Source organism: Macrotis lagotis, chromosome 5, assembly GCF_037893015.1.
Source record: "Macrotis lagotis isolate mMagLag1 chromosome 5, bilby.v1.9.chrom.fasta, whole genome shotgun sequence".
In the NCBI taxonomy this organism is placed as follows: Eukaryota; Metazoa; Chordata; class Mammalia; order Peramelemorphia; family Peramelidae; genus Macrotis; species Macrotis lagotis.
The window spans coordinates 252173950-252296056 of record NC_133662.1 but is presented as its reverse complement, the minus strand read 5'-3'; the positions used below and the strand labels follow the sequence as shown (position 1 = coordinate 252296056).

At 45.0% G+C, this 122107-nt stretch overlaps 1 protein-coding gene across 1 annotated transcript; it reads right to left on the bottom strand.

Moving 5' to 3' along the window:
- Positions 1-1004: 1004 nt before the first annotated feature.
- CASTOR2 (cytosolic arginine sensor for mTORC1 subunit 2) lies at positions 1005-108066 on the bottom strand. The gene is made up of 9 exons (XM_074189347.1): positions 107884-108066; positions 39833-39903; positions 14088-14281; positions 13480-13612; positions 13089-13212; positions 10705-10815; positions 9996-10078; positions 8737-8831; positions 1005-8658 (listed from the first exon to the last, which is right to left on the bottom strand). Exons 1-9 carry the CDS (start codon positions 107994-107996, stop codon positions 8593-8595), a joined length of 990 nt encoding a protein of 329 aa, XP_074045448.1. The 5' UTR covers positions 107997-108066; the 3' UTR covers positions 1005-8592.
- Positions 108067-122107: the final 14041 nt, after the last annotated feature.

Sequence of the window (122107 nt, the reverse complement as noted above, 5' to 3'; positions counted from 1 at the left end):
CATTACCCCCCCCAAGCTGCTTCTCCCAATACCTAATTGCCACCCCAGGCTTGTTTTGGGGTGGTCCCTGCGCTCTAGGACACGCATGTCTCCCTGTCCCTGGTTCTGCTGGGGTTACACCCAGAGCCTGGCTCGAGAATTTCAGAGCAGGGTGAGATGGAGAGGGTAATGGTGGCCAGGGGGAGTTGCTCTGGGGGGGGTCCAAGGCAAGGTAAGGAGGCTGACCACATTACAATGGGCCCTGGAGCCCGCATTCATCCATGCCAAATGACATCACAAAAGGAGGGAATCTGTTATTCTTTCTTCCCTAGACTGGAAGCTCTTTAACATGGTGGGAGGAGAGGTTTTGGGTTGGAAAAAGTAAAAACTCATTGCCCTGAGCTCCCAGAAGAAACTAAGGTCTTTTGCCTAGTTTTGGCCAGGAGGATGGGCTGGAAGTCCTAAAGAGGTCCGTGCTCTCCACCTGGGTGGTGGGAGGGGTAGGTTTAGATGGACAGGCACCATAGTTGGAGCAGGGGGGTGGGGTGGTGGCAGAGAATGCCCATTTTCCAAGGGCTCAAATTAGTTACAGCCCCAAGTCTCTAAAATGGGGGTTTCTGGAAGAGGGATGAGGTAACACCACCAACCAAGGCGGATGCTCCCAAGGACATCCAACTAGCTCTTTTCTTCCTCCTTGGACTTGCCTAGTCCCCCTCTCATGTCCTTTCTGGCCCTGCTACAGTACTTATTTGGGAAAAAACAATCAAAACTAAGTGCATCCCTCACAGAGGTAGAAGGGGTGCACACACCCATGCACGATATACAGAGCATCCCAGGGGCAGTGCAGGGCTCCTGGACTCTTTAGGGGGGAGCCCTCCTGAGCCCAAGGCCAGAGGGATCCCATGACATCACTGGCCACTCGCTCTGTAAACTTCACCCATAAGCAAACATCTAGCCAGGAAGTCTATCCCTCAATACTGAATGGACTGGTACCTTTGTACCCACCCACCCACCCCATACCCACACTCTCACACACACATATACATTTATACATCCAGATAGAAAACCATCATTTTGGCCACTCCCAGAAGGCAAATGTTCACCAGAGGACCCTCTCCAACTGCTGATGACTTTCCGAGAACACAGCTACATCCTTCCCATTCTAAAAAAAAAGGCAGGTTTTGGTTCTTCCTTCCCCCTGCCCATTCTGTTACATTTTCAAGAGGACCAGTTTTCCTGCCCTGATCAATGAGTTTTCAGTCCATCTGTCAACCAAAGTATTTTTCAACAACCATCAATGTACACCCCACCCCAGACTGAGAAGAGAACCTAAGGACTTGACCCATGGAGACTTTCCAGAGGGTCTTGGGTCTTACCCCCAGCCTATGCAGTCATTGTGTTCTAGATAGTCCACCAAGTCAACCATATCACCAGTACCTCAATATAGATCCCAGGCTGATTCAGGTATGAACTCTTAACCCTTGCACTGCTTCTGGTCTGATGACAAACATCCTAGAAGCCATGGGCATTGGGTAGGTAGGATCACTTGGGGAAACCAACTCCTGGAGGGTGAGAATGCCCTAGTGTAGCACTTGGTCCAGTGTTCAACAGGACCACCACGTGTTCCCCTTCCTCATGTACTTCCTTTGCTAGGAAGCGATCCGTCATCCTTGAGGTTGGATTGTCTCGTGCCTTTCTGGTCCCTAGAGGAGTCTAGAGCCCCAAACTCCACATCTGCGAAGGGCATCCCAAAGCAAGCTTCTTCCAAGAACATGTATGCCTCTGCTTCCTAATACAGAGTCCCTCCCCAGTGGCCCAAAGCACTGACATCACTCTGGAGGACAACAATAGAACACGCTGCAGTCTCATATCCAAAAATATATATAAATAGGAAATGGGTTGAAGGCCAACTCATTGGCTCCACTCAGTAAGATTCCCTGGGAAGGTGGAAGGAGAGAGACATTCAATTTGTCTTTTTGTTGTTTTCAACTGAAGGAGCATTAGAAAGAGAATGGGATAATCCAGACTTGAGATTGACTTCTGCATGAGAAGGACCTGAGGTCAAGCAGGGAAAGAGGCAGGCCCAGCCCGCGTCAACAGAAACAAACGCTCACATCCACACACAGACCACAGCACAAAACACCACTCTTTCCCTTGGAAAACAACCCCAATCACAGAAGCCATTTTGTCCAGCGTCTGGAAGAAAAGTGAGGAGGAAAGGATGAGGAGGGGCTCTATATTTCAAATGGCTCTCAAGCTAGACCCCAGGATGGATCCAGAAGGTGGTTCCCATTCAAGATGGCAGCCATCTCAGAAAGCAAAACAACCGAGCAGCGATCTTGGGCCAGTCTTGACCTCTTTTCTTCTACCAATCCAATACTCCAAAGAAATACATTCTGAAAAACCTTAATACTTGTGGTCTTAACGTCTTGCTAGAATTCTACTTGGGTTGGGAAAAGATCCCCTCCAAGCAAGCACCACGTGAGGACCAGTCAATCACATCACCTTTTGGTTGTTGTTAGCTAGTCAGAAAGACAACCCTCCGTTTTACCTACTTTAGGGTCAAACTGTTGAATGATATCCATCCTCAAGGTAAAAATGGCCCCTTTATTCTTAAACAGACCACAAAAAGGGACCTACTTCCTTGTTTCCGGAGGGGGTCTTCCTTTTCGCAGGAATTGATGACTGCCCCCTCCTTGGTGGCACCATGAAAGGTGAATGATGTCTTCCTCTACTGGGCAGAAGCTTGGCTAACGTGGTCCAGATATCCAAGTCTAAAGAATGGGTGCATGGAAGGTGGATGATGGAGAAGCACTTCCATTCCATCCATCTAGAAGGCCATGGCCAGAAGCTACCATATAATCCTCATACCTTCTCCCTGTCCCAAAGAAATTAGGTGAAAAGGAATGAGGATGGTGAGCTGTGGGGTCTCCAGATCACAAGTGTCCTAGCAACTCAGTCTGGGGAAAGAGGAAGGTGGGGGTCTACTATGCATAGGGGTCTTTGAGAGACCAGGGGGTTTGGCCTTCAGCAAGGCAAGAAGAGAACTGGCTTAATCTAGCAGATAAATACTAATTACAAGAAGGCTGCATTAAAACCGATATGCTTTAGCAGCTTATTGAAGGAAGTGAGGATTTAAAAAAACCCCAGTAAAACTAACATATAGCATTAGAAAAAGCAAAATCCTTTAACTTATTTTAGATTTTCAATACTTGGGGAGTTCAAGTTTTTTCTGTTGGGAGATCCAGATGGGGTCAGCCCCACTGGTCCCTTTTTCTTCAGGCCTCTCACCCCACAAATATAAGCCTTTTGCTGGTTGGAAAGGGTAAGAAGGAATGTTCTCTCCTATCACAATCTGGGCCTAATAATGCTCCTTCTAACCACCCTTCTCCAGAAGAAGCCAGATAAAGGTACCCAGTCAGTGGTCCACTAGGGACACAAGAGCTTCCCAAGTTTAAGACGGACCAATAGGAAAGCACTAACCAACTTTATGGAACCTGGCTTGATGCCATCCCGGTCTCCAGTCCTAGGCCAGGGGAATGGAGCTGAGGGCCTCTTCTTTTGGCATCCAACCATGGACATTTCTATCCTCTGCCACCTTCCCAGGAGGAGCCTGAAGCTCCCCAAGGAGTGAAAGGCACTAACCTACCTAAGCTGTGGGCAAAGCTCTCCCCTGGAGAGGGGGCTTTTCTCTGGCCCTTTGGAAGACCCTTTTCCTTTTCTTCCTGTTTAGAGACTGGAGGAAACAGATCCACAATGAATCCCACTAAGTCAGTTGGGGACGATCATGTTGCCTAACTTATCCAAATCCCTGGTCTCCTCCTATGGCCCCCTGCTCTAAGCTCTTCCTGTCCTGGCCCAGGACCTTGTAGACTTCCACCATCTTCTAGGACTGGAGGGCTCTCTCTGGGCATTAACTACCTCAAGGCTGTTCCCTCCACCCTGTCTGACACAAACGGGGAAGGGGTGTAAAATGTGACCAAGTTCTCAGAGATGATCCTACCTACTCTTACTCACTCTCTCCAAGGGTCCTTCCGATGCTAGGGAAGGACTTGGGGGTCCAGGAGCTCCACCACTAGGCAAGCTAAAGAACTGGGTGGACCCCCATGAGGGTCCCAAGCCCTAGAGTTCAGCTTCCGAGGGGACTCAAAATAATGGACCCCTGAATGGCACCGTGGAGAGGAGTGATAGGAGAAGCTAAGGAGGTAGAAATGTGTGTAGCCCTAAAAGGGACAATTATTTTGAGGGTAGGATGCTTTGGGGTCTGGGGGAATAGGGGCAGAGGGAGAGGGCAAGATCCAAACCCTCCATCACAAGAGACAGTTCCCAGCACCAATTCAGCCCCCTGCATCGGCCTGATGGTCTTCCTCGTGCCAGATATGAGAGCATGTGAAGGTGGCATTATCTCTTATCATTTAGATGGTGAGAGGAAGTAGACACATATGTACAGATGCTCCCTCGCATGAAGATGCCCTCCTTCCAGGATGCCTGGGGCAGCTCTCTGCAATGGGTTTGGGCCACCCCAGCCTGCCCACCCTCTTTGAATCTGCAGGGTTATGGTGAGAATATGTACTGTTCAGGATCTCAACATGCCAGCCCTTTGGGGGGACTGGCAAAAGAGGAGGAGGAAGGAGAAGATGACTAAGCTGATGTGTGAGAAACAGTAGAGATGGCAATGTCCTGCCTAAATCTGGCCCTCCAAGAACAACAAAACAGAAAACACCCCATTCCCTCTCTCCCCTTAGAGCAGGCGGGATCCGGGCCCTGGCAGGTCCCCTGCGGGGGGCCGTGGCCAGACGGCCAGGAGAGGCAGCAGACAAGGGCTACAAAATCACATCTTGTCTGAAAGAACAGTAAAGGTTCAACTATTTCAAAGCTACGCAATTCATACACACTCACAACCCCCCTCCCCCCCAAAACAACCCCAAACCACAGCACCCTTTTCAAGCAAGCAAAATAAAGGGCCTAACGTCTCCTTGGACTCTTGGGACGCTGTTCAGTGGCCACAGGCCTGGACGGCACTTGCCCTGAATCCAGATTCAGGGACCGACATCTGGCCAGGCCCCGCTGACTTGAGTCAGCAAGGGTATCTTTCCTGAAAAGGACTAGTCTAGCAATAACAAGAATATTAAAAAGGAAAACGGAGGGAAAAAAACCTGTCCTTAGGTCGGTTGCCAGGGTGATTCTTGGGAGGGACAAGGGAGGAAGTGCCCACCCTGTTCCCAAACTTAAGTCAAAGTGTCAAAGAGTCAAAGTGACTGCTATCAGTGGCTGAAGGACGGCAGCCCTCCGACCCATCGGGTAGAAGGGCAGCTATGTCACTAAAACCAAACCCTCTGGGTGTCCCTCCAATACCCCCAAAATGAGCAGACCGGGCTGTGGTGGCCAGAATCTGGTCTGGACTGACCAGGGAGGCCGTGGCGGGTGGCGAGCCCAGTGGCTACAAGACAAAATAGACAAGGTCAGAGCATGGCCTGAGCTCCTGTCCTGGGGCGTCTAGGCCCCGACTCTGACCCCAGGCGAACTGTGGCTGCTGGTTATTTGACATCAGGTTTGAAAAATCTGTACGGCTTATCTAAATAGTTGTATTGCCCATATATTTGAATTAAAAATATATGGTGACTGTGTGTGCACGCAGCCATGTGGCCCGGGAGACACGACGCCAAGGCGGCAGCATGCCACGGGCCCCATGGGCCTCATGAACCAGGGCGCGTCTCTCCAAGCGTGTTCGCACCCACACTCACAGTATATATATATATATATATATGTATATATATATATATATACATATACATATATATATTAACATATATATATTGCTCAGGTATATACGCTATTTACAGCATATATATATATATATATATTTATATATAATCTCTATCAACATAAAACACAGCTATTTATATACGTGTCCATCAGGGCCTTGTCCGGGTGAACACAATGCATTCTGGGGTTTGGACAGATGGACCAACAGACTCGCACCGCACAGCAGGGAAGAAGAGGCTGGGGAGGGTCATTGGGAGGGCAAAGGAAAAGGGGGAAAGGGAGAGGGTTTGGGACAGAGAGCTGAGCTTTACTGCCCTCATTTCCCCAGCATCTTCCCCTTGAGGGACCAGCAAGGAATGGACTTTTGGTTATTTCAGAGTTTTGTGCAAAATCAAAGATGATCATTTTTTTTAAAAGGGGGTGAGGGAAGTTTCCATGATGGAAATGGGTCCCGACTTACGGATCTGGGTCCTCGTCCTGCCTCCTCTCCATCCCTTGTGACCGGGAGCCCAGACAAGCCCCCTCCAGCAGGGTTGGGGAGAAAGGGGGTGGGTATATGATGGAGGGCAGCCCCTCAGTCTCCCCTCCTCAACCCCCTATAAGACTAATCAGGGAAAAGGGTCTTCATCATGATTTGGAGAAACAGTGCAATGCTACTGACCTTGGCAAGAAGGGCATACAGGAAGGAGCAGGGGAGGCCAGGGAGAGTAGTGGGTCTGGGACCCTCCTGGGCATTCTTTTCATTCTCCTTTGATGGGTGAGGGGGTGGGGGCTACTTTCTCTATCTTGTGGATGGAAACCAGGGCAGAGAACCGCATCCTTGAGGACAGATCTGCTGCCCTGATGAGCCACCCAAGAGGAGGCTCCAGGTCCCCCGAGTGCCCCACCATTCTCCCCAGCCTGGGATTCCTTCTCTTTGGTCCCTCTCCTGCCATCACCTTCTCACCCCAGACCCAGGAGTGCACACCCATGTTGGGGGGGGGCTATAGAGTCTGGGGGGGTGGATGGGAAAGATGGGAGGTGTCCTCTGCAACCCCATGCTCATTAAAAGGGCTCTTCCCCCTCCCACGCCACCAAATTAACTTGACTAAAACAGTCAGAGTGCAAAAAACACTTTAAATAAGAAACTAAAACAAGGTGATTATTTTCTTTTTCTATTAAGGCTCATTCAAGTGGCCTCAGTTCAAGTAACTGCCCGATGAACGCCACAAGGTCAGGGGCGAGGCAAGGGGGCAGAGGGAGGGCAGCCTCTAAAGAGCTAGGGGTCCAGCTCCAGGTGAGTGGGGGGAGCAAGGAGGAAGGAGGCCCACAGAGTTCAAAGGGAGGGGAGACATGAGTCTTATGCAGGTAGAGTTGTTGGCTGTCAGTCATCAATGAGGGCATGTGCCTTTGACCCAATGAAACCCAAAGTCTGAGAAGATCCGAGACCCCTCACCTGACAATAGATAAACGGGGTTTTTGAGTGTGGCTTGGCCTCTCTTGTTGGGAAGGACTTTGGGTATTTTATGGTTTGACGGGTTGAAGCTGCTCAAGGGGGTGGGGGGGTCCCCAGGATTTTACTTTGGAAAGCGGGAGAGGGAAGGTCTCTGCTCGTCCCTGGGAAAGGAATGGGAGGGGGCTGGGAGGAAGGGGCAGGCCAGGGGTCTGAGGAGGGGGCCAGTAAGCTCCTCCCCCCCTGCAAGTGGAGTGGGGGCCATCCTCAAAATGTGGCCCGGGGGGGGTTCCAGATGGCTGGGCCAACACTGCTAAGACATTTGGCTGGGTGACTACAACTTGAGGGAAGGAAAGGGGGGGGGGAGATGATTTTCTTGGAGGGTCTTAGGGAAGCCCCCCCCAGCCTAAGTAACCCAGCAGAGCAGCAGAGCCAAAGGGATTGGGGGGGGGGATAAAAATCACACCAGTGGAGGGTCTGGTTTACCTTCCTACATTCCTGGACCCTCTGGGGCTCAGAAGGGAGGTACTGGATGAGAATCTAGGAAAAGTCACTAGCCAGGACAAATCTGCACTTCCTTCTGGGCCCAAGAGGCCTTCAGGCTAGCAGGGGACCCCTCTACCTCTCCCAGCTCCTCCTAAAGATGGGGGGGGGCTGATGAGACACCTCCTCCAGCCTCAGTAGACCAGCTGAACCACTGGGGTCCTGGGAGTGATGATGGGGGAATGGGGTGTGCTGATGGGGAAGGTGGGTATGAAATGAGGGGGGGAAATCATAAGAGGGGAGGCCCACCAGCTCCCCCCAAAACTGAGGGAGTCTGAAAGAAAATAATCCCCCCTGGCCTTGAAGAACAGGCCTGGCGAGAGCACCCCAAGGTGACCCAGACGCAGTCTCTCCAAGCCAGACTTAGAGACAAAAGTCCCCTCCCGTCATCCGACTACCGTCCATCGCCAACCGGCAGCCTCCCAGAACGCCGCGTCGTCTCGCCACCTCCCTGCTCAGGTGAGGCGGGGAGGAAGAACTGGGTGCTGCACAAGTCTCCCCTTTCTTGCTTCATCTGGAGGGAGTGTTGGGGGTCTCTGCCCATCCTCGGGGGCTTTGAGGTCCAGAAGCGAGGAGGGCCTCAGGGGTCCTCACATCCACAGGCTCACACTCACACTCATATGCTCATGCTCACACTCACACACCCCATTCCATTTCAGGCCCCACACCAAGTGCTCACAGCCCAGGGGGTCCGGGGGCTTCTTCAGGGCCCTTCCTTGCTGGCTCTGTCCGTGGTGGTCTCGAGGGACCATTTTCTGGTTTAAGAAATACTGCAAGAAGAATGTTGGGGGTTGGGGAGGGGATGGAGGCGGGGGGAGGGAAGCACAGGGAGGGTGGGAAGCGGGGGGCCAAGGGGACAAGAAGGGGAGCTTCTAATGCTTCTCCGCTTGACTGACTTTCAAAGCATTGATGACGCCCTTGATGTTTTCTTCGGGTACCTGTGGGGGGCAGGGGAAACAGAGTGAGCACCTGGGGGGGGTCCCCACCCCACCCGCACCCCACGATCCAAGACTCACCAAGGCGTGGTCAAACTTAAAAGTACTGATGTAGTAGGCAGGGATGTCGGCGGCCGCCAGAGGCTCTGAGATCTGGGCGACGATCCCACATTCATCTGGGAACACAAAAGCCGGGGATCTGGATTCTCCACCTTCCTCCCTTTGGGGAGCCTCAAACTCCTGCCGAGTCAGATGACTCTGCTGCCCCCCAAACATGGCCCCCACTCCAGATCCCCTCTGGACGCTCTCTCTGACCTCCTGCCTTGCTCCAAGTCACAGAGAGGCCTGTGCCTCAGTTTCCTTTGCTGTAAAATGAGGGGGCTGGCCTTTAGGATTTCTTCCAGATCTGGTCAACCTTTTCAGAGGCCCCTCTCCCCCAGGTTGGCATCCCGGTGTTCACTCCGCCACAGGCAGGTGTGTGGCCACCACTGCAGTCTGAGAATCCTCAGGGATCTCTCTCTCCCTCCACCAAGCTGCCCATCTCAGCTGCCTTCCTGTCCGTCCCCCAGGAGAAACCTGCCGCTCTCTATGCCGGGGGCTCTGTTTGACCTGGGCGTCATCTGGTGATGCGGCCGCTGACATGGGAGTGACCTTGGAGGTTTTCTGGCCCAAATCCCTCATTTTAGAAATGAGGAAAGTGAGGCCCAGGGTCTCTCAGGAAGGGGCTTCAGGGGAGAGCTAGCGACTAGGGGTGTGGTGGGGAGAGTTAGAGATGGGGTCAAGAAGACCTGAGTTCAAATCTGCCTTCAGACACTTACTAGCTGTGTGACTCTGGGCAAGTCACTTCACCTGGGTCTCACTGGCCTCATCAGAACAATGGGATTAACAAGATCATGTTTGTAAAGGGCTTTGTAAACTTTAAGGTATCAATAAAGGGTTTTAAAATTTTTTTTTATTTATTTAAGACAATGGGGTTAAGTGTGGCCCAAGGCCACACAGCTAGGTAATTATTAAGTGTCTGAGGTCACATTTAAACTCAGGTCTTCCTGACTCCAGGGCTGGTGCTCTATCCACTGTGCCACCTAGCTGCCCCCAAATAAAGGTTTTTATTGTTATCATCATCAACCACCACCACCACCAGCATCATCACCACGACCACTATTGCCACCACCACCACCAGCATCACCACCACCATCATGATGATCATCAAGGTTCAGCTCTGATAACTCCTCCATTGCTCAGGATCCCCATTTTACTGATGAGGACACTGAGGCCGGGAGAGGTGAAGACACAGTGCCTGGTCCTCGGGAAGGACTTTGTAAGAGCTAGGAGATGCTTACCGAAGCCAAGGGGTTGTCCTCCAATCCGCACCATCTTCCAGAGTTCTCCAGATGCGCTCGTGAATAAGAGATTATTTGGGAACCTTGGAAAGGGACATATCAGACTCAGGTTAGCCAAGATAACCCCAAGTAGCTGGGCCTTCTCCCCAGGTCCTCTTCTCCGTGACACCCCCAGAAGAGAGCAGGCAACGATTGTCCACAGCTGGCATTTTCCTCAGCAATACTCCAGCAGCCTCATGGCTTTCAAATCTGCTTCTTTCCTTACCCCATTCAAACTGACAAAGGGGAAGGGGAAGATGGTGGGGGCCTATTGGGCAAGGTGAAGGAGCAGCTTTCTGGTCCCTTGCCTCCCTACTACCAGATTCTACCAGGCCAACTTCATCCATAGCATTCCAGTGGAAGGAGTCCTGGAGATGGAGTCAACCTCTGGGACTGGGGTTCACTGTGAAAGAGGAGGCTGGAGGAAACAATCCAGGGCCCTGAGGAATCTGGAATGTTTGCTGCCCTCCAGTCCTGGGTCAGGAGGCTCCAGACAAAGGAGGTGGTGACATCCCGGCCCACCCAAGCCCTCAGGACTCCCTTAGGACAGATCTGGTCTCCCAGCCCCAGAATGCTAGCCATAATAAGGTCTAATATGAAGATATGGGAGTAGGGAGCCCCAGTCTCAGGTATACCCAGCCCTTCCCCGCCACAAAGCCCCAGGCCTCACCTCTGCTGTGTTTGCACGTCCATCACTAAGGAGATGTAGCCCTCGATCAAGGAGAAGGAGAAGAAGCGGATGTGGCCGCAGTCCTCGCTGCCCACCACGGACTCCTTCACTCTGGGGACCCAGGGGAGAGAGGCTGATCAACGGGGGCCAGTCCATTGACCCCTAGACTCCCATACCAGCCCCCAGCCTGAAAATGGGGGTACAAGTGAGGGGGACAGGAAACAAGACGCAGCGAGGCATCAGGAAACCCTGGTGCCAGTCCTGATTCTGCAATAAAGTGGCATCATCTCCCATCTCCAAGACTCAGTTTACATATCTGTAAAATGGGGGCAACATCCGTCTCCTTTGTGAGGCTCACACACTAGGAGAATTGCAGAATGGGTTCCCCTGAGCTGGCATGTTGTTTTTGTTATCGTGTGCTTTGGAGCTTTTGGTGGAATTGTGATAGAAACTGGACAAGCTGCCACCTTGTTATTAGTATGGCAGATAGGTGATTTTAATGGTGATTCTATTGCTGTAGGGCCTTCCCAGGTGAGGAAACACCTCTCCATCTCACAGTCCTGGAGAGTTGTTCAGAGGATGAGGATATGAGGTGACTTGCTCAGGGTGGCAAAGAGCCAGAGGTAAGAGCTGAACCCAGATCCTCTGGCTCCTCCCAAGCTGAGGACGGTTCTCTATTCACTCTACACCGCTGCCTTCCAAGAAATAACTCCTTCCATTTAGTATTCTGTGGCTTACAGCACAGGGGAATTTAAAATCCTCTCTATATACTATACAAATATAATATATAACATGTTTATCCATTTATCACAATGCTTTATACATGAGTGGTGCAGAAGCTCTGCTCTATGGGAGCTGGGAAATCATCCTTGGGCCAGTTCCAGGAAGAGAGGATTACAGGGAAGATCGTCATGCTCCTATCACCTGGTTCCGATATTTTTTCCCTATTAGACATATTTTGAGAGCTTTTTATTATCTTCATCATGAGGAACCATGATAGGCTAGTAGATAAGAAGTCGGAATCGGAAAGCCAGTCTGGCTGCAAGTCCTGATCGACATGAAGGGCTTTGGGACTCCTATGTAAATCCCTCTTCCCAGGGTCAGGATGCTCTCTAATCCCAGGAAAAATGGGGGTCACTTAAAAATCCCTAAGGATGTCCAAGAGCTGCCTATTGACTTAGAAAACCACACATGAACATTATACTTTCTTCTATTTTAATTTTGATAAATATTTCCCAATTACATTTGAATCTTGTAGGGTCCACTTGGGAGTCACTCCAGCCCCTATCTAAGACTGTCAGTAGGAAGTCTGGTGCTGGTCTACACTGGTGGAGGCTATTTCCTCCCTTAAGTGATCCCTACAGTGATCACCCCCCAGAGTAGAATTATTACCACCATCCAGGGTCACTCCCACTGCTTAAACTTGGACTGAGCCAAGAATTTCTTGGCTTCCAAGGTCTTGGGGGTATTTGTGGGAGATCCTCTGATCTCTAGAACATTAAACCGTTGGGTCTGGTAGATCCAGATCCCAACCCCTTCTCATTTCTGTTATTTACTCATCACACTCTATGTCTGTCTCCCCAATGGTCCCTTTGGTGTCTCATGACTTCCAAAGATTAAATGATACCCAAAGACACCCAAGTGATGATCGTGGCTTCTCAAAGAGAAGTCCTAGCCCAACGGAAAGCCTTCAGTGGAAGGGCTGGCAATGGTCCATCTGTCTGGCATCTGCAGACCCTCCAGCTAAGTGACAGGAGGCACATCCCCAGGTCATTAAGTTTTGGGGGTCCTTAAGACCTTAGGAAGGCTCAGGAGAACTGTGAACTGTGTCTGAAGAGAACACTTACTCACACTTGGGGATTTTTGAGGCAAAACCAGATCAAGACTGCCAATGTGACTTGAGGGAAAACCTTCAAAAATACTTGCAAGTAAAATCTAGCAAAGTTTACATTTGACCAAATTGATGAATGTGTATTAAGTACCTACTGTATGCTTTGATTTATTGGCTAGTGGGATTACTTATGTCATTTAAACTCATTTCATTTTACAGATGAGGAAACTGAGGCAAACAGAATGAAGTGACTTGCTCAGGGTCATCCAGCTAGCAAGATGAGTCTTCCTGACCCCAGACCCAGAACTCTATCCATTGTGCTCCCTAGTTGCTCCATTTGGACCCTAGTTTATCTTTTATGAGTGTGCTCTTTTCTCTATCCTGCCCCCTGTCAGACATCAGAGGCTCCCTTAAAACCAAAACCTTTTTCCTTCACAGCACCAAACAGCTGTATTCAGGGGTCTACAGTGGGAAGTTCTGGTGCTCTGCTTTCTCAGGACCCCCTTTCCCAAGGTAGGGGTGCTGGCTTCCTCCTCCTCAGGTGAGGACTTACCCATTGGAGTAAAACATTACATCCATCAGGAGTGTGGCCACAGTGGGGAGCGTGTCAGGGTCCAGGCTGGTGACACAAAACATGTTACTGGGGCTGGAGAGAGGGTGAATGACTGGCCTCTGAACTGGAAGAGAACAACAGAAAAGATGGAAAGCTAACAATCAAGCCAGGGACCGAGAGCAACCCACCCCCAGAAAAGAAACGTCAGAGAGGGTTTGCTCTATGTCTGCTCTATGACTGGGGAGACCGGAGGGCAGGTTCCCAAGGGAGGCCAGGAGAAATCCATACGGAGATTTTGGCCTGGCTAAGTCCATAGGCAAGGCAAGGGAAAGGAAGGGAGACTCGTCGCCTCTCCTCTGCCCACAACCTTGGTGATGCCGTCTCCTCTTACCCATCTTGGGTTTCACAAAGCCGTTGGTGATGCCCAAGTTGTCGGCTGCAACCGTCTCCCCATTGACGACCCGGAGTATAGTGAACTCGGCCGCCAAGGTGTGTGTGACAAAGGGCAGGTCCCGCTCACGTACCTGGGGAGGACAGGGAGAGGGGAATTAGGGGAGTCGTCTCTTCTCTGGGGCTCAATGTATAAAAGGATCAGGATAGATTAAGAGGGGCCCTAAGGTTCTTCCCAGGGCAGACAGTCTGGAGTTTAATGATTTCAGACAGTAAAGAAGAGGGGAAAGCTTTGCTCCTCCCTACCTAAACTTAGTAATCTTGCATAATTTACATCTAAATTCTATTCAATACTCATCAATGCAAATTAAATGGTACCCAGGCTCTAGTTAAAAAAAAAGATAGCTAAGGGCCTAGAAAAATATATTTTTATGTGACAGATAACATTCTAGGTCTCTTGAAAAGGTCGTAATTATATAGTAACTGAGAAGAAGAAAAGAATGTCTACCTGGGAGGAAGAGTTTGAACATGACCTCAGAGGGAGTGGGGTCAGTTAAAATTGCCCAATCCTAGACTAGATGTGTTTGTTACATCCCCAATGTGACATACCAAGATGAAATCCGTCTGGTAGGTGGAAAGCATGAATACGGAGATATTCTGGTCGGCCAGTGGGGCGATGACTGACTTTGCGATCTTGGTCACCCCGATGGGCTGGGAGCTGGAGAAGCTTCCCCCACCAGAGACCACGTTCAAAGCCAGCCATGTTGCGTCAGCCACACTAAGCTGGTCTGAAGATGGCAGCTCTGTAAAGAAAAGAGGGTCAGACCATGAACACCATGTCCTTGCTCTAGTTCCTCATCCCATCCATTCACCATGGGCCATTCCACTTTGGCCATCCACAAAGATGGTAATATACCCTTCTCTGATCCCTTTTTCACCCACAAATGTTTAGACTTTCATATTCATGTACTGACATTTCCTTATCTGATCATAATCTGTTATCATGCCATGTTCCCTTCATCCTCACCTTGACTTCCATTTCCACTCCCCCTTCCCTTCCAGATCATCACCCATCACTGGCTACTTCTTCTTCCTTACCTGTCTCTTTGACTTTTTAGTGGACTAGCCCAAAGGAATGCTGCGTTGTCTCCCATCTTGCATTCCCCTGTTTTATTACCCATCACAAAACCCAGCCTGGCTACCTTGGATCTGTTTGCATCTGTTATTTCTATTTACATGTTGACTAGAGCTAACAGAAAGTCATCTGATGATGATCCTAAATATATTTAATCTCAACTGGACCCTCCTAGTAGTGATCTGCCTCTTCCCTAATGGATTCTCTATTCCCCTCTCCCCAACAGCCATTCCAAACCTCCTCTTCTCTCCTCAAACCCCCCATCCCTCACCCTCTCAACTGAAGACTTCACCAAAAAAAAGGGAGGCTTTGACCACGAGCTCTTCCTCTTTCCCCCTTCCTCATCTCGGATCCCTCTACCATTTTCACTCCTGAACAGGATGAAGAGGTGGTCCTTCTCTTTGACAAGGCCCCTTCTGTTTCCCCAGCAGATTGCTATCCACCTCACCCCCACATGCCCCATTTAACAGTCTCTGTCCCCTTCCTTGCTGCCTAAGAATGTGCTCCACCAGCTCCTGCCACAGGTAAGGCACCTGAGGTAAGGGTCAATGGGAAGACCCCACCCAGGTCCTTTAATATCCAGCATATTGATATGGAGCTCTGAGATGTGCAAAGGGCTTCCTCATGACTGTCCCAATGATCCTCACAACTGCCCCCCATTTTATGGAGGACGAAACTGAGGTTGAGTGCATTGCTTATGACTGAGGAGGAAGGTAAACTCAGTTCTTCCTATTGCTGATATCCACCCTGCCCCCCCCAAATATGTACCATGAGGCTCTGCATACAGAAGGGGCTTAATAAATTCTCCCTGCCTAAATCCATTTCCAGAATGTAAAACTGGGCAGGGCCTGGGAGAAGATCTTGTGAGTAAGGAAGATTTCAGCTTGCCTAGTGGTTTGGGAATCTGTGCCCTCCCCTTCAGGAACCCCTTGGCCCTTCCATCTCCCACCTGCTCCTCAGCAAACCCTCCCCCCAACCTTGACCAGGGACCATTTTGTGAAACTTGAACATGTCTGTTCAGGTTCCCGGGGCAACCTAGCTTCAGTAGCCATGGCGACAAAGCCGGAGCCTCAGCAGGTCCTGCAAGAAGGGCCGAGGCACCTGGCCACAGCTAATCCTGAAAGCCCAATTTGTGGGATTAATTTCCACATTTTCCCATAGGCAGGTCATCCAAGGGGGCAGCTTAGTGGAACTGCTGAGGCTGGGGAGCCAGGCAGGGAAAGGAGGCTTCCCAGATGGGAATGCAAGGGAGGGTCTGGGCAAGCCCTGCCCATGTCTGTGCCCCACTTCTTCAACAATAACAGCAGCTGCTGGGTAGAAGGGGAAGAGGGTAGAGGACCCAAGTTCAAATCCCAGCTATGCCATGTTCTAGTTGTGTGACCCTTGGCAGGTCACTTCCTTCCCCTCCTAGGGGGTCTCATGTTTTTCTCATGTGGGCTGCAGAGATGCGAGCGCTATGGCTCACTGAGTCCCCAAGACTTCAGGGGTGGAAATGTCATCCTTCCTGAAAAAAAGGTGGGATTTTCATTTGATGCTGAAGGAGGAATAAGGGAGAGTAGTTCAGATTGGGTCAGTCAGAGGGATCCCCCGACTCACCAGCCCAAGTCCTTGCCTCCTACCAGAGAAAGGAGAGCACTGGTTCTGCTTGAAGCCTCAATCCTTCCAGCTGTGAAGCCAATCCCTTCTACCAGAGGAAGGAGAGCACTGACCCTCCGTGGAGCCTTGGCCCTTCCAGCTGTGAACTAGGAAGGGCTGAGCTCTTCTTCCTTGGCCCCCTATCTCTTCACCTCTTCTCTCATGACCCACCCTAAGGTGCCTCTTTGGTGTGGTCAACAAGACTGCTAAGAACAAGAGAAATGGGTCAAATGCTGACGTCTGTCTCTGCAACTTCCATTACTCCAAGGTCTGTCCAGGGATGTGCTCCTGATGACCAGGATCATGGGGGGAAGCAATCTTGGAACCTCAGAGCTGGCAGGGCTTCTCTCCAATGAGGGATCAGTCGGCCCTTGTGAGACCAGAGGGTGTGAAACAAGTGTAAAGAACTGGGGCTCTTCACCTTTTTGTGGGAGTCCTGGTCCCCCTTAGCAGGGGCCTTGGAAGTCGATAGAGTCTTCTCAGAATAAAGGTTTTATTTGGATACAGTTGAGGTAAAATGACTTTACCAGGGTCACACATGTCTGGAAGGCTCTGAGGCTGATTTGAACTTGGGTTTCCCTGATGCTAGGTCTAGTCTCTTGTCCACTGTACCCCCAGCTGCTTCCACTTATCCACGGACACACTGATCGCCCTGAGAGAATGTAAGCTCCTGGAGGGCAGGGACTGGTCTCATCCTCTTCTTGTTATGAAGGCATGACATGGTCAGCCACAATCACCCCTGGAGGGAAGCCCCCCCGCCCCGCCTGGCTGACTGGACTCTTCCTGATGACAGAAGGAGGTCAGGAAGCCAGAACTGGCTCTGGAGGCAGTGAAGCGTTCCAGCGGTGAGTATTTTTAGGCAACTCTTATATAAGTGGGTGACGGCTCCAAGGGTCCTCTCTCCTCGGGTAATGGAAAGGGCAGCCTGGCTGGGAAACTTCTCTGGTAGGGTTGAAAGCAGCCATCGATGGAGGCTCAGAGAAGGATGCCCGCTCTCCTGGACATCCTGGTTCCCCAAGACGGACCCACAGAGCCCTTGTCTGACACACCAAGCCAAACAGAGCTGAGCACTGGCCTCGGAGGATGCCCCCTCCAACTTTCAGGGAGAAAGAATGGGGTCCAAAATAGAATCCCTCCAGAGGATTTAATCCAAGTTTAAAGATAACAGAGGTGCAACTGAATGTGAGAGAAGCCCCCCATCCCTACAGAATGGCCACAATCAACATTAATCAAGTTCCCATCTCTCAGGCTGCAGACCCAAAGCCCAGAAGAAACAACTCAACTGGTTCTTGCTCTCATGGAGCTTACTTTCAATCAAGGAAGAAACAACACGTAGACAGCTTTGGAGACCAGACCTAAATGAGAGTATCTCAGACCATGCTCAACTCTCTACCCCCCAGAATACTCCTCACACAAAATAAATATAAGATCATTGGTGGGGCAGGGCCCTACACACCTGTGGGAGATCAGAGCAGGCTGCAGGAGGGAGGTCAGTGAACCCTAAACCTTAAAAGTTAAAGTATGTCAGAGCCCAAGGGGATTTTTTGTTGTTTTGTAATTTTTTTTTTTTAGGTTATTGTGGGGCAATGGGGTTAAGTGGCTTGCCCAAGGCCACACAGCTAGGTAATTAAGTGTCTGAGGCCAGATTTGAACCCAGGTACTCCTGACTCCAGGGCAGGTGCTCTATCCACTGTGCCACCTAGCCACCCCATTTTATAATTTTTATTGATTTTTTTAAAAACACCATCAAATCAAAAGCTCACAGAGGTGGAAGGGCACTGATCTCATGTTATAAATGCTGGGGAAGGTCTGAGGCAGGATTCCTCCACTCCACCCTTTCAGTCCTCCCCCAGTACAAGTCAGTCAGTCTTTAGAACAAAGAATAATAAAGAACAAAAAAAAAAAAAAACCCAAAGCAAACACATCAACTAAGTCTGCCAGGATGGGCTTTTGTAAAGGAAGGGACCTTTGGTCTTCATTTTACAGATGGTGATACTGAGGCCAAGAAAAAGGGATTTCAGATAGGGGTTCAACCAACTTCCCCTTCCCATAGAGGAAACTGAGGCCCAGGGAGGTTAAGGGACACCACAGGACCATGTTTCAGTGACTTAGAAAGGCCCTCAAAGGTTAGTGAACCAAACTCTCCCATTTTGCTGTTGGGGAAACTGAGGCCAGGCTCATACTGCTGGTAAATGTATAAAGTAGGCTCCAAACCCAGATCTTTCTGCATCCAAGGCAAGCTCCTTCCCCGCTCTAATACACTGGGGGTCAGGGAAGTGGAAGAGATGGGATGTCTTCTGACTTCTTGGCTATTTTAGGGCCTTTACAGTATCCTTAAAATGGTTCATAAGGAGTCTGACTTTCCAAGTCAGGTGCCTCCTACATATCCCTACCAAGGACACTCAAGGGGGTACATTTCTTGGAGGGGAAAATCTAACCTAGTCGCAGGCTGAAAGGGCTTATTTTTGTTACAGCACATCCCCAGCCCTAAAAATAGCAGCTGGGCCATCCAAAGGCCCCGTGAGTGGGATGTCGGCTTCCCACCTACTTCCCACTGGGAATGTTATTTTCTCCAAGAAGCCTTCCGGGGTTTTGTCCCCCTCCGTCTTTATACCCCCCACCTTTACTCCAGTCACCCCCAATAAAAGACTTCTCAGCAATGTATTTAATCCTTCTCTCTCTGCTCATTTTTCTTTCTCTGTCTCTTCTTTCTTTCTCCCTTTCCATGCCCCCCCCCAAGAGTCCCAAGACAGAGCCTTTCTGTTCTCTGTTCAGCTTCTTTCCTATTGTAATTGGGGATGTTATAGTGTGAAATTTCATCTGAAGTTGTTGTACTGGTGAACATCCCTAACTCCACAAAATAGAAAGGATTTTCCCCTCTGTTTGGGGGAACCAGAATATAGGTGGGCCATGCTCCACAAGCAGCTTTGGGAACAATAAGGTCAACAGAATCCTGGCTCTCTAACTCATGGCCCTGCCTTATTGGATTTGGGGTGTTTGTTTTAGCCAGGGCACACCCATTGATCCCCATTTGGATTTAAGGTTTTATTTAATTTATAGGTTGTTTGTTAAAATGCAAATAGCTTGATTGACAAGAAACCAACCATGCTCATCCAAGGAAAAATGAGATTCTGGAATTATCTCATTGTTTCCAATGGGACAACTTTACTCATGAACAGAAATTGTACCCCCTTTAAGCCAAAATATTTTGGCTGAGATCATAGTACCTTAAAGATCATTTAATTCAACATGCTCAGTTTACAAATGAGGAAACTGAGGCTGACAGAGGATAAGATAATTGTTCAGGTTCACACAACTACTAAAAGTATGTCTTGCCAGTTCCAGGGGATTGCTCCAACTACTGATACAAGAGTTCTTAATGTGGGGTCATGGATGCCCCCCACTTGGCAGTCTGGGGAAGGCTAAGAAGCCCTTTGCAGAGGAAGTCTCTTAAGGCCACCAAATGAATTATCAGATTGCAGAGGAAACCCATTCTATTGAGAAAATAACTGATGTCTTTAAAAACAACAAGAAATGGCCTCAGGTTAAGAACTGAGACTGTACCATAAAAATGACTAATATGAAAACTTTAGGGAAAATTGGGAAGTTTTGTATGAACAGATGCAAGATGAAGGAAGCAGGATCATACAACAATTTACATGAGGATCATGAAAATGTAGAGGCCACTGAGGGGGCAGTGGCTAGAGTGTTGGACTTGGAGGTAGGAAGACCACAATTCAAATCCTGCTTCAGACACTTACTAGCTGTGTGACCCTGGTCAAGGAATTTCCTTGCTTTGTCTCAGTTTCCTCATCTGTAAAATGAGGATGATAGTACCACCTCATAAGTTTGAGGATAAAATGAATTAACATATGAAAAGTGCTTTGTAAACTTTAAATTTCTATATGTCTAGCTTAATATGGTTATTATTATTATTATCATTAAGCAAAATATCCCTGAAAGATTTCCATATTCTGATCAATACAGTAACCAAATGGATCTCAGAGAATGAATGGCCTGTGAACTGTCTCCCCACAGCTTGGCCAAAGGTGATGGACCTTCAGCGAAGAATAACGTAGATTTTTCAGATGGGCCCAGGTGTCACTTCATTTTACTTGCCGTATTTATTAGAAGAGAGAATTCTATTTTGTGTGGAGGGAGAGTTGAGAAACAAGTGATCTTTTACAAAAAGCATCAATATACATTATTTAAAAAGAAAGCAAGGAAAGAAGGGAGGTAGGAAGGGAAGGAAGGAGGGAAGAGAGGAAGGGAGGAGGGAAGGGAAACAGGAGGGAGAGAATGAAGGAAACCAGAATCAGGAACCAATGGTGGTGGTACGGAAGGTGGTGGTTTCTTAGTTCTGGGCTAATTATTTTTTATGTTTGACTTTGGATATATCATTTCCCATCCATAAGCCTCAAGCTCTTAGTCTACCAAGATCTGACACACAGCAGGCACTTCGCTAATGTCTGTTAATTAACTGAAAATGAAGAGGATGGTGGTAGTGAGGCCCTCCTTACTGCAAGGGGGTGAGGGTCCTCCAGAATAAAGAAAACTCCATCCCCCAATCTGATAATCAGTGTGGGATTCAGAAAGCCCTAGGCCAGCAGGGACAATGGGGTCTCCAGCTTCCCTTCCATGCCAGGTGGGTCTTTGGGTGTTTTAACAGAAAGATTTATTGTTATTTGTGTAATGATCTGGGACTATTTGTGAAAAAGAAATTCAGTCTTTTATGAAGCACCATGAACCTCCCTACCCCTCACTCCCCCCCCAAAAAATAAGGAAACTGTCTCACTTAGGTTCTTCCAAGTTAATGAAATTACAATTCTTTACCTCTAGTGTGGGGGGGGGGTTCTTGTGTGTGTGTGTGTGTGTGTGTGTGTGTGTGTGTGTGTGTCTGTGTGTTATATGATGGACCCCCTTCTCAGAATCATACTTCTAAAATGCCTGAAATAATAGAATTACAAAGAAAACCGATTAGATTGAAATAGTCATTAATATACTTAAATAAAAACAAGCCCAATAACCCCCTATCTCCAATAGCTTCTTTCTAGTCAGAATTTATATTTTTACTTGGAATTCCATGAATCTGTGATTTCTTTGAGTGATTACATATATATATATATATATATATATATATATATATATATATATATTCTATCAAAGACACCCCCCTCTCCCCCATAAGAGAATGCAGCCAATGAATCTGGTCTCTTGGTCGAGGGTCTCCTGGTCATGAGCTCCTCCAAATTTATCCTTGGCCCTTGGACAATGACCAGGGAGTCTTGGTATCTATTGTGAGGCTGGCTCTTGTTTGAAGTTGGTCCAGGTTGGTAAGAAGAGTTTTCTAAAGTCTTCAAGACCCTAGGGTCATCTCTAGTGGGGCACCACTTGGAGGTGACCCTACCCATACAGTCCTACAAAAATAAACCCTGGCCCAGGTCCTGGGAGGGGGTGCTCAAATAATCAGGTTGGGCCCAAAGAACATGGAACTGTCTAGGTCTGGTTCCTCATTGGTAAAATGAGTTGGACCAGAAGTTGGCCTCTTGGGTCTGGTCTAGTGCCTGCCGCCCCGAAGGGTCTCCCATTAGAGGCTGGACCCTGATGGGGCTGACCCTCCACAAGAAAGAAGTTCCAGATGACCCTAGTGATCTGCCCGTGTATTTCTCCCAGGCTCTTCATGTGGAAGACACAATTAGAACAGAGGAGAGAGGATCACCCGAGTCAGCAACGTCTCAGGTCATTAGTTCAAAAGAATGTCCCACAGGGTTTATCTCCAACACTTATGAGCAGTAGGGTCAACCACCTTTGTAACAATCCACTGTTTTCTCTGAGCTCCTTGGTGGGTGGGCTGATGGGATTCCAGTTTCAGGTGGTCTTGGTGGCCACTGTGGTGGGGAGAGGGCATTTCTGGGAGATGGCTTATTTTTTCCTTTGCTCCTGGGCCACCCTCCCCTAATATTCCCTCTCCCAGTCTCTCTTTCCCTTCAAGGTCAGCACTAGGACCCCCTCCTCCATGAAGCTTCTGCTGCCTGGGGTTCTCTACCTTCTCTTACCTGAGCTCTCCCAACTACAATGGATTGTGCTCCTTTCACTGACTCTTAGCAGAGGACTTCCCAAGTTGTTCGCTCCCTTTCCACTCTGGATATTTCTCCAAATGGACAAAAAAATCGTAGAGGATAAGCTTAGACTGTCTTATTTATGTCCTAAGGTGGGCATGAATTGAGATCTGGCCTCAGACTCAGGAAGACACCTAGTGACCACATCTGTGCCTTTCTCAGCATCCAGGAACAGAGTGAGTTCAACACAGATGCCATTTTGCAATGAGGGACAGCCAATAGGACTGCCATCAAGATCCAGTACTTAGCTATTGTCTGACATTAGTAAATGTTTGGTGACTGATTCTAGTTTCAGGGTAGGATGGTCCATAGTGTCTTCCAACTGATTATGATTCTATAAAATGAGTTCTGGTGAATTAAGGTTCAGATATTTTGTGAAAGAGAAAACCCTTGAGCACCATAGTAGAGTCAAATCTCTTTAATTTGGAAGTGGTCACGCTGAAGAAAGGAGGCAGGTTTATGTAATTTTGGCTAAGGAAATTAATCTATTAAGCAAGGGTACAGAGTGAGAGGGATTGTTTGGGGGGGGTGGAACACAAGACTATTTGCAAGGACTTTAGAAATACCATTAAATGTTCATCCCTAAACAATTCTTATTTATTCATTAAAGCAGGTTTCCTAAGAGTATCTATCTGATCTTTTGATAACTTGAAGTGGCCATAGCCTTCTCTACCAAACTGATGACTGTGTGGAACAAGTGTTCTTTGGCCTAGAAAATTTACTCATTTGACAGAAACTCCCACCAGTGTAGCTCTCTGCTCACCCACCTACCATGCCTCCCACAAATTAACCATAATCTGCCTCCTTGGAACCATTTCTGGTCAAGGTCTTCTAGACATCAGGGTCAAACAGTTTTACCTTCCCATGAAGGACAGACAAGATGTTGGGCAAAGAAAAGAGGGAGGGAGCAGCTAGGTGGCACAGCAGATAGAGCACTGGCCCTGGAGTCAGGAGGACATGAGTTCAAATCTGGCTCAGACACTTAATAATTACCTAGCTGTGTGGCCTTGGGCAAACCATTTAATCTCATTTCCTTGCAAAAACTAAAAAAAAAAAAAAAAAAAAAAAAAAGATGGAGGATGTGACCTGAGTTTGTGTGGCCCAGACCCCCCAATACTCTGGTCTGTAATGGATCCTTGTCCATGACCTTCCATTTGCCATCTCTAGGTTTTTGCATTGGCAGTTGCCCCACATCTGCATCGCATTCCCTTCTCACTTCTTTCCTTTCCACTAGTTTCCTTCAAGGATCTGGAGGCTCTGAACTGCCAGCGTCCCCCCTCCAGGGAGGGCACTGTCTCTAATCTAGATCAACTTCTTTGTATTCATGTCATTTTCCCGGCAGGAGAACGTAAGCTGCTGGAGGGCAGGGACCATTTTCAGTTTTGCCTGTGACCCTAGGTCTAGTAAGAAATTGTAGAGTCTTCAGAAATGCTTGTTGGATGAATATTAATAATAAAAACAAACAATGAAATAGTGTTGACTCCATGTAAAACACTGTACAAAACACTTTACAATTATCCTCTCAATACCTACATGGGAGGCAAATTCTATTATTATCCTCATTTACAGATGGGGAACCTGAGGCAAACAGTGGCAAAATAACAATATCTGAGGCTGGATTTAAGCTCAGGTCCTTCTGACTCTAGGTCTGGTGCTCTTTTTTATCATCCGGGTGATCAGATACCTTGATATGACCTGGGGTCAAGCCACATTTCTCTTGTGTGACCCTAGACAAGTCATCTAGCCATCTGGGGTCCCTAGAAGCCCTGGATTTATGATCCCAAGTCATTCCACTATTGTGGGTCTCGGTTTCCCCATCTGTTAAATGAGGGGTTGGGCAAGGTAACCTCTGTAGCCTGGTTTTGATTCCCACCCTCCATCCAGAGTTGGCAGTCTAAGATCTGATAGTCCTTGTTTCTGTTTCTGGGGAGCCTCTTGAGCCTCTTGAACCCCCTTCCCATAATCATGCTGGAGAGAGTTCCCTCTACTCTGATGCCCTGAAAGAAGGGATTGGGGTGCATATGTGCAATTATTTTCACTTGAGGCTTTTTCATTTGGGTAATGATTTAAGAAGGTGCTGTCCTAGTCACCTCCCAAAAAGGATGACTTCAAACAATTTCAGAAGAAAAGGAAGCGCCAGGACAAATGCCTGTCACCCCTCCAGCCAAAGTCCAGCCCCTACAGCTTCGGGGATCTTGGTTAGGTTTGCAATGAGGTCATGTGCAAGACTGGGCCACTACAGGTGCCAGGGTCCTGTCCCCCTGTATCTGCTCTCCTTGTAGACTGGATTTCCTTCCCCCTTTCCTGCCATGTGATTTCTTTTTTTTTTTTCAGTTTTTGCAAGGCAATGGGGTTAAGTGACTTGCCCAAGGCCACACAGTTAGGTCATTATTAAGCGTCTGAGGCCGGATTTGAACCCAGGTACTCCTGGCTCCAAGGCTGGCGCTCTATCTACTGTGCCACCTAGCTGCCCCCCGCCATGTGATTTCACAAAGTACAGGACTTCATGTCTGAGAGTCCCTTCTCCCCATGGACTCAGTTTTCTCTTTTGTTAGATGAATGAGTTCACCCATCAGAGTATTTTGGAGCCCCAAACAGAGCAATTCTCTTGTTGCTATTACTGTTATTGGTCTGTTGTATCTGATTCTACCCCACAGACTTTTCTTGACAAATATACTGGGGTGGTTTGCCATTTGCTTCTCCACTGTGCCCCCATTTTACAGATGAGGAACTGAGGCAAAGAGGGGTTAAGGGCCTTGCCCAGTGTCACACAGCTAGTGTCTGAGGCCAGACTTGAACTGTGATCTTATTGACATCAGCCTGGATGATCTATCCTCTGCACCACCTAGCTGCCCCTAACAAGCTATTACTTGTTAAAATAAACATACATTGAAAAAAGACCCCTAAAAACTCAGCTGTACATATTAGGAGCTCACAGTTTTACATACAATTCAGTTTGTTTGAATGAATGAATGAATGAATGAATGTAAAAATATTTACAATAGGCCCAGAAATGTGTCATGAGATTGGACATACAAATACAAAATGAAGACCGTTCTTGTCCTCAAGATTACATTCTATTCTTTAAAAATGTCCTGTTGCTAAATTAGTTTGGAAATGTTGTAGTCCCATCTATCTATCTATCTATCTATCTATCTATCTATCTATCTATCTATCTATCTGTCTATCTGTCTATCTGTCTATCTGTCATCCATCCATCCATCCATCCATTCATCCATTTGGCTATATACACTTCACATTTATTATTTTAAAGGAAGATATTGCTAACATTGATTTTGGAGAGGGTATAATCCCTGTTTATGGAGTACAGGAGGAGGCAGCTAAGCACTGGCCCTGGAGTCAGGAGGACCTGAGTTCAAATCCAGCCACAAACACTTAATAGTTACCTAGCTGTGTGACCTTGGGCAAATCACTTAATTTCTTTGCCTTGCAAAACCCACCCCCCCAAAAAGAAAAAAAGATATATATATATATATATATATATATATATATATATATATATATATATATATATATATATGTATTACAAGAAACATGGAAGTAAATGGAAAAATATTGGATCTCTAAGGTTGCTTTCAGCTGTCATCCCATGACAGTATGTTTTTAAGTAAGTGGGGCAAGAGAAAAAGACCCTGACCCTTTAAACTTCTCCTTTGTTTTTTAGGGGATAATGGTGTTTTATACTTTACTTCCAGACTATATGAATTAATGAATAGAAAACATTTTATTAAGTATTATTTTTTGCCTGAGAGCTAAGGATAGGATAGAAAAAGAAACAGGTTCCCTGCTCAAGGAGCTTTGAATCCTACAACAGCAGGAGAGATGGCAGGCCCAGGGAGGAGACTTAGGATGCAAGCAGCATCACATTGCTGGGATGGGTGGGTCTATGAGTTGGCAAGGAGAGGAAAGGAGATTCTAGGTCCCCTCTGGCAGGGATAGGGAAGGGGGTGCTGTGTTCAGTCAGGAGGAGAAAAGGAGAAATGGTGTTCTGGTAGGAAGGTTTAGGGGTGGTTCTGGGATGGGGGAGAAGAAGAAGTTGAGCCCCTCTTAGGTGCTTGTTCTAAAAGAAACCCCCTAAGAGCGGATAGTGGGTATAAATGCTTATATACTGAACAAATTAATAGAGATCCAGTAGCTGGGTCTGCTTTGATCCCAGAATACTGATGGTCCAGCCACACACCACAATATAGCCACTTGGTTAAAAAAAAAAATTGGATGCTCATTTATCTAATAGTACAAAACTCATTACTGATATTTTTTACTTGTAAAGAGAAAATACCTCTTGTTAGATTAAGTGTTAAAAAATGAAGTTTTGGGGCAGCTAGGTGGCATAGTGGATACAGCACTGGCCCTGGAATTGGGAGTATCTGAGTTCAAATCTGGCCTCAGGCACTTAATAATTACCTAGCTGTGTGGCCTTGGGCAAAGCCACTTAACCCCATTGCCTTGGGGAAAAAAAAAAAAACAACCTAAAAATAAATAAATAAAAATGAAGTTTCCTTTCTCTAAATATTTGCACATTTACCATTCTCCTACCTATAGACTGCCTCAGGTCCTTTTAAAGGTGGTGGGCCCATCTGTTTCCCATCCTTCCGGCTGTATAAAATACAGGGTTTAATTACCTCCTGAACATTTTTCTTAGTCACTCATTCCAAGCACCAGATTCCTCCTATTATGGAGGCCAAGTGCCAAGCCAGGAGGGGCAGGCCCACAAGGGAACCCGCCAGAAATGGCGCCAGTTCCTTTGACATCAAGGATGTCCCAAACCCTCTGTTCAGATAATCTAGAAGAGGAAATGAAAGCTGACTCATGGTTGGAGAGTTGTGGTATGGGTCACTGGCATCAAATAATGCCAGCAAGGTCATGTCCATCAGACCAAAAATGGCAGCCAAGAGGACAGGCCTGAATGAAGATGGAATTCTCAGACAAATTACTTTACCTCAGGATCTTGGAATCTGAAAATAAAAAAGCCAGACTGGACCTTTGGTATAGGGAGTTTGATCCTGAGACCCTTTCAGGATTCTTCAAGGTTAAGACTACATCGTCACAATGCTGAGATTTTAATTTCCAATATAGAAAATCTCTATATAATATATACTTTATACAATAACTCCAACATATAATAATGATCTATCACATACTCAATGCATTAATCATATTATTTATGGCATATTGATATTTTATATAAAATAATATAATATTTAAATATATTTAATATGTATTAATTATATAACCAATATTAAGGAGCATAAGACATATAGTATATATGGTACTACATATAGCAGACATATAAAACATGTTATTTATTCCATAGTACTACAGATGACATATATTACACAGTATATTAAATAAACTATATAATATATAAAATATATACTATAATGTAATTAATATAAAGATATATTAGCTATAATAAATACTATAGAATACAAGTATATATGTAGTAATGCTACATGTCACACAATATAGAAAGTATAGCAATCATCATTAAATATTATATAGCATTAATAGTATTAAAACTTAATTTTAGGGGCAGCTAGGTGGCACAACAGATAGAGCACCAGCCCAAGAGTCAGGAGGACCTGAGTTCAAATAATTGCCTAGCTGTGTGACCTTTGGCCAGTCACTTAACCCCATTGCCTTAAAATAAAAAAATGTAAAATCTTAATTGTATGATATATAATTAATATGCTTATAACAAATTATAATGTATGTACTTATTAATAAATACTTATATGGTATATAATTAATATAGTATTATAAATATAATAATGCTATTACATATACTATTTAGAACATATTATATATTATCATAAATTATTATATATGTATATCCCACATAAAAGCTTTTTGGGGTTGGGCAGGCTCCTTCATAATTGTTAAGAGTGTACCAAAGACCTGAAAATGATAAGTCTGAGAAAAATTCTGGGCTAGAGCAAGGGCTCTTAACCATAGGTCTACAGATCCCCAAAGCATCTATAAAACTGGATGAAAAAACAAATTCCATCTTTAGTGTAACTAACCTTTAGCAGAAAGTGAGCATTTCCTTCAATCAAGAATTTGAAAACAAACAACATGATTCAGAGAATGACTTTCTCAGCTTCACCAGACATGGCCCAAGGGTCCAGGACACAAAGGTCAAGAATTCCTAGACTGGATGTTTTCTGGAGAAACTTCCAGCTTGTGATCCGTGAGATCTCAATTCAAATTCTGGCTCTGCTTACATCATTTGTATGACCTTGGGAAAGTCACTTCATTTCTCCAGGACTCAGTTGCTTCATCTGTTAAAATAGGGGAGGGGAGGGTAGAGCTAGATGTCCAGGGTTCCATGGGTCTATGGTCTATGAGGTTACAGACTGGAAAGGTGAAGTTATATCATTATTTAACTCTTGCTCTGAATCAGGACCTCAGAATTGAAGGGATCACCAAAGTCATCCAGTCCAAACTATATACTGCAATAATCCCTTTAAAGAGGGAACTGTAGAGTCAGTATGGCATAGTGAGAAAGACCTTGGGGAGGCTTTGTTGACTCCTCTGTTTGCTCATTAGCAGAAAGGTTTACTATTTTAGCTAATTGCCATTTAGATTGAAGGGAGAGATTGAAACCAAATGGATGGAGGATGAGACAGAGTTGGGGGTGAAGGAGAGGCAGAAGCCATGGCAGCAGCAAGCCAGAGGAAGATGGGGGGGTGACGGATGTGGGTGAAGGTCAAGAAGAAGAGCCTTCAGTGGAACGAGGCTGGTGGAAAAGAGGGGAAGGACACTGTGGTCTACCGGCTTCCAAATTGAGATATTCATGGTATGTCACAGATGTTAATGAAATGAGTTAATCCACCAGAATTTCGATTGGCACAAGGCTCCAGATGGGTCAAAGAAGATCATGGGGCTAATTGTAACTTATTTGATAATGGCTGTTGAAGAGGGTAGAGTAATCCTGTGGACAACTTGATAAATTTTCATAAACTAAATAAACATATACAATGATGAGTTGTTGGCAAAGAGGAGGATGGTGACAAATATGTTGGAAAATATATAGCTTGGGACAAAGTGATATAAGAAGTTAAAGTCTTTTTGTTTGTTTGTTTTTTAGGTTTTTGCAAGGCAAACAGGGTTAAGTGGCTTGCCCAAGGCCACACAGCTAGGCAATTATTAAGTGTCATGAGACTGGATTTGAACTCCTGATTCCAAGGCTGGTGCTTTATCCACTATGCCACCTAGCCGCCCCTAGAAGTTAAAGTTAAAGTCTTAAAAAAATTTTAAGGAATGACTTTTTTAAAAATAAATTTGACTCAGTTCCCTATATTTTAGAAATGAGTCTTTTGTCAGAAACACTAGTTGTAAAATTGTTTCCCAATTTACTACATTCCTTTTGATCTTGTTATAATGGTCTTGTTTGTACAAAAACATTTAAATTTAATGTAATCAAAATTATTGATTTTTTTATGATATTCTCTATTTATATTTATATTTATCTGCTCCCCTTTCCAATAGATCTGACAGGTAGATTATTCCTTGGTGTCCTAAACTACTTATAATATTGTCTTTTAAGTTTAAATCCTGCTCTCATTTTTTATCGTATCTTAGTATGGGTGTGAGATGTTGGCCTAATCCTAGTTTCTGCCATACCTACCATCTTCCAGTTTTCTCAGCAGTCTTTACTGAAGAGTTCTTAGCCCAGAAGCTGGGCTCTTTGGATGTATCAAACAATAGATTACTATAATCATTTCCTGCTATCTTCTTTGCCCCTAGTCTGCTCCACTGATCTCCCACTCTATTTCTTAGCCAGTACCAGACAGTTTTGATCACTGATGCTTGAGAATATAATTTTCTTGACCTTTTGTTCTTCCACATGAATTTAGTTGCTATTTTGTTTAGTTTACCAAAGTAATTTTTTGGAAGCTTGATTGGCATGGCCCTAGATAAGGAATTTAATTTAGGTAGAATTGTCATCTTTATTGTATTTGCTTAGCCTACCCATGAGCAACTGATATTTGCCCAGTTAATTACATCTGACTTTATTTGTGTGAAAAGTGTTTTATAGTTGTTTTCATAAAGTATCTGTATCTGCCTTGGCAGACTCCCAGGTATTTTATATTATCTGCAATTATTTTAAATGGAATTTCTCTTTCTATCTCTTGCTGCAGTATCTTGCTATTCATATATAGAAATGCTGAGGATATATGTGGGTTTATTTTATATTCTGCAACTTTGCTAAAGTTGCTCATTGTTTCCAGTAGTTTTTTAGATGATTTTTAGGGTCTCTAGGTAGACCACCATGTCATCTGCAAAGAGTGAGAGTTTTGTTTCTTGCTTCCCAATTCTAATTCTTCAACTTCTTTTTTCTTCACTTATTGCTAAAGCTAACATTTCTAATACAATATTGAATAACAGTGGCAATTTCAGGCATCCTTGTTTCACCCCGATCTTATCAGGAATGTTTAGTTTATCCTCATTGCATAGAATGCTTGTTGATGGTTTCTGAAAGATATGCTTATCATTTTAAGGAATAATCCATTTATTCCTATGCTCATTAGTGTTTTTAGTAGGAATAGGTGATGTATTTTATCAAAGGCTTTTTCAGCATCTATTGAGATGATCATATAATTTCTGTTATGATTGTTATTGATATAGTCAATTATACTAACAATTTTCCTAATAATATTGAATCAATTCTGCATTCCTGGGTATAAATCCTTCTTGGTCATAGTATAGTATCCTAGTAATGACTTGCTGTAATCACTTTGCTAATATTTTATTTAAAATTTTTGCATCCATATACATTAGGGAAATTGGTTTAGAATTTTCTGTTTAGGTATCAGCACCATATTGGTGTCATAGAAGGAATAAGGCAGAGCTCCTTCTCCATCTATTTTTTCAAATAATTTATATAGAATTGGAACCATTTTTTCCCATGAATGTTTGATAGAATTTGCTTGTAAATGCTTTTGGCCCTGGAGATTTTTTGCTTAGGAAGTTCACTGATGGCTTGTTGAATTTCTTTTTCTAAGATAGGGTTATTTAAGTATTTAATTTCCTCTTCATTTAACCTGGGTAATTTATAGTTTTGTAAACATTCATCCATTTCACTTAGATTATCAAATTCACTGGCATACAGTTTGGCAAAATATTTCCAAATTATTACTTTAACTTCCTCCTCATTGGTGGTGAATTCACCTTTTTTTTCATTTTTGATACTAGAATTTGATTTACTTTTTTTTCATAAAACCAATTCTTGGTTTATTTATTAAACAGTTTTCTTGCTTTTGACTTTAATTTCACCTTTAACTTTCATAATTTCTAATTTGGTATTTAACTGAGGATTTTTAAATTGTTCTTTCTTTAATTTTTTTAGTTGCATGCTCAGTTCATTGATCTCCTTTCTCTATTTTATTCATATAAAAGGTCAAAATTAATATCAAAATGGGAAACCAAGATGGCAGCGTGAAGGCAGGAATTCCTGGAAACTCGTTCCCCCAAAGACTCCAAAAGCTGTCAAATTATGACTCTAGCCAAAATTTAGAGGGGCAGAACCCACAGAAAGACTGAGTGATACAATTTTTTTCCAGTTCAAGACAACTTAGAAGTTCTGCAGGAAAGGTTGGTTTCACTGGGATGGGGGTTAGATAAAGCTGCAGTGCAGCACAGCCCGGCAGGGCACCTGGGTCCCTGGCAGAGGGGATGGTTTCTAGCCTTCTTGGCCCAGGGATCACTGGGGACAGCTGGAAGGGGTGGTGAAAGAACTCTGCCACACCAGAGTAGAGCACCAGCCTCAGAGCAGCCTTGCAATGAGAAACTGAAATGGGAATCAGTGAAACCACCCAGCACTTCCAGAGCTCCCAGCCCACAGATGGTAAGGGGGTCAGGGAAGACTGCAGAGGTCCTTCTGCTCTCCCTGGAGCTGGACTCTGCTGTTTGCCCACACTCAGATCCAAGTTGCAGTTTGGGCCCCCCATACCACCATAGCCAAGCAGGGACCCTCCTCACAGCTCTAGGGCAGAGCGGAGGGCCAGTGGACATCTACATTCCAAAGCACAGGTAAGAGAACAGTCAGAGCATCTCATTAGATCTTGGAGGAATTAAGGTCCCTGTGGATTATCCACAAAACCCTCCAAAGCCTTGGAAGTGCAGTAAATCAGTCATAGGCTGAGGAAATGAGCAAATAAAAGAAAAAGAAGAATCAGACCACAGAAAATTACTTTGGTCCCATGGAGGATCAAAATACATATTCAGAAACATCCAAGAGAAACAGAAAATGGCACAGGGTATGGATGAGCTCAAAAAAGACATTGAAAAGCAATTAGTGGAGGCAGAGGAAAAATTGGGAGGAGAAATGAGAGTGATGCAGATAAATCATGAAAATCAAGTTAACAGCTTGGTGAAAGAAATATCAAAAAATACTAAAGAAAATAATGTGTTAAAAAACCAGTCTAGGCCAAATAAGAAGAATGCCTTAAAAAGCGGAATTGGCCAGCTGGAAAAGGAGATAAAAAAGCTTTCTGAAGAAAATAACTCTTTCAAATGCAGAATGGAAATAAAGGAAGCCAATGACTTTATGAGAAATCCGGAAGAAATAAAACTATACAAAAAAAAAAAGAAAAACCCCAATAAAAATTAGAAGAAAATGTGAAATATCTCAAAAACAGATCCAGAAGAGATAATTTAAAAATTATTGGGATACCTGAAAGTCATGACCAGGAAAAGAGCTTAGACTTCATTTTTCAAGAAATAATACAGCAAAATTGCCCTGAGATCCTAGAAGCAGAGGGTAAAATAGAAATCAAGGGAACTCACTGATCAACTCCTAAAGAGATCCCAAAAGAAAAACTCTCTGGAATATTATAGCGAAATTCCAAAACTCCCAAGTCAAAGAGAAAACACTAAAAGCTGCCAGAAACAAACAAGTCAACTACCATGGCTCCTATAGTCAGGATTACACAGGATCTGGCAGCATCTACATTAAGGGCTCGTAGGGATTGGAATATGATATTCTGGAAGGCAAAAGATCTTGGTTTACAACCGAGAATCAACTACCCAGCAAAACTGAACATCTTCTTTCAGGGGAAAAGATGGACTTTCAAACTTTCCTATTGAAACAACCAGAGCTGAACACAAAGTATGATCTCCAAGTACAGGACTTGGGTGAACCATAGAGGAGGTGAACGAGTAGGACTAACTATGAGGAGCTTAATGATATTGAACTGTTTGTATTCCTGCATGGGAAGAAAATACTGAAAACTCATGTGAACTTTCTCATTTATTAAGAGTTGTTGGAGCATATATAGACAGGGCACAGGAAGGAGTGGAATATAATGATTTTGTGTGGTAAAAAGATGGAGTCAATGGGTGATAAAGGAAAGTACTGGGAGGAAGGGAAAGGAGAGGAAGAAGGGGCCAAGATATTTCACATGAATCAAGAAAAAGTTTTTACAATGGAGTGGAACGGGGAAGGCAAGGGAGAATGAGTGAGCCTTCATTCTCATCAGAAATGGCTCAGAGAGGGGAAAAAACCATACACACTTAATAGGGTATAGAAATCTGTCTTACCCTAGAGAAAAATGAAAAGAAAGGGATGGGATCAGGGGAATGGAGGGAGGGAAGAGGGAATAGGTGATAGAAGAGAGGGAAGACTGTGGAAGAGAGTACTCAGACACAATACACTTCTGAGCAGGGTGAAAGAGGAGAGAGAATAGAATAGATGAGAGTGGAGGGAAAAATAACCAGCAATAGCAACTGTGGAGAAAATATTGAAGCAACTTCTCTGGTGGACTCATGATAAAGAAAACAACTCATCCCAGAGACAGAGCCATTGGAATCTGAACACAGTCTGAAATATACTTTTTGATTTTTTCCTCTCTCACTATTTTTGAGGTTTTTCATCTGTTTTTCATCTTTCTGGGGGGGAGGGGTTATGTTTACTCTCACAACAAGATTATTGCAATAATATAAAATAAACCAAAAGATAACCCCAAAATAAAACATTCTAACTTTTTCTGGTAAAAAAAAATTAATATCAAAATGAAAAAAGGAAGAAAGCATCAAGCCAACTTGATCTGGTCACACTACTGGTGACAAAAAATGAGAAATAGATTAAGGAAAGGACCTGGTATGGACTGTCACCATTCCCCATAGAAATCTGACAGTAAGGAGAGACCACAATGAAAACACCAAGCAACCTTCTCAGCTGGTGAGAGCTCCATCTCCTTGACAAGATGGCAGCCAAGATATAAACTGATATTATAGAGTAGGACATGTAGGTCTTGCTTCCCAAAATGGTGAAGAGTTGTGGAGCAAAAGAAGATGGCTCAGGGGGAGTCCCATTCACAGAAGAAACTTAGGAGGACAATAAACAGATGAAAATGGAAAGAGATCAGCATTTCCAGAACAAACTTTTTTTTTATCATCGATGACAATGGAACCATTAATATACAGGCTCAACATCCCCCTGAAGTAAAATATGAGGAAATGGAAAAGGATGAAGAACTATATCAGATAAGATACACATAGAAAAAAAACTATCTTGGAGGTGAAACTTTTAAAGCAATGAGGCATCACTTTCACAAAATTGCTGGTAAGGCATCAAGAATCCAGGGTGGGGGACAGCTAGGTGGCGCAGTGGATAGAGCACTGGCCCTGGAGTCAGGAGGATCGGAGTTCAAATCTGACCTCAGACAATTAATTGCTTAGCTCTATGACCTTGGGTAAGTCACCTAACCCCATTGCCTTAAATAAATAAAAATTATATATATATATATATATATATATATATATATATATATATATATATGTATATGTAAAATTGAGAGAGAGAGAGAGAGAGAGAGAGAGTGTACAGGGTGGGCACACCTACTTGGAGGGTTAATGTGAAGATCCAAAGAGATAACAAATAATTCTAAGGTGCTTACTGATGGGCCTGACCCAAAGAAAGTGGTCCATAAATGGCTATTACCATTGCTATTATTATAGTATTGGTTTGCAAATTCTAGGACCTTCCTTCTGTTAATTATTTCCTATTGAGAGAATGAATTTTGTATCTATTTGTATGGTGTCATCCATTGGACTGTGAGCTTCCTGAGGGAAGGGTGATGCTTCTTAGAATCCCCAAAGCTGACTGACTGGTTTTTCTTTCTTGACCACAGTTTCTACAGATATCTTTTATTTTCAATACTGATAATGAAACTGTCACTTTGGGGGTAAATATATACCAAGAAATAGAGATAGTGCTTAAGAAGACTGAGGCCAGACATGGGGGTCCCAGGTACTGGAGAGGTCAAGGCTGAGCCTGGTGGACAGCTTCAGCTGGAGAGTTCTAAGCTAAGTTAGTTAACTAAGCAATTTCTGGGGCTAAGTGCTTAATATGTATCAAATCTGGAAGGTAAGTGCTATTTTTGTAATTGTATTTTTTTTTTAGATTTTTCAAGGCAATGGGGTTAAGTGGCTTGCCCAAGGCCACACAGCTAGGTAATTATCGTCTGAGACCGGATTTGAACCTAGGTACTCCTGACTCCAAGGCTGGTGCTTTATCCACTACGCCACAACTCTTCACCATTTTGGGAAGCAAGACCTACATGATAAGGAAACTGAGGCAGAGTACTTAAATGAGTGACCCAGAGTCTCACATCTAGCAGGTGCCTGAGGCTGAATTCAAAACTCAGGTCCCCAGGTATACAATGACAGACTGCCTCTTGCCCTGTTTCCTTCTGTGGATCCTTCTGCTTTCCAGTGGCATCAGTAACACCTCCCTCAATGTCTGAAGGGTATCTGAGAGGGAAATAACAGAGCCAAGGATGGGGAGGGAGAAGCAGCTTTTAAAAACAAACCTAGGGGCAACTAGGTGGTGCAGTGTCAGGAGTACCTGAGTTCAAATCCAAACTCAGACACTTAATAATGACCTAGCTGTGTGGCCTTGGGCAAGTCACTTAACCCCATTGCCTTGCAAAACCAAAAAAAGAAAAAAAAAGAACAAACCTCATACAGTAAGGTTCACACAATCAGGAACTGGTTTATATTGATTTTGTCCAACTCATTCATTTTACGGGTGTGTGAACGGAAGCGAGGAATTTATGTGGCTTTTCAGGAGCAAAATAGGAGAAAATTGGGGTTTTCCTGCAGGAGTGGCGGCTGCTCTTTCCTCCTTGCCCTCCCTGCAGTCTATTTTCATCTTGCTAGAGAAAGCTTCCCTGTGTCCTGATCACTCAGGTAAGACAGGTACACAGTCCCCAGGGCTAATGGATTTTCCCACTGGGACAAATGACCCAGAAAAATCTCTGATGTGGCTGTTTGTTGTCCCTGGTTCCTGTTGGAGGACTCTGGGTCCTGCCAACAAAACAGCATCTGGCAGTGGCTCCCTGCCCCTGGCAGTGGCCCTCTGATGCCCGCCTTCTACCCCCACTGCATCATCCCTGGGAGGGCTCGCCCCACCAGGAAGGAGTAGTCACAGGAGAGCTTTAGATTCAGAAGCCTTGAGGGTCACCCAGTCAATACATTCATTAACTCAGATCTCAGAGATTTGGATCACCTCACTCCCCAAGGCCTTCTTTAACATAAAAGGAACAAAATCAAGATAATCTGGTCTACTGGAAAGGCTTCACCACACCCCTGTGAAAGATGCTACCTTCCCCTATGAGAACTGTGGGCTTTCTAAATAGACAAAAAAGAATTTAAGCTTACTGGAGGCAGGCTCAGAACTTTACATTTCTATCCCAGTGCTTAGCAGAGGCGCTGCTACAGAGGAAGGGCTAAAGATTACTCATTCACTAATCTTCCCTCCTTCCTTTCTCTTTCCTTCTTTCCCTCTTCCCTCCATTTCTTACTTTTTCCCTCCCTCCTTCCTTTCCTGCCTCCCCTCTTTCTTTCCTTCCTTCTTCTATCCCTTCTCTTCTTCCTTTTCTTCTTTCTTCTCCCTCTTTTCTTTCTTTCCTCCCTCCCTCCCTTCCCCTCCTTCCTTCTTTCCCCTCTCTTTTTCCTTCCTTCTATCCTTCTTCCCTTCCTTCCCCCCTCCCCTCCTCTTTTTACACTGGAAAGAGTATTTCTAAAAAATTCAAGCATTGAGAGAGAGAGAGAGGGGTGGGGGTGGAGAGAGCGCACCTCTCCCCATTCCACCTCCCCCAATTCTATGGTCTTCTTTTCTTCTCTGTAATTCTCTGGTCACTATGCCTACGTTCCACTTGAATCTATAATTAGGAAAGGGGAAAATCAATTTATCTCCTAATGAAACACCAGGTAATTGTTTAAAAGCTTGAATAAAGATAAACCGAGTAGTCTGTGTTAGAGAGAGGAGCTATACTGTGTCTTTTGGGGCCAACATGGCGGTCTGTTGGTGGACATGTGCTCATGCCTGAAGGGGAGCTCCCCAATGTTCCTGAACTGGGATCCAGGAGAGTTTTGCTCTAGTTCTGGCTTTTTCATTATTAGCTGCGTGAGCTTGGTCAAGTCCTGTTCTCCCTAAGGAATCCATTCCTTCTTTTGTAAAATCAATCAATGAACAAGGATTTATTAAAGGCTATCTACACGCTGGACACCTGAAACCTAAAGGCAGTGCAGTGAGGTTGTGCTGTGGATAGTCTTGGGCTTGGAGTTCAAATCCAACCTCAAACACTGAACTGTCTCATAGGGCTCTGGCTAATTCTACGAGTCTCTAACTTCCCAATACTAGAAAGCCACAGATACAATCCCCATCCCTATAATATCCAACTTGTTAAACAATTATCTGGTGCTTCATTAGGAGATAAATTGGTTTTCCCTCTTTCCTAATTATAGACTCAAGTGGAAGGGAGGGCATGACCAGAGAGCAGAGAATTACAGAAAAGAAAGGAGCTGGGTTAGAAAGATGACCTCTCCACAGTCCCTTCTAGAATTCTCTATGATGGTCTATGGACTTGGGGCCATCAAGAGTTGGCTAGAGAAGGGAAGGGATGAGTTACAGTGGGGGGCTTCAGAGGAGTAAGAAATGAGCACCACTCCCCCTCCCTGTCTGCTATGTCCATTGTGTTGGCGTTCTCTCGATTGATGGCATCAGGATGGAGCAACTGTTTTTATGAGGCACTGAACTAAGCAATGAGGTTACAAAGAAAAGTCAAATCCTGCCCCTAAGGAATTTATATTCGAAGTATCTAAATAGTAACTAGGCCATAATTATTTTAAATATATATATTTTGCATATTTATATACTAATCAGTATATAGAATTATACCTATACATAACACAGATATATGTAATATATTACAGGTAATATATATAGCACATTACACATGTTTCCTACTTGTATTATTAAGTATTAATGTTTCATATTAATGTTTAAAAGACTATAATATTCATACTTAATATATCATTATTTAAATGTACAACTAAATAAATATTTCAAAGATATAAATAGATAAAAGAGTAGGTTGTTTGGTCATTGAGTTAATGGCAAAATCTGGACTAGAATCCAGGCCTCTTGACCTGCAGGCTAAGAGTCCACCCAGGTCACATTGGTCTGGCTTTTCTCTCTCTGGTCAGATGGGAGATAAGGAGGGACAGCTGTCAAGACTTCCTTTCAGTGACCCCAAAGCCCTACTCCATGTCTAGACACCCACAAACATAATGATAATCCTTTGGGTCGTATAACTTAAGTTGTTTTCCTGCTGTCTTCTGTTTTCTAATCATGACTGTCCTTCGTTCCCCCATCACCACTGCCACTGAACCCTTCATTATAACAAATGAACAGGTTGACCTTTCAGTCCTAAAAGTCTAAGATTCACAAGGATAAATCTAAAAGACTTGTCATGGAAAATGTCATCCACATCCAGAAGGGAAAAAAGCAACTATGGGGTCTGAATGCAGAACAAAGTATACTATTTTCACTTTTTAAAACTTGTTTTATGTTTTTTTTCTCATTTTTTTCCCCTTTTAGTTCTGATTCTTCTTATGGAAATATGTCAAACATGATTGGATATTATAACCTAAATCAGATTACTTGTTATCATGGGGGGAGGGAAGGGTAGAAAAATACGGAACTCAAAAGTTTGCAAAACGATGAATGTTGAAAACTATCTTTGCCTGTAATTGAAAAAATAAAATAACATTAAAAATGATAGTGAGTTCTCTCCCCTACACAAAAAAAAACTGATTCAAAGAGCAAGATCATCCATCAGAAGCTGTGTGGATAAACCCTGTCCAAAGAGCCCCCATCCAAGACCAAATGGGGGGCTCCCACTAGACCTGCTAGAGTTGCTGCTACACACCCCCACACACCCTCTCTTAGAATGTTCCTAGCAGCAACATCCATTAATCCTAGGGTGCATCATTGAGCTTCTCAGTCCCATTCCTGTCTGGTGAGTGACTTCAGATACATGTACCTCATTTCAGGGCCAAGGGTATGGACAAAAGTTGAAGGCAGATGAGACTGTAGACCTCTCCTCTTCCCCTGCCCCACAACAGAAAGCCAGAGATTCTGTCCCACTTACCCAAGAAGCCCTCTTCATCCACAATGATGGTGTAATCCTCTGGTGTTTCGGTCAGGCTGAAGAACTTGCACCTGGCAGAGAAAAGGATATATAGGTTATATATCTGAATCTATAGGTTACTCGTGGGTAAATCATGGGCACAATGGCAGCTCTCTCTCAGACCATCATTGCAGGAAGCAAGAATGCATGAGATGGGCAGCCCAGCAAGGGTGATTATCTAGATGTCCCCATCACTTCTCTCCAGCACTTTCAAACTTAGAGATTGATTGATTTTTTATCGTCATTGACTCTTGCTGAATCACAGAACCTCAGAGTTAAAAGAGATTTCAGAGGGCTTGGTTGGCACCTAGGCTAGGATGCCTTCATAGTAAGTGATCATTCAGGCTCCATTTGAATACCTCCTTTGATGGTGAACTCAGTACACCTTTTTGAGTGGCCCAAGCCATTTATAGATCTCTAAATATTGGGAAGTTTTTCCTTTGGTTGAATTGAAACTAGCCTCCCTCTAAATTCTGGTAATCGGTCCAGGTTACATAAAAACAGTAACAAAGGAGAGGCAGTGTGGTGGAACATTAGCCTTGAGACTAGGAAGAAGCAGCAATTCTTTGGAGATGTCCTAGTTTGGTCATTTAACCTGGTCACTGGACAAGCCTCTAAGAGCATCAAATCGTTTCAGAGAAAAGAAGGTCCTAAAGTGCATTGGCAGAGGAAGAATCCTCAACCAAGAGCTCCCAAATCTAGGGAAATTGCAGAACCAGCCCATAATTATAGGGAGTAAGTATCTGATTAGCTATTGGAGGTTGAATGGATGAAGCCTGCCCAAAGAGCCCCCACCCAAAACCAAATTCCTTCACTTGCCAGAGAGTGTCTTAGGGAAACTCAGCTCTCTGCGACTGATATTCACGCCCTTTAACGGACCCCAGTTTCTTTTGAGAAAAACCAGGAGATTCTTCCCAACTCTTGCATTCAAAGAAGCAAAACTAAGTTTCTCTGCCTGTGATTAATCATCAAAGAAGCACTGATTAAGTGCCTACTATCTAACAGGCAATATAGTGGACCTATAGTAATTTATATTCTATCATGGAAGTGGCTTGGAACCTGGGATCTGTGAAGGATGATCAGGATCGCTGGGTTCCATTGGCATTGTGTTCCTTTATAATCTAGGCATTTTATTTTATAGATTTAAAAACTCAACTCTGAGAAGGAATTCATAGGCTCTGGAAGGAATTCATAGTACTCTGATTAGGGATGACATGACCCAAATAAGCTAAGAACACGTGGACTAGGGGGATTTTATCATGTTCTCAGATACTAAGTATACACACACACACACACACACACACACTCACACCTATTCACATAATATATATGGAATGATTCTACAAATCTTTATTTTTAATATTCATTTAAAAATATTTACCTTCTGAATTTTTTCTCCCTCCCACCCCTCCCCTACCCATTGAAAAGGCAAAAAATGTGACATCAATTCTACATGTGAAATCATGCAAAACACATTTCTATTTTAACTATAAATACAGGATATCTGTATTTATAAGAAATACAAGAAGGAAGAAATACTGGCAAATGAGGGATCAGTTAAGATGTCTTGGAGCTGGGCCTTGAAGGGAGTTAGACCTAATTTCCTTGGATTGATACCTGGCCAACTTCCAGAGTATTAAACCCTGGATGCAGTTAAAAAGCTATCTCCAATCTAACTTAGATGTGTGTGTGTGAACATACATAAATACTGGCTGCATTCTCCAGATTACAAATCCTCAGTTTTTTTAGTTTTTGTGAGATGCACTGAGATTTCAGACCCTCACCAGATGCTGTCCCTGCTCCAAATAGTCAGAGATGATGACACCTGAGCAAATCACGGAGGAGAAATTCAAGGAGGGGCTGGTCTCCTGTCTTCACCACCCTCTACCATAAGGTAAGAAAGGGTTGGTGGCTCCCCAATTGCCCATCTTGGGTCAAGAGGGCTGGCTGGGGAGAGACCTGCCCAGGCCTAAGTTTGGGGCTGGTTTTGGCTTCTGAGAGCACTGCAATACAAGCCCACCAAAAAAAGACCTGGAAAATCTCTAGGCCCTTTACTTTCATCTAACAAGAGTTCAAAATGTTTTTGGCTTTAAGATTTTTTTTAATATGGCTGTCGCTTTCAAATCTATCCTCTCTTTGCCCGTCTCAGAGAGTTATCCCTCACAACAAGAATAATAAAGAAAAAATCATTAAAAACACATCTGGTGGTGCATATTGAGGGGTTTTTTAAATCATTTGGCAGTGTCTGATGAAACATAGGAAACTCTTCCTCTGTCTCTGCAAAGAAGGAAAGACAAATGAAAGGAGAGGGAGGAAAGGAGGGCACAAAGAAGGGAAGAAGCAAGAGTGGGAGAAAGAAGGGAAGGAATAAAGGAAAAAGGAAGAAAGGAAGGAGGAAAGGAAGAAACGAAGAAAGGAAAGAGGGAGGAAAGGAAGGAAGGAGGGGAAACAAGAAAGGAAGGAGAAGGGCAAAAAAGAAGGAAGAAAAGAGAAAAGGAAGAGAGAAAAGGAGGAAAGGAAGCACAAAGAATGAACAAAGGAAGTTAGGGGAGAAAGGAAAGAAGCAAAGAATGAAGAAAAGAGGGAGAAAAGGAAGGAGGGAAGGAAGAAGGAAAGGAGGATTCATTAAATGTCTATTATGTCCCAGGTGCTAAATCCTTTACAAACATTATCTCATTAGAAACTTTACAACAACCCTGTGAAGTAGGGATTTTGTCCCTCTTTTTACAGTTGAAGGTAGAAGGTGAAGGTGGAATTGACTTGAGTAAGGGCTGTTCTAGATTTGAATTCAGGTCTTTCTGACTTCAGGCACAGCACCCTCACTATTATATTACCAACTATCAGTAGGATTGAAGACTATGGCCATATCAATAATTTCTTAGCATAAGTGCAAAATTTAAATGCAGTTCAATTTGAACAAGAAAATTACCAAATCTTCCATGTTATGTATTATGAATAAATCAGTAAAATTTAAATTAGATAGCAGGTATTATTGTTATATTTATTTTTAGTCGGGGGTGGGGGACCAGATTAACCTAATGCTTGGTTATTCCCTAAAGGGCTGGGAAGGGAAGGTCCTCCTCTGCCTGGCCTCTGGAAACAGCCACTTTAATTGTTTATTTTTTTTATTTTTTAGGTTTTTTTGGGTTTTTTGCAAGGCGAATGGGGTTAAGTGGCTTGCCCAAGGCCACACAGCTAGGTCATTATTAAGTGTCTGAGAACCCAGGTACTCCTGACTCCAGGGCCAGTGCTTTATCCACTGCACCAGCCACTTTAATTGTTAAAGGGTCAAGTAGAATAAACAAAAAATGAGCTCTTACTGTCTTCATCAAGAGGAAAGGTAAGTAATAATTATTATCATCAATAAGTCATTTGCCATTAAGCTTTGCACACAACACTTCCTGTCCATTTTACTTCAGCTGAATAACCTGATAGGAGATGGGATTGATCCCATTTTAAAACAACTGAGGCTCAAAAACATGAAGTGAATCCCAGGATTTTGCAGATGAGGGACAATTTGAACCCAGGACTCTACTAAGCCCCAACAAGATTCCCTTCCCCTTCCTCAGACCCAACACTCTAACCCCCGAGTAAGCATTCAATAAACACTTATCCGCTGCTAACTGACAACAAGTTCCTCTCTGAGAACTCCATCCATTGATCAAAAACAAACCAAAAAGAATGTCACCAAAAAGCCCATTAAAAACTCACTTAGGTAGAGTAAATAAGATGAACATGTTAGTCCTATTTCAGAGAAAATGAAGCTCAGAGAGAGAGATGCCCAAAGTTGGCATCCAAGTCACTAATACTGAAGAGGCCCTAGTCCTGGCCTTCTTTCGCCAGGTGAACAACTGCAGATCTTGTGGCAGGAGGACCTGCCTTGTTACTCTCCCTTGTGCCCAAGCCCTTGGAGCCTGGACAGTGGCACAGCTGGACCTTGAATTCCAAAGCAGTGTTTCATATTCCCTCTCCTCCCCTCCCTCTCCATGTGAGGGGCAGGTCAAGGTGGGCCTGCTTGTAGAGGTAAAGGGGGATAGAGAGTTTAAGTAAGGGATTTGAGGAACATGAATGGCCCACATAACCAAGTCCATTTATTAGCTCTCACCCTTCTCCGGTGCCCAACTAAACCCTGACTCTTACTGAAATACATCCATTACTGGAAATGCTCCCAGTGAGAGAAAGGAAAGGACAAAAGCTTTCTTTTTCAAAGGATGAAAAACGCACAAATCTGGATGACTTGTATGCCAACTGGTTGGTGGATCAGTTCCCGGGCCGCAATGTGGGGGGGGGCAGAGAACAAAAGTCACAAAAACCTCAGAATTCACAGGCTTGAGATCCAGACCAGGAAGAGGCCTCGGAGGCTGTAGAATCCAATGCCATCTATCATTTTACAGAGAAGGAAAATGGTTCCAGAGGGTGAAGGAACATAGGATGTAAGCCCCGGGACTGGAAGAAACTTCAGAGGTCAGCTAACCCAAACCCTCGATTTTAGAGGAAGGAACTGAGCAAGGGAGATGGGCAAAGCCAGCCTCAGAGACTTAGTAGTTTTGTGATGCTGCGCAAGTCACCTAATCCTGCTTGTCTCAGTTTCCTTATCTGTCAAATAAACCAGAGAAGGAAATGGGAAACCACTCCAGTATCTTTGCCAAAAAAATTCCAAAATGGGATCATGAAGAATCAGTTACAATTGAAATGACTGAACAATGACAACAGGACCACATAGGTAGGACCTATGTCCTCCAACTCCATAGGATATTGGCCTAGAGTAGGCAGTGACCTTGGAGATCATCTCCCCTAATTCCCTCATTTAACAGCTGAGGCAGGTCCACTCATTCACCTTTGGAAACAACCTCAGAGGACTTGTGGGTCAACACTCTGCAATCTAGTCCTATTATTAGAAGATCTCTCTGTTCCAATAGCTAGTGGGTCATGTTCACAATCTGATCTGAGTGAAGACTGGAAATCAGTCTGAATTTTCCCGGTCCTATTCGTAGACTCTTTATCTTAAATACCAGCCCCAACATGCCAGTTTCTCATTGGACATTTTGTCTCCCATTATCTCACTTCTTGTTTATTCCATAACCAATTTGCAACCATTAGGTGGACAAATGAAATTTATAATTGCTTTGGGGCCGACAGCAAATTATCACCTTATTAAGTGCTAATTTGGATGCTGTCTACAGGACTCAGAAGAGGTGGGGGGCTAGCAAATAGTTAAAAGAATTGGAAGCTCTGAAATACCATGTATTCAGGATCCCAGTCTTCTAACTCTCTCCTCAGCCATCACAGGGATAGAAGGTGGCCAGGGATCTTTGGAAATGCATGGCCTGAGGCTTTGGATATTCATGTAAACCTTAGCTGGAAAGTGAGCTGACTCTCAAATGTTATCAGTGTTAATCACACTCACAGTCACACTCACACACACACACACACTTTCTCTGTCTCACTTTCTCTCTCTGTTTTGGAACCATAATCCAGTCTGTCCTACTGGCAAGTATATGGCAAATGGGGGGCAGCTAGGTGGCATAGTAGATAGAGCACCAACCCTGGAGTCAAGAGGACCTGAGTTCAAATCCGACCTCAGACATTTAATAATTATGTGACCTCGGGCAACTCATTTAACCCCATTTCTTTAAATTAAAAAAAAAAGTATATGGCAACCAAAACAATTCCCTGGCAACACTGCCCTACTGATATATCATGCCTACTGGAAAGTAAGCTTCTTGAGGATAGGGACTTTCCTCCTTTTAATATTTGTAGCCTGTCACATTGTTGGTACTTTTTCATCCACTCTAGTCTTAAGAGGAAGGATATAACTTACATTGTTTGCATGAAATATCAACCACCCAGAGTGAGGTTAGTGAGAGGCTAGCGGCCCAGGAAAGATTCAGGTTCAAATCTTGACTCAGACATTTAATGACTATGTGATCTGAGGTAAGTACTTAATTTCTCTGTATTTCAATTTCCTCATCTGTAAAATGAAGCAAGTGGACTAGATGGCCTCTGAGATCCCTTTATAATCTGAAACTATGCTCCTAGACTCGAGAAGTTTATGAATTACAGTGGATGAGAAGTTGGGTCACTATTTTCACCGATGAGGTCACTGAAACCTATTATGTGCAAAATTTGTAGGGAAATAGTGTCCTATAGAATAAATGTTTTCTATTTACTTTCTAAATACTTTCTATTTACTCTATCTTAGAGCCAAGAAGACCTGGGTTCAAGTCTGACCTTTGGCCCCTGTGACTTGACCAGAAGAGATGAAATCCTAAGTGTACATTGAGTTGGGCAGTTTACATTGGTATCAGCTACTGGATGTGTTTTATGTGTGGATGTTAACAATCTGTGTGTATATTAATAATAATCTACATTGTATGTGTGTGAATATTAACCTACATTGTATGTGTGTGAATGTTATTAACAACCTGCATTGTATGTGTGAATGTTATTAACAATCTACATTATGTGTGTGAATATTAACAACCTACATTTTGTGTGTGAATGTTATTAACGATCTACATTGTGTGTGTGAATATTAACAACCTACATTGTATGTGTGAATGTTATAAACAATCTACATTGTGTGTGTGTGAATATGAACAATCTACATTGTGTGAATGTTATTAACAATCTATATTGTGTATATGTGTGTGAACATTAGGAACAATCTACATTGTATGTGTGTGTGTGTGTGTGTGTGTGTGTGTGTGTGTGTGTGTATTAACGATCTGCATTTCCCCCTCCTTCCTTGGTCCAGTACATCAAGGATAGCATCCCACCCAATGCTGATGGTATCTGCTCATACATCTTTCCCTTTCCACCTGGGTCAGCCACCATTCTGATCCTTCAGGACGAGCTCTGAATAAATGAGAAATGTTTGCTGAAATACAGAGGCGCCGTTCTCCCTGTTGTGGACCACTGGCACCTCCCGAGCGCCAGATGGAGAACATACAGACTATCCATCATGATTTGGAAATTTCCCAGGGAGGGAGCCTTGTTTCCCTTCAGTGTCTCTTCAGGGCTAGATTTACCACCCCAAGGAAAGGAGATGTCATTCCTTGCTGGCAGTTTGTGAATTAAAGCTTCACTACCACTTTTCATCTGGGGGCTCAGTCAGCCCACTGAGGGCCCCGATGAAGGTTGTTGGTCCAGAGAATGATTCCGAATACACATCAAGAATAAATACTGTTGGCAAGCCCCTACCACAGCAATCATCTATTCCACTCTAAAAATTATCAGGGCTTTTTTCATTCCAAATCTTTCCTCAAAGGGAACTGTGGATTTTAGCTGACAACAATCCTTTTTTGCAAAGGATTATTCCTTCTTCCAAATGTCCTCTTCCCTCCATCAAGTTCTTATGGAGCACATTCTTTTTTAAAGAAATTTAAGGTAGATTTTTAGAGACAATTTATCCTTTCTCCTTCGCCTACCCAGACCAACACCTTTATAAAAAAAAAAACAATTAAAAAAAAGAAAAAAAATCAGCAAAACCAATAGATTGGGGTTTTTTGGCAAGGCAGTGGGGTTAAGTGACTTGCCCAAGGTCACACAGCCAGGTAATTATTAAATGTCTGAGGCCAAATTTGAACTCAAGTCCTCCTGACTCCAGGACTGGTGCTTTATCCACTGTGCCACTTAGCTACCCTCCCCCCCAACAGACTACTGAAATATTCTAAGTGATATTCAATACCTGTGAAATCTTACTTGTCCTGAAGTGGGAGAAGTATCTTTCCTAATTATTCTTTGAGGGCAGCTTTGTTTTTTATAATTTTACAAAATTCAGTTTTAATTATTTTATTGTTGTTCTTTCCATTTTATATTGTTATGTTATTCCCTGTGTGTTATTTTCATGGCTCTGTTTACTTCACTTTGTATCAATTCATGGGTCTTTTCAGCTTTCTCTGAATTCATGATGTTTATAATTTCTTATAGTACTGAATTATTCCATCATGTTCATATGCCAATTTGTAGAGCTACTCATTAATTGATGAGCATCTGTTTCATTTCCAGTTCTTTGCTATTACGAAATGTGCTGCTGTAAATATATCGGTCTATATGGAACATTACTTTTTGTCAATGACCTTCTTGGGGTCAGTGGAATCTGCAGTCAAAAAGCATGAACATTTTAGTCATTTCATTTGTAAGATTTCAAATTGTTTTCTAGAATGGTCATACCAATTCCTAACTCCAGCAATAATATTATTGTGCCTGTCTTTCGATAGCCCTTCAGATACAGAAAATTCCCTTCTTTTATCAACTTCTCCAATTTGCTGGGTAAGAAGTGAAACTTCAGGGTTGGTTTGGATTTCTCTCATTATTGATGATTTGAAGCAATCCTTCATAAGATTAGTAGTTTACAATTCTTCTTTAGGGAACCAAGTACTCCTTTGGTATTTGTTTTTGTTGTATGCACCAATATTTTTGGAATGGCTTTTGGTCTTACATATTTGAGTTACTATGTATATACCATAGATATTGGAGCCTTCGCAGATGTGATGTAAAGATTTTTTTTCTAGTCAACCATTTATTTTCCTTCTTATTCTAGATACATTAATTTTATTCATACACGTTTTCCAATTTCATGTAATCAAAATTATTTTATCTTTTGTAATTCCTCTATCTCATTTTAAAAAATTGTCAAATATCTATGATCTTCTTTCTAATTTTTTTTAAAATGAGTTCTGATATCCAGATCATACATGCATTTTGATGCTGTGGGACATGGTACAGGAAGCTAGTCTAAGTCTACTTTCTGTCAAACTGCTTTCCAGTGTTATTAGGCATTCTTATTAAAGAGTTTTTTCCTATTTAATTGATTGTAGGGTTGCGTTGAATTCTTTCTAATTCTTCCCTGTCTAATCTGCTCCACTGACTTGATTTTTTAAACTAAAACAAATGATTTTGATGATCCCTGCTGTATGATAAAGTTTGAGGTCTAAAGATGCTATTTATAACAATTTTCATTATTTCCCTTGATATTCTAAAACTTTTGTTCTACCAAATGAATTTTGTTAAGATTTTATCTAGCCCTGAAAGCTATGCTTAGCCTTTGATCCTCTAATACCACTGTTATCCCAATGAGATTTAAAACAAAACAAAAACAAAAAGAGTAAAAGGCCTTAATTATATGGTAAATATTTATAGCTATTCTTTTTGCAGTGGCAACGAGGAAATTGGGGGGCATCAATTGAGGAATGGCTGAACAAAAATTGTGATATGATTATTATTGAATACTACTGAGCTATAAAAAAATGACAAAGCACGATGATTTCAGAAAAACTTTAAAAGACTTAAATGAACAAAGGAAGTGAGCAGAACCATGAGAACATTGTAGAAAGTAACATTTATAATGATCAACTGTGAAAGACTTAGTTATTCTCAGCAATATAATGACCCAAAATAATTTCAGGATTTATGATGAAAAATACTATCCACTTCCAGAGAAATATCTATTGGAGTTTGAATGCAGATTGAAATGTTTTTTCTTTTTATTTTATGTTCCTTGTTTTTTTTTTAGGGGTGTGTGTAGGAGGTCCTATGCCTTCTTTCACAACATGATAATATGGAAAAATATGTTTTCAGTTGTGTTCGATTCTTCATGTTACCAGTTGTTTTTTTTTGTCAGAGATGCTAGAGTGATTTATCATTTCCTTCTCCAACTCATTTTTTCAGATGAGGAAACTGAGGCAGAGTTAAGTGACTTGCCTAGGGTCACACAGCTAGTTAAGTATGTGCAGGCAGCCATCAAGCTTCTGCTCATGTATAATCAATATAAAATTACTAGCCTTTTCAATAAAGGGGGAGAGGAGGGACTGGGAAGTGGAACTTGAAATTTTAAAAAAAGAACGTTAAAAATTGTTTTTTTCATGTGTAATGGGGAGAAAAAACAAAATATTTGCAAGGAAAAAAATAAGAAATCCTTCTGTAGTATTTTCCTTTCTTACTTAATTTTTCAGTTACATGTAAAGGTAATTTTCAGCATTCATCTTGTAAAGTTTTCTTCCTTTTACCCTTCCCTACTCCTACACCTCAGGATAGCGTATAATCTGTTAATCCTGTAACACATATTTCTATATTAGTCACGCTATGAAAGAAAAATCAGAACAAAAAGGGAAAAATGAGAGGGGAAACAAACTAAATTTAAAAAAGTGAAAATAGTTTGTTTTGATCTGGTTTCCACAGTTCTTAGACGTGGCTGGCATTTTCCATCCCAGGTTTTTTAGAATTGTCTTGGATGGCTTTACTGCTGAGAAGAGCGAAGTCTGTCCTAGTTGATCATGGTTACAACATTGCTGTTAGCGTGTACAATGTTCTCTGGTTGTGCTCGTTTCCCTCGGCTCCAGGTCGTGCCAGTCTTTCCAGGCTTTTCTGAAGTCTCTCTACCTGCTCATCGTTTCTTACAGGGACTAATCTTCCATGATATTCCAACTTTCTTTGTACTCAATCCCATGCTCAGCTTTGTAAATCAGGGAAGGCAGACAGCTTCTGTCCTCAGGAAGTTTAGAGGCTGAGTCAAGGACTAACATTTGGGACTGTTGCTATTCCTTGCTTCTGGAGAGGTGCGAATGACTCTAATTTAAACTTCATGAGGCCTCGCTCACCACTAAGACAGATCACAATTCCCCTCTACAGATGTAGACAAGAAACCACCCTGAGAAATCTGGTGATGAAGCCTTTCTGGTTTCCTAAGGTTCATAGCTGGTCTTTAGCACTTATTAGATAGAGTCCACTGGGGGCACCATAGTGCACTGAGCGCTGGGCCTGGAGTCAGGAAGACAAGAGTTCAAATCCAGCCTCAGACAATTACTAGCTGTGTGACACTGAATTAGTCACTGAACCCCATCTGCTTCAGTTTCCTCAGCTGTCAAATAAACTGGAGAAGGAAATGGAAAATAAAACAATTACACAAAACACGAAAGTAAAATATACAAAAAAAAATTATAAAAAATACTCTAGGGGCAGCTAGGTGGCGCAGTGGATAGAGTACCAGCTCAAGAGTCAGGAGGATCTGAGTTCAAATCCAGCCTCAGACACTTAATAATGACCTAGCTGTGTGGCCTTGGGCAAGCTACTTAACCCCATTGCCTTGCAAAAAAAGAAAGAAAAAAATACTCCAGTATTTTTCTCAAGAAAACCCTAAATGGAGTCACTAAGAATCAGACATGACTGAAGAGCAATAACAGGTGCTTATGAAATGCCTGCTGACTAGCCTTGACTGAGAGTCACTAGGTTGTGTGACCATTTTACCCCTCTGGGCCTCAGTTTTCTCTCCTGTAAAATTAAAGAATTATACTAGATAGACTCTCAGGAGTCCCTTTCAGTTTGATATTTATGATCACAGTTAATAAATGGCAAAGCCAGGATTTCAAACCAGGCCTTGCGTCTCCAGGTCTATAAAAGCACATTACTTTTTATAGGATGATCCAAAAAGCAGATGCCACATTGTATTGTGCTGAGTCAAAGCCAAGGCAGGTTTGGACTTGACCCAGTGACAGACAGCCAATCCCAAAAGGATGCTGGGTAGGAAAGCTCCCTTAGGATTGTTAAAAAAAATTAAATCCAACTAGTTTTAACTGGATTCAGCTGAGGTCAAATAATGAGTTCAATTTGGCCACTGAGATGTTTGGAAGCCAAATGAATCCACTTTTTCCTCCCTTTTGCGTGACCAACTATTATTTGGCAGTTGTCTAGACATTGCTAGGTGCTGAAATGTCATAACTTTCAAAGTTCCACTTTCCTAGGACATCAGGCAATTTAAGTCACAGCTGATCTTGGAATCATCCAACAATCCATTGAGTATCTTTGACTCGAGAGCTGCCCCTCACCCCATAATCCCTTTCCTCCACCCCAAGATTCTAGCTGGAGGTTAAATGGAAGTTGAGACTTTTCACTAGCTGCTGGGTTTGACTGATCAATTCATATCTTAATTGGTGGATCCTGGTTAACAATACCCAATTAGTCTTGTTTTTTGGGGGGAGGTCTTTCTCTTTTGTAGAGGAAAACAACAAAGGAAAACCAAGCTGTTCTTTCTTCTCTTTAGTCAGTTGTCACAGTCCCATCCATCCCAAGCAAAGGCCTTATCTTTGTTTGGATTCTTCTCCCAAAATAGCTTTTTTTTTTAAAAAAGATCCTTTTTTGTTATCCTCAGTTTCCCTTGTCAGCTGCAGCTCATTCTGGGCTTTAACATTAATGAAACTATTTTTAATGGATGGTGTCGCACTCATATTCATCTGCTGTTCCTTTGTCTTGCTTCAGACAAATCTCATTTTTCCTCTTCACTGGAACAGCCGCCCTTTGGAGCTTTAGAATTTCATTCCCTGGCACCTCCCATCTCTCCTAGGCTGATTTCCTCTGTAGTTTTAGTCCCTGGAATTTGATAATTTTTGCTCTGAACTCTCCAAAATCTTCTTTTCCCTAAAGTAGGGTATACATCAGATTATGCCTCATTTTCTTTTCTATAATAAATCCTAACATGGAGTGGTCTCTTTGCTGTAAGAAGAATAGGATAGAATTTTTCCTTTTTTCCTTCACATTTTGAAGGTCTGTGAGCCAACAAGTAATGTGTCTTTAGGTTGCTCTAAAAGAAGTATGGTACTGTGTCCAGGAATAAGGAGACCATAGTCCTACATACTTAGCCTTAGTGAGGACACAATGGAAGGATGTGCTTGGTTCTGGGAACGCAAAGAGAAGAATGTTTGAATGGGCCAAGGAAGATTAACCTGAAGAGAAGAAGGGATGGATATATGGCAGCTGTCTTCAAGTGTTTAAAGTATTTGAATGGTAATTTTATTTTATTGACTAATCTTATTCCCTTTGGCCCCCCAGAGCAGAACTAGAAAGATGGGTTGAAAATACAGAGAGGCAGACTGAGGTTTAACTAGAGAAAACAAACAACCAACCCAGAAGCAATACTTGAAACCTTCAAGAAAATATTGGAGAGTCATTTTCATACTAGAATGATCCCATCTTTTCTTGGATCCTGTTGCCATCTTGGTGCTGGCCCTCATTTACTGGCAGGTCTGCCAGTCTTAGGTCCTTCTGGACTCCAGGTCATCCACTCCTCGGCTACCAATGTGCAGGGCTGACCATGTCAACCAACTCCAATGGCTCCCTATTGACTTCAGGATCAATCATGAAATCTCCCATTATGCTTCTAAAGCCATCTACAACTTGATTTCTTCCTCTACGACCAGCCTTCTCTCTTGGCCTCCATGCACTTCAGGCCTTCTTCCTCAAACATGGCACCCCCATCCCCCTACTCGGGCAGTTTCTCTTCCTCATAATGGTCTCCTTTGAGATTCTACTCCAAACTTACTTTAAGAAGTCTTTCCCAGTTTATTCCCCTCCCCACTAAGAGACTTTTTTTTTTTTGAGATTCTATTATATGGTATATATCTTGTAGATAATTACATCATCTTCCCCAGTAATCCTGAGAAGGATGGTGTTTTGGTCTTTCTCCAGGGTCTGGCACGCAGTAGGTCTTCGAGCCATGCTTACTGAGGTCTGATACAGGTTGGATTAGATGTCACACTGATTCTAAAAGACACTGATCTCAAGAGCTTATAATTCAGGAAGGAGAAAGATAACATAGCCATGAAAAAAATGACCACTATGAGGCAGGGTCAGCAAGAGGAGAGAAAGTGCTTCTGGAGTCAGGAAGGCTTGTCTGGTAAAAACACTGACTACATCCTTAGGCATTTCTCAGTGGTATATAAGGTGATGATCAAATGGGCCTATGGGGCACAAGTCTGATAAACCAACCAAGTTGTTGCCAAGAGAATAAATACAGACTGCATTGTGGTGGGGTTAGAGGAAGAAGGCAATAACCTAGATTCTAGTGGTCAGGGGGACTTCCCAGAAGAGAATCTTGAAAAGAGCTGAGATTAAAGGGAGAAGGGAATTCTGAAGGGAAGGAAATCTGAATACAGGCCCAACTAAGGTCCAAGATTGACTACAGGAAGACCAGAGGTCCAACAGGGTTTCTCTGGCCTGAAGTGCAGGAACAATAGGACAGCAATGACAGCCCCCTCCTCTAGTTCAGGCTTCTGTATGGTCTCTACCTCCCCTGGGCACAGGAAGCTGGAGGTATAGAACCGTCCCTGTTCCTGATCCCAAACAGGCCAAAGCCCTTTTTACTGGTACAGTTATTCCTTGGCCTGTCCTGCTGCCCCAGCAACGGCTGTCAGAGCCAGCCTGGAAATGCTGACTCATGAGGGAAAAAACCATAGCTGCTCCCCGGGGGGGGGGGAGAAGAACTGGGCAAAGACTTTGGGCACTTCTGTCCAACTGAGGTCACCAAAGCCCAGGCTGGCTGCCGAGCAAGGGGAAGCAACTTTCCCCTCCACCCCCATCAGGTGAAAAAAATAAAAAAAGCAGAACTCTTTTCACCAAATAATCACTCAATTTTAAGGGGCCTTAAGACACCATCTAGCCTATCCACATCATTTTCCAGAGGAGAGTGAGGGTTCAGAGAGGGAAGTGACTTGTCCGAGGACATTCAGCAAGAAATTGGCAGACCCAGCTGTCCCAAATCCCCTAATCACATGCTATGCTAGGACATATCTCTCTCTCTCTAGTGATGCAGAGGGAACAAAAATGTCATTCTTTAGTACTAAGCTGGTTCTGAGTCTCAGTATTGAAAGATCACAGGCTCAAAGAGGATCACAATGAAAAATCATTCTGAATTCAAAGTAGGAGCTCTACTCTTTGCTGTCTATCTTCTTATCAGTTCCAAATCCAGGGCCTAGAGCTGGAAGGGACTTTAAGTTCAACCCACTCATTTTATAGAAGAGGAAACTGGGCAAAACTAGAGAAATGAAACATGGGTTAAGTTTTGTCCCCTGGGGTAGAGACCAGAATCCTTCCCTGGGATAGAGCAAAAGCATGGATTTCTAAGATGACTGGCAAGGTCTGAGCCAGGATAAAGGATCACTCTCAAGAACTAATCATTGCTACTCCCACCCCCACCCCCCAACTAGGACAGAGTCAGTAACTGTGGTCTCTTAACTGAGCACCAACCACTGGGGGCAGCTAATAGTCTGCTCATTGCCCATCACACTGTTCCCCTGAAAATGGTTCTCTGGAAGCTCAATTCCCTTAAAGATCCTGGAATCGGAATTTTTTTTGTCTCAATTTCCATAATCAAAGTTTGATTGGATTAAACTGGTTCCAGTGGCAGGAAGACTTTGTCCCAAGTCAAATCATTCTCAGTCCTTCCTTCTGTGAGGATGCAGCTCAGGTTTACCCTTAAACTATTGAATCCTTCAGGTCTCACCACCTTCTCAGCTTCCATAAACCTATGCACACCCTTCCTAGATTATTCAGGAAGGGAAGGGAAGGAGTATTATGTGGCCCTGGGCAAGCCACTTACACCCTGATTGCCTGGCCAAACAAAAAAAAAAAAGTGAAAACCAGTGGGTTTTTGTGCATGGAGGACTGATTTGTTCAGTGGGGACAACTAGCCTGTGGTTCCCATCAGTACTGAAAACACTTTTCCTTGGGGAAGCCAGCCAACTGGAAAGTGGGAGGCAGCCAACAGGAGTCAAGAGATCTGGCTTCTCCTCCGGGCTGTCGCATTCCACCTTCTTTGTGTCTCATTTCCTTCATATATTCAAGATAGAAAGACAACGAATAGTCTGGCTCACATCAATTGATCCACAAACTAAATCTTCTTTTTACATATGGACAACTGAGGAGGTCTAGAGAGGGGAATATGTCCAAGGTTAGCACAAAAAAAAATAAAAATAGTCTATATTGGTGGGGCTTCAGGAAAATAGGCAAGCCTGTGCATGCATAGTTGGTGGAACTGCAGATCTGTACAAATCATTCCAGAAAGCAATTTGGAATTATTCAAACAAAGTGGATAAAATATCCATATTCTCTAACCTGAGAGTCCCTTGAAAGAAGAGAGCCCAAGCAGGTCATTCATAAAAGCAAAGAACATCCACAAAATTGTTATTATAGCAGTACTTTTTATGGTAGCAAAGATTTTTTTTTTTTTTGGCTTTTGCAAGGCAATGGGGTTAAGTGATTTGCCCAAGATCACACAGCTAGATAATTAATAAATGTCTGAGATCAGATTTGAACTTGGGTCATCCTGATTCCAGGGCTGGTGCTCTATCCACTGTACCACCTAGCTGCCTCAGTAGCAAAAATTTGAAACAAAGTAGATGTCTCATCAACTGGAGATTGGTTAAACCAATGGTTGTATTTGAAATTAATGGAATATTACTGTGCTTCAAGAAACAACATAATGAAGATGAAAGGGCTTACATGAATGAAAACTGAAGTAAAAAACACAATGACTCTAACAATATACATAAAGAACACCATCCACCAAATCACTGAACATTAATGTTGTAAAATCACAAAGACCAAGTCTGGACCTAAAGGAGAAGAAGCCTCTTCTCCCTCCTCTGTACAGATGGAGGAGGGAAGGGGTTTATACTATCTAGAACATTCTACTGATTGTCAGATTGCTTCTTCCTCTTTTTCTTTAAAAAATTCTGTTAAAGTTTTTATTTTTTTCACGTGTTAAGCAGTTTTTCTCTTTATTTCCCTTCTTGTTTTTTCTTTTAAAATTTCTTTGCAATATGAGAAGCCTCTCAGGAAGGGGGAGAGGAGAGATAAAAAAATTAATTAAAATTTTATAAGAAAAAAAAATCCAATAAGTACGGAACTCAGGTCTCCTGACTCCCAATTCAGGGTTCTCTGACTCAATCTGATTCAATTCAGTAATCAGCTGTTTATTATCTGTAAAGCTTGTATGTGGTCCTAGGATCAAAAACAACAAGGCAAGAGTCACAAAGACCGCTATGATTCAAACTTATGCTGCAACATCTAATTGGTCCCAAGTGACCAGTAAGAGTCACGGGTACGGTGGTGTCACTTCCAACAGGGGAGGTGCACGATTACGTACAGATAAATTAAAACGAGGTAATTTGAAAACAGAACATTGCTAAGGGAGGGGATCTGAGAAGACTTCCCAGAGGAAGGGATGTCTCGTCTGAATCTGGAAGCAAGAATCTAGAAGTTAATAAACAGAAATGAAAAGGGAGAGCCTGGTCTATGGCTGGCACAAATACTTGGAGATGAGAGATGAGAATGAAGTCATAAAGATGAGGTCATAGCTAGTAGAACAATTCGTCTAAAACAGAGAGAATGTGAAGGGAAACAAAGCTGGAAAGGTAAGACACTGGCCTACCTGTGTGAAATCACAGGTCTGCCCACAGGTCTTCAGAGTGGGGCCGAGGACTTTGGTTGTATTTTTAGAGGTAATGGGGAGCCGTTGGAGATTTTTGTGGAGGGTTGATACCCTTCTATGGTGGTGCCATAGAAAGATAGCTTTGGCAACTTTATGGAGGAGAGATTGGAGGTAGGAAGGAAGCTGAGGCCTCCCTTGAGGATCTTCAAGGTAGGGAGAAGCCCGAGTCTGGGAAGGGGTTCCCTCAGACAATTTGCTGAGAATGGGTCACTATCTACTGAAGGATTCTTGTTCCTCCTCCAAGAAACCTCTTCAAGCAGTTCCCAGCCTGACTGCTAACCGACCATCCTGCCTAGATTGGCAAAACCAAAGCCAGATTTTCTCCAAGTTCACTGGTGATTAAATGGGCAGGGATTGAATTGAAGGCTGTCCCACTTATAACAAGGATAGAGGGTGTCCAGCTTTCTAATGGCCACAGGAGTTGGGCGGGGCTATATCTCATCCAATTCCTTCATTTTACAGAGAGGTAAACTGAGAACTAGTGACCTGTGAAGTACTCGTCCAAGGTCACAATGGCAAGATGGAGGGTCATGGTCCTCTGGCTCCAGCATTCAGATGAAAGATATAAGTAGGGTCAGCTGCAGTCGCTCTTTGACATACTCCCCCAGGACATATTGGCCACAGCCCTTCCTTTCTCTGGGACATTTTCATAGGCACCACCTATAAATGAGGACAGACTACTTAAATTCTAAGATCCCTTACTAAATCTAAATACCCAGAAACTGTGATTGACTCCAACAGGAAATTCTTCTGTCCAGTGGAGATGGTCAACAGACACAGCAGGGGAGGGACCTTATGAAGTAAACATAAGAGCTAAGGTCTCAAATATTAACAACAGTCAATTGTCATTCCTCGACATGGGACTCTGGCTACCCAAGGGCCTCCATATCCCATTACTATTTTTGATCTTTCACACAAATCACTTATTTCACAAATGATGAAACTGAGGATCAAGAAGAACCCACTGAGATCTCTTTGAACCCCAAGGAGAGAATAAATTCAGGGAAGGGAATTCAATGTAACCCACTTTAACTTTGGGTTAGGTTCAATACTGGAAGCTGGAAATACAAAGACAAACATGAAACATTTTCTGTCTTCAAGAAGCTTCCATTTATTTTTTTTTGGGGGGGGGGATGCATGCATGTATGAGAGAGGAACAAAGGACAGCAGAAGGGAGATCCCAAAATCATTTACTACAAGTCTCAGAATCTGGGAAATTTAATAGAGGAGGTGATACATGATCTGAACCTCAGAGTTTGATAAAGTATTAAATGCTATTCTCACAGAATATTAGGAGAGGAATGGGTTAGAAGACAATGTGATTAAATGGATTCAAAAGAGACCGAATGAAAGAAGTCATCAATGGTTCCATGTCAGCATGGAAGGTCTCCATGGAGTACCTCAGGGATTTTTGCTGGGTAACCTTTATATGAGTGTCTTGGCCAAACTTTCTAAGCTAAAAGGCTAGATGATAGAGTCAGGATTATGACTAGCTAGAAAACTGGGATGAATCAAAAAGCAAAATGCCTGGGAAAAATGTAAAGTCATATATTTGGGTCTAAAAATTCAACTTCCTAGGGTCTTGACCCTAGGACCACACACAATGATTAGATGGCAGTTTACCTGGACAAATTTGAGGGTTCTACATAAGTGATACAGCCCCAAAACTGTATTAGGTGAGAGAGCTCCAGAAATAAGGGAAGTTAACTGTCCACTGGTCCTTTGCCCTGGTCAGTTCATTCTTGGAAGACCATGCATATTCTATCAAGGGAACATTTAGTGGACGATGCTGATACAATACAGCATGGAGAAGTGCCTTCATGACTACTCACTTATGGGGATTTATTAAAGGAATTGGAATTTTTAAGTTGGAAAAAAGAGGGTTCTGGAAAAGAATAATAACTATCTTCAGGTAGTAATGGAGGCCAATGGCATCAATGCATCAGTGGAAGACTTAAGATTAATTCTAAGGAGACTCTCTAACAAGGGGAGCAATCCAAGTGGAATAAGGTAGTGAGCTCCCTGTCTCTAGAGAGCTGAAAGCAGAAGATGGATGACCACTTGTCAGATCATACTGACAACTGGTTGGTATTCTGGTGGGCATTTTGGGGTGTATGGATTAAATGACAGAGGTCTCTTCTAACCAGAGTGGTTTGATACTCCCTATCAAAATTCTGTTAGAAAGTAGGGTAATAAGCTACAGGCCTCAAAGAAGCCAGCAGGAAACATTGGGAAAAGAAAGTCTGCACTTCTATGAGGTAATGCATGCCAGGCCTGTGGAGGATGCCCTGGGGTGGCAGATGGAATGTCCAGGCCAGCATTTTCCAAACAACCCAATCAGTCTGACTTCTGCCCAGATCTCACCTTTCTGACCTCAGAAACAGGACTCTTTCCCCTACCAATGAGGTACACCACTATGATCACCAAATCCTCCAGAAGTGTCGCCCCCACCAGATGCTTGTAACATATGGGGTAGGTCTAAGCAACAGATTTAGTTACTGTTTAATACAGGCTCCTTCGAAGCTCTCCCTAGATATTTTTGTTAGCCAGCTTTAAGTGACTATGCACTTAATAATTGTAATTATAATAATAAATAAAACTGCATAATTTCAAAATCTTTAAATTTGTCAATAGTTCGGACAATCTTCATGTCCCAAATGAATCTAAATAAATGTAGTTGTACCCAATCCAGGGAAAGAGTAATCCCTAAAGAGCAGAGGGGAGTTCAATGCCCCATTTTATAAATACCCACCTATTTTTAAAGCCAGTGAGGTCCCCTCTCCCAGACCCAGGCTGTTTGTCTAGTGAGAAGTTGAGGTATCTGCTTAGACACACACAAGAGGGGGCTCAGTTTCAAACTCTGCCTAGGGCCCCACTTTGGGGTTGCCCCCAGGCAGGAGGTGGGAAGCAAGCCTGGAAAAGATTCCAAGGAAAACTCCTTCCCTGCACCACCCCTGGGGTATCCACTCCTTGCATAGAAGGTCCCCAGCACAAGAATTCCCATCGCCTGTTGGCTGATACTTGGCTGAGACTGATTAAATAGCCTTTTAAAATAGGAAACTGTTTTCTAAAAACGTTTCTGGGAATCAGATTAACACGAAGTCTCTGGCAAAACAAACTTGCTTCTTAATGTTGTTGGGCCAAGCTGTTAGGTCTCTCTCCCTGCCTCCTCCAAAGAAAATCCAGGCAGGGTTCTAATAACAAAAAAAAAATAAAAAATAAAAAAAAAATTCAAGGTCTTTGAATTCCTTCCCTTTGCCAACTGCTTTCATCTCCTGGAGCTCTTCTGACCTGATATTACTTACACTTGCATTGTCTTCAGCAACCACCTGGGTGATGCCTTAGTTGCCTGTCTGGATGGTTGAGATTAGGCTTCAATCCAAGCTGACCCTCCCTCACCCGGTGACTAACTGCTACTGACCTTGGAGGGGTCACCTGATTTCTCATCCACAGAAGAGAAATATTATCATCTCTCCAGGGTTTTATGAGGCTCAACCAAGGTAACATGATAATGACCCCAGGAATCGGAATTTCTGAGCTGAAAGGGATCAGGGTTGGCCATCTGTTCCCACCCATTCACAGCCTTCTAGACAAGTGGTGGTCCAGCCTCTGCTAGAAAATATCTAGTGAGGAGGATTCAAAGATGTGCTGGAGACATCTCATACTGGCTTGAGTATGTCAATTGTTAAATATTTAAAAATTTATTTTAAATTATTATTGTAGAATTATATTCATTTTAATAAAAATATTAACAATTTTAATAAATGTTAAAATAAAGAGCACTTATATTCAAGGAACTAGACAACACTAAAAGTCAGGGTTTGTTGATTGTTTTGTTTATGTTTAAACTTAAATTGTTAATAATATAGATTACACTTATAAATTTGGCACACTGTCTCCCTAGCTGGTTGTTAAATGTTTACTAGCATACCCTTGGGAAGAACTTCCCTCAAGGGGATACCTGTAATTATTCAGAGAAAGTTTTTGCTTATGCCAAAGCCAAGTCACTTGCCCACATCCTGCCTGGATCTGCCATCCAGTGACCGTGGACACTCCATTTCTCAACTCTAGGCATTTTCTCTGGCTGATTCCATTCCTGGGACTCTTTCCCTCTTCTGCTCTATTTACTGACCTCCCTGGCTTCCTCTAAGTTCTAACTCCAGCCTTCAGCAGGAAGCCTTCTCCAAACCCTCTTCATCCAGGGCCATCTCCACTCATCCTGAATCTCTGGCCACTGGACTGAGATGGCTCTGGAGGATAAAGTGAGGTTGGTGATTGAACACAGCTCCCCTTCACTCAAATCCAATTCACTTGAATGTGATGATATCACCTCCCTGATGTTACAGTCTTTGAGAATGAAGGACAAATATCATTTATTCATTAAAAGCACATTATGATAGTGTCTTGGAGGGAAGCCATACCGTGGATGTCTTGGTCTGACCACATTGGGAATCATTTAGTTCTGGGCATCAGATAAATTGTAGTCTTGGAGGACCATCTGAATGGCACCAGATGGCACTGGCTGAAGGCACTGGTGGGAATGTTTAGCTGGAAGTGAAGACTTTGGGCTGTTTATTTAGGCTTAAGAGAAGATTTAGAAGGGGACATAATTATCTTCAAGTACCTATAAGAGGGGTTATCTTTGCTCTGCTTGGCTTTTGAGATCAGGACTGGAATCTATGAGTGAAGAGGTCAATTTAAACTTGATAACAGGAGAAATAACTTGATGTTAAATTAGAACTGTCCCCCAAGTGGGAGGGATTGCCTCCCAAGATGGTTCAGGCTGGATAACCATTGGTTGAGTATATGGTAGTAGTGACTCCTAGTCACTGATATGTTTGGCTTTCTAAGGTCCCTTCCAGCTCAGGAACTGGGGGAATGTGGGAATCTCAAGTCTTCGAGAATCCTTTTTTCCTTAAATCCATCTTAAGGCTGGTTTGGAGGAGCTGGAAAAATAGGAAAAAAAAAATCACTGACCCTTGGAATTTCCTTTCCTAGCCTCACTCTTAGTTTGGATGGCAGAGTTGCTTCCCCAGGGTAAACCAGAGAACACCAGTTGTGTCCCACCTTCTCCCTTATCTAAAGTAGTAAGAAAAATGGCACCCCGGTCAGAAATAACTCATTAAGATGGCCATGGATGGATGGGTTTAACTCCCCAAACCCAAACTAATATTGGGCAAAACATCTACATGATTGCCCAACTTCTTCCCTGATTCAAGAGTTCTTAACCTAGGATCTGTAAACTTGCTTTAAAAAAAAAAACATTCTGGAAATTGCATTTCAATCCTTTGTAATCCTGTATGTTTTATTTTTAGCATTTAAAAAACACATTATTCTAAGTGGGAATTCATAAGATGGACCCAGATGAGTCTGCTTTAGTTTTGTGATTCTTTTAAAATATTATTTATTGGCCCAAAGTGGGTCAGTCCGGGGTACTGAGAAGATTAAGGAGACTTGATCTAGTTAACCTAGAGTACTTTAGGGCAGAATAGGAGAAAAAATAAGGCATCTTAACTCAAAACAAGTAATTTTCAAAATGTAGTCAGTTCTGAGATACCTGGTGGTCCCAGGACCCTTTCTAAGAACCCAAAAGGTCAATATCTTCTTCATAATAACACTAAGACACTATCTGCCTGTTGAAATGCTCCTCCCCAATTATGTATCTGGGTGAAGCTAGATTTTCTTTGTATACTTCAATGAAAACAACGCATTACAACAGACTGAATGTAGAACCCAGCTGTCTTCTATTAAGGCAGACTTTCAAGAGATTTGCAAAAATATGTAAAACAATGCCACTCTTCTTACTAATTTTGTTTTAGAAAATATAGGGATTTTTTTCATAAAAATGTTAACATGTGTCTGATAGTATTTTAAAATGAATGTTTTAAAAAAGCATGAGTCTTCATTTCTAATATATTAGACATCAATAGATATAATCCAACTAAACAAAAGTTCTTTGGGATCCTCAATAGTTTTTAAGACTACAAAGGGGTCCCAGGACCAGAAAAGTGAAGAATTGTTGCTGTAGATGAGGATCCTTGTCATTTACCAAGCCTCCAAGTCATGAAAGTTCTCCTGACTCTCAAATTCTCCAAAGAGCCAGTTACTAACACTGTAGCCAGTCATACTAAATCTTGTCCCTCAAGCCCCAAACTGAAGAGGTCTCCCTGGGGTTTGTGGTTCCTCTCCAATGACCATCAGCTTCAAGGGCCCGGCCCTAGGGCCAAGTAGCCTGACCATCCCTCTCTTCTTTGCAAACTCTGAGATTATCTACGATTGTCCATAGGTCACAGGTTGAATATGGAAGGTAAAAGGTAGAAAGGACCTCAGAGACCCTGTCCCAGGAAACTGAGTTCTAGGGAGGTTAAGTGACTTGTCCAAAGTCATTACTAAGCAATCCTAAGGAGACCCATGGAAAGTAAAAGGAATATTCCAAGGTCTGTGAGACTGCTATTGGACCAAAACCTATCATTCACAAGTCCTGATCCTAAGTATAATTAACAACAATATTAAAATGCTTCTGGACTAACCAAATTCAGGCTTGAATGGTACAATTAAGATATGAGTTAAATGAATTGACCTTGAACTCCAAGACAATCAGCCACACCACCTCACAAGCCCATGGCCCAATAATGCAACAAGTTACTAGCAATTCCTTGCCATATGTTAGCAATCTTCTGGTTCCAGCTTCCCCTGGGTCTGCTGGCTGGAGCCCAAGGGACCAAGACCTGCCCAAAGCCATCGAGCTGTTAGGAATAGAATGCTGGTGGATGGGGACAGTCAACTCCCAGCCTCCATGGACCTGGTACTCTGGGAGGTACAGGACATTTGAGTTCATTACTGTTATCCCTGCATTGTGTTCAACCCTATCAAGTAAATCACTTTTCATCTCCAGGACTCAAGGGACCACCCTGGGGGGTGTGTGTTTGAGGCTGGATTTGAACCCAGATCTTGCTTATTCCATTGTACCAGCTCTGACCACTACTACCTATGGATTAGAGTTTCCCTGCCCCATTCTAGATAGATCCTCAGTTGTCTTTCCTATAATGTATCACTGGAGAGAACAAGGGGTCTGGGAATCAGAAAGCCAAGTGCCTCCTTGACTTGCAGTGAGACCCTGGGGGAATGCCCTCTAATCCATGACTCAACTGGCCCCCAAAATATGGGACCTGCCTTGAGATTACTGAGAAAAACACTAGTTTACAAAGTAATGAAAAGATGTAAATGGTTATATCATATGCAAACATGAAGGACTCGAATGGGATCCAAGTTTAAATCCTGTCTCAGTAGGACCTTGGACAAGTCACTACTCCTTCAGGCCCAGTTCCTTCATCTGTAAAATGAGGGCATTACACATTATGGTTTTAATCTCTGCTTGTGCCAAGAAAAGACCTGTCATGACCTTCTACTCTTACCAAATAACAGCCACCTCTGTGTAGGGCACCAGCATGTCAATATAAACATGTGGGTACAAACATGCCACATACAAATATATATGTACACGCCCCCCTCTTTTTTTTCTTCTAAGGACCTAATAGCTTGTCATCAAAGATTATTCAAAATGGCAAATTCCAAAGTAATTTGCATAACAAAATACATTTATGTGATAATTAGGAGTCACAATCCCAGGAAGAATGTTTGTTGTTAATGAATTCATCTGGAAGCCAACCTCCCCCCACCCCCTTGAATCTTTGTTCTTGGCCATTCCCATGTTAGTCATGATCATCTCTTCGACTGTCAATCTGGGGCCACTATCACCAAATAACCATTAGTGCTGTAAGGTATTAGTTTTGAATTCAGGAAAATCTGGATTGAAACCTCACTTCAGGAGGTCTACTGGGCTAAATGTTGAGAATGAGGAAAGCTACAAGAGGGTCCTTGTCCTCAAAGAGCTTACAGTTTATTGGGGAAGAAAGGGAAAAGATGGTCCTCCTCAATGAGCTTATGGTCTAATAGGGAAGACAACATATGAACAATTGTGTGTAAATAAGGTGGGTACTGGGTAAACTGGAGATTATCAGGGGAAAGAATCCCCTGCTCCCCGAATTAGGGGGATCAGGAAAACTCTCCTGCAGTAAGTGGGATTTTAGTTGGGACTTGAAGGAAGCCAGTGTCCACCGAAACCTTCTAGAATGGGCATGGAAGTTCAACTCTGTGGGAATGAAGACGGGATAAATTCCAATTTTAAAGGTCAAAGATGGACATTCAGGGGACCTGAATGAAGAACAGTTTTAGGGCTAGGAGGTCAGGTGGAGGGAATGAATCTAGAAAAGGAGGTTGAAACCTCCAAGTGAAGGGGTTTAAATGCCAAAGGGAGGTGTTTGTATTTGACCCTAAATTAGATAGAAAGGCTAATCAGAGTGAGAAGTCTGGGAAGACACCAAGCTTAGGAACTTGGGTGGTACCCTCCAGAAGGGGCAGAGGTCATGGGGCTGGCTGTGTGTCCAGCTAGGAGGAGCTCACCAAGGTCTGGAAAGGTCTTCTCTGGTCCAGGGCTGGCAGAGAGCAGATGCAAGGTCCTCACGCTCCACTCAAGTGACCCTCCAGACCCCCCTCCCCACTATTTCCCCCTGTCTAACTTCTGTAAGGATCGACTGTAGAGGAGAGAAGGCTCTCTTCTTTCCTGAGTTGGGGGATGACCTTCTGAACTGTGAAGAGAGAAACAGCACAGTCTTGGACCAAAATCCGGAGGGTAGGATTTCCATGGCTTCCACCCCAACCCCGGAGGCGGGCAGCAGCGCCAGGAGGAAACATGATCCATCCTCCAAGAGCGTCTGTGGGCTCATCAAGCCTGGGCCTGCCCACGATCCATTCATCTAGGCCTGGCCAGAAACCATGTGAGCAAACCTCTCCAGGGACATTTATCAGTCACCTCAAAATCCCCATCCTCATGGAGGAAGGTGGGAGAACTCCTGGGAGGGGCTGAGGAAGAAAGAGGAGGAAGGCCCTGTCTAAAGAAAAGGCAGGAAATGAAAATCCAGGCTGACCAGTCAGACCCATTAACCTCTTCTACTCTAACTCATTAATTGGGTCACTTCAAGGCAGGTTTCCTGAGGGGGTTCCCCATTATGCTCTGCAGGACAGTTGTCTCGACAAGAGAGGCTGAGTCACAGGGGACCTTTGAAGCTGGAAGGAGCTTAGAAGTCAGCTAGCCCAACCTCTAAAGCTGGAGGGATGGAACTTGGTGAGGGCTCTCAGGATCCCCTGAAAAATTACTGAGGACCTCTCTCCCCCTAAAGAATTTTGCTTAATGTGGGTGAGATCTAGCAACAGAAACTAAGATTGAGTTTTTATTTCACAGAACCCCTAAAAAAGATCTTGGAGGTCCCCAGACCATACTTTGGAAATCAATCCCTTCTCTCTCTCCCTAGCATGGAGTGCTAAAGGGAGAGTTAAATAAACAGGCTTATTAGATTGGCTGATTGGTTCATTATACAGAGCTGGAAAATGACTTCCCTCTGGTACCTACTCTCTGGTCCTAGCTCACTCATCTGGAGGCAGAGAAAAAAAAAATCTCAAAAAAATAGTCAAGAGGATCAATCAAATTTATTAAGTCTCTATTATGTGTTGGGGGGAGGGAGGAGGAGGATACAGAAAGAGGCCAAAGACAGTCCCTGCCCTCTAGGAGCTTACACTCTAGTTTGTTAGGAGGAGCATCAGAGTCAGTGACTAGGGGTGCTGGCAGAGGGAGGTTTCTGCGAGTCCCCAATATCAGTGAAATCCTAGGATGGGTTCCAGAGCCTTCATAGACCCTTCTCGGTTGTGATCTGCTCTCCCTGGTTTCTTCAACCAGGACCTGCTGGTAGCCAAGCCTACCAAGCACCATATTTATGAAAATAGTAGAATATTAGTAGAAGGGGTCTTAGCAATCACTCCACTAAAGCAACTCATTTTGTATATTAGCAAACCCTGGAGTCCAGAGGGAAGAGGTAATGGAGTCAAGGGGTCCTCCAGCTTAGCAGGGTCTCAACACTTCCAAGCACTGGGCCTCTTCCCCATCCTGCTCACCTGGCCTCCTGTGACTAATTTCTAAACAGAAATGGAGACAGAGAGGCCAGCTTTAAATGTAAGTGAGGAGCCTCTGCCAAGGGCAGCTCCAGCAGAAATGAAGATAAAGCCACCATCTCAGAGACAGGGAACCAAACACCAGAAGGGAGGCGGGACTGATTCTTGAGCATCAATCTGATTTATACTCAGGGCTTGGGGGAAATCACATATCCTGGAGGAAAGCAGTGGAACCTGGTTCTGGTGAGTTGGCTAATGAATGTCCATCAGGCCAAGGGGGGCAGGCAGAGGCACAGAAGGAGGGTCAGAGGGACCCGGGCAACAGGACCCCAAACAAGTTCAAACCTCCAGGCAGAGAGCCACAAAGAGTAGAATTTGCTCACTGGCAGTTAAGAAAGGAAAGTATAGGCTGGAGAACATCAATTCTCAGCTCTTCCTCTATGGTTTTTCTCCATCTATCCACATCAACACACCTGGGAAAGAGAATAAGGGGGTGGTGCAAATGTCCATTCAAAGTCACGGGATCCTAAATCTAGAGCTGGAGAGACCTCAGAGGCCATCTAATCCAACAGAAGGGGATACTGAGGAGTGGGAAGGTTCTAGATCTAGGCTAGGAACAAACAGAGGCAATCTATGCTAATACCCTTGTTTTTGTTATTGTTGAGTTGTTTTAGTCATATCTGACTCTTCATGACCCTATTTGGGGTTTTCTTAGCAAAGAGACTGAAATGATTTCCCATTTTCTTCTTTAATTCATTTTATACATGAAGGAACTCAAACAGGGTGAAGTGACTTACCTAGAGTCATATAACTATTAAGTATCTAAGGCAAGATTTGAACTCCTGTCCTCTCAACTTCAGTGCCAAAGCTCTATCACTGCACCACCTACCTGCCCCAACTCCTCATGGAATCAGAAAGCATTGTAGAGATTATTTAGTCCAACCTTCTATCCAACAAAGGCCGAGTGATCTTCCAGACTTTGCTTGCATACTTCCAGAGATGGGGCCACCCTTTCCCCTTTGGGGCACTCTTACAATCAGGATTCAAAGTCAGCAAGGTCCTGAATGGGAGGCTAGGCCAGGGATTTACTGGCTCTGTGACCTTGGTCAAGTCACAAATTGATGCCTCGGTTTCTTCAGCTGTAAAGCAGGGATAACAACATCTACCTCTCAGGGAAAATGAGGTTCACGTATGTAAATCACTTCAAAGCCATAAAACCTATCAATGTGAGAGCTGTTCTTAATTGGGGACAGGACCTGAGGCAGTAGGGCTTGGAGATCTCCATACAGTGGGTGCCAAATAGGTGCTTGTTGTACTGACTGAACATTGAAAACATGAACATCAGACACTTAAGGGTGCAACAAACACACCCTAGGGAAGCATCCACTCTCTTCCATTTGCATGTATCTTCCCTTCTTGGCTGACAATTTACATCTCCTTGGTAGCAAGACTGGGGTCCTCTCTGATGGCTGCCCAGGGTGGTGTGATAAGTGGTGACTCTGGAGCCGAAGGATCCAAGTTCAAATTCAACTATGGAGGGTCTTACCTGGTGGCCTCGGGCAAGGAACCCTGGGCAAGGCCTGTCTGGGCCTTGGTTTCCCCATGTGTAAAAGGAGATTGGATTAGAGAATCCTAAAGTCCCTTCTGGCTTTAAACTTACAAAGGGAAGGATTTCCAAATGAATAGACTGATCATGGGCACTTATTAAGCACCAGCTTTTGCCAGATATTTTGTAGAGATACAAATTGGGTTCCAATCTCACCTCTGTCCCTAATGATCTGCTTTATCCTGGGCAAGTTACTTATCATCTATATCTCTAATATGAAATCATCTGATAGGGCCAAGTGGAAATTCAGATCCTGCCTCAGATATCACTGTGTGATCCTGCGAAGTCCCTTACTAAAGGTCATGAAGGCGGGATCTGATTCAAACCCAGGTCCCCTCACTCCAAATTCTCTCAGTTTCCCCAATGCACACAGCAGGCACTCAATAGTTGCTCTCAAACATTCATTATGCACCCACTCATTAACAAGCTGGAGGATCGCCAGGAGAATGGAAACAGCACTAAGTAGTCTTGGCCACTAGATGGCAGCAGGCTGGGCATGGTCTCAATGGGAGAAAGGATGACTTGAAGGAGCCAATCAGAGTACAGCACCTTAGAGCCTTCCACCAATAAGCAGCGGCTACTCCTCCCCCCGCCCTCCCCTGAAAGACTGGTCCTCACCAGGGGATGCAAAGAGAAACTGATCCAAGGCTTTGGAAGAAATTGGTGATTTAATAGAAAAAACAGGTTATGAGCACCATCCAGGAGAAATAAAAATGACGGCTGGCCGGCTGGCGTCTGCCGGGCTTTCAAAGCTGACCCCTTGTTATTAATATCAACAGCTAATGAGCTCCCACTGAGCTAGGGCTCTCAGCTGGACAGCCTCTCACCTGATGCAAATAAAAGGGAGCCTGCTAATGATGATTAAATGGAAAGCAGCTGAGTCCCAAGGCCTGGGTTCAACTTCTGCCTCTCTTGCTTGCTCTTTGTAAACCTTTGATAAATCATTTCTCCCTTTATGTTAGTCAGAGTTGATCAGAGAAGGGGTTCCCCTGATGAACCCACTTCAGGTGAAAGGAGGCGGGGGAGCTCCCTGGAGGGCAAGGATGGTGGTCTTCCTTTGTATCCCCAGTGTCTGACACAAGGTGCCTAATAAATACTTGCTCACTGACTTGATTTTCCAAGTCAACAAGGGCACCTTTACACTTTATTTCTGTGAATATCAGTGAAGAGTCCTGGTTAAGGGATTAGAAGCGCTAGGATTCTGATTGTGACTTACATCTTATAAGATTTGAAGAAAGACATTCCACCAAGCTCAGCCTCAGTTTCCTCAACTGTAAATAGATCATTTTTTTTTGCAAGGCAATGGGGGTTAAGTGACTGACATGCCCAAGGTCACACAGCTAGGTGATTATTAAGTGTTTGAGGTCAAATTTGAACTCAGGTCCTCCTGACTCCAGGGCCAGTGGCCCCAACCACCGTATATGGATCTTTGTGATCCCTTCCAGCTGGGGATCCAAACCCATGGCTCTGAAAGGCGTGGCTCAGATGGGATAATGGCTTTCTAAGTAGGACTCCTGAATATTCGAATTTATGAAGGGGGGGATTTGAGGATGATCTCTGGCTCTTATAGAAGCCACCACCCCTCTGCACCCACTTCCTTCTAGGCTCATCTTAAGGGTGGGCTCCTTACACAACCAATCCCATCTACCCAGCTAGCAGACAGCCACAGCCCCAGAGCCAGAAGAGCTCCCCAGAAGCCATTAGGCAAGCTGAATTACTTATAATGACCCTTAAGTAGCAGCTGAAGTGAACTCTGAGCTGGGGTCTTCCCAAGCCCAAGCACAGTGCCACCTTCATTTTGCCGATGCTTATCAAGTAAGATGACATGGGGAAGATGGTTTCTGAGGTCTCTCCCAGCTCTTAGGATCCTATAAATCATCTGTTCTGTAACTTGGTTTCCTTGGTTGTTCAGTAAGAAACTGAACTGGTTGGCTTCTGGGATACTTTCCACTTCTACTTCTATAGTCCTATTTACCTTCCTGGGCCTCAGTCTCCTCATCTGTACAATCAGGGGCTAGACCAGATGCCCTGAGGCTCCTTCTAAATCTAGACTATGACCTAGACTAAATTCTCTCTAAGATCCACGCTCTCTCTCTCTCTCTCTCTCTATCCTATGTATTGAGTGAGAAGAGTCAGAAGGAGAAGGAAGCCTGGTCACCCAGGCAGGGGAGTTTGTGTTTATTTGGAAGACTAGTAGGGCCCGATTGAAGGTGAGCACTGGGAGAAGGCAGGTTGGGATCAGTCGGAGAAGCCATCCCTTACAACCACAGCACCTTGGGGCTAGGGAGGCCTCCCTCCATTGTGAAAGATTCACTCACAAACTTCTCAGTCAAGGAGATGGTGAATACTCAGGATTCATTTTAGTCCACCCTCTGGTCAATATGGTGACTTAAAAACTCTCCCCCAGCCTTAGCAACTCATCAATCAGTAGTATTTACCGTGCACCAGACGCTGAGGATTCAAAATCAAAGACCAAAAGGATCCCTACTCAAAGAAGATGGGAGGGAGTGAGATCAAGGGCACGTCTGAGGGTTTGGTCTTGGCAAGAAGGGTCTCCTCTTTATCAGAAATGGGCAAGAGAGTGAAAGATGATGCCGAGGAGGGTCTGGGTCTGCATCCTTTCTTCCTCTTCCCTGGAGGCAGGAGCTGTCCACTTGCCCCTTTCTTCTAGACTCCAGGAGCAGTTGGCATCGTTCCCTATGAAGCCTGGCTAGTCCTGCTTTGCTCATCTGGCCAGAGGCTCCAAGGAGGTGGATTTCCCTGAGGAAGTCTATCTGAAAGTTCTACACTGGTTAGGCCCCAGGGAATCATTCAGCATCCAGATGCTGGATGGGGCTTCCTTCCCAGCTGCAGCAGATGGGCAGGGAGCTAGCACTGAAACCTACTGGGATGAGCTAATGCAACCCATCTTCCTGCCTGCTTCCCACTGGCCTTGGAATCAAGAGGCTCTGGGTTCAAATCCCTGCCCCTATTTATTGACTCCATGACCTCGGAAAGTCACTAAAATATCTGAGTCTCAGTTTCTTTAGCTACAAAAAGGAGATGCCCTCCTAGGGCTGTTGGAAACAATAACTGAAGGGCCTTAAAGTTGGCAGAATTTTGGGATATGCTCATCTAATCTAAGAGAGAGGTCAGAAACATGAGTTCTTACTGCCTTCCCTACTCAAATGCGCTTTGTTCTCCCCATCTTCCAAAGACAGACCTTCTGTCCTGCACAGACTTCTCCCCAAGTCTGAGCTCTACCCACCCCTGACTTAGCCCCAGGCAGGTAACTGCCTAGAATCCCATCTCTGGTGAATCTCCCCAATTAGACAGTTAGCTCCCGGAGGACAGGGACTGCTTCTGTCATCACTGCATCTCCACTCCCAGGTGAAACCAGCTCAGCACAAATACCATGGGAAGGGCTCCGGAGAGCCTCCTTCAATGGAACATCTTAATTTCAGGCCCTGGCAATGCTCTCTGGGGCAGGGAAACCAGACTAGCTTTTATTAATGTACTCTTGGAAAAACTAGTTGGTATTTTCAGGGAGAAAACAATAGAAAAGAGAAATATTCTCACTCTGTCCCATTGCTTCGTACTCATTAAAAAAAAAGGTCATGAGGCTTGACTGATCTTCTTAGGCAGGTTGCTTCATCCTTCCTGCCTCAGTTTCCTCCTCTGTAAAAACTGGCTGGCTAATTTCTAAGGTACCTTTCAGTTCTGGTATTGGTCTGATTCTCTTACATATAAAATAAAAGTCAGGAAGAAGGATGGACCTTATTACTGTAGGTTGGACCCTCCAAGTCTAGAAGCATGGTATGGTTGTCTCTTGGTTTTTAAACCCAATAAACGGATGAGAATACATCTACTGCTTTCTATTCCCATTCAAAGTCTTCTGAGAGCTATGGATGACTTGGACAAGTGTGGGAGTTCTCCTGGCTTCCTTCAGGTTTCATATAAGACCCTCCCACCCCCCTATAAAAAGTCTTTCTGAATCTCACCTAATTGATGATCTTTACTGATCATCTCCAGTTTAACATGTCTATATCTTGTGGATACGTGTTGTTCTGGCATGTCTGACTCTGTGATCCCATGGATCATCACACAACAATACTGTTTTACGGGGGTGTCTTGACAATTTCCCCAGGGGCCCCAGCTCTAACAGACCCCCTCTGCCCCCCTCCCACAGAAGCCTTTCACCCATTTGTCCTCCTTCAATCCCTCCCTCTCTGGGGCAATCCCACAAGCTTCCTCTTCTCCCAAATCCCGGGCATCATCTCTTAGTTTCAAATTTCTTTTCCCGTTTCTGAAGTCAAGTCTGATTATCCCAACTCACCCATTTTAATCCCTCAGGATTTATTAAATTCTGGAGTGGTTTATCATTTCTTTCTCCAGCAGATTAAGGTTAAATGATGTGCCCAGGGTCGGACAATTAGTGTCTGAGGATGGATGGATGTGAGCTCAGGTCTTCCTGCTCCCAGGATGATGCCTCAGTCGATAGAATGCTGGCCTTGGAGTTAGGAAAACCCAGATTCAAATCCAGCCTCAGACACTTACTAGTTGTGTGAATCCTGGGTAAGTCACTCTACCCCATTTGCCTTGGTTTCCTGGCCTGTAATACGGAAATGGCAAGCCACTCCAGTATCCTTGCCAAGGAAAACCTCATCCTGGGTCAAGAGGAGTCCAAGAGGACTGAAAGACTGAACCACAATAACAATTCCCGGACCTAGCCCTCTCTCTGGAGCAACTAGGAGTCTCTTGTTTGTACACTGTTGTTTGCACAGTGACTTCACTTCGGCTGAACTTCAAGGAACCAGGGCCCCTCCCAGGTTAAGCTCATCACTTCTAATAAAGCCTCGGTGGACCCCACCTAACCTAAGCCCCAGCCTAGAGGACCTGCAGCAGAGTTCAAGCTCCTCCCAAAGACTTCCCAGATCAAAGACAGAGACTGGACTCTAAGGTCACTCCACTTTGCCTGGTTTAACCCCCTAGCTTCTTCCCCTCTTCTGGCAACCTTGTACGTATTGTCTTTCCCTGGGGTTGGAGAGATTCACCTTTCAGAGGTCAAACCCATCCTAGTCGTGTAACCATGGTCCTCAGTTTCATCATCTGTAAAACGGGGGGGGGGGGGGGGGGATGGTGGTCTTGATGACCCCTTGGGTCCCTTTTAGCTCTAAATATATGATCCTAAGAGCTTGGAAAAGGGAGATAAGCCCCAAGTAGAATCATGTCTTGGCCTCTAGGAAAATACTCTTCCTTAGGGGTGGCTAGGTGGCACAGTGGATAGAGCACCGGCCCTGGAGTCAGGAGCTGAGTTCAAATGTGAACTCAAACACTTAATTACCTAGCTGTGTGACTGTGGGCAAGCCACTTAACCCCGTTTGCCTTACAAAAAAACCCCCCTAAAAAAATGCTCTTCCCGGCAATGCTCCCTTTCCTCTGGCTCTCAAGTGCCTCCTTCCTTCAGCTCACCTCCTAGAGAAGCTCTCAGTCACTAACCCCCAGAAGATTCCAGTCTTTCCAAGGAACCCCAAGTCCATGGCCCACAAGCTTAGTGCATGCATGTTTATGGTTTTTTCCTTGGGTTTATTGTTTTCTCCTGTTGGTCTGTGTCTTACTTTTCCAATGGAAAATGACCCTCCTGACCTTGGAGTCCCCATCAAGGCTGAGTCATACTAACCCGAGGACTGAGAACTTCTTTCAGTAGAACTGGTTGCTTGAGTAATCCTATTTATTTCAATTGTTGCATTTAAAAACCTTCTGGGGGGGGTCCACACAGACACCCCCAAACTACTGCCAAAAGGATCCAAGATACAAAAAGAACCGTTAAGAACCTTGCTCTAAAGCTGGGGAGCCCAGGAGGCAGCTCTTGCATCCTCCCCAATTCATTCAAACATTTATTAATGGGTAATGATAACAACTAACATTTATATAGTGCTTTAGAGTTAGTAAAAACTTTATAAATATTCACATCAACCTTGGGAGGTAGGTGCTATTATGATTCCTGTTTACAGATGAAGAGACTGAGGGAGAGAGAGGTGATCTGCCCAGGGCAACAAAGCTAGGAAGGTCTGTGAAGTCGGATTTGAACTCAGGTCTTTCTGATTTCAGGCTCGACACTCATCACTACATCACCCAGAGAGTCGTTATTAAACACCTTGTTAGCATTTTGCTAGATATGATGGGGAATGACACGGTCCCAGATCTCAGAGTAATACAGACCTTTAAGGGTCAAGCACCTTTACAGAATCAAACCCCCTAGAAGGGACCAGCTGAAAAGTCTAAGGGTCAGGAGGATCATGTGACTTATCTAGTCACCCAGGTAATAAATGTCAGAAGTGGGATCTGAGTTCTAAGGACCCTGAAGTAGCAAGTCCTGACAGGGTTCAAAGGAAGGAGGAGACAAGGGTGACTTTGGGGGGTGGGAGGAGAGCACCCATGTAGGATGTAGTAGAAATGATGAAGGAAAGAATAAGGGAGGCCAGGGGTGGGAGGCAGGGGCATCAGATATTGAGTTAGAGATCTGGAAATCAGAGTCCCCTCCTTTCACCTAGAGGTCAGAGAGGCTCAACAAACAGATCGGGACTACCCTCCTGCTAAGTCTTTTTAAAAACCTAAGGCCTCGACAGGGAGGAGAGACAAGTCTGGGAAGAAGGTGGATTCCTAGGGTTCAGCAGACACCTTACAGTCATTAATAAAACAGCACCCTAGGCCAGGAAGTACCTCATTGGGGGGTGCTAACAGTTACTCAAAAATTAAGAGTGATGACTCACCTAGGGCCCTCATCAGAAAATGTCTTATTTTCATTCTCACCTTGCACCTGAAGCATGCAAGGGGGGAGGTCAGGGGGAGGTTGGCTGGCAAAGGAGTTCTGACAGTGAGAGAAAAATGTGGAATAAATATATGTGGCTATTATAAGATAACACCCCAGTCAAATAGGATGTTGACTCTTTTCATATATATTCATTTTCCTATCCATCCTTTCATCTACCAACTCACATATCCATCCATCCATTCTTCTATCCATCCATCCTTCTATCCTTCCTTCCATCCATCCATCTTTTTATCCATCCATTTTTCCATCCATCCATCCATCCAACAACAGACTGTGCCCTGAGTCTCAATGAGCCCACAGCTTGAGAATGAAAGAGTTGGTTAAACATCAGTATCCTTCAGTCACTGATCAATAGTGGCTCTGACTCATCTAGAATTTTGATTGGACTCCACAAATAAAAAAATTGGATACCCCTGGTTTAGTCCAAACTTATCCATGTTTTATTTTTGAGGAGAAGGCAGCCTACCCAGTCAGCTTCTTGGCTCCCTTTTATGTTAGTCTTCCCCATAGAATTGAAGCTCCTGGGGCAGGGGTGTCCCTTTAACTATTTCTATCCTCCAGCTATGGGCTTGGGGAAATGATAGATCTGTTAGCACTTTTGAGTTGCAAAAACCATAGAGAGCACATGACTTGCCCAGGGACACACAGGAGTAGACCTCAGGTTAGCCCAGTGTATTAGAAAAATGAAAACTGCCCCAAAGGGGAATAGATTGGATTTCTCCACCATATAAGTGGAGGATGACTGACCCCTTGGGGAATTCCTGGTCAGGAATGAGCTGATTTAAGCTAAACCTTTTGTGTGAGAATCCAGAATCAAGAGAGGCTCCACATCACGGCTTGCCTAGACTTAGTCAATGTTAATGATTCAAATTCAACTTAAAAATGTTGACATTGAATATCTCACCCCTCCCCCAGGCCAGTCAGTTGTTAAGCATCCACCAGCACACCCTTCTGTCTTGAGATATGCTCTCTATTGGGGTTTCTCCAGGCAAGTTTTAGGCCCTATACGCTCCTTGGTCTGTCCCTGAGTGAGAGAACCTCAGTTCCCTCACCTGCTTGGCTGACTCTTCCATCTTTCAGATGGTGTCTAGAAGGAGGAGAGCAGGGGCACAAGAAGCTGCCCGGGAGATGCCAGGGCAGAAGGAGGAAGCACTGGCACCAGTTTGATGGTGGCAGCTCTGACCCACCTGTGGGCCATGAGAGGGCCTACCTTCATGGGGGAGGGAGATGGAGTCCAGAAGGGCAGAGCTCCTAGATAGATAATGGGGAAATGCCCCTCCTAAGGCTCATTCACCCAGGGTAACTAGACTCTCTGGGCAAGGAACCAAGGACTGAAGAAATGAGGAAGACTTCCCTGCTCTCCTGGAGCATCCCCACCCTCTGGGCTCCCTGAAGGTCCAGAAGGAGGGTCTGGTCTAGTGGGGGACATTATCAGGGAGGACTCCATGGAGGAGGTGGCGGCGGTTGGCGTGGCTTCAGTAGACGGAACGCGTTCTAGGGGAGGAAGTAGGAGCCAAGAGTCACAAAAAATGAGGGTTTGATTCTGGGAAGGAGGAGGAGGAGTGCAGACTCCTGGGCAGAATAAGCATTTTTTTTTTCTTTTTTGGACAGGACCTGTGATTATGTTGGCAAAGAGAGAGGGAAAAAGAAGGATGGAGGCCGAGGTTACCCCAATGTTCAGGGAGATTCACAGGATCCTGGACACGGAGGCCACCGAGCCCCAACCCCAGAGCTTTGTCCTCAGGAATTTGGGGTAGGCTGGTGAGGCCATCCACCAGCTGAGGGCCCAGAGAAGGGCCTCAGGCTCCTATTGAGGAAGATGAAGGGGCTGAATTGGACCTTTAATCAAAGAAGAGTTCCTTTCCAGGCGCTAAATCCTACAAACTCTGGCCTCTGGGCACCTTTCCCAAGAGAAGTGATTTAGGATTGAAAGGTCCAGTCCCTCTTGCGGGATGGGAGCCTCAGAAATGGAAGGCTCTCAGGGGTCACCTGACCAAGCCTCCATTTTATAGAAGAGGACACCAGAAAGGATTGAAGATAGGAAATACAAAATATAAATCATATTAAGTGATTTCAATGAATAAAGAGAACTGCCCACCTGGTGGAGGGCATGGGGACAGGAAAGGGAGAAAGCAAAGGTACTGAGGCCCCTTGGGGCCACATTTACCCAGAGGCTGATGGAGCCATTCATCCATCCATCCTTCCCTCCCTCCCTCCATCCTCCCTCTCTCCCTTCATCCAACGGCTCCACGGCAGTTAATATTTATCCCTGCTGTCTACACTTCCTCAGCTGACCCTCCTCTCCCCCCCACAAATGCAACCAGTGCTTAGCAACAGTAAAGGGCTGCGTCCCCATCCGATCCCAGGTGTATGCATGCAGTCTGGGCTGTGCTGACCTCACCATCTGGAGAGGCTGCCTGCCCCAGAGACCAGAGCATGAAGACAGTTCCTCTCCATCACATTCCTACCTTGTCCTCGGGGCAAAGACAACTTACCGCCAGTGTGTCCTTCCTGGGCCTCCATTTCCTCATCTATGAAATGAGGGTCTCTGAGGCCCTTGCTGCCAGCATGGGGCAGCAGAAATCCCACAGAACCCTGTCTACTCTGTTTTCTTAATCTAATTTGAGCCTCTAGGAGCCCATTCCAAGGGCTAGCTTCTTCTAAGGTATAATAATCACTGTAAGCCAAGAAATGGGGGTGGGAAGGAGGGAGAGAAAGCAGAAAGGGAGTTACCCCCCCCATACCCCACCCTCCTTGAATAAGCAATCACCAAGAAGAGGAGATCTATGGGGAACCCAAGGACCTAGGCCCTTTAGGACCCTTAAGCTGTTGGAGAAAAGAACAGGTCTAAGATTAATTGGTGACTCAAGAGAAAAAAAAACAAATGTAATAAACAATCATTTAGATGCACTATATATATGATCTCATATGAGAAACAGAAAACAAATGAGACTATGGCCAGTCTCCCAATTCTGAACCCTCTCACCCTCAGCCACAACCTCCCTGGTTCCAACTGGGAATCTGGAAGTTATTAGAGAAAGGGGTCCCCCATTGCTTGGACCCCCAGGGCTCCCCAGCTAGAACACCCCCTACTGTCCCAAGGTTACCCATCTCTAAGGTCATTATGGTTTCTGAATCACATCTTTGGGATCTGGTTTTTAAAGTATTTTGTTAACCACTTTGTATAATTGATTTCTCTTGGAATCGTCTGTATTTTATGATAGAAAAAACAGGACTCTGAGATAGGTCCAAAGGTCTGGGTCTGTCACACAGAAGGGGGGGCTGCCCCTCTGACTTTCCTGGGGCTAAGATGCCTTACTGATAGATCGAGGGGGCTGCCTTCACCTGGCCTCCCCCCATTCCAATCCTGCTGGCCAGAAGATTCCTCTGTGGTGCAGGTATGGCCCTGCCATGGCTGATGACAATCCTATTCAAGACTTCCCAATTTGCTGGGCAACAAAGGCTCCTTCCAGCCTGGTTCCTTCCAGGCCCTTCCTTCTGCCACTCAACTCGCAACCCTGGCCTCCTGGCAATGCCCCCTTCTAACTCCCTGACCTGGCCCCAGCGCTTCCCTCACCTGCCCCTCACTGGGACATTCCTGACTTCCTTCACCCCTCAGCTCCAGGAGGCTTTTCCTGGGTTCCTCAGCAGCTAGCCCCTTCCCCTCTCAGGTGCTTCCAGTCTGAAATCCATGCTCCAGACCATCAGACCAAGATCCAACCCAAACCCTAAATATTTTGCAGAGGAAACAGGCCCATGTGATTTGCTCATGGTCCCGTACAGAGTTGGGGGCAAGGCTGAAACGAGAAAAAGGTCTTTTAGCTCCTCGATCTAGACTGATGACGACACCAAGGTCATTCTACCTGACTGGCTTCTCCTTCCCCAGATGGGAATGGGCTGAATGAAGCCTCCTAGGGGGAGGTTTCCCAGTCTGGGAAGGTGATGCCCAGAGGCCCTACCTGGTAAAAGGCAGGCATGCCAGCCACTCACTGGGCTCTCCAGGAGTGGGGGACCTGGAAACACCATAAGTACCTCTTCAGATGACCCACATCTCTGGAGGTTTCCAGAAAAACCAGTCTGTGGATGCTAGGCCAAGGTAGCTCTTGGGGCAAGTTAAAGAATCTGCAGCAGATGAACAAGGGGGTGAAATTTATATTTTTAAATCCCCCAAACACATCCCATCGACCTCAACATCCAATAGCATCAAAAATTAATTTTTTTGAAAAATGACTTAAAAGCTTCATGGATGGGAAGTTAGACTGGTCCCACCTGGGGTCAGTTGAGGGATAAGATGACTTGAAGACTGCAAGCCCCCATAGAACCCTGCCCCTTTCCTTGAATGAAGGAGGAAGGGGAGGCAATAGCCAGATTGAGAAGGGGGGTGGTGGAGAATATGGGTTTGAATCCTGACTCTGCTCAGTGCTACAGAGAGGGGAAATAAAGGAAGTAAAAATGACTTGCCCAAGGTGATAAAGGAAATGATCAGAATTTGAACCCAGATCCTCTGACTCCTGAGCTTACAGTCTCTTTCCAATGTACCTGTGTGATTCTGGGCAAAGGGGCATCATCTCTCAGGCCTGTTTCTTCATCTGTTAAAAAAGAAAGATGGACCAGGAAGCCTGAGATCCTTTTGGAGCTTTTGTCCTATATTCATGGGTGTGTTGGAGGCAGGGGGCAGATGCTTCTCCTGGAGAGCAAGGTCGGTTGTCCCAAGAAGCACTCTCTGAGGCAAGGAGCTTTGATCAGGGGTTTTCCCCAACAGCTTTGTCCCCAGTCCATGGGTGTGACTTGGGCGACCCCTGGGCCTCTGTCTCCCCATCAGGTCCCAGCTAGGCCCTTCTGTCCCCCACCTCCCTCTCTGCTAGCTTGGAGTGGTAGGCCCTTCTCTTTCCTGGGGGGAGGGGGGTGCTGGTGAGGATTGGTAAGAAAATGGAAGGCCTGCTGGGAAGCCCACAGCCCAAGGTTGCAATGAGAAGGAGGAGTTGTTTCAGAGTCTGCGGCACCAGAAACGGGGCTGAACCTGCCGATGCTGACGCTGCTCTGGTGTTTTAGCCTCACAAAGAGCTGCTTTCTCTACTGGACTTATTTGAACCCAACCAACTAGTGGGGCAGGTTCCAGGACCAACCCTGGGTATGAGTCCCTTTCCCTCCGAGAGGTTAAGGAGCTTTCCGAGGGTCACGCAGCCAGTTGGTAGCAGAGGTGAGCTGATCTCTCCCCACACCTGGTACGGGGGCTCCTTCCCCAAGAGCTAGCTGCCCTTCCTAGCTAGTGTGCCTGACCAGGAAGACTGGAGGAGAGCCTCGACATCTGTCTGGCAGTCCCTCAACAATCATCTGGCACTGCCTCCGGGATGGGCCGGGCCTTGAGTCCAAAAAATTCCACTCTTTCAAAACACAGTTATTCAACCACCTTAGAAGAATACCTAATCAATAGGTCCTTCATCCTGCTAGCATTTCCTGACTCCCCAAGCTGGATACTGGGAACACTGGAGGAGGAGGCAGAGACAGATGGTTGTTTGTTTGAAAAAGACATGGGGGAAAAAAGAAAATGATCTGGGGGTTTTAGTAGATCCCAAGTTCAATCTGAGTCAGCAGATGAGACAGCTCTGTGGCAAAGTGGAAAGAGCCAAGTTGGGAGTCAGAGGCCCCCAGTTAAAGTCTTGACTCCCAGCATGGCTTCAATTCCCCTCCTCTGTTAATGTGGGTGTGGGGGGAGCTGGGGGGGACCTCCAAGGAGACCTCCAGCTTCAGTCTATGATCCCATGACCTTGGGTTGCATTAAGTTGCTTGACAGGCAATTACTGAGCACCTACAGATGCTGTGCCCACGAAGAATGAACACTCCTCCATATCAGAGACGACATTCCACCCAGAAACAGGGGGCACCCAGGGCCGGAGGGCAGAGCCCCCTCTTCTGCCCTTGTCACACTGCAGCTGACATCAGGTTTGGGTCTAAATGCTGCCTTTCAGGAAGGAAGGCCAGAGCCCAGATGGGGGTGGGGGGGTGGGGGAAGGGGTCTTGGGGTCACCAGCAACAAAGGAACTGGAAATGCTCAGGGTGGAAAGGAGGCACTTTTAGAGGGGATGTGACTGGTACAGGGTCACTGGGAAATCCCTTCACCAGGGAAGGTTTTGAAACTAGAGTTTGACTGAGCTGCCTGGGGGCTGAGGAGTGGGGGAGCTGCCCCAGGCCTGCGACCAGAAGTATTGGAGGTAGGACTGGAACCCAGGTCCAACTCTACCACTAACCATGTTATTTCTCAACTATAGAACAGGCAACAACTGGAGAAGGCTGAAACCCGAGGCAGTGAGAAAGCAATAATCACTGAGTAAGAACCTACTACGTGCTAAAGGAAAGCAGTGGCAGAAGGCTCGGCTGGAGACAGGAAGGATCATGGTCAGTGTGGGCTGGGTCACTTCCAGGGCCAGAAACCAACCCTTGGGTCTCATGAAGGGAGACGAGGGACAGCAGACAGGAGAGAAGGACCCCCAAAAACACTAAGAGGAGAGATGGCCCAAGCCTACCCCAAGGAGAATCCTCCCTCCCCCTGCTTCATGGGTCACAGATCTGCCCCTGCCAGCAGCAGGCTCTCCTCCAACCCCAATTCCCTCCTTCTCTCTGTCTCCCTCTAATTTCCTCCTGTTTCTCCCCCTCTCTTTCTTCTTCCTCCCCCTCCCACATTTTTTCCTCCCCCAATTCTCTCCTGTTACTCCCCTACCTTTTCTCTTTCCTCCCCTCTTGTTTCTCCTCTCCCTCCTCTACTTCTCCCCATCCCTCTCCTTTCTCTCCCCCTTTCTCTCTTCCCCATCTTTTCCCCTTCCTCTCCTCCCTTTTGCTTTCTCTCCCTCCTCCCTGTTCTCTTTCTCCCCTTCCTTACTCTCTCCCATCTTTTCCCCTCCTCTCTCTTTCTCTCCCCTCCCTTTTGTGTCTCTCTCCCTCCTTCTCCCCAAACTTTTTCCCTTCCTGTCCCCCATCTCATTTTTTCCTTCCTTTCTCTCCCTCCTCCTCCGTCTCTCTAGCACAAAGATCTCTTCTACAACATCAACAGAGCCCTGTGCTGGGCTCCGGGGCAGATGAGAAGGGCAGGGGGAAGGGTCAGCTTTTATATACTATTTTTCTTGATCTTTGGCTGTTTCAAGCTGCAAAAGGGGTCTTTTAAGATCAACTCACCAGCCTCCTCCTTCTCCCTCCCTCTTCACACAGAGCAGGAAACTGAAGTCCATGGAAGGGAAAGGACTCATCTAAGGTCTTTCACTGCATTAAATGGCAGACTGGGACCATCCCTCCACAAGCTTTTATTAAGCACCCACTAAGTTCAAATACTAAGAATGAAACAATCCTTTTTCTCAAGGAGTTTACATCATAATGGGGGAGAAAACAAGTGTGTGGCAGAGTATTCAGAGATTATAAAGGGATAAAGAGGAAGCAGTTAAATGGGGACCAGGAAAGGTTTCATGTACATGATGAGGGTGAGCTGTGGTCTTGAGGGAAGAGATGATGGGATGGCCCTTGAGGCCTGGAGGATGACCAGGACAAGAGTGCAGAGATGGGAGAGCTCTGATGCTCCTCTCCCCCTCCTCTTTTTCCAGGGTCAACTGGGAAGGACACAGAGTGGGACCTTATGGCTGGACAGAAAGATGTGGCCTAGGCTGTATGGGGGTGGTGGCTATAGGAGGCCTTGGAGTATCAACAGAAGGGTGAGAATCTTTTGCTTAAAGAAATTCCCTTTGGAAGCTGAATGGGAGAATGGACTGGAGTGGGGGAGGAACCTGAGGCAGGAGGAGAGAGAGAGAGAGAGAGAGAGAGAGAGAGAGAGAGAGAGAGAGAGGTAAAGGGTGAGCCAGGAGAATGGACCCTCTTCTGTCTACTGTTCACAGCAACTGGAGGTCTGAGGTCCAGAAACACAGCTCTATGGTCTCCCCATTTCTCACTCACAAGCGATGGTCAGTCACTATCTCCTGCTGCCCTCAACCTGAGGTCCATAAGAAGGATGGATGGTGCCTACTGTCAGGGAGAGCTGACCATCCAGAACTTCAGGGAATAGTGAAATAAGGTGAGCAGTGTTCTGAGCAGATCAACCCCACTACTGGTCTAATCCCTTCCAAATACGGGCTGCTTAAACTTCACAAGGAATTGTGGTGTCCACTCTCATCTGATGCAAGAGAGCAGACGGATGGGGAGGAAAACTAACCCAGAGAGGTTGGTCAAAGTCATAGAAAAAGTGTGGGGTCGAGTGGGATTATAACTACAGAGATCCACTGGAGGGACTCAATGAGGATCCTTAGCAACTGCATAGGACAATGACTCAAGTGTTCATATCTTATGGCCTAGTAATACCAAGAACTGGCATATGCTCCAAGAAGGTCAGAGATAGGGAGAGGATTGTGTGTGTGTGTGTGTGTGTGTGCACGCATGTGAGAAGATGGACAAATATATCTCAAAATATTCTGGGCTACAGTTTTTAATCACTTCCCCCCCCAAAAAAATGGGTGCCAAGAAACTGAGGAGAGCTGAGCAAACTGTAGTACATGAAAATAATGGGAGACTACTGTGTCAGAAAAATAACTTAAGAATCCAGAGAAACACACGGCAAGTTTTATGAACTGATGAAGAACGCCAAAACAAACACATACAAAAAATACAGCAACAACAACAAAGAGCTCCCTCAAAGACAGTGGGATTCAGATCCACTTAGTTACCAATTAAGATTCCAAGATGATGTCTCCATCAGCTTCTCCTCCTCCTCTCAGTAAAAGGGTAGTGGCCTAGGGGAGCTGAAGGAGGCCTGTATGGACTGTCTTGGTGAATGTCTCACTTTGGTTTGCTTATCTCTATTTCTCTATCTCTGAGAAAGTAGGGGGAGAGGTCAATAATTAAAAAGTTTTTGAAATTTAAATTCCCCCCCCCCAAAATTTCTGAATTAAATTTTTCTTCAAAATGTTTTAAAAAAGAGAAAGAAACCAAAACCACTTTGAACAAATATACAGTATCAAGTAAACAAATTCCCCAACTGGCCATGTCCAAAAGCTCTATGGCTCATTTGGCCCTGAGGCCACCACCTGTCTGGCAGGAGATACGCTTCATTACTTGTGTCCTGAAATTCTGGTTGGTGAGTATGTTGTTCAGAGTTCTTAAATCTTCCAGTTGTGCCAGAGATGGATTTTTTTAATTTTTTAAAATAAGAATCAAATCTGCTCTGGTCTTGACAGAATGACCATCAAGAAATTTATTAAAGTATGTGCCCAAAACTAAGGAATCTTAGAAGCCATCATGAGCAAGCTCCTAATTTGACAGATAAGTAGCCAGGCCAATGAGGGGATCTGCCCAAAATCACACAAGTAATTAAGATTCAAAGAGTATTTAAACCTAGGTCCTTGGTCTCCAAATCCTGAAGGAGATGTGTATGTCAGTAGTATAAGGTGATACAAAGAAAGCAGTCCCTGCCCTCAAGGGGCTTACATTCTATTGGGAGAAAAATAAACTACAAGGTTAAGTGGTCTATAAATTATTTGTATATATTAAAATATCTACAAAGTAATTTAGGGTGAGAGGATAACCATGAATACAACTGGAGGGGGCAGGAAAGATTCCAAGGAGGTGGCATTTGAGGTGAATGAACCTCAAAGGGAATTAATTTCCAGACTTGTCTCCCTGCCTCCAATCTTTCTCTTATCCAAAGCATCTGGTAGGAAGCAGGCAGCTAGATGCCATAGGAAGACTTAAATTCAAATAGGACTCACGTGACATGTGGCTCAGTTTCCTTACCTATTAAAAGGGGATTAATAACAGCATCCTAGGTAGTTATGAGGATAAAATAACATAATGGAGGGAGAACACTTTACAGACTTCACAGCACCATATAAATATGAATTATTATTATTGTCAATAAATAATTAATAAAATACTATGTTAATAAATTGCAATAGCTAAAAAAAGAACCCTCTTTCACAAAATAATCCTGATACTCTGAATATACTCGGACTTATCAGCAAGTCATAGATTCAAATTTGTTTTTAGTAGCAGCATTTTCATCGGGGCAAACAAACACAACTGGTAATACCCAACTTGTTGGCCATTTGGAGAACAGATGAGCAAATTGTGGTAATGGGAAACTCACATCCAGTTAAGGTCTGGCTAAGGATGAGGAATAAAGAGAAGGGGGAAACCAATAGGGAAGACAGCATCAGAGGGACAGAGCACCCCAAGAAGAGGAGGAAATAAAAAGGGAGACTATACATAGATGAAAAGACAAAAAAGAAAATTAAAGGGGACACGGAGTATGTAATCAATTGTTAGGGATATATTATATATCGATCACACATTCAAAAGCACCCAGCCATAAAAGAGCCTCCCTCTGCTTTTCTGATGGTTGGTGCCCCTCATGAATCATTAACCTCTCGGCAACCCAAAGACCCTCACCAAGCTTCTGTCTGTACGATACCTTTGTTGACGGGAGGAGAGGTTATTAGCAGTCTGAGTTTACAACCCAAGAACCTGAGCCTGGGTGGGGGGGCTCCCTTCAGAGCATCCCGGCCTGGTCACTTTCAGTCCAAGGTCTACCTGGCTGCCTCTCCAGCCAATCCCTGGACGGAGCCTGGCTCCGGTGCCCTCTGATTGGTGAGGAGCAAAGAAGAACCCTTCCTGGAGTCTTTAACATGCAGGCCAATCAGAAAAATGTTGCCAGGCAAGCCCAGCATCCCAGCAAAGGGATGATGATCCAGTAAAGCACTGTGGGCCCCATTCCTCAGCTCTCCCAAGGTCTCCCTGGAGGGGGGAAAATCCTACATACATTCACGTATATAGAGTGACATATATCTAGACCATCTCCCTCAAAAAACCCCCAATGATTCCCTGGTTTCTGGGTTAGAAAACAGGAAAATTAGGAAAAGCTCTTGGGGAGAAGGAGCAGTTAGGGATGGAATAAAGATTTCACAGCTTCCTAAGCTGGAAAGACTAAGGACCTTGAATTCTGTCCACCCAGGATCCCGCCTCCCAATTTCTAACGCAATTCTCTGGGAATTAGCCTTGTGTCCCCCTGTGATATTATTTCCCCTAACAGCCTTTCACTGGACCAATTAGTTGACTAGGAAGTACGTTCTTGCAGAAGACTGGGGGGGGGGGGTCTTCATTCTCATGAAGCTTAAAGTTGGAAGCCCCCTTGAAACCCAGGTGAAGGAGACTCCACAATATAATTGTGCATGTTGATGAGGGCCATGGGTGGACACAGAAGGGAGCTCAATGGCAGCCACTGTACAAGACCATAGAGCTGGAAAAGGAAAGCCACCTCTCCTTTTTGCAGATGCATAAAATGAAGCCCAGAACCCATGTCACACTACCAGTAGTAAAGGAAGACTTCTGGGAGAGGTAGGAATGGAGGATGAATAGGATTTTAGAAAAGGGAGAACATGTACAACAACTGAGGTGAATGTTGTGGACAGAAGGAAGCTAGTCTGACTAGAGTAGGGGGTGAGGAAAAGGAGAGAGACTGGAGCCAGGTAGTACTGCATCAACTGATGAGCATTTATTTAGTGCCTACTGTGTACTAGGTTATACCAAGACAAAGATGAAAGTCGATGCCCTCGAGGGGCTTCTATAGTCAGATGTCCTGAATTCAAATACCAGCTCTGATTACTTGCTTAAGCTGTGTCACCCTGGATAAATCTCCCTTCTTAGGGCTCTGTTTTGGTCCCTGTAAAATGAGGCTAAGATCCTCTTTTGGCTCAAAGAGGCCAGCCCCTGGAGTTGGGAAGATCCAGGTTCAAATCTAGCCTTGGACATTAAGTCCCTCAGCCTCAATTTCCTCTTCCATAACAGAACTGTTGTGATAGTCAAACTTAAACCATTTTGCCAACCTTAAAACACGATATAAATGTTAGCAATTATTATTTTTATGATCACTCTCATTATTTGATGCAGTTCAAAACAGAGTGAGACCAAGAAAAAGAAGTGTGAGTTCTACAGAGGGAAGACGACCCTAACCTCTCCCCTCCCCCATCAGGGAGCGAAGATCACTCGAGGGCTCTGTATCTTTAAGAACATCCTGCTGCAAACTCCCCCTCCCCGCCAGACCAGCCAGGACCCATGTCAGCGGGAGACAAAAGTGAGGCTCCTGGCCTGGCTGTTGGGGGCAGGACCGTGGTTACCTGGCAACCGCTGGGGAGGCGCGCGATGCTGAGAACCTGAGATGCTGAACGGATGGCCAGCCCAGAGGAAGGCTGAGCATCTCAGCACGGAGCTGCAGGGGTGGCAAAGGCTGGCAGGACCCCAATGCCCTTCGCCGAGGAGTGTTCCTCCTGGATGCCACAGGGCCAAGTCAATCTACACAGGGCTTCTAAGGTGGCTTGGGCTGGGGTCAGAGGGAAAGAGACCCCTCCATCAGTTGTCCCTCCTCGAGCCGGCCCAGGGGCCTCTGATGAGCCCCAGAAAGGAAACCAACAAACAATGCAGTGCCCATAAGACACCGTCCCCTCAGGTCTTAACTCACAGTCTAATTATTCTTACTTTACACATAATTTTAACGAATTTGGTTTTGATTAGAAAGTGGCATGGAGGAATGACTGTAGATAGCTAGAAATTATCATGAAGGAGAGATGAGTGCATCAAGTTCTCTACTAAGCCCTGGGCTGAATGATGGGGAAGACAGAAAAAAGTCTCCTACAGCCTGGCTTGATAATGTCTTTGAGTCTTCATTAATGTTCAGAGAACAGACAAGGACCCACGGGACTCTAAAGTCTGGGAAATGATGGACCCTCAGGACCTCCTCTGACATAAACAACAATCATTTAGGGGTACAGTATTCCCACTGAGCAAGTGAGAACAGTGAGGTTCAGATCTGAATCTCTGCACTAGGCCATCTCCAATTTGGAGGGTAAAGCTTGTCTTCTTCCTTCCTCCTCTCTGTTAAAAAAAATAATAAAATCTAGGGCTGACAACTGTTAAATTTCCTTGTCTTTTGGAGCTCTTGGTAATGGTTTTTATTTTAAATTTTTTTATTTAAGGCAATGGAGTTAAGTGACTTGCCCAAGGTCACACAGCTAGGCAAATATAAAGTGTCTGAGATTGGATTTGAACTCAGGTCCTCCTGACTCCAGGACCAGTGCTCTATCTACTGTGCCACCTAGCCACCCACTGGTGATGGTTTTTAAAGGAACTTTCTAGGTTAGGAGTGAGACCCAAAACATTCAAAAAAGAAGAAAACTAGGCAGACTCTTCTTTAGGGTAGACTGGAATCAATGGGTTTTGGAACAAGTTTGGAATCAACTGACTGGGGAAAGAAGACCCTGAGCCCAGGGTGGGGGACAGGGAGGAAAAGAAGAGATGAAGGGGAGAAAGGCAGAAGGCGGGGGAAGAGACAGATAATGATGGAGGGGGGCAGAGAGTAAGAGAAGGGGGACAGAGAGAGACAGAAAGAAAGATGGGGCAACAGACAGATGGAGGCAGAGAGAGAGAGAGATGCTGTGTTGGGGGAGTGGGTTATTCCCACAGACTGGGGGGGGGGGGAGAGTGGGATTCTAACTGAGGCAAGGAAAGATTGAAACCAAGTTAACAATTGCTCTTCTGAACCCACCCCAAGCCACAGGTCTAAAGCAATCACTGTAAGGAAAGCCTGATTTTGATCTTCATCTTCCAAGGCCTCCTTCACTTTTCCGGTCTCTGTCTCTGTCCCAACCAGAGACCCTTCAATCAATTCCCAGATTAAGTATCTACTCTTTCCTGGTTCTGGGTCTCCAAAGACCAAAAGGACCCCAGACAGGGATCTTGTGGCTGGGGGACAGTGTGGTCACAAGGCCGGCTCACAAGAGCTGGATTTCATGTTTTTTCACCCGGACATTTCAGATGAGTCTTGGTTTCCTCCTCCATAAACCATGAGCCAGACAGAGGGTGCCACCTAATCCCATCTCCCTATTTTATGATGGCCCGGAAAGGTCAGGCAAGAGGTTCATGGCTTAAAGGATGACAGGTTTCATACTGGAAGGGCCCAGAGGCCGTTAAGTCCTCCTCATTAGACAAATGAGAAAGCAGGCCCAGAGAGGCAAGAGCAGAACCAGGGTCTGAATCCAGGCCTCAGCTCCAGAACCGGAGTTCTCTCTCCCGTGCTAGTATGCTAAGTCCTTCCTGTTTCCACCTAATACAAACAGAACCATCCTAAGATACCTGGGGGGGGGGGGCACCTGAACTCAAACAGAAGCTAGGACTCCTGGAGAGTTAAAATTTAGACACAAACCTTCTGGATTTCCAAATCACATGCGTGCCCACTGCTCCTTCTGGGTCTGCAGACAAGGAAGGGGAGGACAAAGGCTAAATCCCCCTTTGAAGGTGACCAGGACACACTGAGAATAATTTTGGTCCAGTCCTGCCAGATGCCCATCTTTGGGGGCCCAAGTATCCTTACACAGGCAAATGACCCGCCTCATAGGGGAAAACCAAGTCTGGCCACACAGGCCATTCACATTTCTGGTGACAAAGCCAAGGGTCATGGGCGGCAAGAGCCTTGTCAGCTAACTGAGCTCCCCAAAGTCATGACAGGACAGTAAAGAGGGGAGGGGGCTTACTATAGCTCCGTCTGCCTCCAGCCTCCCTTTCTGGGTTGTTTGTTACACATTCTTCCCCTTTAACTACTCTATCTCCAGTCAGGCCGTTCTACTTTCTATTCCTTACAAGATAGCACCCCCATCTCCTATCACTTGCCTTGGCCTCACATTAGCCAGACACCCCTCTTCTGTAGCCACTACTTCCTTGTTCTCTTCCAGCTTCAGATCCAAGCATCACCTCCTAGGAAGTTTTTGCTAGTGATTCTGCACCCCTAAAAATCACCTTATGTCTACTCTGTATTTATTTATTTAGGACCAAAGGTCCTTGTCCCCTTCCTGTCTCAGATCAACTAATCATTTCCTAAGGTTGTCTTTGCTAGTGACCCTGCATCCCCAAAATCACCATGCATCTACTCTATATTGATTTATTTAGGACCAAAGGTCCTTAGGTGTCATTTAGTCCAACCCCACTCATTTCATAAATTCTTTTGGACTGCTTGATTGACCTAAGGGTTGGAATTCAACCTGGATCCTTCTATCTCCAATACTTATGAGCTGAGAAAGTCACTCCCTCTCTGAGCTGTCCTCCAAGAAAGATCAATATTGACCCATTACCAACCTCATAGGATTATAGGGAGGGTTATATGCTTGTGACCTGTACAGACTGGTATTTCTCTAGTATATTTACTATTATTTAGGGAGGAGACCCTGTTTGCTATCTACTTATTGGCTCCACTCATGGGGAAGTCTGACATTTCTCCTTCATCCACAGGCATCTACCTCTTTTTCCTGATCCCCTTACTGCAAGGCCTTCTTTCCATGGATTTATTCTGTATGGAGCTTGTTTAAACATAGTCTTCCCCATTAAACTGCAAATTCCTCGAGATCAGGGACCATCTTTGGTCTTTCTTCCCATCCTTATCTCTTAATACGTGATAGACTCTAATGCTCATTGACTTACTTTTTCCACATCTTCAGTTCTCGGTCTCTGGTTTTCTCTTTCTCTATCCCTCATCTTATTTATGTCTTCTCTCTCACCTGTTTATCCTCTCTAGGGGTCTTCAAGGCTAAAGAAGGAAGACCCTAGGCAAATCACTCAGGCTGTTTCCTCATTGGTATATGGGTGGGTGAGGTTTAGATCACTCTTGAGACCTCTTCCAATGCTAGAGAACTAATCGTAATAACCCTAAGCAAAGCGCTAACCCTAAAGGGGGCGGCTAGGTGGCAGTGGATAAAGCACCGGCCTTGGAGTCAGGAGTACCTGGGTTCAAATCCAGTCTCATAATAATTACCTGGCTGTGTGGCCTTGGGCAAGCCACTTAACCCCATTTGCCTTGCAAAAACCTAAAAAAAAAAACCAAAAACCTAAAGTAAACTAAAGAAACAAGATGAATGAATCCAAGCAGATAAGGAAGAAAGCAAGCAAGTCCCAGCCCTCCTTGTCTGCATCCCCCAGGACAACAGAGCAGTCCTCGCCACAGGTGGAAGTGCAGGTGGAGGTTGGCTGCAGGTCTTCTCCCCAAATCAGATAATTATCCCCAAGGAAAGCTGTGGGCGCGTGCTCGCGTGCACACACACACACACACACACACACACACACACACACACACACACAAACACATATACACACAATGTCCATCTGCCTCTACTCAGCCTCACTTCCTTTTTCTGACTTCATGTTCCTGGTTTCTCTTCTTGGAAAATAAAGACCCAGGGCTACCCTGGAAGGGCACCTGACTAGGAAAATCCCATCTGCCAGACTAGAGAAATCTGGGTAGGGAAGAGCTGATTAAGAAGGCAGGAGTCAGAGAATGGGGTCCGGATTTCTGGACCCAGGCCTAAGATAAAGGAGTGAAGTGATATCAAAGAGAAAAGAAAGTAAGGAAAAGGTCCCATCTATCTGGAGCCCAGTGGAGATGATTTAAACCAAAAAGAAGGGAGGAAGATAACAGAGAATTAAAGGAGTAACTGAGAAAGAAAAGCACAGAAAGGCCCAGGAATCCTTGGGAAAAGTCTTTGAGGGAAGAAGCACAAAGGAAATGTTTGGCCTCAGAAACAGATAAAAGTGAAGAGTGCTGGGTAACCAACACAATTAACTAGGACTCAGATACAAGCTCAGAATATGCCTGAATTGGAGCCGGCAGTCCAGTAGAAAATGGACATGATATTATGGTGGGAGGTAATTATGGACCATCAAACCAGAAGGAATAAATGGATGATGAGTCCTGGAAGCAGATTAAAGATAAAATTGAGAAAAGAAGGCATAATCATGACTTCAGTGAACATCCATGGGAGCTCCTTTCTCCTCTTCCTTCTTCCCATCTTCTTCTCCCTCCTCCACTCTATGACTCTTACTCTTCTCCTTCCCTCCTGATTCTTCTTGTCTCTCTTCCCATCCTCTTCCTCTCCTCCTCCCATCTTTTTCCTCTTCCCCCTTTTCCCCTCCCTTCCTCACTCCTTTTTCTTTTCCCTACCTAAAACTCTTTCTTCTCTCACTCTTTTCCTTCCTCCCTCCTCTCCCCTCTTCTTCCTCCTTCTGTCCCTCTCCTCTTTCCCTCCCTCTTCCTCCCCTCTCCTTCCCCAATTATTCTTCTTCCTTCTCCTTCCTTCTCCATCTCCACCCCCACCTTAAAAGAATAACCAAGAAATTCTTGGTTTCCCCTGCTGAGACTTTAATCTTTTGAAAGGTGGAGAAGATGACAGAAATGCTACTCAACCAATGAGGAAGAACTGGCTGCCAAAATAAAAATGTTAAGAACTATGAAATGAAATGAGAAACACTCTTAGGCATTCATGAGAGATTAGAAATGTCGGCTCAAGCTTGACATGGATCTGAGGTTTTGCAAGAGTGGATTTCAAGAAGTAAGGAAAAAACATAATAAAGATCCTGTGGCCTTTGGTTCTGTTCTACCAGTTCAATCCAATTCAAAGAGAAACATCCTTAATAATGAAATTCTGAGAACAGAAACACAATGATTCCAATGAAAAAGAAGAAAGAAAGCTATTAAATAGACAGACTGAGATGTTGGCTACAAGAAAGGAAACTCAAGGATCAATGAAAAAAATTTTAAAAGCACACACACACACACACACACACACACACACACACACACACACACACACAGATGTACCAAAGCTGGTAGCAAGGACAGGTGAACAGGGATAAATGGAAGAGTGGCCCCATATTGCAGAATGATAATATCAATCAATAAGCAAGCATCAGGTCAGATACTATGCTAACTTCTGGGGATACAAAGAGTAAAGAAAGAGATGCTACCCCCCCCACAGCACTATTATCTCCCCCATTTTAAAGATGAGGAAACCAAGGCTAAGAAGGTTGAACCACCTTAGTGGATCAAACCAGATCTTTGCTGACTCCAGCACTCTCTTCACTATGGCAGCCTATTTAACGTGGCATTAATATACTATGTAACCTAATGTTATTTAATATAATAATAATGATAGTTAACATTCATTCATAAAGCACTTTGGGATGTGCCAAATGCTTTATAGACATTATCTCCTTTGATCTTCTCAACAACCCTGGGAGGTTGGTGCTATTATCTCTATTTTACAGATGTGGAAACTGAGGCTAAGGTTAATTATCTTGCCCTGGGTCACTCAATCAGCAAATATCTGAGGCTAGATTTGACTTTGGTTCTCCCCTGATTCCAGGCTCAACATTCTATACTGAGCCACCAAGTTGTCTCTAGAAAAGGAAACAAGAAAAGCTATCATGGAGGCAAAAGGCAATGATCAGAAAGGTAAAGATCAATAGGCAGGGTGGATGACAGAGAATCAGAAGAAATGTAAGCAAGAATCTGGGCTAGATGACTTGTGGAAAGTCTCCCTGCTCTAAATCCTAGAATGGTTCTTGGCATCCCAAGTTAGATTAAATGACCAAGAGATGGTTGTCTCCAAGCAGAGAAATATTGTCCCGTTCATGGAACTTCAGTAAGAAGAGACCTCAGTAGTCACACACAGAAAGACTCCTCCCGATCATATACCTGGCTAGGACTTCAATCTGGAGACTTTCTCCCCTAGCCCCGGAGGCAGCGCCTTCTGCTGTGGTTCTCTAATTATTAGGAAGTTTTCTCTTCTATCAAGTCTCAACTTGCCTCTTTGCACTTCCTCTACTAGTGGTTCTGAGGCCAAAGGGGACAAGTCTCAACCTCTTTCCTCTGAATACTTAAATTGGACTATTATGTTCTTCCAGAATCTTCTCTCCTCCAGCCTAAATACCCCAGTTCCTTCAAATGACCTGCATTTGCCATGGACTCAAAGCCTTCACCACCAGATGCCTCCCTTGGGATGCTCTCCATCTTACTGATACACTTTGCAAACTGTGGTCCCCAGAACCGAATATGGTCTGATCAGGGCAGAAGACACCTGGACAATCACCTCATTAGCCATTTCTTTTTTTTGGCTGTCATCTCAGAGTGGCTGATTCACACATAGTATATGAGCCTGAAGTCCACTGAAACCTCCAGATCTTTTTCTAGAAGAACTGCTTTCCAACCCTTATCCCCTGTTCCCACACAACCTTCTCCCCCACCTTTCTGTCCAGGATAATCATGTACATGTAAAGTTGATTCTCTAAACCCAAATGTAAGACTTTTTACTCAATAAATTTTATCTTTTTTTTTTTTTTAGATTCATTCTCTAGCCTGTCAAGATTCTCAGATTCTCACTCAATCATCCAGTGTGTTAGATGTATTAGATATCTGTCCCAGCTGTGAAGATTCATGGAGCATGCCACCTCTACCCGTGGCCTCTTCAATGGTGGCCTTTCCAGGTGACATGAACCCCAAACCATTCCAAATCACCATCAACTAAGCCTATGTTTCAGGCTTTCCCACAAGAATAACATAAATTGTTTGACAAACAGTGTGTTAAGTGCTCAATTTAAAACATCCCCGTGATCTACAAGATTAGGAACCCATCAAAAGAACAAAGGGAGAGTGTGGCTAGCCAGACATGGCCTTTTCTTGATGAAGCTGTGTTAAATTTCCGATGATTGTGGCTTCCCTTTCCAGGGGCTCACCAACCGCCCTTTGAGCAATCTCTTCTAGAATCTTTCTAAGAACAGGATTTAAGCTTACTTGTCTCCCTTCTCTTCCTTTCCCCAGTCCTGTGGTGCCTCTTTCAATCTCCATATCACTTTGGCCTGGCAGTCAGTCCTTAGTGTTCATCTGTTCTCTTACCTTTTCCTTCCTTATCTTGGCCATCAATTTTCTATTCATCATTTCTACCCTGTCCTGAATAGTCTAAAGAGCACTCTATGCCTTGGCAGAGAAACAGGTGAAAAATGAGAAACTGAGAAACCTTATCTTTTCTTTACCCCATGCAGCAGGCTCTTCTCTTTTTTAAATGGCTTCTTTTCCTCAAGAAAGTCACCTTTTGAGTCTTTTGTCATTCTAAGCTTTCTTGCCAACCTTAGTTTACTCTCAGCATGTCTGACACTATTCTTAGAGGATGGTACCCACGAGTCCTATTCCTCATCTGTTAGCTGGCCTTGCCTTCATCTTTGGTCCATTCTCTTTTTATAATTGAAGTGTGGATTGGTAAGTCCACCGTGTGTCCACACTGTTCTCCTTGGAACACCTCCTGGTTGTTCTCTTCATTAGAAATGTTTCTGCTTAAGTTTTCAGAATTTCATTCTTGAGGGTCCCTGTAGAATATATATTTTTGTGATCCTCCTACTCTTCCCATGAACACTGTGATCTGGGGGGTGGGTCAGACTCTGTAGGCTTTCCTTCCCTCTATTAAAAATTCTAAGGGAGTGATGTAAAATCCACCCCCCCACCATGAAAAAGTTAGTGTCAATTCAACCAGGACTTTATCTTGACATGGGCAAGTTCAATCAGACTCAAGAGAGACTAGAGAGTTGTCCTTGAAGGTCAAGGACCCCCGGGCTAGGCAAACTTCCTACAAGTGGCCCCCTCAGGTTTTCAAAATCCTGCTCCCATCTAAGAGGCAATTCTAGTCTCCTAATATCTATCAAAAAAAGAGATAGAATGCTCCATCTTCATGCTAAGGCTCTAGTTTACGGGCCCTTTCACCAATGGAATTCTCAACAATGGCAAGATGATTTTTAGATAAGAAAATCATACAAGTCTGAGTTAATGAGGTCTCGGACTTATGCCAGGAAAAAGAAGATTCTGAGGTAATATGACTGGGCTTTAATTTACCCAGTGAAAATGGTTCAGCTCCCTTCTCTCTTTTCAGAGATAGGGGATCCTGGGACTGAAATACCATCTATGCTATTAGTCTCTCAATGAGTTGGTTTGCTTTGATGAATTTTCAGATATTAGCTGTTATAGTTGATTAGTGTTTATTAATATGTGATAGGCACTGTGTTAAGAGAGAAGGCAAAAAACCATTCCTAATCTCAAGGAGTTTACAAACTAATGGGACAGACTCACTCATTTGGAAATGAAGCACGTTAATGAGTTCTAAAAAGGCCAGAGCAACATTCTTCAATCTGTGAAAATGGAGAATCTCGAGTTGGAAATTTACTGAAGACTTTGAAATTTGGAGTTTAATAAGTGTTTGTCCAATTAAATTCATTTGGAGCTTAATAATAATTGCCTGGTCAATTGATTTGAAGAGACCACTGAGGCCAAACCCTCTACAAAAAGGGGTTGCCCAATCTCTCCTTGAAGCTCTTCCCTGAAGGTCACCATCCCACTTTGGCTGAGCTTTCCCCTACCCCCCCCCAACCAAAATCTGCCTCCCTAGACTGTCCACTCATTGCAAAGTTCTGTCCTTTGAGACCAAAGAGAACAAATCTAATCCTTGTTTCATAAGCCCACTCTTCAAAGACTTGAAAACAGTCCCCTCCTGCATTAAGTCTTCCCTAATCCAGGCCAAACATTCCAAGTCCTTTAGGCCCTTCCTCATATGGCGTGATTCTGAGGTCCTTCACTAACCAGTAAATATCCCCCAGACATTTGCAACCTGTCCATGTCCTCCCTAGAAGCCTAGTGTCCAGAAATGAAACAAGGCTAATCAGATGCCCACAGATGTGTTGAACACCCTTCTGGAGGCAGGTGCACCAGAGTTTTTGTCTAGGCTTAGACAGGAATGGCAACATCTTTACTCTAGAAGAATCACTAAGGGTGGATGGAATGGAACTCCCTTTTGGACTCCAATGTACTGCCCAACTATACGACTCCTTCCTCTTTTCTCCCCAGTAAAGCTCCTTCGATTAGGTAAGTCCCCAATATACATTAGGTATCATTCTGGATGTTGGGAAGCTAAGTGGCAAAGTGGACTGAGGACTGGGCCTGGAGTCAGGAAGATGAATTCAAATCTGGCCTCTAACACTTACAAGCTGTGTGACCCTGGGCCAGTCAATTCACCATTTGCCTCAGTTTCCTCATCTGTAAAACAGGCTGGAATATGTGATAGGTGCTGTGTTAAGGAAAAGGCAAACCACTCCAGGATTCAGAAAAGCTCAACTGGGGTCACAAAGAGTCAGACACAACTGAAAAGCTACTGAACACAAAGAGGAGGTGCTAGGGATACAAAAAGCTTACATTCCAATGAGGGAAGCTGAAAAACTGGGGGAACCCTGAAATGGCAGCCTGGTGGGGAAACTCAGAAAGGCCCTGGAGGCCCCAGTTCCTCATCAGCAAGTTGAGGAGAAGGCTGCCATCCCAGGGAGCCCAGAGCCTCAAGAGCAAGGTCCAAGGTCCTGTAGGAGGGGCTTCAACCAGTTCTAGGAAACTCTAATCTAGGGGCCTTTCTCAGAGGCCCATCTAGACCTTGCCTCCTCCATGACACCTTCCCTGACTTCATGATAAGATTTCCACAAGAAATAGGCTCTAATAAAGTCTCTTCCTTTGGGAATGGGCACTTGGATCCTGCAGTGGCATCGCTCCCCCTCTTCTCAAAGCCAGAGTTCAGCCTGGAGCTGTCAGCAGAGATAAACAAGGAGCAGCCACACTTGCCTTCCATTTATCTTATCAGCGATGATATCAAGTGACTTCTGAACTTGGGGGGGGTGGGGAAGATTCAGCCTCAGGAAAACAACTCCCTACTACAATGAAGGATGGGAAAGAAAAGGTCCAAGGGTCTAGCGGTGGAGGTGCTCCAGATGAAGGGCAGAGCCTGGATTGGTAAAATAACCTAACCTTTGGTGAATGGGACCGGGGGGGGGGGGGGGGGGGGGGGGGTGTGAGGAAGAATGCTGGGCCTAGAGGTCATCAAGTCTGGGTTCCTAGCCAAGATTTTCCTCATCCTCAGTTTTCTCAACTGCCCAATGGGAATGATAATCCTTGCATTTTGGATTTTCCAAGAGGATATGGAAATTAGTGCTAAGTCAAACTTCCAGGGCTATGGATGTCCCCTCTCCCCTTTGGGGTGGGTTCCAACCCCTTCCAGAAAATGGTATGCCCCAGGTCAACTCCCCTGAGAATGACTCTAATTCACATGTCAACCCAGTGGTCATCAGCTCTGCCTGTCCAGAATCAAGCAAAAGGAAACAAAGCAAAAAACAGAAGTCCCAAAGTCCAGTCCCTTTCATCATTAGATGGGCCTCATTCAGGGACTATTGACTTTTACCTTATCCACAATTCTTTCTTTCTTTCTTTTTTTTAGTTTTTGCAAGGCAATGGCGTTAAGTGGCTTGCCCAAGGCCACGCAGCTAGGTCATTAGTAAGTGTCTGAGGCTGGATTTGAACTCAGGTACTCCTGACTCCAGGGCCAGTGCTCTATCCATTGCGCCACCTAGCCACCCCTGCACAATTCTTTCTTAAAAAAAAGTTTATAGGGGTAGCCAAGTAGTGCAGGGGATAGAGCACTGGTCCTGGAGTCAGGAGTACCTGAGTTCAAATCCAGCCTCAGACACTTAATAATGACCTAGCTGCGTGGCCTTGGGCAAGCCACTTAACCCCATTGCCTTGCAAAAAAAACTTTAAAAACTTGTTTTACATCACTTATAGCTGCAAATATACCCTCCCTTCTCTTAAACAAACTTCTTTAAAAAGAATAAACAGTTCACAACAAAGAAGCTCTATGCCTTTGTTAAGTAGGTGGAGAGGTCTGACCCTGGTATTGGATTCATCACTTCAGTAGAGATGAGGGGCTTCTGGGGGCAAAAGATGTGCTAGTCAGAGGGCAGAACAATCCCGAAGTCACTGAGTGCTTAACCAGGTCATCTGTTGATGGAGCTACTAGGGAAAGGGGAATGAAAAGAACAAGGGGCCTTAAGGAGGGGTCCAACACAGGGGATCTTGGGCAAATTATTTTCCCTCTCTGGGGCTCAGTCTGCATATCTGTAAAATGGGGTACTGGACTAGATGGCTTCTGAGCGCCCTTGAAGCCCCAAGGTTCTGACTGTATGATCATCCTGAATCTGAATCATCAAAAAATAGATAAATCGGGTTTAATGGAAAAAACCATGGAGTGGATTGGGGATTTTAAATGGCTCAAGGCTTGTACCAGCTCCAAGACTATGGTTCTTACTTTGACAAAGCAAAGAAAATATTATCTTGAGATTAAAATATAAAGACATTTTAGTGGAAAAAATCTCAGTCTGGAAAGGCACAATTCCATATCTATTTGGAAAATTCAGCTCTGCCCTAAAGAATTCATTCAAGGATGGGCTTCTAGAGAGGAAGCCTTATTATTAGCTAATCAGACCCCAACTTGTCCATTGATTTGGGATTCCCTAGAGTATTTAGTTCCAAGAGGGGGAAGATACTGATGAGAAATCAAGGCTTAAATGGGAATGTGAATACTTGTATTATATAAAAAGTCTTATTATATATTGTATATTCAATCTTATCTATGTTCTGCCTTCAAGCCAAGGCAGGGAGGGCTTTGTTCAGAACAAAGGAAGAGAGATTGGTAGATTATCCTGGCAAAGAGGCCATTAGAGAAACCATTTTAGAAACATTTCTGATGGAGACCCTCCATAATTAGAAGGATCAACTTGATTTTTAAGAGGAGATAGGAAAACTTCCCTCCTCCTTCCCTCCTTGCTGAGGTGAGGGACTATAGGTGGGAAACATTATATGCATATGGTCAGACTTGCAAGTATTTGGCCTAGAATTGGTTTTTTTTGTTTTTTTTTTTTTTTGTTTTGCAAGGCAATGGGGTTAAGTGGCTTGCCCAAGGCCACACAGCTAGGTAATGTAATTATTAAATGTCTGAGGTCAGATTTGAACTCAGGTACTCCTGACTCAAGGGTCGGTGCTCTATCCACTGCACCACCTAGCACCCCCTAGAATTATTTTTTATGTGTCTTTGGGACAAAGAATGTGTGAGATGGGCAGGAGGGGGAGAGAACCATATTCAGAAAGGAAAGGGATAGAGCTAAAACCAAAGATATCTGCAAAATATTTTGTTTCCATGTAAGGTTTTTTTTAAAGTTGTTACCAAGGGGAGCTGCATGATCGATTTAAATTTTAAAATGAGGCTTAAGGTCCAAGGTCCCCAGGAGCTATACATCCCCAGAGATGTTACTAGTCCAATGGACTGGTCAAGGGCAGGATCTGGAGTCAAAACCTTAGAAAACCAGGTCCACTTCTACCAGTGGTGTGCCCTGGGACAAAACACTGCACCTGCTCCCCCCCTGTAAGATGGGAGGGACATACGCTCCTTTCAGAACAAATGAATGACTCTGGATGGGCCAGTTTCTTCAAATTATCATTCTCTAGGGTCTCCAAATGTTTCCAGGTCTTGTCCCCACACAGACTGGGAATTGTCTTTGGGGAAAAGGAACAAATTTTCAAGTACTGTCTCGTTGGTTGAAAGGTGTCTCCAGGTGGAAGGCATCTGAGATCATTCAGAAATCTCTTACAGAGAGCTGAAGAAGGGCATCTGTAGCCAGGATGCACCATCCCCAAGTCAGGAGACGCTGGGTCTTCAGAGCTAGCCATTCTTTCCTTGGTGTCTTCCTGAGTCATACAAACCATACCAGGCTTCGTGCCCAGGAGAGAAGAAGGGAGCTTGGGACTTAATGGATACATCTGGGGGCTGCCTGCAAGCTCCAAATGCAAAGGGACTTTTCCCTCTAAGGTTCTTAGAGATCATTTAGAGAGGTTGGCCAATGTGGTAGATGTGAGGTTAGGCTCACCTGCCCAACACTTCCTGGCTGCCACACTTGGGGAAAGGTCCTTACCTCCTTCAGCCTCAGTTTCCTCATTTGTAATATGTGGACCAACCGAACCAAAAGTGTGTATGATGTGCAAAGGAATACAAAGAATCCCTGCTGGAGAGGATCTAATGTCAGAGACAACAACATTAAAAATACATACAAGTTTATATAGCCCCATACACAGATGAACAATGATGCCTATCTCATAGGGTGAGAATCAAACGAGGATTCTCAAGCACCTATAGCTAGATATGGATATATAGTTACACATACACACAAGTATATAAATGTATCTATAAACACATCTATACCCACATTTTTATATCTGTCTATAGACTTCTATCTACACCCATAGAACACAGCTTGGCAGGCCACCCAATCCAATCCCCTCATTTTACAGAGATGGAACCTGAGGCTGAGCATCCAAATGAGTCTCTGAGTCTCCAGAAGTCAGCCCTGGGATGTGGATGGACCTGTTTGTCACAAACGATCATCACGGGGCAGCCAGGAGGAATTCTTTGAGCGTCAATCTGCAGCAGCGGGCAAAGTTCACTTTGCTATCTTGAGCTAAGAGTCCCAAAGGGAGCCCTGAGAAGTGGGGAAACTGCATAGGACCCAAGTCTGGAGAGGCCACAAGCCTGGCCTGGCCCTCCCCAGGCTCCCCCAGTCTGTGGCTCAGGGGGATTCAAGGCTTGCTCATTGACTGACTGCCAAGTATTCAAGAGTTGACTTTTCCAAGAGGGGTTCTTGAATTGCCAACTCCCACCACCCAGTGTTTTTCACCTGTCTCCCCAATTCCCCAACTCAAGGTGCTTGGTCCTCCTCAAATTCAATACAATTTCATCAGCAAATGGATGGGAATCTTCTCTGTAGCATTTGGGGCGGGGGGGGGCCACTGGTGACCACTTTCTCCTCATGGAGTCTCTGAAACAGAAAACTTTTATAGTAGTCCTGCTAAGAAGTCATGAAGCCTTGAAATGACGGTGGCAGGAGGGGCGAGGAACCATGGAGGAAACACTCCAAAGGCTGACACTAAAGGGCTTGGCTCCTGGTTGGCCTTGGGAAGTGGCGAGAGGGAGGAGTCCAGGTAGGCTGATTCCTTCTAACCTCTTCTCTAGAATCAGCCTCACTCTGATGATCTGATGAAGCCTGGGGACCCTTGGGATATACATGGGACCACAAGGGAAACCAATTACACCAAAATCTACTCCCTATCTACACCTATAAATATAATTACACACAGACACACAGACACACACACACACACACACACACACACACACACAAAGAATCCATGACTTCCTAGAATGGGTAAGAGGACTGAGATCCAAAGGAATTTGGGAAGAGTGGGCTAGACATGAATGTGGTTTTGCAAGTGTTAGGTTAGACCAGCTGATGGGACTCCTGGGTGAAGTCATTCAGTCTTCTACAGGTAGCTGGGAATCAATCAGCAGTCCTATCTGAGGTTAAAGAATACAAAGAATGAAACAAGGGGTGATCAAGTCACTTAGGTTCTAAGAGAAGAAGATTTGAACCCAAGCTCAGGAGAGTTCCAGACCAGGAGAACTGATTTGGAAGTATTCCCAGGATAGAAGAGCTGTGTCACCTGCACAGGACAGCAGGTGGACCACAGCCAGGAATAGGAATGGTCTCTGGCCCCCCAACCCCAAAGCATCTCAATCTCTCCTGTCTCTCTAGGTCTTGTTTCTAAGAGAGTTCTTAGCACCGACCCACCTGCTCTAGGTGACCTTTTATCATCTGTGATGCAGAAGCCAAGGTAGGAGAGGAGGAAGGGAAACGCTAAACTCCATGGAGGGAGGGAACAAGGGAAACAAAACAAGTTCATCACTGGTCTCCAGGAATCAAGCCCTAGTGCTGTATTTTCTTCACTGTTGGATACTTGGAGCCTCCTTGGCCTTCTCTCCTAGAGGCACCCAGGAAGCCATCAGAGTTTGAATAGTGTTAGATACTCAATGGTTATTTAAAAGCCTTTTTAAAAAGCCCTGGCTGGGGCCTAGAGGGAGTCACTGAAGTTAAGAAAGCGTGGTCAACCCTGGTCCTGCTGGGGGGGGGGGGGGGGGGGGCAGGCACACAGGTAAGTAACCCAGAGATGGGGGAGGGGTCAGCCAAGGCTGCCTGGAGGGTCTTTCCATATCTAAAGTCAGAAGTGTCCTCAGAGGTCCTCAAATTCAACCCCCTATTTTTGCAGATAGGGAAACTGAGGCATACAATGACCCCCCCCAAAAAAATCAGGATTTGAACCCAGGTCCTCTGGTGCCAAATATAGTAAAGGTTCTCAGAGGAGAGTAAAGCTGGGATTTGAAGGATGGAGCTAAGCAAGTCAATGAAATTAGGTGTGGGAAAGGTTTCAGGGAAGTGACAGAACAGAGAGAGCAAAGGGCAGGATCCCTAGAATGACAAAGAACGCGGTCTGGGCTGCAACTTCACAGTCTGGAGCCAAGGCAGAGTGGTGGGAGATGCCTCAGGAGGAGCCTTGCTACACTGTGGACAAGTCCTTTATCTGTCTGAGCCTCAGTTTCTCTATCTGAAAAACATGGGAGTGGCTAGAGTACCCACCGAAGAGGCTGCTCAGCTGTTCCTGGCAGGTGGGAAGGAAGGGGGGGGCACAAAAAGGGGAGGACTTCTAGAAAATGATATGGGACCAAGGGAAACTGAGCCAGAAAAACATTTGGATGATGACTCCAATATAAATGAAGTGACTGGGATTAGCCCTGGACTAACTCCTGGCCACCTTCTCCACCAGTCTGGAGCCTGGGGAGGTTGGTACCTTTGTCCAGGGTCACTCAACCAGGTAGAGATTGAGGCAGGACTGGAATCCAGACCTTCCAGGATGGTTCTTTGCCATAGGGATGCATTAACCAATCTGGGGCCTGCAGAAAAGTGAGAAAAGTCACCAACTCTCTTAAAAAGAGAAGTGGAGGCCTCAGGGGGTGGAACTTTGTATGTTTTTTTTAGTGTTATTTTTGGTAGGTTTTGATTTTAAAAAATTTTAAGGTTCTAAGGGGAAAATGCTTTGTGTAAAAAACAAAAGAAATAATATCAGACTTTATGGGGGAGAGGGGAAGGTAAGCGCTATGTAATCCCATCTATTTGGAGATCTCTCTGGGGCTCAAAGGGTCCTCAAGAGATCACAGGTGTAGGGCTGGAATACACCTTTGGCCACCCAGTTGAGCACTCCCATTTTACAGACTGTCCAGAAGGGAGTCCACCCTGGGGCTGGACTGGAACCGTGTTTCTCTATTCTTGGTCCCGAAGAACTGTTTTTTAACTACCCCTAAAGGGACAGTGAGTAACTGCGCCTGACTCTGCCGGAGGCTGTAGGGAAGGAAGTTGTAGGTGAGAAGTCTGGAGAGATGCCTGGTGCAGAAGGTGGAGGGCCTTGAAGGCCGGCTTAAGCAATCTGGACTGCACTGTACTGGCAGGAGGGTCTTGTATTCCAAGTCATCTTTGGGAGGGGGCAAATGGGGATCCCCCCCCAGCCCACAAATTCTCTCAGATGGGTGCAGAAGTCAGCAGAAATAAAGCCCTGTCCGGTCTGCCCATGCCTCACCCGGTGCCCAGCCATGACTCTTCCCTCCATCTTCTTGGTCAAAGATCCCCTCTCTCCCAGTAGTAGAGACAGAACCCAATGGAAACTATAGGAAAAGGTGGGTCAATCTCCACCCTGGGGTCTACTCCCCGGCAAACTTTTCAAACCAAAACATCCCCACCAAGCTCCACCACTCCCCCCTTTACTGCAGGGGATCTGCTATTCAAATGTAAACTCCTAGAGGACAGGAAGGGCCAGGGTTTTCATTTAGCACAGAGCAAAAGGAAAGTAAGGGCTGGATGCCTTTAATCCTCCCTCCCTCCCTTGAATCCATCATCTGTCCTTCCTTCCTTCCTTCACTCAGCAGAGAAAAGAAGCCTTCCAACTAGGAGAACCTAGCAGAGGTTCAAGGGGCCAGAGAAGACCAGAAGATCCATCTGGGAAGGGCAGAAGCCCTGAAACTTCCACGGGCTCCACTGGATTCTGGCCTGTTTGCATCTATTATGAACTGCATTCAAATTTGGGGTAGGTGGGGGGGGCAGTAAGAATGTCTTTGGTTGTGAGTGAGAATCCTCCCTTGAGACTAGGACAAAAGCAATCCAAGCAGATCTGGAGGGACCCAAAGGACCAATACTAAATCTGCTCATTACTTGCAACCCTAAGCCAATCACTCCCTTCCTCTGGGTCCATTTCTCCTTTTCACAGTGGAAGGGTAAGCTGAAAGAGAGAGACAGAGAGGGGTGTGTGTGTGTGTGTGTGTGTGTGTGTGTGTGTGTGTGTGCATGCGCGTGCTCCAGCTCAAAGTGAGAATCAACAAACTGAGGTGATGGCTCCATTGGACAAAAGAGGAAGCAGACCCCAGAGTCACCTCACTGACTAGATTAGCTGTACATACCCACCCATGTAAGTCATTCACACCTGCCAGAGCCTCAGTTCTCTCATCTACAAAATGGGGATAACAGGCTACCATGATGTTTCCCAAAGCTCCAAACTCCATTATAAACTATGAACTGTGATGCCTCTTCCTCCATCGGACATGGCAGAGCCGACATGGCAGACCTCTTGGTGCTACACCTGGGGAACAGCTGGGGAGACCAGAGGGTCCATGCTGTTTGACACCCACCCCCCAGGACAGCTGGGTCTAACAGGAACTAAACAAAGATGCAGCCAGGAAGGACACCAGGACCGGAAAGAGTGCCTGCCCTCAGGGAGCTCACATTCTGGCCCCTCCAGAAATCTTCAACATGGCTGAATTAATTCTCCCCTTAAAAGTCAATACTCTCCTTTGTAATGTATTTTTCAATCTAAATTTACTTCTTAAATCTAAAGTATATCATTCTTTTGGCCTGCCTTGTCAGTGAAGACCATAACTTTAGAGTTGGAAAGAACTGAGAGGTTGAGATTTGAAAAGAGTCAGTGGCTCGCCCAAGGTAATAAATAACAGTGCAAAGCTCTGAAATTAGGTGGACACGATGGGGCACATTCAGGATTTGGGGTCACAAGGTCTGGGTTCGGATCCGATTCTGCCATTTTTTTAATCTATGGGGCTCTGGACAAGTCACTTCCCTGCATGGACCAGGTTAGAGATGTCTCTCAGCTCCCTTCCAGCTCTAAGCAGTGACTGCCAAGGCCAAAGACCTTCCCATCAGCGACCCCCCTTTGAGGAATCCTGGGAAGCGGGGAGTAAGAAGGGGTGGAGGCAAGGACTTTCTACGGGGTGTTGATCACTTGGAGCACACAAAGTTATGAAAAGCCTTTGTAAGAATTTGCTCTCAGGGCGGCTAGGTGGCGCAGCGGGCAGAGCCCGGCCCTGGAGCCCGGAGGACAAGATCAAATCCCACCTCAGACACTTACTAATTCCCCAGCCGGGTGACCTTGGGCAAGTTACCTGACCCCATTGCCGTGCAAAAAAAAGAATTCCCTTTCCCGGGGAGAAGGGAAGGTGATGCTTGATTTGCGGGGGCAGGGGGTCACTTGGGCACCCGGAGTCCTGAGGCACTCCCCCTCCATCTGTCCTGACACTCATGAATCTGCCCCCCCTACCCCGTCACCCCCCACAGAAGAGCCCCCAGTACAGGGGCAAGAAGGGGGGGGGCTTAGCTGGCACGGCCCATCCCCGGGGTTCAGGGAGGAGGGTGAGGGAGGGCTTTTATGCTTTGAGACCCCCACCCCACCCTCGCGGACCGATGCCCGTCTTCAGGGACCTTTTATTTTTGAAAGAAAACCAGGGCTGGGCTCCCCTGGCCCCGGGGACTCGGGGCTCGGAGCCCGAAGCCAAATGCATATGGAGATTTCCATCCTCCCGGGCCGGCAAGATCCCGGGTAAACAATGGAGGGGGCCCTGGGGAGCCGGGGGCCCTGGGCGGCGGGGGTGGGGGGGCCCTGGGGAGCGGGGGGGGGGGGGGGGGTCCTGGGCGGCGGGGGGTTCTGGGCGGCGGGGGGTTCTGGGCGGCGGGGGGTCCTGGAGAGCGGGGGACCCTGGGCGGTGGGGGGGCCCTGGGCATCGGGGGGCCCTGGGCAGCGGGGCCCGCCGCGGGGGCATAAGTTTCCCAGCGCGGCGGGGCCGGGCCCGGCCACGACCCCCCTCGGGCCCGAGCCCCCCACCGAGCACAAGCCGCTTCACCTTCACCCGCAACTTTTTTTTTTCCGCAAAGAGGGGGGGGAAGCCGACAACCCAGGGGAGCCCCAACTTCCCTCCGCCTGTAGCCCCCCCCCCCGGCCGGGGAGCCCGGAGGACAGCGGGACCCCCAAGCTCCGGGGCTGCCGCGGAGGCGCCTCGGATCCCCCCATGGCCCGGGGCTTCTGGGGGGCTGCGGCCCCGCCTCCGGGTCCGGCCCGCCGGCCACAGCGCGCCCAGCCCCCGGGGGGCGGGAGGCCGGGGGCCCCGGCGCCGACGCCCCCCGCAGCCCCCCGCGTCTTTGTTGTCCCGGGAGCCTCCCCCCGCCCCCCCCCCGCCCACACCTGTTTTCCATCCATCCATTCATTCATTCATTCATTCCTCCGCGGCCGCAGCCCCCCAGGGGTCGGGGCGCGGCGGGGGTGCGCGCCCCCGCCCCGCCCCGCGCCCCCTCCCCTCCCCCGCCGGCGCGGGCCCCTTTGTCTGCGGCGGGCGCGGGGCGCGGGCCCCGGCTCCCACCTGGTCTTGGAGGAGAGGAAGGCCAGCTTGACGAGCCCGTAGGTAAACAGAGGCACGCTCTCCCGGGCCACGCTGGCCACGCGCAGCCGGTGCTCCAGGATGTGCAGCTCCATCTTCTCCGCGGCTCATCGGGGCTCCGGGCCGCCCGGGGCCGGGGCTCGCCCTCCGGCGGCGCCCCCCGCCCCCGCCCCGGGGCCCCGGCGGCGGGGGGCGGGCGGCAGGGGAGGGGGCCGGCGGCGCGGGGGGGCGCGAGGGCAGCGCCGCGGGGCGCGGGAGCGGGCCGAGGCGGGGGGCGCCGCGGGGGGCAGCGGGGGGCGCCGAGCCCGGGCCGGCGGCGGCGCAGCTCCCGAGCGCCCGGAGCAGCTGGGGCCGCGGGCGAACAAACAACTTGCCACTCAAACTCCGGCCGCGCTGCGCCTGCGCCGCGCGCGCAGGGGCCGCCGGGACTCGTAGTCCGGCCGCGCGCGGGGGGGGCGGGCCCGCCGGAGGGGGCGGGGCGGCCGGGGGGCGGGGGGGGGCGAGTGACTCACGCCTGCGAGCGTCCTGGAAAACAAGGAGACGGTGACGTCACAGCGGGCGCTGCCGCCGGCCCCCTCCCCCTCCCTCCCCCTCCCTCCCCTCCCTTCCCTTCCCTTCCCTTCCCTTCCCCCTCCTCCTCTCCCTCCCCTCCCCCTCCCTCCCTCCCCCTCCTCCTCTCCCTCCCCCTCCCCTCCCTTCCCCCTCCTCCCCTCCCCTCCTCTCCCTTCCCCCTCCCCTCCCCTCCTCTCCCTTCCCCCTCCCCTCCCCCTCCTCTCCCTTCCCCCTCCCCTCCCCCTCCTCTCCCTTCCCCCTCCCCCTCCCTCCCCTCTCCTCCCCTCCCTCCCCTCCCTTCCCCCTCCTCCTCCCCTCCCTTCCCTTCCCCCTCCCCTCCCTTCCCTTCCCCCTCCCCTCCTTTCCCTTCCCCCTCCCCTCCCCCTCCTCTCCCTTCCCCCTCCCCTCCCCCTCCTTTCCCTTCCCCCTCCTCCTCTCCCTCCCCTCCCTCTCCCCTCCCTTCCCCCTCCCCCTCCCCTCCCTTCCCCCTCCCCTCCTCTCCCTTCCCCCTCCCCCTCCCCTCCCTTCCCCCTCCCCTCCTCTCCCTCCCCCTCCCCTCCCTTCCCCCCTCCTCTCCCTTCCCCCTCCTCTCCCTTCCCCCTCCTCCTCCCCTCCCTCTCCCTCCCCTTCCTCCCCCTCCCCTCCCTTCCCCCTCTCTCTCCCCTCCCTTCCCCCTCCTCCTCTCCCTCCCCTCCCCTCCCCCTCCCCCTCCTCTCCCTCCCCTCCCCTTCCTCTTCCTCTACTCCTTCCCCTCTTCTCCCCTGCTTCTACACACTTCTTGCCTCACCTCCTCCTCCTCTTCACCTTTTCCTTCTCCTCCCCTCTGTCCCACCTCCTCCTTCTCCCTACCTCTCTCTCTCATACACTCCCTCACCTTCTCTTCCTCTCTTCCACCCTTCTCCTTTTCCTTCTCCTCACCTCCTCCGCTTCTTACCTCTTTTTGCTCCTTAATTTCCCCTACCTGCCCTTTCCTTCTCCCCTCCTCCCCTCTCCCCTCCTCCTCTCCTCCTTGCCTTTTTTACCTCCTCATCCCTCCTCCTTTTTCCTCCCACCTCCTCCTGCTCACCTTCTCCTCCCTTTCTCTCTGGCTGCCATGATCTAGAGGCCTAGTCAGAATAACCACATCACTCATAATTATCACAGCAATAGCAATAACAACATTTACGTAGAGATTTAAGATTTCCAAAGCACTTTACAGATATCTGCCCATTTGATGTCTACCATAACCCCGGGAGGTAGGGACACCATTATGATCCCCGTTTTTCAGTAGAATTTAAATGACTTTCCCAGAGGCCAAACAGCTGGTAGTGTCTAAGTCTGGATTTGAACCCAGGTCCTCCAGCTCATTCAATGACACCCCACCCCTCACTGTCCCCCAGTGACTACAAATGTCAGCTGAGACAGAAGGCAGTCCAAAGGGGAAAAGCCAAGCTTAAGCTTACTGCTGCCCAAGCATCACCACTGGTTTTGCACACCATAGATTATGGCTAAAGTTCATACCAAAATAATAAAAAATAATCATATTTTCTTACTTTCTCTTTTTTTGGTTTTTGGGTTTGTAGCTTTTGCCTCAAAAGCTCCTCCATAAGTATATGGTTTAAGTCCAAGGGCTTGAGCTGATGATTAGGAGATTCATTATTATTGCCAGCCCACTAGGTGGGTCCCCTCTTCTGGGCCTCAGTTTCTTCATCTATAAAACAAGAGGGCTGATCAAGCTGTTAATAAGTCATTTTTTTAAATCTACACTTTAATCCTCACAATTTTATAACTGAAGAAGGAGGAGGAGGAGGAGGAGGAGGAGAAGGAGAAGAAGGATTTGACCTAACTCCTATTTTTTTTGATGCAATCAGGGTTCAGTGACTTGTCCAAGGTCACACAGCTAGTGAGCATCAGGCTGAATTTGAACTCATCTTCCTGACTCCAGGGCCAGTGATTTGTCCACTATGGCATCACCTGTCTGCCACAATTCTTCTAAATCTTAAAGGTCACACTTCTGTAGGCTGCATACTAACTCTATCCCCATTTTGCAGCTAACCTAGTCTGAACACCCTCCTTCCTCCCCTCTCTAAGAATCACTAATCTCTCCAAAGCAACTCAAGTGCCACCTTTCACATGTCTCTGGGGCTGGGGTCTTCTCCCTCCACTACTTTCAATGAACTTTTTAGTGGTATCTCATATATACTTTTTTATCTGCTCTTGTCTCATTGGAGAGAATGGGAGCCCCAAAGGGGAAGTACCAGAATCCTGGGGTCCTTCTATCTCCAGGTCTGCCTTGACTGATTGATGAGGAGCCTGAGAGGGGGCCAAATGAAATGACAGCCCTAGGAAAATCAGGCAACCTTGTGCTCTCCGGAGCTGATGAGGCTAGAAGAGGAGAGGGCTGATGGAGCTCTCCCACAGTCGTCAGCAAAGTTGTCAAGAAGCTTGTCCTGGATGGGTGCTGAGGAATGGGGATTTTTGAAAAGATTTTGCAAGGCAATGGGGTGAAGTAGCTCTCCCAAGGCCACCCAGCTGGGTCATGATGAAGTGTCTGAGGTCACATTTGAACTCAGGTCCTCCTGCCTCCAGGGCCGGGGCTCCATTCACTGTGCCACCTAGCTGCCCAGAGGAATGGGGATTTAAAAAACAACAACAGAAAAAGGTTAAAACGAGCCCCCTTGACTAGGAGCAGGTCAGTGGTCCCATACCTGCGAGGTCCGCGGAGAGCCGGGAGGAGGCGCTCCCCCAGGGCAGGGTAGTTGTGCAGAGGGACATGGGGGCCTTGGCTTGGCAGTGAGCCTTAAAAAGAAAACAGGGGCGGCCAAGAGGAAAAGGCATCCTAGTCCTGGCATCAGCTGGTATAGACACGAGACTGGAAAGGAAGTGCTGGGCAGGAGAAACTACTAGAAATAAGTCAGTTTTGATGGACCCTGGGAGGTGTGGAGGGGACTAAAGCATTAAACTGGAAAAGGAGGCAGGGACCAGGTTATGAAGAGCTTTCAAGGCCAAATAGAGGACTTTATTCTGATCTCAGGGTAATAGGGAGCCACTGAAGCTCGTTGAGTACAAGAGTGACATAGTCAGTTCTATGCTTTAAAGTCACCTTAGCAGCTGGGATCCAAATCCAGCTCAAATCTCAGGTTCAAATCTAGCCTCTGACACTTATTGGCTTCATTTTTTTCAAAGAGGACAAAGGTCAGGACTGTTGACAGCCCTGGATGCAGTGAATGACCTTGGTGTGTCTGACCAAGCTTTGAGCACTTGCAGCCGCCTTCATGGCCATGGGAACAAACTGTCCTTATCCACCCATTCTGGTGCTGGTGGTGGTGAGGATCTTCCTTCATATGTTTGGGGAGGCATCCCTCTAATTCACCAATGGGTTTGAGCCTGCCAGTTAGCCTCAGCCTGATTCAGCCCATCTGTAGAGACAGTTTACCAGCTGAGTGACTGGGCGAGCCTGCTAATTTCTCTTAGTCTCGGTTTCTTCACCTTTAAAATGTGGAATTGGAATAAATTGCTTCGAAAGCATGGGTGTCCAACCTTTTAGCTCATCTAAGCCACATCACCTAATAAAAACCTCTTGGAGGCCATTTATATAATTTAATATTTATTTATATATTACTTATTAGATAATATATATAATATCTTATATATAAATATTTATAATATATCATATATAATTTATATATTTAAATGTAACATACTACATTTATTATAAAGTAAATAGATATAATATGATATATAAATATTTGAGTATATTATTTAAATTATTAAAAATAAAATGGAAAAATATGTATAAAATAATATATAAATAGATATTTATATTGTGTGATAAATATAAATTTAAATATAATATGTATTTATAGTATATTTGTATAAACATTATTTATAAAGTATTCATATATGATTAAATATAACTATTTAATATTTATGTCTACAGTATAACCCATATTACAAATGAGTATAATAATAAAGTGTAATAATGCTGCATAAATGGACTTTGAGGGCCACACGAGAGCTGTGGGCCTTGAGTTGGACACACCTGCTCTAAAGTATCTTTTAACACTAAATCTTTTTGTTATTTAATCCTTTTCAGTCATGTGCAAATCTCTGTGACCCCATTTGGAGTTTTCTTGGCAAAGATCCTAGAATGGTTTGCTATTTCCTTCTCCAACTCATTTGGTGGATGAGGAAACTGAGGCAGATAGTTATTGTCCAGGGTCACACTGCTAGTAAGTGTCTGAGGATGGATTTGAACTCATGAAGATGAATTTTCCAGACCCCAGGCCAGAAGCTCTATGCACTATGGGTGCCCCCTAACAGTCCCAACACTAGTTCAACTAGTCTATAAATTTTCCACTCTCCTATTTCCATCCATTCCTTTGATCTTGCCATTGCCCAGTTACAGAATGGGCTGTTCTCCCTTTCTATCCATTGAAGTCACTCCCTTGTGTTTGCATCCATCTCAGGTTATAACTATTCCATGCAGCCTTCCATAATTTTTTCAGCTAAAATCAATCAATCAATCAGTATTTATTATTATATGCCCCCCTCCCCCAATATCTTCCCCTTCTCCAACTCATTATAATATTTCCTGGCAATATCTTTTCCTTGTAAGGAACCCTCCTTTACAGCATAGGATTTTCAGTACACATCTTTCCAATGATAATATTATAGGTTGTAATCATTGAGGATTATGAGCAGTGGCATTTTATAAAATATTAGAAGATGGTAGAGGGAAACTATCTTGAAGAAGCCCTGGTGGGAGACCCAGTTGAAGCAAGGTCATCTTAAGAGATGAAACTGCTGGGGCAGCTAGGTGGCACAGTGGATAGAGCACCAGCCCTGGAATCAGGAGGACCTGAGTTCAAATTCAGACTCAGACACATAATAATTACCTAGCTGTTTGACCTTGGCAAGTCATTTAACCCCATTGCCTTGCAAAAATGAAAAGAGAGAGAGAGAAAGAGAGAGAGAGAGTGAGAGAGAGATGAAACTGAAAGAAGCAGAACAAGTGGAGGTAAAACAGAACATTATCCAGTGTTCTCAAGGTGACCTTAGGTTCATCATTGATGATTTATCCCACAGAATCTTTTATTCATTTCTTAAGCATCTTCATATAAATGTTGTGTCTTCCAAAAGAATGTATATTCCTTGAGGCTAAGGATGGCATAATTTTTGTTTCTGTATCCCCAGCATCTAAGATAGAATCTGGCATACAGTAGGTGCTTAATATGTATTTTATTGCTAAAATGATCAATGATGGAAAAACACATTTGAACCCCACAATCTCAACACCATTTTTAATATGTACATGGGGCAACTAGATGGTGCAATTGGTAGAGCATGGGTCCTGAAGTCAGAAGGACCTCAGATACTTACTAGCTATATGACCTTAGACAAGTCACTTAACCCTGATTTTCTCTCATCCAGAACTATCTCCAGTCATCCTGATCCATATCTGGTCACCAGACTCAGATCCTCCGGAGGAGAAAGTGAGACTAGTGACTTAGCACAGCCCGCCCCCCCCACTCAAATCCGGGTCACTTGCATGTCATGGCATCAATTCAGTAAAACTAATCAATGTAAGAATTAAGTCTGAGTGTTCCAGACATTGTTCAGTGTTCAAAAGTCCAAAGAAAAGGAAGCTGGGGCGTTTTCTCCTCTTTTTCAGGTCCAGCTTGCTCATTCTCATTACTTAGCAGTTAATTTTGGGTACATTTCATTTCCATTATTATAGTCCAGGTGGGTATTGTTCTCCTGGTCCTACCTCCTTCACTCTTCATCAGTTGATACACTTTTCCACAAACCTCTCTGTATTTTTCATCTTCATTATTTCTTGTGGCTCAATGATAGTTCATTGCATTGATGTACCATAGTTTGCTTAGCCGTCCTCCATTGGTAGCATTATTTGTAACTGCAAACAAACTAACCCAAGAAAGGAAGCAAAATTAGACACGATTAGAAATGACAAATAGGAAAAAATGCAAAGAAACATGAAAAACAAGGCAGCGTAAGGAAAGTGGAATTAGAACAATGTACAGCTATGTAACTAATAATGACAATTATGTTGAGGGGTGGCTAGGTGGCACAGTGGATAAAGCCCTGTCCTTGGAGTCAGGAGTACCTGGGTTCAACTCTGGCCTCAGACACTTAATAATGACCTAGCTGTGTGGCCTTGGGCAAGCCACTTAACCCCATTTGGCTTGCAAAAACCTAAAAAAACAAAACAAACAAAAACCCAAAAGATAATGATGTTGAAATCAGCAAAATTGAAAACCATACACTTTAAAAAGAAGTTGTTTTTGTCTTTATATTCCCTCTCTGTCATCCAGTACTTTCTATGTAATAGACAATTAATAGATTCTTCTTGAATTGGGGAGGGGAAGGGACCAGAATAAGCATGTATCAGGTGCCTACTGCATGCCAGACACTTTGCTAATATTATTAATGACATAATATGCCCTCATTTGAATCTCAAACAATTCTAGAAGTCACATCTCTATTTCGCAGTTGAGAAAACTGAGGCAAGAAGTCAAGTGACTTGTTCATGGGGATACAATCAGAACCTGAATTCAGGTCTTCTTAGCCTCCAGACCAGATGCCAAGCTGCCTCTCTCTATGTATCATGATTATACAAAATGCCACAAGAAATGCCAACCCAGTAATGATTTTGTTCAATCATCCTCTGGGCGTCAGTGCTACCACATCAATATTTCAAACATCCATGATTTTCTTACCTTCCACTGAGGCTGATTGCAGCCCTTGCAATCTGTGAATTTTAACAATGCAGTCAACCTGGTGATTGGCCTCTCATGCTCCTCCTCAAATAAAATGAAACTGGGCCCAGGGAAAGGTGAATCCTTCCCTGTTCATAGATTATGCAACTCGATAGGGCTTGCCTAGCATTAGCCAGAGAGACATTACCATAGAGAACCCTAGAGAGTCTCCATGCCATGGTGAAACATCCAAGGAGACCCAAGCCAGCAAGGTGAAAGTCAAAGAGAAAAAAATCAAAAAGCAGTGTTCATCATAGTATCAGGAAGAGATGTCTGGGTCGAAATGGAAGGATTTCCTTTAAATGGTGAGATCTTTCAGATGCTTCTGAATGTGGATGACATTGTGCTGCCTATACTGAGCCTGGAAGGGTTTCCCCAATAAGCCCCATGCTCACTCTAAAGATAGTGGCCGGAGGAACTAAACACATGAATATATATTGTAAGCTTAATACAGAATACACTTACTAGAAGTGTGACCCTGGGCAAGTCACTTTATCCTGTTTGTCTCAGTTTCCTCATCTATAAAATAAGATGGAGAGGGAAATGGCAAACCACTTCAATATAATTGCCAAGAAAACCCCAATAGCGCCAAAAAATGTCAGAGAAGACTGAAAAATGACTCCACAATATGGATATGAAGGTGATGGCATCAAACATTTCGTATAAGTTAATTAAAAGATGAAAGAGGGTGGTCTAGCAACTCATGCAAAAAGAGACCAAGTGGCTGAAGAATGTATTGTCCACTTTATGATGTACAATGGGATGGGAAGTCCATTGAATTGGCTTACAAATTTGAGAGACATTCTCTGGATGGGCAGTGACCTGGACCTGGAATCCTGGAATCCTGGGGGGGAGGAGTTGGATTCCATTGGAGAAGTCACCATGCATTTTGCAGCTCCTTGCTGCAAAGGTTCATCTTTATTTACACCAGGATTCTCCCAGGGATGCCCTGTGGTTGTGAGTCAGGAATGCTGTGGATCATGGGAGCATCCAAAGAGCAGATGGTGCAAAGGGCAATGGAAATACAAGTGGTAGGTGAGAATGGGTTAGAACTTTGTAGCAATACTGACTTTTACCAGCATGTATTTATTTATATTTACTTTTTTTTCCTATTTTTCTGCATTTATTTATACTTATTTCTAACTATTTGAATGAAAACCCCTTTAGAACTGAAATTGTTTCATTCTTGCTTCCCAGAATAGCTTCTGGCACTTAATAAATGTTCATTCATTGATTGACCATATGTTTTATGATAATAGGCTCTTAAATTATAATGATGTTCAGTCATATTTGATTTCCTCATGACCCCATCTGGGGTTTTCTTGGCAAAAGTACTGGAGCAATTTGTCATTTTCTTCTCTAGCTCATTTTACAGAAGAGGAAACTGAGGTAAACAGGGTGAAGTGACTTGCCCAGGGTCACACAACTAGTAGGTGTCTGAGGTTGGATTTGAATACAAGTTTTTCTGAGCCCAGGGCCAGTGCTCTAACTACTGTATCACCTAGCTGCTCATTTAAATGGTTACTAGTTTAAAAAAATCTTCCAGACCTTGATACCCTTAAGAATATATAATGCTAGAATTTGTATTTTGCTTGTATTTTCAGGCCCATCTCTTTTATGATGCTTTTCTGGACTATTCCAGAATGGTCTCATTTCTCTCAACTCTTGCAAACACTGAGTCTAAGCAGCTTTCCTTTTGGTCATAAGCATCCTGTGGTCTTCTCTGAATATCTCCTGTGTTCATCTTTTCTTCCAGCTTAGCCATGAGCTCTTTGAGGAGAGAGATTGTAGATTGGATTTGTTTGGGTCCCACAAATCTGAGCTAGACTCTGCCTGAGCAGGGGCTCAGACACCTGATTTGGCCTCAACTTCCCTTTCTTGTATTCTCTTCTGCCATGCCCCAACAAACTTCCAACATCTTGATGCCTTCTGTGATATGGTTCATACTCTTCCATTCCATTCAACTCAATTTAGCTCAAGTCAGCTCAATAAATTAATTTCTTTTTTTTAGGTTTTTGCAAGGCAAATGGGGTTAAGTGGCTTGCCCAAGGCCACACAGCTAGGTCATTATTAAGTGTCTGAGACTGGATTTGAACTCAGGTCCTCCTGACTCCGGGGCTGGGGCTCTATCCACTGCCCCTCAATAAGTTAATTTCAATTATGAATCAGATGTTAAGGAATAAATAAAAAATAAAACAGCCCCTGACCTTAAGGAGCTTATATGCTCCTTTCATGCTAACATGAAGAAAAGAAGTAGATGAAAAATATATACAAAATAAATCCAAATTGTTCTCACGTTCTCACGTTGGGGGGAAAGAGTTTGAGCAACCGGAGGAGAGGATTGATGGAAGAAGTGATTCTTAATCATCTCGGAAAATCCTGCTTGTGGTTCGAGGCCTCCCTCTAGTCTCATCTGCTTGGAGAATCTTTTCCTGGGCTCCATAGCTGGAGATGGCCTTAGCTTCCTTTGAGCCCTCTCTCCTCGTCCATGTCATACCTCATTATTGGTATGGAGGTCTTTTTTTCCCTTCTCCTAGACTAGTAAGTCTTTACCTTTTGTTCCCTCAATATTTTGGAAATTATTTCAACATCTTTTTTCCCCTTTGCATTCTTATATAGAGTATTTAATGCATTTAAAAACCTTATTCTGAGTTTTACAATTTTCCCCAATCTTACTTCCAAATAAAATTAAAAAAAATAAAAAATAAAAACCTTATTCTTAGAAGGCATAGGTAGGCTTCACTAGATCATCAAAGGGGTCCAGAATACATACAAAATGAAGCATCCTGAGTCTAGAGTATAAACACGTAAAAGGGCAGGGAAAATAGTTTATTTTTCTTTGTCTTTCCCATGACACCCAGCAAGGGATCTGCTTGTCTATGTTAGCTGCTCAATAAGATGTTTTCTGATTGAAATAATGATTGCCCTTTAGATATAAAATAAACTTCAGAGAAATGGTTTAGGGAGAGCTATATATGGGTGTGGATGAGTGAGTGTGTATGCTGTGTGTGCATATGTGTGTGTATGTGTGTATGTGTGTGTGTGTGTGTGTGTGTGTGTGTGTTCTTCTCAACATCCTGGGGAAATGTAAACTAGAGAACTTCCATATCTCCATCTCAATATGGCAGAGTACCTATCCCCTCCCCCAGCCCCCATGTCAGTAATGGGTTCATTTTGCTTCTATTCCATAGTGAGTACAACCTTTCCAGAGCAGCCGTTTCTCAGGGAGGCTCTCAGAGAATCAGCGATGAGTAACTCAGTGTTGTAATATATTTGGCAAATAGCACTACAAATGGCAGGGAAATATGTTAAGGTGATAGAGAAAAATACATTTCTTGGCTGAGACAGAGAGAGCTTGGAAGCTGAGTACAGCAGGGGCCTCCTGGGGCCCCATGCAAGAGGAGGGTCTTGGTCTGGGTTCCAAATTCAGTTTTTTTGCTCCAGGTCTGGGCTGTTTGGGACTACCATGTTGGGAGGATCCAGAATCTCCTTTTCTCTGCCTCTAGTAATCAATCTCCCTGCCCCATTTCCCTATCCTCTCCCCTCTTTTTTCTTACCCAGTTGATCATATAGCTTAGATAACAGCTTGACTTCCATTGACCACCAGGATCTCGTTTAAGGGGATATGGAAATCATGGATGACCATGGTGTTCTGTATCCCATGGTCAACGGTTATTCCACTTGCCTTTGTTCTTCAGTGATCCCCCTGTGAGCCAGCTCTTAAAATACCTCTGCTGTAGAAAGAATTAGAAGTCATCTTCATTCCTCCTCATCATAGTTTTTACCTTTAACCTTTGATTATGATCGTGGCTTCTCCATCAATAAGGGATCCATCTAGGGCTCTGTAAGACTTTTCTCTAGTTGTTTTTTTTTTCACGAACATAAAAAACATTGCAATTCTAGAATCAATGATTAGTTGGTTCTCGAACAAAAAGAAAGGGAGCTGGGTGATCACTAGGAATTTGCCGAGGTTCACTGAGAACAGGTCAAGGAGTCAACATCATAGAGCAACATATATGATACAGAAATTCTCTAGTTCCTTGTTCCCTTGGGGTTGGTTTTGGAGAGTTTGTGAAGATAGGGGAAGCTAAGAACTCTTTTCCTGTCACAGGCAGAGATGTTCATATATCTGGGGACATTTCCTATCAGTGACTACTCCTCTAGCCATAGTGTTCCGGATCAGAGACTCACTGATCTAGTGCTGGAAGGGATCTTGAATGTCATTTCGTTGAACCTCATCATTTTTCAGAGGAGGAAACTGAGTGGAGAGAAGGAAATTAAGTGACTTGCCCAAAGTCCCCCAGGTGGTAAATGGCACAGTCAAGATGTGAATGAAAATCTTTGGACTTCCAGTTTAATATATTTTCCTGATGTAATGAGATATTATCAAATGAGGTAATAAATGCACATTCCCTCCCCCCTTTATTAGACAGTCACCAATAGAGCATATGCCTCCCTGGTCCAATCCTCAGTGATCAGGTCCCAAAGGAAGTACACAATCTCAGCCAAGGACACGAATCCCATGCCATTGCTGATGGAGGATCTTCAAGTGTCCCACAGTGGTGTTCAACCTGTGGAACCCCTAGAATTCCAAGCACCCAGAATCTCCTCCTCCTCTTTCTCAGAGTTGTCTCTGAATTGATTCCCATTAGCTGACCGATTTATTACCCTCGGGTCTCAGCTGATGAATCCACATCCCAGAAGCATTGCCTCAGCTACTATTATCCCCTCACCACATGGTTATAGCTTCTGTCTTTTCTCAGACCAAGTGTATGTGACAGCTGACTTTGTAGACTGCCCTTGCATGCTTGGAGTATCTTTCCCTGCGTATTCATGGGTCTGTTTACTTATTGTCCTCCAGTGTCTCTATGCCAGATCAAGGAGGGTGTTTCTCTGTTTGTGTCTCTTGTTGGAGTGGTTGGTCAGGAGAATGTTGGACACAAAATTTATCTGGGTTTCAGAAGGGATAGCATGAGGACATTAGAGAACCACTCAGTGGATTGACTGTTTGAATGCCTGGACCCCAAATCATTAACAAATGATATTTTATAAACTTGAATGAATTCTTTAGTAGAATGTCCCAGGGGTCTATTTTTGTCCCCATTCTCATTCAATAGTTTTGCTGATGAATTGGAGCAAGATGAAATGCATGTGAAATTCATGGGTAAAAAGAAAATGAAAGAAAGTATTAATACATTGGATAATCCAAAAAGATTTCAGCTGTCAGTATGATTGGCCAAATCTTAAACAAGATAGAATTTAATATGGGCAGATAAAGGTCAAATTGAATACTTGAAATAAAAGAAATAAAAAAAAAAGAACTATCTATCCAAATGCAGGGCAAAAGATGTAGTGGTCACCATCACCAAAATACAAAGCAAGTGGTACAATGGTTCATCGATGGGTGATGTGGGAAGATCATCCATCATCAGGTGCGCCCTTCATCCCTTTCTCTTTCTATGTTTAGCTTAGAAAAGGGAAGAGCGTAAATTATTCAAGCTTCAACTTTAGTACCTTCCTTTTGATATTTTTTTCCAATGTATTCTATAACATTTTACATGTGTGTTTATAAAACTATATGCAGAATATATGTATAGATATACATATAGTTATCATGTATAATATTGATATTATGTCATATAATATATTGGTATAATAGATAATATGTGTCTTATAATTCAATATTATTTATACTATATTTTGTATAGTTTTTGGTTCAGTCGTTTCAGTCATTTTTAACTCTTTGTGACCCCATTTGTAGTTTTCTTGGCAGAGATCCTGGAGTGGTTTGCCATTTTCTTCTCTAGTTCATTTTACAGATGAAGAAGCTGAGGCAAATAGTTAAGGCCAACACTTACAACTGGCTCCATGCACTGCCTCCAAGACAATTAAATCCAGTCCTCTAATTTTCAGAGGAGGAAACAGAGACCAGAAGGGATAAATGTCTGAGGAAGGGTATGAACTCCTTTCTTCCTAATTCTAAGCCCAAAGACCTGCTTTGTAGGCAGGCTGCCCCGTGAATGAATGAATTTTTTTTGAACTACCAATCCTTCTTTCTTTTCTTCTCTCAGATCAGTCCCTAACTTTTATCTGAGTGGAAATTTTACCCTAGAACCACCTTCCCTAGGCAGGTGACCTTTAGTACCTGTCCAGAGGAATATCCCAGAGGTTAGTAGCATTCAGCTGCTTACTGAGAACTTAGTCACCTACTCAGAAGACTTTGACCAGTCCCTGCCATTACAACCCATTTCTAAAGTACTCTTTAAAATGTACACCTCACAACAACCTTGTGAATTAGATAAGACCTTCAAGGTCCTGCCTTCCCTTTCTTCATTGACTCACTATTGCTGATAGGTGTGCCTCTCCTCTCTGGAAATGACCTTGACAAACCCCATATTTCTACTCTAACTCAGTTCTGGCTGGGCACTTCAGTGTCCTTCTGACTTAGTATGGGGTTAGAAGATCTTATCCCCAGTCAGGACAAGGCCTCTCACACACTCATGAGCTCACCAAGTCTCTGAATGAGTTTGGCATCAAGCAAGAAAATATCTCCTTATACTCCAGTCCCCCATCATAACTCATTCTTATAAAGCTTGAAGGTTTACAATGTACTGTTTTCACAGTAATCCTGGGAGGGAGGTGGAACCTTCCAGAACATCTAGAATCACAAATGTAGGCTAGAAGGCATTGTAAAGATCAGCTAGTCTAATTCTTTCATTCTACAGAAAAATAAACTGAGGTCCAGGGATCTGTCCACAGAATGAAGATGCATGTAGCAGAGGGAATCAGTCCTAGGTCCTCAGGACCTAGGGTTCTTTCTTATACCTCAGGCCTCCTTGTGTGACATCTCTGATACAGCTGAATAAATGGTCATCCCACTGAAGACCTGAGGCTCA

Excerpts from the sequence above, each read along its gene's own strand:
- CASTOR2 (XM_074189347.1), bottom strand. The coding sequence starts at position 107,996 with ATGGAGCTGCACATCCTGGAGCACCGGCTGCGCGTGGCCAGCGTGGCC. Across the intron at positions 39,904-107,883 it reads TTCCTCTCCTCCAAGACCAG|GTGCAAGTTCTTCAGCCTGA; the intron begins GTGGGAGCCGGG and ends TTTCTCTGCCAG. Across the intron at positions 10,079-10,704 it reads GACGTGCAAACACAGCAGAG|GTTCCCAAATAATCTCTTAT; the intron begins GTGAGGCCTGGG and ends TCCCTTTCCAAG.